A 123,781-nucleotide genomic window follows, 5' to 3' on the forward strand; every position below is an offset into this window, starting at 1 on the left:
TGATCAGCAGGTGCTTTGTTGGGGATTTTTTCATTTCTCTGAAACGTTCCCTTTGGTCACTAGATATCAACTGTTTTTTCCAGTGCTGCAGGAACTGGGACTTGGGTGTTAACACATCATTGGTCTATCGGGCTGGATTGCAAACACTAGAAGGAACCCTGATCGTTATTAAACTATCTTTCTCTTTACCTTATTTTTGTTGTCATAAATGAACAGAAATTCTGCAGAACTATTTATTTCTTTTTACAAGAGGTTGACTCTATTTCACAGTGAATTAATTTTACGTTCTCCGCTGTCTCTTGCTGGGAAGCGATGCTGCTTACCTGTTGCTGGAAACAATCACTGCTAGTCCATTTTCATTAATTCCTCAAAAGTGTGAATATGGTAAAGTTAATCCTCCCATTTCTACAGTATAATGTGTGTAAGCCTCAAAACTGAGGGTGGGAAACCCAGACTCCTAGAGTCAATGCCTGCCATGCCACCGAGCTGCTGTGTGATCTTGGCCAAATCACCTTTCCTCTCTGCACTAGCTTCATCATCTGTATCTAGGACTTGTACTTTCCTACCTCATGGGTGTGAACTCATTAATGTGGGCCGAGCACCTTGGTTGAAAGGAGCTAGAGAAGGGCAAAATATTATAATAAAGTAGGCGTGCCCTGGGCCTCACACCATGCACATTTCAATTGGGGGTTCATATCCCCAACCCTCTGGGGGTCATTCCATTGAGGCCAATACCCCCTTGCCTCCTGGAAGTGCTCCCCTGGAGTTCATGCCCCCTTCCTTGGGGAGGTCCATATCACCCCCTCGGGGTGGGTAACACTTAGGCTGGGACACTCCCCTGGGGTTCCTCTCCCAACCCCCAGGGGATCACAACTTGGGGGTTCCTCCCTGCTCCTGCGGGGTGGGTTACACTTCCCCCCGGGTTCCTTCTGGCCCTGCCCCTGCAGGGTTCACATCCCTGGGGTTCCTCCCCCAGGGGATCACCCCTTGGGGGTTCCTACCTGCTCCTGCGGGGTGGGTTACACTTCCCCCCGGGTTCCTTCTTCCCACTGCCCCCGCAGGGATCACATCCTTGGGGTTCCTCCCCCCTCCCCCAGGGGATCACTCCCTGGTGCTTCCTACCGCCCTTCCCCCATGGGGGAGTCACTCCGCCCTTCCTGCCCTCTCGCCCCCGGGCCCGTACCTGATCCGGGCTCCTTGGCCCCGCACCCCCAGCGCTTGCTCCGCCATGTCCGGAACCGGCGGCTTCCCCTCCTTAGCGACGACCGCAACACTCTCGTTGCTAGGCGGAAGCGACGCCCTGTTTCCTTTCCGTTTGTCCCTTCTCACCTCCCATCCTGACCTCGAAGTCCCGCCTCCTCAGCGGTCTCGATAACCAATCGAATTACTCTTCCAAGCTGGCTCCTAGCGTCACACTCCAGAATCGAACCAATCGGAAGTAGGGGAAGAGATCACGTGACCGAGGGCATGACTCTCTGAGGGACGTGTTGAAGTCATTCCCAGCGTCACCAATCAGAACTCCCGAGCAGTTTCACGTGCTGGTGATGCCCCGCTGGTCTGCTCCAATGGGCGCAAAGAGGGCGGTGCCGCGCCTGCGCGGTGGAAGCGGCGGCTAGTCCGCGTGTGGCTGGCTCCCGGCGGAGCGGGCTCCATGTCGTGGCTGTTAGGCGAGAAATGGCGGTCTCCCCCCGTGGCGGGGGATGGAGGCCCGGCCCTGCCGCCCCCTCCCTCCGCCGGCGGCCCCGCAGCGGGGGACGGAGCCGGGGACCGGCACACGCCCAAGGACAAATGGAGCAACTTTGACCCCACCGGGCTGGAGCGGGCGGCCAAGGCGGCCAGGGAGCTGGAGGCCTCCCGTGAGTGGGGGGGCCTGGGGGCTGCTCGGGATTGAGGGAGGCGCGGGGGCGGGGGCTGAGCCGTTGCTTGGGCAAGTGCCACAAAGCAAGGCCGGCGGCACGATGGCTGGGGGCTGATTGGGCCCGTGGGGGCTGCACGGCAGATCCGTAGGGGAGGGTACGAGGCTGGGGGATCCCTGCCAGCTGGGGGAGGGGGGTGCTGGTGACAGGTGCAGCGTGGAGCTGAATTTACTCTAAGCGCCTTTGCCCACACCCCAGTGCCCAGGTTAGTCCTGCATTAAAATCTGTCCCGATGGCACGACACCCATCACTCACTACCTGGTTGTGCTGGCGGACACAGCCTAAAATCGCAGCTCCGGAGACCCTGAGTCCGGCTCCAGAACAGGTACTGCCCAGGCAGCTTTGTGAGATTGCTCAGTTAATGTGCCTCTTCCTTACTTTGGAGAGACTTCTTCTGTGAAGTGAAAGGAGTTTTGTCTCCGTGACTGTCAATTCTTCATGCTCCTGCAGAGACTGGTGGGGTTAATGATAGTTCTGTTGATGGAAGCTGTTTTATTAAAAGCTGGGCTGAGCCCCCCACCAAATGAATTCACACAGGCTAACCAGCTGCCATTAGCTACTAATAACCTTGTGTGACCTCTGACCTGCATCAAGTTCAGATCTATGACCTAGAAGTGACAGACTCTATAGCCTGTGAGCAGGCCCCCGTTTTCATTCATGTATTTGGTTCAGCACCTCATTATGATAAAGTGTAAATTAACAAATTACAATGCACACACTTTTGAGCCTTGAAATATTCCTTTTTGAGGAATAAAATAGCCCCGAAATGTTTTTGATCTTCCTTACTGTAAGAATTGGGAGCATTTGAGGGTGATGAAGGTTCCTGGCCAGAAGTGCAGGGGCTCAACAAATTTTTGGAACATAACACACAAAACACCTTTCTCTAATGCCTTCAACACTGTGTAGTTTCTTTAAACATAGGGGAAATAGTTGGAGTTGGCAGCTGCTTTCAGGCAGCTCTTGCGCATGGTTACATCAAGCAATCAATTGCTCAATGCCCTTTTGACTTGTGGTCATAGTATGATTAATGTGTTTAAAATGCCTAGACACTGAAAGTTTTATGGATAGAAGACTTCAGTTTCTAGAGCTGTGAGTGTGACATCTTTCACCAGCACCAAGTTTGCTTAGAAAAATAGGATCTAATACTACAGAAACAAGTTCTTAAACAACCTTATTAATTTCAGGCCATGCAAAAGATGCTCTTAGTCTTGCTCAGCTGCAGGAACAGACATTGCAAATGGAGCAGCAGTCCAAAATTAAGGTATGTTAAGCCTCAGGATCAAATTCTTGCCTACTGCATCTCTGCTGACTTCATTGGATAGATTTTGGCCCTCATTGTCTAGCAATCTGCCTAGGATATTTTGATTTCTTCTTGCACAGAGGAGTTCACTTTTAGTCCACTGCCTTTCCCTGCATTTTCATTACTTCATATCATTTATAAAAAAGAGAGTCTGGAAAGCAGCATTGCAGCTGGACTAATTTCTGCTCTTTTACAGGGTTTATGTCCGTGCTAAGAACTTACGGTATTTTGTGGTTAGTATTGGTATTGTAGCTCCCAGAATATCATTTTAGTCACAATGGCAATACATTTGTTTATTTTCCCAGTACCTCATTTGTGGTATCTGAGGCTCTAATATAACATGGTATGTGTACGTGGCACTTTGCAAAACACAAAATCAGATATGATTCCTGGTCTTAAGAACTTCATTACCCCACTGAGGAACCAAAACCTATTAGAAAACTATTTTGAAGAATATGATTGTCATTTGTAGCCCTCTGGAGGCTTTTGTGTTAAGTTGATGGATGCTGACCCATTTCTCATAGGAATATGAGGCAGCCATTGAACAGCTGAAGAATGAACACATCCGGGTACAAGGAGATGAGAAAAGAAAGACACTAAGTGAAGAAACCAGACAGCATCAAGCGGTAAGACATGATCGCTGGCTGGAATGGGAAACACACCATGATAGGCTTATTCAGTTACACCAGCTATTCTCCACCTGGGGGTTGCTGTCCCTAAGGAGAGGACATCCCCAGTTGAATCCGCCTCATTCCCCAGCTCTGATGTTCCATTGACGCTGGTTTTCATAGCTGCTTGTAACAGATCCTCAGACACCCTAAAGAATCCAGTAAATTGGACCAGTTCCTTGGCTCTGCCTTTGAATTGTCTTTAAGTGCTGCAGGGAATTGGTGTAAAACATTCTGGGGTGCATCCTTGCTTGCAGGTATAAGTCATGGTTTGAAAAGAATTGAAAACTACTGGCTTACACAGCGTGTCTGTTGGCTGGACAATGAAATGCATCCCAAATTACTTGGAGTGCAATCTCAGGTTGCCTCTAATTTTCCCTGTTTCTCTTAAGTCTTCTGCAATCTAACCCTTTGGAAAGAGATCTCAGGAAATTACCGTCTTAACCCAGAATTTGACAAACTGATTTTTCTTCTTATGGGCTGGCTTTTGAGCAGCTTTTTGATGGGGTGTACCAATGGATTCTAACAGGTCTTGGGACGGTGATGCTAAAATTGGGGAAATGCAGTTCAGTTTTCATTCTAATTGCCGACAAACTGATGTTTAAGGTTCAACATCCTTGCCATTTGTCATTAGCCCTAATTTTTCATGTATCAACCCCCTCTGCCCTACATCTTCAGCCAGCAGAGCTCTTCTAGGACTGTCTAGAAGACAGGGGTTCTTGTCTAACACAGGGGTTCTCAAACTGGGGGTCAGGACCCCTCAGGGGGTTGTGAGGTTATTACATGGGGGGGGGGAGGTCGTGAGCTGTCAGCCTCCACCCAAACTCCGCTTTTCCTCCAGCATTTATAATGGTGTTAAATATATTAAAAAGTGTTTTAAATGTATAAGGGGGGTCACACTCAGGGGCTTGCTGTGTGAAAGGGATCACCAATACAAAAGTCTGAGAACCCCTGGTCTAACACATTGACAGTGTTATGTTTCAAAGGCTGATCTCTTTTGCTCCATATACTCCAGTCTTGTTGCTGATTAGAGCAGGGTTTTTCTTGTGTACTTAATGTTCATGCATTTCCTCTTTTCTTTTTGAAGAGGGCCCAATATCAGGACAACCTGGCAAGGCAGCGCTATGAAGCGCAGCTGCGGCAGCAGGTAAGATGTTCCATCTTCTAAAACTGCTGAGAGCCTAGCCAATCTGTGTTAACTTCACTAGGAGCAATGATGCTAAATTATGCTCCACCCTCATGACCCAGTGACTGATGCTATGCACCGCTATGATGGGAGGGCTTAGATTTTTTTTTTTTTTGCACAGCCTCTGGGTTTCTGCATTCCAAGCCTAGCAGGTCTGTGTGTGATGCAAAAGCAACTGACAGCAAATAGGACAAAGGAGCAAGAAGTAGCTGGGAGAACATGAGATCCTGAATTTGAGTCTTTGGGTTTTTGGAAGAAGAACCTACTTAATTCTTAAGAATTGGTTTTTTTTTTCAGAGCATTTGCAATGTTTAGGTCTGCATGTGTATTAGGTTGATTGTAGTTTTCACACACACTAGCTGTTTTAAGATCACCAAACAGTTTTCCATCTTCCTGTTTTGCCTTTTCTCCCAAACTAATTCATCTTCTGATGTGATCTCTTCTTCTTAGCAACTCCTTAATGAAGAGAACTTGAGGAAGCAGGAGGAATCTGTGCAGAAGCAGGAAGCAATGAAGCGAGGTAATGTAGTATTTCAGTTTCCCCTTTTGGTTGGGGATTAAGTGGCTATTCAGAGCAACCTCTGAACTGTATTTGGAGTGCTAGTACATACCGGCTGGCTCATAATGCAGGATCTGCAAGCAGCAGCTAAATCACAGCTGGTTTTAGGGTTTGTCTACACCAGGGGTGGGCAAACTTTTTGGCCCGAGGGCCACATCTGGGTATGGAAATTGTATGGCAGGCTATGAATGCTCACAAAATTAGGGGTTAGGGTGTGGGGCCAGAAATGAGGAGTTCAGAGTGTGGGAGGGTGCTGCAGGCTGTGACCGACAGGTTCGAAGGGCAGAAGAGGGATCAGGGCTGGGGCAGGGGGTTGGGGAGGGGGGCAGGGGTGCAGGCTCCGTGCGGCGCTTACCTAAAGCAGCTCCCAGAAGCAGCAGCATGTCCCTCCTCCGGCTCCTACTTAGAGACGCAGCCAGGTGGCTCTGCGCGATTCCCGACCAATGGGAGCTGCGGGGGCAGTGTGCAGAGCCCCCTGACTGCCCTTATGCGTAGGAGCCGGAGAGAGGACATGCGGCTGCTTCCAGGAGCTGTGCGGAGTGGGGCAAGCCCTGGACCCCGCTCCCTGGCAGGAGCTTGAGGGCCGGATTAAAACGTCTGTAGGGCCAGATGCGGCCCCCGGGCTGTAGTTTGTCCACCCCTGGTCTACACGAACGTTTAGTTCACGGCAAGCCGGGATGTGAATCTACCCTCACTAGCCTGCTGCGAATGAACTGTCCTTGTGGACCCTGCTGACACACATTAACAGTTCCCTAGTACACTTTGATCTGCTCCTGTTTCAAAGCGGAGTAGATCAAAGTGCACTATGGAACTGTTAAGGCATGTTGGCAGTGCAGGGTAGATTTAAACCCCAGCTTACTGAGAACTGTGTACTCTTATAGACCTCTTGGAGTTGCTGGTTCCTGTAGTTCATTTCTGGGAAAGGCTAAACTTCTATAGAGAGCCTTTGTTTAAATAAAAGCGCTCGAGTGTGGCCTCCAGTGGCTGAACACTGCAATACACCAACCCTTCGTGGTCTAGTAAAAATAGGTAATGCAGCACTCCTACATTTCCTGCCCTCCGGATTTAATCAGGAACCATTGAAATCAATCTGGTGTTTGGCTAGGACTTCTCTAGAGCATTAACATGTGAAATCCAGTGTTGATTTTAAGTATCTTGTTAACCTGTCCTGTTTGTGACCTGGCTTTTTCTATAGGCATGTAGAAATTCGAAGTGGAAAGGATCTGTAAAGTCATCCAGTTCCCCCTGCTGCAGTCCAGCACAGCACTGTCCCCTCTAATGCATCCTCTAGTGTTTCTCTAATTTTAAATATCTCAAATGCTGCGCTTTGTTGGGAGATTGTTCAATAGTTTGGCTTGGCAGGATTTGATTTAAATTGATAACTGTTGGCATATACATTTCAGCTGACACGCTGAAATCGACGAAAAAATATCAATTGGTGACAGTTGTAGGGAGTGCAGTCTCCCCCTGGCGCCTGCAGGGATTGGATGTCAGTGGCCCTGTAGCAGGTCAGAGATCCCTCTGCAGCACCGCTGGTGCTGGCGCTAGCTGAGTCCTCACTCCCATGACAGCAGAGGGCTCCCAGCTGGGGACAGAGCCATTCAGCACCATGGTGGCGTCCCCCACGGCCAGGGCTTGTTGTCCTCAGAGTCCTGGCTGGGGTCTCTGCTCCACCCTCCCAGGACCACAGCCTTCCTGCACCTTGCGCCTGGGTGTCTTGGGCTCCTCTACTGTGCGTGGAGCCTCTGCAGCCTCGCTGTCAGCGCGGCCCTAAAAACCCCTCAACCTTACCCCCCTTAATTTCCGGCAGCTGGAAAAATAAAAATAGTTACAAATTTATTATTAAAAATAAAAATGGAGTTCTGCCAACCCTGTCCATAGTCTCGTAGATTTCACTCTTGGGGGAATGTTTTATACTCCGCCTACATTGACCTTTCACTTTCATCCCATTACCCAAGTTGCTCATCCTCGGCGTGTTCATTCTTAGGTTTGTGGAATGTTAACAAGTCCCCCTTGGCATTGCGCAGCCAATCTCGACCAGTCTATATTCCGTTTTCTTATTCTTTTCTCTGATGTCACACTCACCCTGATTATTTTTGTTGCTCTTCTCTGAACAAATGTATTCAGTGTATTCTCTTGGTAACATGTTCCCAGAACGGAATGATGATTCTTGGCGCAGTCCTGTCTAAATATTTTAGAGATGACCACCTCCTCGTTCTTAGAGGCAAGACTCCTAGACTTAGCTTTCATGCTGTTGCATTGATTTGCTTCCTTTTGTCGGGCAGGCTGGTCACCACTGAAAACTGTTGTCAGGTCACACACATCTGACATGTAGCAAAGCTGATAGTATTTATCCCTCTCCCAAAAGCTGGGTTTTGGGATAAAGCCCAGAGTAAAATCCCACCCCCTTGTTTCTTTTAAAGCCACTGTGGAGCGGGAGATGGAGTTGCGGCACAAGAATGAGATGCTGCGTATCGAAGCAGAAGTGCGAGCCCGCGCAAAGGCTGAGCGTGAGAACGCAGACCTCATTCGGGAGCAGATCCGCCTGAAAGCTGCTGAGCATCGCCAGACAGTGTTAGATTCCCTCAAGTACGTGCAAACCAGCTGAGGGGAATTGGTCACCTTGCTACTGCCTCAAACTACCCCCATCAAACAGGGGCGTGTAGAAAACCTTGTTGTTGGGGGATTTTTTGTTTGTTTTTTTGGGGGGGAAGGGGGGCGGAGGTTGCACAAGTTTGAAGGAAAAGAGAGTTATTGCTGGTGTTCCTTTATTCCCTGCCCCAGAGTAGCGTATTTAAAAAGAGCTGTTTCCCTATCTCCAGGTGTGATTAGGGTGGATAGTGTAGTGGAAAGGGGAACTATTGTGTAGTGGTTAGAGCCATGTATTGGGTGCCAGGATGTTTGCATTCTAGTCTGAGTTCTCTAACAGACTGCATGACCTTAACCTGATCATTTTGGGGTGAAATCCTGGCTCTGTGAAAATCTTTGGCAACACTCTCATTGGCTCCAGTGAAAAGAGGTTTCACCCTTAATTTCTGAGACCATTTCCCCACCTACAAAACAAACGTAAAATTTACCTACCTCACAAGGGTGTTGTCCGCTTTAATTCATTGATTTTTATGAAGGGCTTTGAATGAATGAATGAAGTGAGTAAAAAATAAACATATTAGCTTTGGTCCAGAAGCTCTTCTGGATTTAACCCCAGATACACCAGACGATTACAAATATATTTGCCCTGTATGTTCGGGTTCCTGTGTGAACTCTGTTAGTTTTGACTGGTTCTGAAGAAAGTCATCCAGGAAACTGGAGTAATCTTGTAAGCTGCTTGCAATTCTGTCCTTAAAACTTAAAATCCTTCCCCCTTTCCTGCCATATACTCCAATGACTCTCCTTACACTGCTGCTCTCTTTCTTCAGGACAGCGGGTACGTTGTTTGGAGAAGGATTTCGTGCCTTTGTAACAGACTGGGATAAAGTTACAGCCACGGTAAGTTGTGGACATATCTTTTGGAAAATAGATAAGTTATTTACAAACCTGACTTCGTATTTTTTCTCCTTGTCCCTGGTAATGTTAAAAATTCTGGGTTAGAAACTAAGAGCTGACTTTCCGAGATAGACGCCATCAACTTAAAACCATATTTCTGTCTGCAAGTCTGCCTCCAATTAACATGCAAGGTTATAATTATTACAAGAGTAGACAAAAATGAAAACTTTTCCCATTTACTTTGTACATGTTACAGCACTTTATGTACTGTCATTTTCACTTTTCTCCTGCATTCAATTTCCCCTGCCTGTTGGTTTAGTGGGTCTTTCATCCAGCAACAGCAGAGAGGAGAAATTATTTTAAAAATGAGACTATTGTCTTTAAACCAAGAAGCTGACAGTCACAAGGACAAGTAGAGCATCTGATATTACTAACTCACTTTCTGAAATTGACTAGATTACAAAGTGACTTTTTTGTTAGCTTTTTCATCAGTAGTAGACACTGACAGTTCCATTTTTCAGTAAAAACACAGCCCTCACTTTATTCTCTTGCAATGGAATCACAGATATCTCTACTTATTTTACTCCCCTTTTGTTTGGTAGAACATTGCAGTTCATTTAATAGTGTTGATTAAGAACTCCAGTGCATTCTTCCTGTTCTGTTCTCACCTTTGGGAAAGAGAAGAGCCTGTCTTGGTGTCTTGTCGGTGGCCCTGTAATAAAATTGGAAGTGACTCTTCAAGGTGGGATGGAAAGAGTATCATGAATGCATTAAGGTGTAGCTGCAAATAGGGGGAACAAGTTAAGCTTATGCCCTCTTTACTCTAGGCTGGACAACAAAGATCCAAAAGGGGTTTTTGGAGTGAAGGGAGTTTCTGCTTGTTTTTTAATGTTCAAAATATAGGCCGGGGTCTAGCCTGGAAAACTAAGATGACAGAGGGAAAAACTGCCCTTTTCTGGCTGTCAGTGACTTGAACGACAGGGCTTCCTCCTCTTCCCTTGGGACACCGCTCCTCTTCCAACCAGATCTGTGTTCAGAATCATTCTGATTCACCCTAAACGTCTTTTCCTTCATTTTCTTCCCCTTCATTGAGGTTCATACAGCACTTTGGAGGGGTAATCGGCATATATATGCCAAGCATTGATCACTAGAGGCGCACTGGGTCTTACCATTTGAGCTGTGGATGAGAGTCATGAGAAGCTTTCTGGGCAACTAAGCAGTTTATTAGGAAGGGTTTCTTTTCTGTGCATTGTACAGTAGAAATACAAATTATGCTGTTAAACACCTGCTAACGGTTAATCCTTCTCTCTTCTCCTCCTTATCGTGGCTCCATTATTTTTGCTACCAACCTCCTCTTACGAAAAAATACATACTAATTTTTGCACTGCCCCTCTAGGTTTGTCCTGCCTGCTTCTCACCTCTGCCTGTTGGTTTTATAAAACCAGGTGCAGTGGGAAACTGAATAGTGGTCTAATCCAAAAACCTATGTTAGTCTTTGGATCAGGACCCACAGACGCAGTTGGGTACGAGTCTAACACTCACTGGAGAATACTATGGGAAGCCTTGGCTTTTACAATTGAGGGTTTTTTGGCTTTTCCATCACAATGTATTTTTGGTTCTGAAAAACAAACTCGTCTATTAAACCAAGCTATATATCCGGCAAGACTCAACTATCACGCAGTACGTGCACCATGCAGGCACCAAAGGAAATCAGTAAAAACTCCACTCTCTTAGAGATTAGTGAGACTACTAGGGCTTCCACCTGTTTGCATTCTTGCACCTTATGTGTACATTTAGTATCTAGCAATCCAGGCTCTGAGCAAGAGCTTGAGGATAGAATTTATACGGTGAAGTGTGCAGCCAGGTTTTGGTGGCTTTCTGAACAGATTTGGATAATCAGCGTTTCATGGTTACAGCGACTTGATTGTATGTGAACATGTTGCTCTCATCTTGAACAGGTCACTGGGGCAGAAGAAAGTTCTGATGTTAGGCTGCAAATACCCGCTTTGATTTGCAAAAGGCGAATCAGAAAAACTTAACAAAAGAGACATTTGTTTTTTATTTTCCTGGTCTAGTCTGCTGGCAGCAGAGTGGCTATTGAACGTGTTACTTCAGTTCCTACAGTACATAGGCTTAGTTATGTATTTGTACCACTAGGTGGCATTACTGACAATGGTCGAGAACCACCTAAATGCAGTAATGTTTACTCAGAAGTAGCTTTATGACAGCAGTGCTGTTGGTAGAACAATGCTGAAGTGTCACGGCTTCCATTATAGTGCAGTCTAATTGCAGAGACTTCATTATTTGGCTGTTGGGAGGAGAAAAGCACTAGGTTTAAAATTGTTAATGAACTCTCAGCCAGGGGGCGAACTTTTTTCTTTAAATCTTTGCCTTTGGATTTAACCGTTTCAGAGGTTTGTGCTTTAACTCAAATGACTCTTAAACTTTAAACATTTAATTTTAAAAATCAAAGGAACACTTGAGGCTTTGGTTGATCTAGCACTCGAGTCGTGTTGAATAAGGACGTGCATGATGCTCTGGTCATCTCAGCAGTTTTCTTTGTATTGGTGTATTTCTGTCTAACTCTACATGGCACCGCAGACACCCTCGTTAGACCCTGGGCTGAAAATCTACAGAGAATGTTTAAGAAGCTGTATGTTTCTGCAAAGGAATTTTACGAAGCAGATTGGGTTAATTCCTGCCTTGTTGTATGACACACATTGCTGCCACTTATCTTGGAAAGTCATCTGCGATTTACACAGTAGCTGAACTTTCAAGATCAGTGCTGATGTACGCAGTGCACCAGAAAGCAGGATTGAGCCTTTGGTGTTGCATGCATGAAAGCTGCATTGTGCAGCTTATTGTGTAAGGAATCTGCATGCTAAAGTTCCCAAGGACACAGACTAAGTCCTCAGTGTGTCTGCTCAAATAAATGACTAGGTGGAGCTGTTTTCCTATGAATATTACTCTTATGCCTGCCATGCAGAAATAATTTACACATAAAATAAATCCCAAGTTAATGTTAATGTTCCTTACTTTTTCTGTTATGCCTCGATATTGCAGCATGCCTAATATATATAGTAACTTCACTAAATGAGCTTGCAGCTTCTGCAATTTCAAAACAAAAGCTGCTAGGAGCTGGTCCAAAGACCCTTGAAATTGATGGAAAGATTCCTATTTACTTCAGTGGGGTTTGATCAGTCCTGAAGCATTTAGCAGAGTTCCTTTTCCGAGCTTGTTGACATTAGCATTAAAAGGACCCTTTCAGACTAACAATCTTGTAAGATGTCCTTTGCTGTGGTGACAATTATTTTATCGAAGCAGAAATAATTTTAGAAGCTGAATTAATCATCAGCCATTCGTTCTGTTTACCCTTCGCATTTTACTCAGCTCGCACTGCAAGATGAGAGCGGTCAGTGTCTCTCTGGGTCTCCTGCACTAGCACCAAGTTGTCACGCTTGGGGTTACAACACCATCCAGGGGAGTGGTTAAATCCAGAAATAGTTTTTCACTGACATCTTTAAAAATTGTGGGAACAGTTTAATATTAAAGCACAATAACAAAAACCCTTTGCTCTTAGCATTTTGGCTCTAACTTACCCAAACACTGCTTTAAACCTGATTTGTGTGTTTTAATGCATTGTGAAAAGCTCACTTTGGACACTTTCAGCTTTTGCCTTACCCAACATCTTGTCTAATGCATATTGCTTTGTATTAGCTAAGATCTGCAAGATACCAGCACCAACAAGGTGCCGTATCCGAGGTCCAGCTACTGAGGCCGTATTAGGTTTGGCTGGAAACTTGCTGTTGTATGTTTACCTACCTGTTTTTTGTTTTGTTTTTTCAAAATGTGATACATATTTATAAGAGATACTGATTTATAAACCATACCGGTGTTCTCTTTAGGCACCGGCACAGTTTTATGTTAACTCACCAGTTAGATAGGACTGCTGTCCATCAAACATTCTTCCTTACCCAGCCCATCAGGCCTCCACTCTCATCTACTTTGCCCCTCTTTATCTAGCTAGTACAGGTAACAATAGCAGTGTAGATGGGGCGGTATGGGCAACCAGCGTACAACATAAGAATGGCCGTACTGGGTCAGACCAAAGGTCCGTCTACCTCAGTATCCTGTCTTCCAACAGTGCCAGGTGCCCCATAGGGAATGAACAGAACAGGTAATCAAGTGATCCGTCCCCTGTCGCTCATTCCCAGCTTCCCAAGTCAGCTGGGATCCTGGGTACGTACTTGGGTTGCTGGCCCGTGGTGAAGCCCATGCTGCCACGGCTACACTGCTATTGTTACCAGTGCTAGCTAGATGGAAGTTAGCCTGGGTATGCCTGTCCGTGCTATGGTCACACCTTCAAGTGCAGTGTAGACATACCCTCCTTCTTTCCTATGGTGAGAGTGGAACCATGAAAGCAACGGCATGACCGCAGCTGCATCTTAAGGTCTCTTCTCCAGCCCAGAGCAGAGGGGGTAGCCATGTGAATGGCCATGACACCTCCAGGATGAGCATGGATGGGGCAGTCATCTGTGATGTGTCTGACAGTTGGCACCACGCCACAGTCACAGTTCGGCGATTTCCTCACTTTCCATCCATGGAGTAAGTATGCGCATCCTCCACGTCGGGTGCAGATACGGTTTAGAGCTGTCCATACGCGCCGTGGGGAGGAGAAGTCCGACACTTGCATAGTTGGGTTGTCAATGAGATTTTTGTTTGGTATCTCGGCAGCTGCCCAGGTTTCAGGCCATCTTCTGCGAATATCCTTATCTTCTGCAAGGAGGGCTGTGGTGTGAGACCAGAAGGGTTTTCTTGATTTTTAGTCAGTGGTGAGGGGAGTGTTTTAGATCAGTGGTGCTCAACTAGGGCCCCCAGGGGTCTGCGAGCAGGTTTCAGGGGGGCCGCCAAGCAGGGCCAGCATTAGACTCACTGGGGCCCAGGGCAGAAGGCTGAAGCCCCACCGCATGGAGCTGAAGTCTGGGACCCTGAGCCCCACCACCCGGAGCTGAAGCCAAAGCCTGAGCAATGTAGCTTTGTGGGGGACCCTGTGGCATGGGGCCCCAGGCAGTTGCCCTGCTTGCTAACCCCTAACTGGTCCTGGCTTTTATATGCAGAAAACCAATTATTGTGGCACAGGAGTTTTGGAGGGGGCATGTTGGAGGGGGCTCAGAAAGAAAAAGGTTGAGACCCCCTGTTTTAGGTCATGGTGGAGCGGTAGTGTGGTATTTTCCATGATCTCTATGTGCTCTCTGGCATACCCTAATGGTCATTGAACTCTGCCTCTGGAACACTGAGTTCCAAACTCAAGGGCTCTACATTCCTTCCCCCTGCTCCAAAGTGCAAGTTTGCTGGGTTAGTGAATTCTCAAAGTACCCAGTGGCCACATGGAGTGAGTCGAGTCACTGACCTACTTCCATAATGAACTGAAAAGACATTGGTAACCCACTTTCCTGCCTAGCTCCTCGCTAGCTCCGGAGCAGGTAGGAGGCTTGATGAAGACACTGCCTCCCTTCTAGTTTCTTTCTGAGGGAGTAAGCTCTGCCCTCTAGGGACTCTCAGCATCTCTGGGAATAACAGGAGATGCAGCACGAAAGCTGATTTTAATTTGCTATTTTAAGCTACAGCTTTTTAAGGCCGCTGCAAGACATTCTTCATTCTCCCTCTGAGCTCTGATGTCCTGCTTCCCTTACACTCCTTATTCGCCCTGCTTGCTGTCAAGATCTTGTGTGTCTGCCACCATTCCTCCAGCTGAAGACGACTGGGTGGGGCTCTCATTGGTGCCACTCTTAAACTGTCCAGAGAGGTTGCTGTAGAGGACCCCATGGGGATATGCTCAGTCCTGAAGCCTGGAAGGGAGTCAAGGCTTAACCATCTCTGAAGATTTTCTTGTTTCCGTTATAATAACGGCATCTGTAAGCTTCTCATCTTACTGCTGTGTTGCTGTCACTTTAATAAATGCAGTGTCAAGGCTGGGTCAGGAAGCCCTGCTTTTTGTCCTGTACAGTTATGCAGAATGATGCTCAGCCATTTTTACTTTCTCCCTGGAAGTCGTGGCGGTAGCATACAGTAGCATTAATAGCGCAACTTTAGCACAAAGCCATTGGGTGATATGTATAGGGGACACTTTCTATTTATGTGGGAACTGGTGGAGGAGTCTGGAAGGACTCAAGCCCCGAGACTCTTCTGTTCAGAGTCCCCTCAACCCCCCCACCCCCCCAAGCCCCTATATAGTCCTGTGTATGTTTATTCATGTTAAGGATTTTGCTCAGGCTAAAGTTGACCTTGAAACAAAATTGGTGGAGTCATCTGTTGAAGAAATTCCTACTTAAAATTTGTTACAACCTCTTGAATGAATTTTTACAGAAGCTTTTTTGAGGCCATATTTTCCTTTCCATCACAGAGCCGCAAGCCTGTCAAGTGCTTGAAGTCCCATTGCATTTGCTGGAGTAAATTGTGGCTTAAAACTGCACAGTGCCACTTACACAGCATGAATGCAGGGCAGCCTGTTCCTGTTGCCATGAAGTTTCCTCTTTAGAATGTTACAAACTGAGCAACATGTCCTGATTTGTAATTTTGAGAAGATACTTTTAGTAGCCCAGCTTGTTAAAATGGACACCTTGCTTGAAAGCCATTTCCACCGTCTGTTCCTCCCTCCCGTTTTATACACAGAGGCTCCTGCGTGGGCTGGTACAAAGGACACATTGTACGGCCACCCCAGTGAAAGCGAGACATGCTTTGAGTGAATCCCTTTGTAGAATGTAGGCTGCATCTGGAGCCTTCAGATCATTTTAAAACTTGCTGTCTGGTGCTTTCAGCTTACAAATTCCTGATCCAGAAACCTCTGCTTTATTGCAGCCTTTGTGCAAAATAACAAGCTCTTGCGTTGTGAACTTGGAGTTTTAAGCTAAACTGTTTATTTCCTCTCAAGCACTCACACCTGTATTTTCTGCCACTTGGAAATCTATGGTAGCAGGATTTGAGGAGTCGGGGTGGGTTGGGAGAGAGAATCAGCCTATCTTGTATCTCAGGGTTTCCCTGACCTAGCCCTGTGTTCTGAGGCCTACTGGCTACCTGCCCCTCCTTATGTGCAATCCCAATGGTTCTACTCAGCTGATTGATGCAGGATATTGTCAGGGATCTCTGTTCTGGAATTCACTTTCCCTGCAGGTCCAAGAGAGCAAGACGGTTTGTTGTTTTTGGGTTGTCACTTACTCAGGCCTTTGTGAGGCATTTGGATACCTTGATGATAGCGACATTATAAGAACGTGAATAGAATTGGAGGGGTTGGATTTAGTGAGTGGGAATGTGGGAGCCTGGACTAATGGTTTGAGATTTCTCTGGGTTTGGGTTTTTTATTTTATCTGTCCATCCCAAAGCTCTGGTGGTGCATATCTTATATTGCAGGTGTGTAATAGTGAAATTCAAGTCTGATATCTCTCTGGCAGGTCTTATTTTCATTTTTGCAGCCTATAATAGTGACTTAACCGAGTTCTGTGATGCACTAATAATAATTGCCATGTGTCAAAGTAGAAGATCTGTGCCTGAGGTCACGTGTTATGGTCTAGATATTGGTTGTGGGTAGAGCCTCTTTACAGAGGGGTTGCTGGAAAAGGCAACGGGTTTCTCGCCTTCCCTTGTGGATTCCTTCCAACACATCTGTAAATTGAGATAAATTGAATGCTGAGGTCCTCCCGCTATTTTATGAATCTGAGGTTATTTTGAGCCCTCCAGGCCTGTTACACACACTTAAAGTGAGTAAAATTAAATGGTGTTCATATTCTATTTGCCCTTGAGCCCTTGGTTTGACCTTGTCATTCACTTTGAGAAAAGTCGTGTGTTTGCTGGCTCTAAAAGCAATTGCTGCCTCCTGCTTTTTTCCCCTCTCTAGCTGGAGCTGCTTTGGTTTGAATCACCAGCATCTGGCTGTAAGTTAAACATTAAGCTAATTATTCTGTAAACTAATTGTGCTGTTGGGTTCTGGAGCACAGAGCTTGTTACATTTTTCTGGTGTGGTTTGCAGAACTGGCCTTTTCCTCCTGCCTATTCTCCAAACATCTTTCTTTCCAAACTCAAAGCAGTAACCTTTTAAGAACATCAGAATGGCCATACTGGGTCAGACCAATGTTCCATCTAGCCCAGTATCTAGTTTTCCAGTAGTGGCCAGTGCCAGATGGTTCAGAGGGAATGAACAGAGAAATTTATTGAGTGATCCATACCCTGTCATCCAATCCCAGCTTCTGCAGTCAGAGGTTTAGGGACACCCAGAGTATAGTGTTGCATCCCTAACCATTGTGCCTAATAGCCATTGATGGACCTATCCTTCATGAATGTATTTAATTCTTTTTTGAACCCAATTATACTTTTGGCCTTCACAACATCCCCTGGCAACAAGTTCCATGGTTGATTGTGCATTGTGTGAAGAAGTACTTCCTTATGTTTGTTTTAAACCTGCTGCCTATTAATTTTATTGTGTTGACCCCTGGTTCGTGTGTTATGTGAAGGGGTAAATAACACTTCCTTATTCACTTTCTCCACATCATTCATGATTTTATAGGTCACTATCATATCCCCCGCCCCCTTAGTCATCTCTTTTCTAAGCTAAACAATCCAAGTCTTTGTAATTGCTTCTCATACGGAAGCTGCTCCATAGCCCTAAACCATTTTTGTTTTGATTGTTTTCCAATATGCATTACTTTGCACTTATCAGCACTGAATTTCATCTGCTATTTTGTTGCCCTGTCACCCAGTTTTGTAAGGTCCTTTTGTAACTCTTCGTCGTCAGCTTTGGACTTCACTGTCTTGAGTAATTTTGCGTCGTCTGCAAATTTTTCCACATCACTGTTTACCCCTTTTTCGAGATAGTTTATGAATACAGACGCTCCCCAACTTACGCAAGCGTTCTGTTCCGGAACGCCTTGCGTAACTCAAATTTTGCGTAAGTTGGAAATGTATACCCGGCCATTATGCCAAAAAAACAAAAACAAAAAAACTCCTATTTCTAGTTTACGGAACTTTTTCCATAAGTGCGGATTTGCGTAAGTCGGGTTTGCGTAACCCGGGGGGCGTCTGTATGTTGAGTAGCACTGGTCCCAGTACAGATCCTTTACGGACCCTGCTATTTTTCTCTCTCCATTGTGAAAACTGACTGTTTATTCTTACCCTTTGTTTCCTATCTTTTAACCAGTTACTGATCCATGAGAGGACATTCCCTCTTATCCCATGACAGCTTACTTTGCATAAGAGCCTTTGGTGAGGGACCTTGTCAAAGTCTTTCTTAAAGTCTAAGTACACTGTATCCACTGGATCACCCTTGTCCACATCTTTTTTTGACATCCTCAAGAATTCTGACAGATAGGTGAGGCATGATTTCCCTTTACAGAAGTCATGTTGACTGTTCCCCAGCTTACCGTGTTCAACTGTGTGTGTGATAATTCTGTGCTTAACTGTAGTATCAACCAGTTAGCCTGGTACTGAAGTTAGACTTACAGGCTTGTAATTGCCAGGATCGCCTCTGGAGCCTTTTTTAAAAATCGGTGTTACATTAACTATCTGCCAGCCATCTGGTACAGAGGCTGATTTAAGCGATAGGTTATGTACCTCAGTTAATAGTTCTGCAATTTCATCTCAGTTCCTCCAGAACTCTTGGGTGAATACGATCTGGTCCTGGTGACTTATTACTGTTCATTTTATCTCAAATCCTCCCGTGTTAATACCTCAATCTGGAACAGTTCCTCAGATTTGTCACCCACACCTGATCCATTCTCTTTAGGTATCTCCCTCACATCCTCTGCAGTGAAGACTGATGCAAAGAATTCATTTAGCTTTTCTGCAGCAGCCTTCTTTTCCTTGAGTGCTTCTTCAATCATCCCGTGGCCCGTTTGGCAGGCTTTCTGCTTGTGATACACTTTTTAAAAAAAATTGCTGTTAGTTTGTGTGCCTTTTACCGTAAGGTGAGCTGTTCCTAAAATACACTATGTAATGGTGATTAATCTTCTGCTTCCATAGGACCTTCCACCCCAAAGTACTTCATGGATTATATGCATAGGCAGGTGTCAACCCCAGTTCACAGCCTACTATCTAACTGGAAGGGGAAGGGAATTCTGGCCAGGGACACTGAGCCAAACCCCAGCTCTTACAAAAACCATTACTGTCTATCCAGGTGTGTGCGCGCTCTCCCCTCTCCTCCGTGGCACTCACTTTACCTACCTCAACCGGATGAACCGCAGTCAACCCTCCGGAGACATGAACCTTCAAGGTCTCTTTTAACCAGCAGTGCTCTGTAGTAGTTTGGAAGGAAAAAGGCAGATCCAACATGCAACGCCACCATGTTGTCAAGTGCATAGATCAGGAAACTCTGAGATTTGGTTTCTATTTCTGACTGGGCCACTGACTCCATGTTAAGGTCTAGCGCCATGAAAGCGGGACAGTAGCCATCTTTGCAGAGGGCTTTGAGGCCTGAAAGGTGATCGGAGTGTCAAGTCGTAATAATCTGGTGGAGAGTTCTTAGTTAATCTTTAACGTTAACTCTTAAATTGGCAACCTTTATACACCTTGGAACGATTCCTATTCAAGGCACAGCCTTGGCAGCCCGAAGAGTCAGTGTGCATTGTGGCAGAATTTCCACTTGCTGTAATTAACAGTGCATATGATTTTCAGTGGAGAAGATCCTGCACGTGTCATGGCAGATGGAACTTGGGGGCAGAGCAACTGTTGGGGCTTACATGACAAGGAATGCCAAACAACGTTGCCTAAATAAAGGGTTTTGGAAGCCTTCAAGTGCTTTACATCTCTGGGGGCAAGGAGACATGCCCATACACATTGAAGTCTTGTTTGAAGTCTTGCTGTTCTAATCTGTCCCACTTGGAAGCATTATTCTTAGCAACTTACCAGAATGCCCTTCGTGTTGTCTGAAAGGCAGCTGGCCTTACTCTGTCTGACAGGCAACTAGTGCAGAGTAGCTGCCAGCAGGGTTGCTTAGTTTAGTACAAGTTAACCTCAGCATTGTTGAACTGGACACCAGCTGTAACCCGAGGGGAAGTCTCGGGTCTTTCTGCTTCACTTGCTTATTGGTGGGGATATTTTGTGCCCTGTGCTTTCTGAGAACTGTGGTTTTTAACATGATGATTATAACTTCCAAGGTGGTTTCAGTTTTGAAGCTAGTCTTGGGTTCTGAGTGGCTGTTTTCTGTCTGCTGTGCTTCCCCCACCTCCAGCCAGGTGTAGTCTCTGCCAATCCTTGATTGCAGCTGGAGGCTGAGCCTTTGCTGCCATCGTATCAGTTCCCTGCTAGTCTTCCACTCACTAGGTCCTTTTTAAAATGCAGCTCACAGCCCACCTCTGTTGCAGTTCCCCATACTGACACTTACGAGTCCCAGGGCCACCTGTATCTTCAGCCCCATCTACTCATGCCTAGTTGTAACATGTCCGTGTTCTGATGCTGTGCACTCTGAAATGGTTGTATCCGTGATGCATTATGATGACACATTCTCTAATTCCATGCACTGCTTCAGCTGATCACATTTGCCTATTTCATGTTCTTTTCAGGGAAGGTGGGAGTCAATGTATTTGAACTGTTACCATGCAAAAAATTCCCCCTCCTATTTTCATGCTTACTTCTACCAAGCCTGTTCTTTTAAATCAGATGCTTAATATTAAATATGGGAGTAGCCTGCAGAAGCAGAATTTTAACTTTTCTCCACATTCATGACCATGGACAGTTCTTCCCCCGTCACCGCCACCTTCTGCACTGTAGGTGCTGTAACAGCCCTGTTCTAGTAAGGGGCTGTGTAGGTTGAATGTAGAACTACATTCTATTCAGTCTCAACCTCACCTCAGCCTTTCTTATTTCAACCAAACTACCACTGAAGTCAACGAGTGGGTCTCCCAGAAAGAATAGGCAGCTAATTTGAATCAGGCCCTAAGCAAACTGGGCTGGTGAGGCTGATATGAATCTGATGCAGAGAACACTACTGAAAATTGCAATTTCAGTTACATTAGGGCTGTAAGAGGAGACTTTCTGACGAACCACAGCTGTAAACTTTCTTCCACTGTCTTTGAAATGGTATCCTGGCAGATCCTATGAGTTGAGCTGCAAGATCCCTGAGCTTTTCAGTGTAGATAGCGCACACCCCATATTTACAGACAGTGGTATGTGTCTTCTGCCTAGAACTAAGGGAAATGTTCTTTGATCTAAACTGACTGTTGCAGAGGGAAGGAGGGTAGCCTTCAGATGCTGGTTAAACAGAGCTCAGAGGCACTGCACTGGAGCCTGAACCAAAGTTTCTCTGGATGTAATGCTTCTGCTGAAGCACACTCAGGCCAGCCATCCCCATTTCCCTGTACTCCTGAAAAATGCCCTGACCAGACTATAATGGGCAGAAGCCCCTGAGCCACGAGAGAGACAGGGCTGCTGTGAATCCCCCTAGCAGGTCGAACATGTTCATTTTGGATGCATTTCCCCAGAAATCTTAGATGCCAAAGATAAATGGAGTATAGCAGGGCTCCATATATTATTCATTTACAGTCTTTGATATGAAAAAGTGAACAGGCACTTAAAGTCAGCTAGGAATAATGTTTAGAGCTTCCTGTCCTTTTTGAAATAAGAGCAGCGTTAGAGTTGTAGGTAAACCCTGTAATACCAAGAGTTTCCAATGTGGTTAATCACAATGGAAATGGTCTTGATTAACTGAAACTGCTGTCCCAGGTAATTTGATTCCTCCTCCCCACACACACTATTGCGTTTGGATAATCAAGGTGGTACTGGATTGGGTTTTCAGCCCTCTTCATGTATGTATTAGCCCTTCCTAAAAATGTTGCGGTATTCTGTACAGAATGCTATGCTAATACTACTTCAGTGTGCATGGTTTTACTGTAGTGTGTTTATAATGGATTATGTTTATAAGGGTCATTAGACTGAACAGCTCTAGTGGCAAACTTAATCGCAGCTCACTGATCTGCAGCACTGCATGGTAATGTGGATGTAGGTCCGTGCTACTGAACAGTAATACCAGTAGATGAGTGTGTCTTGCCGTTTAGTATTGGGAGCTCGACTATGTTAAGTGTGATAGGACTAGAGTGATGCATAGCTGGTGAAAATCTAAAGAGCTGTCACTGAATGAATCAATATAATCAGGTAATCATAATCAGGGCTTTGGAGTGGAGCCCAGAGCTGGAGCGCGGAGCAGCTCTGGAGCAGTGGAGCTGCAGGTTTTTGCCTGGAGCTGGAGCGGAGCCGGAGCACAGATCCCAAGCCCTGATCACAATGCTTATGTTTTGGGCTTAAAAAGTTCTCTGGTCATTGGGCCAAAACAAGAACAACAGGGCAAGATGAGTTTCCTCCTCTCCTCCTCAGTGGCACTCACTCTATCTACCTCCGCAGTCTCCAAACAAAATTTTATGGTTTTCTCCAAAAAGATGCTGCACACCACACACCTGTCCACGTCAGGACATCATTTTTACCGTCTCTCTGATTAACTCTGTCCCTTTGTTTTTATAACACCTCTGTATCGGCCTGTCTGTCCAGAGGCCATTAATCGTCTGATTAGTAAGTGATACCAAAAGGGCTCTGAGCCACCATCGGTTGTAAACCCTCAAGTTGCTCTTCACTTACATGGCATTTACAGTGCAGTTAGTGTAAAAGGTCTAGCTGGCGTGGCTAGGGACTTTAGCACCTACCAGATTTCTATGCACTATAGAGATGAGGAGTCTGGTCCTGCTGACAAGGAACCTTGAAAAGAGCAGTCCTAAGAAGGGCGGGCAGCTAATATGTAACTTTCTAGCTCCTTGCCTTTTTTCCTTGCACCCCTGTTTCCTGAATTGTTGGTATCTCCCGTCATATTTTATGTGCTATCTCTGACCTCATTTTGACAGGTGATGAATTGCGTGTGTATGTTCATCTGAAAACCGCTGCCCTTAGCCCTCAGTAGCAAGCAGAATTCAGACATTTGTCATAGCCTCTTCATCCCAAGAAGTAGTTTCTGGGGGGGGCACCAGCACAGCACACAGTTGCATTCTTGTCCAGAGGAGACTTAAAAATAACTCACCCCACGGTATAGTAATGCTGCCATACTCTAGAGAGCTGGGAGCCAAGCTTCCCCTAAGGGAAATACTCGTTTGACCAGGTTTGGTTTGAAAAGGTTCAGCCCTGAAATTATAGGAGTGCAGATGAATTATTAGTCTTGTGGTTCTATGATGGTGGATATTTCTGCCTTCCCGAAATTCCTGTGCAGTTTTGGTTGGATACACTACTCCCCTCCTAGACTTTTGTTTCATGTTGCTATGTGCTGATATATGGTTCCACCCCAGGGTTACTGCATTTCAGTGGTGGGTGAAGTGATTTGTGTATATGGGTCAAGATTTTCAAAAGTGGCTTTAATTTTGGGTGCCCAACTTGACGCACTTGAAAGGGGCCAGATTTTCAACCTGTATGCTCAGCGTTTCCTAAAAGTCAGGCCATTTTAAGGAGACTCATACAGGACACTCAGAACCATAGTTCGTTAAAACAGCTAAGGATTCTGTTGGCTGGAAGATCATTGTTCCCTCATGCAGTAATGCTCCAGGAACACCATGGGGCTGTGACACTTTCCCCAGATTGGTCCATAAGTGAGTAATTTAAGGAGACTTTAAAATCTAGAAATAGGACTAGCTTTCTGCAGCACAACTCTGACCCCCTTTCTCTCCCCCTTTGTGCCACATTGGCGCCTGTGGTGTTTGGAATTTGTCGTTTTTCCTGTTCAAAGCATTTTGCTGCACAGTAACTAGTGGGGTTTTCTCTGCACTCAATTCATGTAGTAATTATTGGTTTTAAGAGTTCAGCTGGACACTAAAATGGCTGTTGAAGGAAGTTTATTTACAGGCTGCTTGTCAAAGCAGCTGCTGATGGTGTTAAAACGGCCTATGGGTAACTCACCTTACTGAGTGAAGCTTTCTTCCTGGCAGCTTTCCTGGTGGGGGCAGTTCATCCTAATTAAAGCTGGTTTCATTTAGAGCAAATAAAGCCAAATTGGTTGGAAGAGGGATTGGTTGGCAGAGATGGGGAGGGTGAAGCAGGCACCACTTCTCCATCCTGTTTGCCCCCTCGTGCCTCCCTGGACTGTTGCCAAGGGGATTGGGATTAAAGGTAAAATGCAGAGCCTTCAGTGTTCTATCACTCAGGGCTGTGTGGCTTTGGCACAGTAGTTTGCTGGTCGTTGTAAAGACTGGGGTTAAAGATTTGTATAGCAAACTCGGAGCAGGCCAATAATCAGCTGTTGACTGGCAGCTTGAATGCAGAAGCAGAGAACCTCTGCATCTAAGGATAAAGGAGATGCCCCAACCCCCCACCCTTTGAAAGGAAGGGAATGGAAGAAGGGGAAGGATTTTTGTGACTATCCCAAAATTATTTTACAGGGGCCATGAGGGAGAGGTGCTCGATCTAACCCGGCAACCCTAGTCTGCAGCTGTACCTTCACTTAGTTCAGCATGCAATGATTCAGAATTGTGGCTGTGGTAAAGTGACATTGAATTTGGCAGTTCCATGCTTACCTGCTTCTGGTGCGATTTCAAGCCATATCCGCTCCCTTCACTGACGGGTTTTTCTCCTGTCAACCGCTCTGGGTAATCCTGTCCACATGAGGGAACAGCCTGGTGTTGGCCCATGCGTAGCTGAGGGGCTGCTAAATAGAGGAGATATGGGGCACTTGGGCTTTTCCCCTTTGTTTCCTTAAATTGGATTTTTCTTAACTTGAAAACTGGGAGCCTGATCTCTAATGTGCCTTTTGGGAAGCTCAGTCTGAGCTTCTGGGAACTGTCCTCTACCATACAGCTCTCCAACTGCCACCAAAGCAGTACCAATCAAAGACCGACAGCAGAGTATGGTGTGCTGATGGGACGTGGCCTCCGTAGGATAAAGTGCTGAAATATTAAAGCACCTTCCTTTCCTGAGAGCTCTGTTCAGAATAACACACATCAAGGATTTTTTTCCAGCCGACCAAGCTGCCCTCGTGCCACTAGCAAACGTTCACTCATCTGTAACCTCGTTTTGTTTCCTTTAACCAAATTTTCCACCATCGGTAGGAAGCACTCTGTGAAAGAGCCAAGCTGTGAAGCTGGCCTCGACGGCCCCTTTGGTCAAGGGAGGTTACTGCCAGTGGGAGCCTCGGTCATTCTGGGATTTACTCTGATTTCCCAGCTGTGCTCAGAGTTTCTCCTCTATGGAAATCCTTCTCAAGTATTTAAAGGAACTTGCTCAGATTTATTTATTTTTTTAAATCCTCTTGTCTTGCAAGTAACATTCTAAATGATTGAAACTGGGGCTGGAACATTTTCAAAATGTGTTAGGCGCTTCATGGAACAAATGAAGGGCACCCGTACCCTAGCCTGAAGAACTTGCAGCCCAGTGCACTCTTAGGTTGGGCAATGGAGAGAGACGGGTCTGTTTCTTTTCTGTTTACAGTGAGTTTCTAACACTGTTGCAGTACGTGCAAACCTTACCGGTGGTCTAAGAGAACGTCCATGCACACTTTTATGGAAACAGTTCTGTTGGTCTTCAGGTTTTGTGGCTGCTTGTTTTTCAGTTAAACCTACATGTGGGGCCAGATTTGACATAGATTATTAATTGGTGATTTTGTGATGGTCAAGGATGCCCTGTCCATTAATTCAAAGGAAGGACCACTGAAAAATCCCTTCTTAATACAGAGCAATCACATACTGGTAGTTATTAGAGGTGCACTTTACTTTCTGTACACTAGCACATAAATATGAATCCGATCATTACTCTACAATTCATAGAATACACAAAGATAAACAGAATTAGCAACTAATGCAGCTTGAGGATGCATTTAATTTTCCGTTTTGTTTGTCAAAATTTTGATTAACCAAGTCGGAAACAAAACAGATTATTTTGCATCTACCTCCATTATAACACCGTTCCGTTTACAGTGTGAGATGCATAGATCTGTGCTTTAACACCCTTCCACCAGGATGCAGGTGGACAAGCCCTCCATACAGCCTTGAGTGTCACCTGCCAATAGGAGAGACTCCAGTTTGTCATTCTAGCATTGCCTTGCAAAGGAAGTTGATCAGAATCTTCCCCTCTTCTCCAGGTGGCAGGTCTGACCCTGCTGGCAGTGGGGATTTACACGGCCAAGAACGCTACTGGGGTTGCAGGGCGGTACATAGAAGCTCGTCTGGGCAAGCCCTCCCTGGTGCGAGAGACCTCGCGCATTACTGTCCTGGAGGCACTCAAGCATCCCATCAAGGTAAATGCCTTCTTTCCTTTGGCTCGCTGTTAGCTGGACACAGCTTGTGCTAGTCCTGCTCTAGGGGACTGGCAGTGCGATGTCGAGAACCCCACACTTAGTGCTCATATTTGCATAATGTGTTTGGTTTTTAATGAATTTCTCCTTCTCAGGTTGGCAAGCGTCTTACCAGCAAGGCTCAAGATGCTCTTGAAGGAGTTGTTCTCAGCGTGAGTACCGGCTTTTGCTATCTCAAACCAGCCAGGATCTTGGTGTCTAAATATCAAAGGTTCTCTCCTTGCTTTCATTTTAAATTCTGTTACAGTTCAGTAATACTGGAAATGTAGCACTCTTGGAGCACCCAGAGTGTAATAAGCTTCCATGTTCAGCATGGAACACATTAAACACCCTGCTAAACTTTGATCCCTCTGTACAGAGCAGTTGGAAGTCTTAGGTCAGCGTGATTTTTCTCCTTAGTCAGCATGTTAATGTGGCAATATAGTCTGTCCAAATTCTACATGTCGTCTCTAATCTGTGAACTGTTACTGCTCTGACATCCACAGTTAGGCCAGAGAACCAAGGAACATATGCCTTTGACTTTGAACACCATCTGAATGGCTATCAATCCACTCATCAGGACTGACTTTGCACATTTGTTTCTGAATTTAATTTCTTAATATCAGGTGAATTAAAGGGCTTTTTTTCGAGACTGTTACCACAAAACAAAAGTGTCTGTAGGAATATCTGCCTCTGTATTTCTCAGAATGTAAGAATATGTATAAGAAATTCATTCACTCCCACTTACATGGAAGATTTATTACTACCAATAGTTTTGCTTCTAACTTGGCTTGTTACATCCCTTCCCCCTCTCGTCCCTTCTTGTAGGTAATTCATGGAAAATAAGCTCCTAGAGCATCCATAGTAGGGTAGATTCTGAAATGTTCATATCCATTATCGGTCCCCAAAATTATTATTCTTAGCTAAAGCTTTGCTCATTGTGGCTTGAATTTGAAGGAATTATAACTTGAAATACAATAAATCCTGAAGCAGGAGGAGGAACTACTCAAGTCCAAGCCAATAAGCTGCAGCAATTCAGGCTAAGAACTCATCAGACCTGAGACTCCAACCCTGCTCTCTGCAGACAGTATTGACAGCCATCTGCCTATACCAGTGTGTGACGCAGAGACCAGCTCTGGGTATCTGATATGTTGTCTGTTTCCCAAACTTTACTTTTCTCCTCTTGCAGCCCAAGCTGGAGGAGCGGGTGAGAGACATTGCCATAGCAACACGAAATACAAGAAACAACAAAAGTTTGTACAGGAATATCCTTATGTATGGCCCGCCTGGTACTGGGAAGACTCTCTTTGCCAAGGTAAGGCCCTGCCAAGATCCTGACGGCCCAGCTGTTGTGGATTTTCAAGGAATACCCTACAATGTTATAACTAGACCTCTCTGGGCTGCAAGCAACTGCTGTAGCTTTGCCGAGCCCTGATGTTTGTTTGTGTGTGTAGTGGGGTTCTGGGGCGCTGAGGGAGGAAGAAGGGGCATCTACCTTATAGCGCTGTGCTCTGTGCTCCAGGCTAGCCAGTCCAGTGGCTTGAATTCTAGTGTTCAGCCTAGAGAGAGAAATTGTTCCCTCTGGATTGGCTGATGGCATGAAACAGCCTGTGTGCGCCACTTGGCAGACATGACTTGTGAAATGCCAACGCGAGCCCTGGTATCTCATTTCCGCCTCTGTTAATCACATTTGACTCATAAGCAGGGGCTATCCTGTTGCTTATTAACTCATAGGGGGAGGGAGCAGGAGGGCTGGATAAGTAGGAATTGTTCTGTGTGTGCTTCTCTCTTATGTAGTGTGGATTTGACTCTGACAAACAGCACACAACTTTCACGCAGAAGTTCTGAGAGGTGGAAAGGCCTCATTTAACTTAGATAATGGATTTCACTTTTGCTCTCGAAGCCCCAGAAAAAGCTTTCGCCCAACCCTGATAGCTGTTGGCTTATGACCCAATGCAGGAAAGTTTAGATACCTTCCAAACTTTTTTTTTTAATGTGTTGTTCTAATTCAGGATATTCTTATCCATATAAACATCCAGTCCTTCCTGAATCCTGCTATACTCTTGGGCTCAGTGATCTCTTGTGGCAATGAGTTCCACAGGCCAATCGTGGTGTGGAAAAGTCATTCCTTTTCAGTCTTGAATTTGCCACCTTTTTTCATTGACTTATTCCTGTGTTAAGAGCATCCATGTTGTGAAAAGCATTGTATGGGTCATGGAGACTGAATTAGCATCTTGCCTCTCGAGGCTAGCCCTCAGGTTTGGAGTTGACATATTGATGGAAAAGAGGAGATGTTATGTCTTGAACTGTCTCCACCCTTGCTGACCGGCTGTTTGTAGAAACAAAAGCTTTCAAGGATTCCTGAGAACCTTTCACAAGCATTACATTTAGTTGCAGGGAGAGGCAGCATTATCGCAGCTAGAGCTGTGCTTTCATTAGCCTGTTACACCACCAGATAGTCCATTACTCCTGTTTGGATCGTCTGTCTCTCTTGAATAACAGTGGTGGTGGCACACAATATGTTGTATGGCACTGAATCTACACCCTGCTGCCAGCCAGAATTCACCAGCCCCTCGGTGCAGAGACCCCATGCACTTACTCATTCTTTGGTCTTTAGGCGGTGGTGTGGAGCACAGCTGACGCTCAGGTCTTACACAGGCGTGCTACAACTAAAATACGGGTGGATAGCTACTGAGTGGGGGAGCTGCAGCACAGGCTTTGTAAACCTTCCTAAATAGCAAAGTGAGATGCTGCCAGTACCATAGGAAATTAGCTACTGTTAGAATTCATCTGCTCATCTGAACATCAATGGTGTAAAGTCTAATTATGGATCAGCTGACTTGACCTCTGAGAAGAACAAGTGTAGACCAAACATGACTCTAGTGTAAAGGGACATAGGCTACCGGCATCATTATTTAACAATTTGATGGGAGGAAAGCATCAGTTTCTTGTGATTTACTCTAAGGAAATATGTCCTGCTCTTGTTGGTCTCTTGCCATCCCAAGCATCTGTGCTCCCATGAATGGGAGGTGGGGAGAGAAGTCTGCACCCCACCTTGATGGTCACTTCCCCATTACGCCCTCCTGCATATTTTCTTTGAGCACGTGTGTATGGCAGTGTGTGCTGTCGGGCCCCGCTTGTACTCGGGGACACCATCCCTGGGAATTCAGTGCCCCCTTGGGCTTTCCAGTACTTAAAAAACTGGTGGCCAAATAAGGAAAGTCAGAGGACTCTGCAGGCTACTGAACTCTCAGGGCTGCTCCTTCTGTTGTAGAAATGTGCTCTCCAAACCAGGTCTGATGTCCGTGTGGAATCATGCCTAGATTTTGTGATTTTTAAAATATTGAAATGTGTGTGTTTTTTCCCTGTTCGGATACAATTCTTAAGGTATTAAATGAGTCTTCTAGTTTCAGTGTCCTGTAATTTTCGTCACCTTATTCTCCCCAACAAGAGTGGAAGGCACTGGTCAGTTAAGATGGCTGTCCTTGAAAAGTGCGAGCTAATTAGCCCTGGACACGGAAGTCCACTCTGCACAGGACAGATACAGCCCAACCAGCAGCAGTGGCTGTTTGCCCGCACTGCCTCATTGATCTCCTTCAATCCTGGCCTCTAGCGGCCACTGGATTTCTGTTTCCATAGCCCATTTGATCACTGGCCAGTTGTGGTGGCATGGATGGCTTTTGTGATGTGGCTACTGATCCACCAGGAAAGAGGCTGAAAACCACTGACTTGTCCCACAGCATCAGCATTAGCATTCAGATAGGCTTTAACAGAAAACAAAGCAGCTACATGGACTCGGTCTTCAGTGAACACTAAAAGATGGCAGCGTGGAGCAACGTGACAGGGTTTTCTGCCTCCTGCAGTGTAGGGTTCCATGGGTCAACAGTCTGTTAAGTAGCTGTGCCGGATGGCAGGATGTGAACACCGGAGATGTGGCTCTGAGCTCCCAGCACTGTCAGCCTGATTCAGAACACTTTTAACATTTAGCAGCAGGAGCTGGGTGATTTTAATGGACAAAGCAAAGCTTTTTTCCCCTGCCTCCTGCCGCCCAGCAATTAATTGGTCCTGTTCAGCTAAGCATGTTTCACTGGAGATGGGAAGATGTTAATGGCGTATGTAGCTGTGGCTGCACAAACTGGCTTGTTCACTTTGACCTTCAGACAACTTCCCTTTAGCTGATTCGGCAGAACTGGGTGGCAAGGACTGCGCTGGCGATTTGGTTCTTTTCTCAGTCCAGCCTGCTGGCCACGGCAGGGCTCCATCAAGCTGCTCCTGGCTACCACCTCCTGATGCGGGGCACAGGGGAGGAAGAGGCTCTCTACTTCTTTCCTACACTCACCTGAGCCCAGAGGTGTGTGTGGAACAGACGGTTGCTCATGCTTATGCCTCCTGCAAAATGTTTATTGTGACAAAGTTCCTGTGTGTTGGGGCAGATGGAACCCTCGACCAAGCCCTCTACGGCTCTGACACGGGCAGTTGCAGGCTAAATCCCCACTGGCATCCTGTAGTCAGGTAGAGGGGATGTTTAAATTGGGAGTTAATGTCATTGTCTTTAAATCATGAGTTGAGGACTTCGGGAACACAGCCAGAGGTTAGGGGTCTGTCAGGAGTGGGTGGGTGAGGTTCTGTGGCCTGTAATGTGCAGGAGGTCAGACTTAGATGATCATGATGGTCCCTTCTGGTTTTAAAGTCTATTGCTCCAAAGCTGGGGGGACAAAGGGAGGTTCTTCTGGTGCTATAATTCCACCCTGCGACGACACAGCGTCCTAAGCAACTCCATTTGGCATGAAGCCATGCTCCATAAACATTGTCTCTGCGTCCTGTCAAACCCACCTGATGGATCAGCTGGCATTCTGCACAAGCACAGCAGATTTTCTTACTTTCAGGTTTATGGGAGAAATTCCCGGCCCACTCCAAAGGCTTCTTTATGAAACCCTTTACTTGGCAGTCACCAGATCAATGACTTGAGTCAGGCTTTAAAAACAGCCTCCAAAAGGGAAGGCAAAGTTCCATAATTTAGGCTGAATGCTAGAGAAGTTAAATAATCAACAACAATCCAGGTTTTTAACTCCATCAGCAAATAGAGAAATGCAGAGCTTCGTCCCTTCTTGTTTGTATCACTCTAACCCCTAAAAGACCTAGTTGAGATTAGGGCCCCATCTTGTTGCACAGACAGGCAAGAAACAGTCCGTGCCCTGCAGAGTTTACAGTCGAAACAAACAATGCAGAGAAAGGGATACAGAGTGTAATCAGAAGGTGGGAAACTGAGGCTCAGAAAGGTTAAATGAGTTGCCCAAGGGGAGGGAGTCTGGTGTCCTGTTTTTAAAAAACATGGATGTCAAATTGGAAGGGGTTCAGAAGAGCTACGAGAATTATTTGAATTCTGGAAAATCTGCTTTACAGCTGAGAAACAGAAGAAGCTCAATCTATGTAGTTTCTCCAAGAGAGAGAAATGACTTGATCAAGATGTATAAATACTTAAATGAGAAGAATTTTTTGTGTCTCTAATCTAGCAGACAAAGGCATAACATGATCCCCGGTTTGGAAGCTGATGCTAGATACATTCAGGCTACAATTAAAGTGTAAATTTTTAACAGGCAGGGGTAATAACCATTGGAACAGCCCACATCACTCGGTCTTTAACTCAAGACGAGATGTCTTTCTAAGATATGTGCTCCAGCTCAAGCAAAAATTAGGGACTTGATGCAGAAATCATTGGGTGGAATTCTCTGGCCTGTGCTGTGAAGGAGGTCAGACTATAGGATTATAGTGGTCCCTTCTGTGCCTTAAAATTTGTGAATCTGGATGTCCTGAGTCTGCCTGCAAGGTTATCCAGTCTTCCTTCCCCTTAAAATATGCTAACGTGCCCCTCTGTGATTTGAGAGCGTGGTTTAATACAACTTGTACTTTCATTTTTCATCAGCACAGTAATTCGCAAGCATTAATACTCTCAACCAGGTGAGGGGGCGGTATTCTGAGGATTTTACAGATGGGCAAATGAGGTGGAGAGGCTCTGACATATCCCAAGCCATAGAATGTCAGTAATTTAACACCCTCTTGCCACCTCATTGCTCTGTGCTCTTGAATAGTGAATGAGAACATCTTAATCACCACTCACACCCTCTTTTCTCTTCCCTCTTTATTTTCCAGAAATTAGCCATGCATTCAGGCATGGATTATGCCATCATGACAGGTGGCGATGTTGCCCCCATGGGGCGGGAAGGAGTTACTGCCATGCACAAAGTCTTTGACTGGGCTAACACAAGTAAGAGAGGGTAAGTAGGAGTTCCTCTGGCATCTGAGCTTTGCATAGATCCTTTACCTTGCATGGGGGACCTAGTGGAATGGGAGCACGTAATGACCAGGCATTTGTGAATCATAGGGTATGTCTGTACTTCAGTCACAAGGTGTGATTGCAACTTGAATGGACATACCCGAGCAAGCTTTAATCTAGCTAGCCTGGATCCTAGGCCAGTAAAGCTGAGGCAGCAGGAGCTTCAGTGAGCACTGTACAAGCCTGCCCAGGACCGCGGGTAATTCCTCATGGGGCTAGCCTGTGCTGAGGCTTTGCTGCTCCAGGACCTGAGCTGTTTAGATTAAAGCTAGCTCAGATACGTCTACTTGAGCTGCCGTCACACCCTGTGATTGCCCTAGAGATGTACCCACAGATGCTTCTGGGTAGAAACTGTAATGGAACAGGGGTTGCGTTAGCCATCCCCTATCATACCTTTTAATACTGACCTGCAATGGGGTGCCCTCTTCGGCTGCTTAATGATGTATAAAGGGCTGAAAAAGTTCTTCCCCTCCTGGCCCCCACTCATGGAAAAAGAATGTTCTGCTTGCTCTTTACCTGAGACTTCTCAGGGTTGTCAGCGCTTGCCTCCCCTGGTCCTATCTGGGTGTTTTCATAGAGGAATGGAGAACTGGAATGGCAGCTCTCTCATTTCCCAGTTGAAGAGGTGGGAGTGGTAAATCCCGGAGAACTTTTCTCCTAAGTGCGTCAGTGGTTGGAATTAAATAAATGTTAACAAAAATTGAGACATGACCAGGTTTTAAAGAGCCTGTCTAATAATGCCCCCCCCCCTTCCTGTTGCTCAGGTTTCAGGCTGTTGGGGTGTCATGATCCTCCTGCTTGTCTGGTTAGTTCTCCAATGAGCTTCCAGCAAAACCAGGGTATTCTATTCTTGATGTTTGTAACAATCCATTCAAACACATTGACATTCATCAAGAAGCAAAGCACAAACACTCTCTGCCTTTTCAAGACCCCTTTAAAACAAACACTCTGGAGTGGTTCTTTCATTCAGACTAAATCCCCCCTCTTGAGTCTTGAGAGAGGACCTAGCTAAGCTATTTGTGGTGATGTGAATTGCTTCATGCGAGCTGCAGGACAGCATGAAGCTGATACCACCCTTCTATGTGCACCCTTGTCCCCTCCCAGGCATATTAAAATCTAATAGAGGGCTGGGAGCCATCTCATTTTGCTCCTATGCTACTTTGCAGGATGTATGGAGAGGGCTAATGGGTGATTTATGTGCCCTGTTATTGGTTCAGACAGACATTCTCTTGCAGTGTCCATATTGATACTCTGGTGCGTTCATCACCAAAATGTTTTAATTTGCTCCTAAAAGTTGCTATTTAAAGCTTGCAAAATAAACTTCCTTTGGAAGAGTTTGCAGCCTCCATTTTGAGGAGCTGGAAGGCAGAAGGCATACAGTTTTTAAGAAAATAGACTGGCATAGATGTGAAGTTACTCCACTGCATACAGTGTGCTGGAAAACTGGCCATCTGAGAGAGGGCTGGAGGAACCTCAGGCTGCTTTCCATAGGTTTGGATCATTTTTCCTACTGTCAGTAGGCAGCTACTGTTCTGGAAAGGGGACGGGGGGTGTCAGGGGGAGAGGAGAGATGAGGTTTCCACCTCTAACACAGACTCCCTGTCAGAACACCACATTTCACAGCACTAGTTGGTCTGGAATTTGAACTTGCACACTTGATCTATCTCAAGGCTGCACCCCAGAAATAGTAAATGGAAAGGTTCCAGAGATGTATCCGTGCATGTTCTTGGAGCAGCGCTCACAAGCTTTTAAACAGTTTCCATCCGGTGACATGCGTTGCCTTTCAGAGTTGTAGTTTAGCTGTTGCCTCCGCTAAGCTGCCAGTATTTGGAGGCAGGGGCAGAGGCAACTCTTAAGAAACTGTTCTGGTGGGAAAGAGCAGCTGAGACGATTTCCAGGGAAGCTGGAGTTGGGTAAAAGGTTTTTGTTTTTTTTCCAAAAAGGCACTTGGATCACTTGAAAGGAAGCAATATCTGTTGTGTTAGATAGATGAGAACATAATACATTGGCCTCCTCTCTTTACCCTGCGGGGACCAGAAATCTTGGGTTACCAAGGCATTTATTTTTCTGAATTATTCATTGGCTTTACCTGGAGGAATGAATAAATAATAAAACCATTATTTCCAGCTGTATGTTCAAAAAAATTAATAAAGAAGGGGGATGGGGAAAATACCACTAGCTAGTGGGGGAAATTTTTATTCCATGGCTGTGACCCAAAAGTCACATTGGTAAAATAACAGCAGCCGTAGCCATGGAATTTTTATATGGACTATACTGTCACCGGGGCCTGTTGTGTTTTTGGGTTTCTGCCTAGTGCCCTGAGCTGTGCATTTACTTAGTGTACAGATGCTAAAAGAGCACCTACCCTACTTAATTCCTTGAACATCACTCAAGTGCAGCTGTACAATTTAGGATTATCCACTCCCACTAAACCATGCGACTCGGACCCCCACCAGCTGTTCCCCACACCCTCCTGTTTTCAAACATCTGGAGAAAAAAAGATAAGCTTTGCAATGTGCCCTGAAAGTTCTCCAACTCAGGCTATTTCTGAGCAATGGGGGACAAATTCTAAAGCTAGGGGACCCCGCCAACAGCCCCTCCCCATATACACTGGTGGAGCTTCAGCTTAGACACCTCTGATGATTAGGTCTGGGGAAAGAGGAGCCCTAAGCCAGTTAGGGTGCTCTAGATCATTTGCCTTCTTCCCTTGCTGTATCTGTCTCCCTGTGTCTCTACTTGTTTTGTTTTTTTCCCTTCACAGCCTCTTGCTGTTTGTAGATGAAGCAGATGCATTCCTACGGAAGAGGGCAACAGTAAGTGCTTTTCCCTGCAACCCCCATCTGTGTGTGGCAGGGGTCGGTCACTCAGCCAGCAGCTTTCTCGATTAACCCGACTAGTTAGCCTCGACAGGCAAAAATGATTAAAACTGGCAGGTGCCCTACTGCTTACATCATTAAGAGACTTGGAGAGGAGAAATTACCCTCTTGCAGCTGTGTGGGGCAAACATTGCTCAAGATTGACTTGGGAATTTGTTCCTTCCTCCATCGAGCAGTGGGAGGTGGGTAGCGTGAGCTGTAGCGTTGGACAGCTTGCAGGTGGCTGGGTGGTAGGAGAGAAAATGAGGAATTAAAATGACAGGAGGCAGCGGAAACATGGTCCCACTTTTCACTGCTGTGCCCCTGCAGCTGTGTTTTTTACCCTAGCAAGTGGCTGACTTGGACTCTTGTCAGAGCTGAGTTGTTTTCCACAGCACTAACAAAGCTGCGCCAAAAAAAGCCACACATTCCTTTTTGCCTGTTTAAGAACAATTCCTGGTGCTGTGCGTTGAAGGCAAATCTCATCTTGCCCCTAGGCCCAGCACTCAGAATCCAAGTGATCTGTTTAAAGAGTTTTCACATCCAGCCCTGGAGAAACCATATTAATACATATGCAAGGGAATCCTTTTCTCATTGCAGCTTTTTATTTCCTTCCTTTCAAGTACCTAGATAGAAAGTGAAAGCTTCCCTTTGACATATTATTCAGCCAAAGGCAGCATGGTCCAGTGGATAGAGCACTGTATTGGGAGCCACGAGACTTGGGTTCTATTCCTGGCTTTGCCACTGGTCTGCTTGGTAACCTTGAGCAAGTCACTTCACATCTGTGTTTTCTCCTTCCCACTCTGTCTTGAATAGGTAGACTGTAAGCTCTTCAGGGCAGGCACTCACTGTATGTGTACAGTGCCTAGCATAAGGGGCCCTGATTTCTTGCAGGGCCTATAAGCACTACCATAACAACAGAAAAATCACCATTTATATTTGCAAAGGTTGCAGCCCATCCTTGACCACCAGGTGAGTGACCCTCCTCTGAAATGTATCTTTGCAGGAGAAAATCAGTGAAGACCTAAGAGCGACATTGAATGCATTTCTGCACAGGACGGGACAGCACAGCAACAAGTAAGAACCCAGTCTCTGTAGTGCAATAACTCATGTTCAGTAAAAGCAGGCAGAAGTCTCTCTAGCATTTTTGCCTGGTGCCAGGGTATACAAGTTGAGATGGTCATTGGAAGTTAGACCTTTGATCTCCTCCATCAAGAGATACAAAAATCTATACTGAGCAAACTGAGTGACTTACTGCATCTTAAAAATAACATAAAAATTCGGTCACCTGCTTCTCTTTCCTTGGAGACAGAAAAGAAGCTTGTAAGTGTAGTGCACGAGTGGAGACTCCAGTTTTTCAAACTTGGAGGCTCTTTGAGTGCCCCAGGAAGTGGTTGAAGGGAGCCTGTACAGACCTCGTTGTAATATCCGGTACAAGAGACTGAGCAGTCCTTATCCTTGCAGATACTACCTAGGGCTCTGTTTTAGCACTTGAGGTGCATTGCGCAGCCTTCACTGAAACGGGTAAGGGCAGTATATGGGTCTGTAGATCGCCTTGAAGGAAGCAGAAGCACAGACTTTCCCCTTCTTGGGCAGTTAGCATTTCTGCTAAACCAGTCCAGTCTGGATTCCTGGACGTCCGGGTCACTAAAGCAGGTGGTAGGCTTGCATTCGGGTGTGTGTTTGAACCCTTTTAACAGGACTCCCTGGTGCCTGTTTGACCTGCAGCTCTTTCACTGTTCTAGTGCCCCCTCTGACCATGTGCCCGAGGGGTGAGCATCTCTCTCGTGTGCCTAAAGCTGGCCCTGTTCTCACTTCTGAGCAAGCTGTCTAGTGGATTCAGTATATTTGTACTCTCTACTGTAAATACACTTAGGAAACCCAGAGCTGTTCTCTAAGAGCCTGTCAGGTACGTCCACAAACGCAGATTATTGTTTGGTGTTCTTGTCAAATACGTGTGCATATGAATTGTCTTGGCTGTCATTCATCTTGTGCCCAGTTTCTGTGTAGTCAGCATTTCCTGCCCGGAGAGCACCGCTTAGCTTAATGGGAATCATTTCCCTGTGATCATCATGGTCACATGAAGATGATTTTTTCCCCCTTTAAAGTAATTTTTTACTTGGTTCTTTGCCAAGTCTGCTTGATGATAAAATTTCTCCTTTTATAAAGGAGCCAAGTCAAAAATCGCCATCTCCTTTCTCAGTGCGGGGAGGTCAGATGCCCAGTGATTAAAACGTAATGAAGGACATAGATAACGAACTGCACATTGTTATGGTAACGCTGTGTGATTGGTTCAGGACACTAGCTGGAGTTTTTCTCCCAGAGGCACTCCCAGGACTCTCATTCGCACCGATGAGAGCCTATAGTCTGCCAAGTTTATTGTTTATGTATGTTGGTCACCCTTAAACTTTTCAGTTGCCTTAGAAGGGTGGGAATGTGGCCCACTGCATAGGGCACTGAAGCACAAGACATGAAAGCTGGGTTCTGTTCCTGGCTCTCTTTGGTCTTGGACAATTCCTGTGCCTCGGTTTCCCCAGCTGTAAATGGAGATAATGATTCTTGTCCTCTTTTTCTGAAGCACTTTGAAAAGCTCTAGCAACGCAAAGAATTTAAGCACAACTAGTCATAAGAATTAACCAGGGCTACCTCAGGATTTCCCAGAGGTATGGCAGTAGAATGAACACTGCACATACTGAGTGGGTGTAATGTTGTTTTAAAGCAAACCTGCAAAGATTTAAAGGGTGACAACTGATCAAATCTAGCCATCAGGTCACTTAACAGAACTGTCTTTTACCCTATGCCCTGCCAAAGCAATTGAGCTCAGCAAGGGAGCTCTGCCAGAAGAAGCCCCAGGACTCAGGATTAATAGAGTGTGTTGCAGCTCAAGATTTATCGTAGCTATTTCCTATCTTTCCTCCCAAGGAGTGAAGCGCTTTGCAAACCTTATGGCTCACGATTCCAAGGATAAACTGAAGCCTGGCGTCAGAGTCACAATCACACTGCGATCCAGCGGCAGGCGGGGAATGGTTCATACCAACCCCTTGCTCTAGCTCCCTTTTTGAGGTGCATTGGGCAGAGCTCTGGAGAAGCTTCTTCCAGTGCTTGCTGGTCCCGTGCTCCAATCCAAATGGCCAGCTCCTCATTTTGATGAATACTTAATTCGCCCATGACTCCTGCAGTGAACCATTCTAGGAAAGCGAACGTCTCCTGTTGATTTTGTGCACTGCTTAATTTTCAGAGATTCTCACTGCAGCTTTTTTAGAGAAGTCCTCCCTGCCAGCGATATATGGGGATTTTGTTCGGTAACTCTAGTACCCCATGTAAATACACCAGTGTCAGTGGGACCCTGAGGAGTTCTGTTACGTAGCAGGAACTGCCTTCAATGAGTGCTAGGTTTTATGTAGCCGATCTTCGCTTCCCCAAAGGACGTATTGGGAAATCTCAATGTTGGGTACCTGTTACTAACATCTCCAAGCGACTTCCTCCACTCCCTTCTCTCGAGCTGTCTCACATAATCTTCCCCCTCGCCAAGGAAACACCTTTGTCTAGGAAGGCCCAGCTGTGCTTCCACCATGGCTCAGGGGAATGCCAGTGTGACTTTTGGGCCAGAGAAGTGATCTTTACAAATAAATGTGAAGAACATGGCCCCCGGCAGGCCTGGATTTCAACAAGCGGCAAGAGGGTCAATATTCCAATAGCTGCTGTTAAAAGCCCATTTCAAATTATACTGCACCATTAAGCCAGTAGCATCAATTAATGCACTAAAGCGAAATTGGCATGGGGAGAGCACATCATCACAAAGCGAAAAAGCAGCCGCTCTGTTTTCAAAATGCAAATTGGGAAGCGACCAGAAAGGGAGGGAGAGGGCAAGAGCGGGGTAGGTAGCTGGAGCAGTGTGCTGGGGCAAGAGGAGGGTCAGGTCAGCCTGCCCATTCTTGGACACCTGCTTCCCTTAGGTGCGCTGGAAAGGCTGGGCTCTCCCAGGATGTTCGCACTGAAGGAAACACCGTCTAGCATTACCCAGCTTTAAATCAAAAGCAGTTTCCCTGCCACTTGCAGTCTCCCTGCTGTTAAATGTTTCCATCTTTTAAAAGGAATTAGTGTGCCTGCAAACTGCTGGCTTCTGGGCCCTAGAGACCCAAATCCTCCTGTCACAAAACGCGTGCAGCCCCAGCAGTGCAAGCCTTCCTTGTGTGCCATTCCCAGTGTCACTCCCCTCGTGCAAGGGGGCGCGCCTACTGCCAAGATGGCTCTGTTCAGTCCTTGGGGCTTCCACTGAAAGGGCCAGCAAGGGCTTTTTGTGGGGTGGACATGCGCGCACTGGGAACTGGACTGAGGCTGCCCCCCCCAGCTTGTTTCATTTAAGCCACCAGACTGCTGCTAGAGGGTAAGAGCTTTCAGGTGTGATGGAATCTGTCCCCTTGCCAGACCGGGGCCTGTCTCTTGCTTTGGCTCGTACAGGAGATATTGGTGGTGGTCTTGGGGGGGGCTCATGCTCCAGCCAGCTGCTTCTGCACTGATGCGACAAGCCTCTTTCCAGCCCGCATCCGTCACTGTGATAGCGATGCCAATACCACTTTCCGCATTGCGAGTAGACCTTCCCTGGAGCATTAGATAGTGGGAGAAGATGGGCTTGGGGAGCTTGAAGGAAGAAAGATTACCGCACGTGGGCTCTGTATGGTGTGCAGATCTCTGGGCCATAGCAGTCATGAGTCATCGTATTGGATCTGCATCCATGGGTGTCTTTCTCACTGATCTCACCTCCTGTCTCTTCCTTCCTCCCCCCTCCCCCCCGCGTCCAGGTTTATGCTTGTTTTAGCAAGCAACCAGCCCGAGCAGTTTGACTGGGCCATCAACGACCGAATCGATGAAATGGTGAACTTTGACCTACCGCAACTACAAGAGCGGGAGCGTCTGGTGAGGATGTATTTTGATAAGCACGTCTTGAAGCCTGCCACAGAGAGGAAACAGTAAGTATCCTATCCTCAGAGCAGTGGGGTCATTGAAGGTTTTGTCCTTGTCATAGAAAAGCTCTTCCTTGATAAACATCACTGGAGACCAAAGCCCTCTTCCCAGCCAATTGTGCCTATTGGTCTGAAGGTGGATTCCTCTGGGCTTCAGTAGTGTTTGTGCTGCGTAATGACCATTAGGCTTCCTTTGCCATCATTCGAGAGTGTCCCCTGCTCTTCAACAGAATTGGGGTAAGGGACGGGTAACATACCCTGGTGACAGTGATTAGGCTGCTGGTGTGCAGACACCACTGGGGAAAATGCTGACCAGTATTGCCTCATTTCCTTGTACTCCACCGTCTGTCTGTCTGTAGCCATCTGTTGTGTCTTGTCTTAGACTTAGGTTGTAAGGTCCTTGGGACAGGGACCATCGTTTTGTTTTGTTTGTACAGCACCTTGCACAATGAGGTCCATGACTGGGACATATAAGTGCTATGATAATAGGGGATACTCTGTCTTTGGCATCCCAAGTCTCACTCCTGTTGGGTTCATTTTAAAGCAGTATCACTTGCTTTTAGTGACACACAGTGCAATGCATGTTAAAATCAGGCCGAGAAGATGTAACTTCAAGTTTTGGTGGGCTTGGGGCATATCCCAGTCTGTCAGAGTTCTTCTCCCTATTTTCCTCCCAGAATAAGCATCTCTTGTTAGTGACTACAATCAGGAGATAATTAGAGAAGGGGGAAATGGGGCAAAGTGAAGGCAGAAGAAATATTTCCTAGGCATTGACTTAATTTCGAGTGTGCCCTCTGCTATCTTAAGAAGTTGATTCCAGTCTTCGTTTGCTAGCCAAACATTTATACTTCATTAAACTGTGGGGTTTGTGTCTTTATCCACTTCTGAGAGTTGCAGGGGGAATAGTGAGCTGCAGACTCCCTATTGTGAAATACCCATATTGCAGTTTGCACGCATTGCTCCTAGAATATAACTTGCTTCCAGAACACTTCTCGTTCAGCGTCTAATTCATAGTTACACAATGTCTTATTCCTAGCGGCTCCTCTGAGAATCTCCCCTCTTTGCCCTTCTTACTGCAGTCATGGGGGCGGGAGTCAGCATGCTACGGACTGGGGTAAACTGGGGCTTGGAGACAGTCAATCACACAGGATGCCAGTGGCAGAGCTGGGGGTAGAACCCAGGTCTCTTGATTCCTAGTCCTCTGCGCACTTTGTATTGAGCTGTCTTTTGTCCTTCCGGCGCCCAGCCCACAAATGGGCTAGAGATTCAGCCTCACGGCAAATCCCCCTTTTTTCTTATTGCTTATGAAACGCTGGAACATTTGGCTTAGACCTCATGAAGAGAAGTGGAAATTTTGCCAGCAAGAGGGGAAACGCTAATTAATGAGAGAAGAGCTGATGACCAGCTGTGACAATCAAGAGTTCACTGGGGGGCCAGTTTGAGCCTTTGTTTCCTAATTTCCAAAATAGAGCTGCTGCTGGGAGATAAAATTGCTCGAGTATTGATTGTTGACCAGTGCAGCAGCCACCTCTCCGTTATTTTCAGCCAGTTCCTGGCCCCTTTGCCGGACTCCACTCCCTCAGTTCAGGATGCCCGTGGCCTAATTAACATTCTCGGCAGGAGTCTAAATCAGGCCAGAAGTCTCCCATTGCCTTTGGGAGCCCACCACAGAGGGCTGTGGCTAGCATTAGTCCATGTGCTATTCCTGATCCCGGTGACAGTGAATGTCTCCCCTTTTTGGGGACACAAGCACCCCCAGGCATGCATTCATGCGCTGGCCTATCTCTGTTTCCATTGACTTAAATGGACGCAAGAGCACTTTTCAAAATCCCATCCTCCATTTTTTTTTTTTTTTTTTCCTCCTGATGTTACTGCATGGAAACTAATGCTTGTGCTTCTGACCTTTAGGCGTCTAAAGCTGGCCGAGTTTGACTACGGGGCAAAGTGTTCTGAGATTGCCAAGTTGACGGAGGGCATGTCTGGCCGAGAGATCTCCCAACTCGCCGTGGCGTGGCAGGTAAGCTAGAAGTTGAAGACTGGCATTCTTGGGTGGCTTTTCTTTTTTAAGGAAGGGCTCAACCCAAGTCCATGCTCGAGCGATCAGCTGATGGCAGCTTTACATTTGCGCTAGTGAAATCTCAAATCCTGCCTTTCACATAGAACGTGGGTTGTAGCCCACGAAAGCTTATGCTCTAATAAATTTGTTAGTCTCTAAAGTGCCACAAGTACTCCTGTTATTTAAACTACACTCAGACAGCATGGCTGAAATGCAGCCAGCTCTGGGGTGGATGGCATCAGTCAGCCAGTACCCAGCACACTGCACAGCAGTCACAGAAGGGACACTTACAATAAGCCATTCCCACCTCAACAGCCTGTCAGTTTTTGCATTTCCCTGTGACATTTTAACCCCTCTTGCTGTGTTCTGGGTGTCCTGCAATTGGTTTATCAATACCTGACTTGGAGAAAACTGGCTCAGTAAGGAAGCCTACCAGAGCATGATGATAAATGATCCGTGAGCTGAGAGGAGCAGTGCCCAGTCTTGTTCACACTTGCAAAGGCAAGGGAAAAAAGGGCAGATCTCCAGACGGCCCTCCATACAGAGCAGAGTCAGGGCCCGAAGATGCAGGTCTGGCCAGACACTGGTCTCAATAGAGATGGGTGAAGAGGTTTGTCAGGGATGACAAATGGCCCAAATATTGAGGGGCCAGATTCAGACCTGGTGGAAGCAGATGCAGAGACTTCACTGGAATTACACCCCTTACAGCAGTCAGGAAACAGGTACCCAAGACAGAGCAGGCAGAGTCAGAAAACTATCCGCCTAATGTTTGGTAGCTGTTCCGAAAGCAAAGCAAATACTGCGGTATCCAGGCAGCTTAGAGCCCAAATACGAGATCGTTGAGATGCTGTACAGAGGGCTGATGGTTATCCAGGATCTGGGGTGTCGTACAAGAAGCATATTGAACAGAGTGGAAAGACAGGTGCTGGGGAGACAGCTTTGGTCTCTGCTAGTGGATTTCTAAGTTATTGTTAAAAATTTGAAAATATCTAGTTCATAAGCAGCTATCAGGCAAGTGATGGTGGCTTGTTCTGACATTCTTGCCTCGGGGTGTGAGGGTCCAGGTAGTAGGGGCTGGGCGTGCGTCTGGATTTTTGACATGTGAAAAGTAGCTTTGCTGTCAGTTTTCTGTAGCTCACAAAGACAGCGAAGTGCTTTGTGGATTGTGGCCCCTCCCTCAGACCCCAGTTGTGCTTCCCGGCATCCAACAGAGCACTGCTTTCCTGGTCAGCTCCGCTTATGGGGTCTGGGGATCCACCCAAAGTAATGACAGAAAGATGGTGCACTCTGAAGTGGTCTCGTATGATGTGGCTATGCTCTCCCACACGCCAAGCTTACAGCTGAGGGTTATCTAACATTTCTCTCCGCTTCAGTCAAGCGGGAACGTTGGGAGCCTGACATGGCATCCCATAGGATGCAAAGGAGCGCTTGGTCTTGTGGTGAGGCACTGTGGATGCATTTTTCATCGGTGCTCCCTGTGGATGTGGGCTGGAAGCTCAAGTCTTGATCAGTGTTTCCGGAAGGTGGGGTATTTGAGACCCAAGTACTATGTCATGTGTTAGTGCTAGATTGTTTGGTACTCTGGTGAGACCTCTTTGTATTATGGTGGCCTGTTCATTTAGTCTGGAATAAAACTCCTCCTCTTACCTTCTTCAGAGCACTTTTTAGCCTGGAACCAGAACTGGTCCTGAGACACACTTAGAATACAGACCCACACGAAGCACACACGCCAGCCACATTACCTTCTCCCCTTTCCCTCCATCAGAGCTATGACATGGATTACATCTGTGGCTGATTAAAAGAACAACCCCACGGTGATTTGGCTTCAGCTCGATTCCCTCTTCTCGCTTTGCATTCATGAAAGGAGGCCTTGCAGAATTGCTTTTCTCATTAAAACTTAATTCTTCAGCAGCCACAGTGGCATATGCCAGGGTGGTGGCATAGAGCCTGTTGCACATAAGCAGCTCCCCTGACCTTCTGCTGGGTGTAAATTACAGTAGTCAGAGCAGACAGTCTGTTGCTTTTTTACAGCAGGTGCCCCAAAGCAGAACGCAAAATACACACCTGCTGATTTCTGCGTAAATAAATGTTACTGAGCTGCTGGAATAGAGATTGGAACTGGGTATTTTCCTCTGTAGCATTGGTCTCTTGCTGACGATCTGTATTGCTGTGGCTGTTACTGATAATAAGAAGCCTGTGCCGCCTCCGGATCGGTTAGATACACTGAAGTATAGAAGATTGAACAGACTCCTCTAGCTAAATTCTGCACAGTAACTGAAGTCATGATGGATTTACACCTCGGTGGAGAACTCAGGATTTACAATGTTATGGCCGAGAGCAGACTTTGGCCTTTTAATAGTCAATATGCCATGTACAGATTTAAAGTTACTAAAGAAGAGTTATACAACTTCTCTGAAAGTTACACGTAGTTCAAAAAAGAACTAGATAAATTCATGCAGGATAGGTCCATCAGTGGCTATTAGCCACAATGGGCAGAGATGGCTTCCCTAGCCTTTGTTTGCCAGAAGCTGGGAATGGGAGACGGAGGATGGATCACTTGATGATTACCTGTTCTGTTCATTCCCTCTGGGGCACCTGGCATTGTCCGCTGTCAGAAGACAGGATACTGAGCTAGATGGACCTTTGATCTGACCCACTGTGGCCATTCTTATGTTCTTATCTTGCCTGCTAATGCCACGTGAATAGTTGTTCACTTAGATTGTAAGGTCCTGGGGTTATGGGTACATTTTATGCATCTTTAAAGCAAATGCACACTTATGGCCTGGTGGAAATTAATATATACCAGAAATAATGCCATTTATATAGCTTTTATGTTCTGTATTTTTTTTTTCTGTTGCTAAAGACATCCTTAAGAGCAAAGATTCTGCTTTCATGTAAGAATATCTTCTTGTGCTGAAGTCCTAATCTTCTGGTATTGCATAGTGTGCAAATTGGGAAATCAATGAAAGATTATGATTTTGGATTGAGAATAAGCATCAGGGAAAATAAAAACCAGTTACACCTACGTATTCCTGTCCTTCCTGCATATTTAAAACAGAAGGAAAGGAAATGTAATAAATATTTAAGCAGAATTGTTTCCAAATAGACTATTTGTCTGTTTTGCATGAAACACATGGGATTTAATTTCTAATGGTATTTCAAATTAATGGGAAATCTTGGTACAAAATTATTCTTAAAAGATGTTAGAGCAGACTATAAATCATTTTATTATCCATGTCTCTCAGGACACAGATGAAAATGAAAGCACTGAGCTTATTGCCTTATTTCTTTTAGTGCTGGAATACAAGTAAAAGTTAATTTTTATTTTCTAGTGGGGCATTTGCATTCCTTTCCATGTAAGAAGAATCTAGAGGTGTGTTGATTGAGTTGTATATTGAGACAAGCTCACGATCGCCTGATCTATCTTCCTGTCAGTTTGAAGGGCATTTACCTTGAAATTAACCTGAAAGAGCAGATGTTTGCTGACAGCTCTTTAGGAATAAAATGTGGTAGTCTTGAAAACCATTTTAATTGTATGGCAAGAGGAAATCCTCTAATTTCGGTTAGAGAAATTAGTCAAACGGTCACTGTTTCCAATAAAGGTGTTGTGAGCCTGTGCTCACTCTTGTAATAGGGCCAACCCAATTTTATAGTAACACCTAAAAGGAGAGGGTTTGGGTTTTTTTATACTTTCCAGGCCAAATTTTTAGCCTTCAAGTGTATCATTGCATGTCTAATCTGTACACAATTGCTGTGTTTGCAGCCACAAATTGAGTAATAGCATGCGCAAATGAGACAAGTATTGTGCTCATCATGGGGGTGGGGACTGAGGCACAGAGACAGTGATCTGCCCAGGTCTTGTAACTCCCAGGTTCTTCCTCTCTAACTTCATGCACAGTGCAGTCCTGTTGGCTAAACTGTTCCGCTAGGGGTTTAGGATTTGTGGCCTAGTGGCCAGAGCACAGGACTGGGGCTCAGGAGACTTGGGTTCTATTCCCCGCTCTGCAACTGGCCTGCTGGGTGCCCTGCGGCAAGTCACTTCACTTCTCTGTCTGTTTTGCCATCTGTGAAGTGGAGATGATGATCCCAACCTCCATTGTGAAGTCCTTTGCGACCTACTGATGGAAAAACACTGTATAAGATGTAAGTATTTACTATGCTACTTGAGGAATCGGGTATGAAACCTAATCTTGGGAGTCAGGGAATAAATCTCTTCTCCCACTTATCCCTTCATTCCGTCCTTTTACTCAGTCTGTATCCAGCAATCCTCATACTGGCTTTTCCCGCTTCTCTGTAGCTTGGAGGCAGAGATCAAACCTGTGCTCAGCCTGATGGGCTTTTGACCATCTCCTGGGAAATCTTCCCCGAATTCTCTGCCTCCACAAGCTGATAGTATATCAGGAGCTTATTCTTCCCAATATATTAACCGCGGTTTAGAATATAGTCTAACATCAGAATTGCTGAAATTCACAGATAAGGCTGTCTGCCTGCAAAAGCTCATGTCTCAAAATTACTTTTCTAATAGCTTGGCAAAACAGCAGCTGAAATTAACACATCCTTCCCTCTTCACAACTTCGTCTTATGGGTTTTATTTTAAAAGGAAATAAGCTAGATGTGGAATGAGCCAGACTGATGTAAATCTACATCGCTTCAATGGAGTTACACCAGTCTGTCCAGCTGACTTTTATTTAACCCTCAATGCATCTGTTCAGCCTCGCGCCTTTGGAAATAATTTGTACAGACAGCTCTCAGGAGCAGAACTGAGTGTAGGGATTACACAGGGTTGCTAAGCTCAAGCTAGACTCCCCTACACAAGTTATATTGTGGTGTTAATGATGGAAATTCAGAGGAGTGTACTGTATGTGAACAAAAGGGTACCACAGAGCATTGGGTCAAACATAAAGGTTTCAGTATGTATGATCAGATGCCCAGGAGTTTGGGAGGCCGCAAGAGAACCTATAGAATAGCTAGTGAACAACATAACTTGAGGCATTCTCCTTCCCAATGGCAGCGGTTTACGTTTTCGCATTTTGATCTCTGCTGCGCTGCCCTGCCCCCTGTACTGCTCGCACAGAGGTGAGCCCTCTCACACTCACACCATGTGCTGCAGAATCCCACTCCTGCCACCTTCCTGCTGCTGGGGAGACCATCAAAGCTGCAAGATGGGGCTGTTGTTGCACTTGAAAGGGATAACACCCTTCTCCCTGTAAACATGGGAGTCAATTAGCATCGACTCCCTCCATCGCAAATTACCAAAAATGACTTTGTACAGAAATGGCTGCGTGATCATTTCTACTGAGTGAATAACAATTTGCAGTAAACTGGCAATTTACTTAATAAGATTGGAGTGTGGAGCCTGCTGATCGACCTGATGCTGCCATTCTAATTGAAGTTATTTTGTCTCCCAAACCTGCCCCCAGCGCCTGGATTTGGGCACATGGCTGACTGTTACAAGCTATTAGCTCTAGCTTCACTGGTCCTATGTCATTTTCCATTCTCTTTGGAAATCCCCCATAAAAGGGAGTTCCCAAAGCTGGCTGATTGGATCACTTTGGGAGCTGAAAACCAGTGGTGTACTAGGTTAATTTGTCAATAGTTGGCTGCTGTTACAATTTCACATTGCCATGAAGAAATAAAGTGTGTACAAAGTTTCCCATTTTCTCCTTGAAATGTGGTAACGCTTGGCTCCTAATTAATCCATGCAAACATAACTAATCTTAATGGTGTTAGCCTTGTGTCTCATCTCTCTGTCCCCATATCACCTTCCCAATCTCCTGGGTCCTACAGTTGCAGAAATCTACATGTTCCCAAGCCCTACCTTTTGTTCTGTGGCAATCAGAGCAATTACATACTCTGCTCTCTGTCCGGGATGCTACTTACTCTGTTCCGCTCCTTAATCTTTTAAAATATCAAATGAAGCATCTTCTCCAAAGCAGAGCTCTTCTGCAATTCCACCGTGGGAAGCTTCCAGAAGACATGTTCCCCATGATATTGTTGTATGTTATGGCTGCTACCAGGAAACATCTGGTAGTTCAACTCAAAAGTCAAACATTGAATTAACTTTCCTTTCAGCAGCGTGTTCCTTAGAAATTAGCTGGAATGTGTAACTCTGTGTGTTATGGCTTCATGTTAATGAGCTCAGTGGTGGACATGGGGAGCCTGATTTTTCAGAAGAGAACATAATTGCATGTTTAGTGTGGCGCTCACAATTCCTACAATTGTACGTATAAATTGCATATTCACATGCACAGCTGCTGTCCATCTTCATGCCCAGATACCCAATTTGTGAAGGCAAATGCAGTAATTGTAACTGGCAGTTGTGCACCCAGCTTTGAAAATCAACCTCAGCACGTATATACGTGGGATAGCTGGGCAGGTCAGTGGAAGCTTATAGCTGATTCTACATCCTGAACAAAAAGACAAGTCAGCAGGGTTTTTGCCTTTACTTTCTGACGTGCCTCAGCAATAATTTCACAAGGTGTTAGAAAAAGAATTTCATGCTGTACCTGCCACAGCTTCTTTCCGGATTAATGAATTGGACTAGCGAGAAATTCACAGGTCAAACCAATGCATTTTAAACGGTTAGTGATGTCAACTTAAAAATGTGTCTTAACACTTTCCATCGAAAGTCTGTGTACTTCGTTAGACTCCAAAATGTTGTATACCTAAACTGACCTTATTGCAAGGCAAGAGCTCTTGGCTTTTGTGGCATGTATAAAGTTCATCAAAAGGTGGTTTCTTTCATTGAGTTTAAGCCATGGAGTGTGTGTGTTTTCCTCAGAATACTCAGACATTGTTAGCAGACCAAATGAAATCAAAGAAACTCCCTTTGGTGGTCAATTGTTCTGTCACCAGAAACCATTGGTTAAAAATTGAGCCATATCACACTTGGGTACAGTTAATTTTCTAACATATACATAACTCTTCTGGACATCCCTGTCTAGCACTGGAAAGTGCAGCTTTGAGTTTAAAAAGGTTATCTTCTGACAATTGGGTCACCTGCTCTCCCTTTCCCATAAAGAGGAGGTGAGGTTCTAAGTGATGTTACAACTCAGTGAATGGTTTTAAAAATCAGAGGAGTATTACAAAACCAGCTCAAATCTAGTTTGTCAGTTGCCTTGCTTAGCAGAATAGGTCTACTTGAGAGACAGGGGCAATGGAATTACATGGTTTATTCTGCCTAAGAGTTTGACTCTTGTCTGGATTGCTGGCAGTTTTGGATAAGGGCCCAGTGCACGTACTTCATGACAAACCAGGCCCAAGTTTTGTAGCAAGAACGCTGAGTTTTGCAGCACTCTGCAGCAGGCTGCACCTGTGTCAGCTACGTTTGAATGAAGTATTGAGATTTTGAAGGCCTTAAGTATGAAGATAAATACCATCAGTGCAGTATCCCATTGTCTGTTTTGATAGTAAATCCATTTATTTTTTGCTGTCCCTGCACTTGCAGTCTTTGATCTTCCTGGAGACTTTTGTACTGACCATGCAGAACTGCACTGGAGAAGTTTGGGGTGGAAGCAGAGAGTAAGCTAGAAGTGGTTTGGCAGCTGAGCAGGAGATAGGTTGGGATTTTTGGCACCCAGAAAGGCATGGGAGTTGATCCAGGTTTGTGGGACCAGCACATCAGCTGGATAATTCTGCAATGGTAAGTCGTCCTCATTAGACTTCAAAAGGAAAGCCCCATTGATATGAAGAGGGCCGTTCACACCTCCCCAAACTGTTGTTTCAAGATACCTAGAGTTTTGTGCTGGTTTTTAGGGCTGGCTTCTCAAACCACAAGGGCTTGAAATGCTTTTTTTTTTTTTTTTTAAACTAAAGCTGAGATTGTGAAGCACAGTTCTGCAGCAAGGGGTCGATTCAGCAGCCAGTTCTGGGGCCCTCACGCTGCAGAGTATACAGAGACCTGGTTATGGACCAGTCAGCGGTGGAGAGACTGAAAATGCGTTGCAGACATAACACTGTTGGCTGGAGAGCGGTACGGCTTGCATTCTTTATTGCATATTGCCTCAGATCATCTTCAGCCAGCCATGTAGGGAAAGGCGTAATTGAGAACGCCATCACTTTCTTACACATCACCACAACTGCCTGCTCTCGGCGATTGGTTTCAACTCAGATCAGTCATAGCGCTAAATAATAAATCGTATGTGGAAGCCAGGTGTTGGGATTACTTCATTAGCTGCCAAGCAGCTTTCTTCATACCTAGTAACTTCTAAATCACTCAAGGATTTTTCCCTCTCCCCCTGAAAAATGAGTGATCAGTACTATTGTTGGTCATTCGGTTAAAAAGGGCTGCAGGGCCTCTTTATGAAGTCATCTGTAGTGTGCTCTTAGGAAGCCTTATGCAATGCCTCAGCTAGGCTTCCTTTACAAGATTAAAGGCTGAAATATAGCAGCCCCAGTTACAGTCTTCTCCTTTCCCCTTGCCCCCTTGGCAGTAAATCAGCTCCTCAAGTTGAATTTCACACTCTCTTCTCCACTGTCAGCCAAGTGAATTAAAGGTCATTGTTTTAGATGGGCTGCCTGCACTCAACTCAGATGTACTTGCACAACGGTCTTACAAGCGTCTCATGAACCTAGCAACTCTGGCACGCAATGTACTTGCCTGCCCTTCGCATAATGAAGTGAATGGTATTTTATTCACCTAGCAAACACTTTCTTACCCTGGGAGTTAAATTTTGCAAAGCTGCTGCAGCACTGGGATATTAAGACTTTTATAAGCCAACTGCGTGTTCAGTGAAAAGGGAGAGGGCTTGAACTGGAATTGGGGGCGGGGGGGGGGGTTCCGTAATAGTTTGTACTAGGGGAAGAGATGACAAGTCTGTTTGCTGTTCTACTTGGGGGGAAGGGATAGCTCAGTGGTTTGAGCATTGGCCTGCTAAACCCAGGGTTGTGAGTTCAATCCTTGAGGGGGCCATTTAGGGATTAGGGGCAAAAATCTGACTGGGGATTGGTCCTGCCCTGAGCAGGGGGTTGGACTAGATGACCTCCTGAGGTCCCTTCCAACCCTGATATTCTATGATTCTACTGGTAAACCCCAAAAAAGCATTCCTTCTATGAACCGCTGCTGGAAGCATTGTTTGTGCAGGTAGAGGAAGAAGGTGAAAGCGAGCTGTTCATATGCGGAACAGTACCAGATCCACACTGGACCTGGGAGATGTAACTCAAACGAGCCAGGAAGCAGCTAGTCTTCTCCTAGTGGAGAACTGTCGTGTTTCAGAAATCCTTACACAGAATTGGCATCATTCAGCACGAGTGTCCATTTTGGCTTAGGAGGCCCACCAGTGCAGTATCTGGAACGTTGCATCTGGTTGGAAGGGGGGGGGGGCACTTCCACAGCCTCATGTTCTACTGATGTCTTGACAGGTATTTCAGCCTCTTCATGAGCAATAAAAGTCATCCCTCCACTAATCCCCAAATCTAAAGAAAGGAAACCTCTTTACTCCCACACACGTGTGTCTGCATGAGGAAAAATAAACACAATCACTATGCTGGTAGTAATTGTTCAGAGCTATAGTTACCCTGTCTTGCCCGTGTAATTGGTGAGAGCACTTTTACTGGTTTTTTGGTATAACTTTTTAAAGAAGAAAGCCAGTAGTGTCAAGTTCACAACAATTTGTACAGCACCTAGCACATTGGGGTCCTGCTCCGTGACTAGGACTTCTAGGCGCTGTGGTAATACAAAATTCATCCTAATACTCCAAATCCTATAAGCTGGTTGCAACCTTCTAAAGTCAACTTCCTCTACGCTGCTGCAACACATTGCTTTTAGAATCCACCTTTTAGCAACCGCACAGACACTTACAAAGTTCATGTGCAATTCATCCCTGCTGAGAGCCACTTGTTCCTGCTGCCTTTCAACCAGCAGATAGCATTTCTACCTTCTGATCCACTTGAATTGCTGTACACATTATTTGGGCTCAGAGGCAACTGCTCATGAGTGCTGTTGACAGTCTTCTTACTTCATTTTTGTCTGTCTGTTTGGGATTCAATAAATCAATTTGCTGGGGTAAATTTTTCATTCCTGCTGTGTGCCAACTCTCACATGGTTACAGAATACAGTGAAAGCTGAGACCTTGGCTATGATGACAAGAAGTGGTTGGCTTATTATTTGAAGGGGCAGATACCTATCCAGCAATCTTAAGTGGTTTGGATTATGGCTGTTACTTTCCTGATCAGGAGGCTTAATAAGGTCAGTCCCCAAGTCTTGTCTGTACATGGGATTTAGCAACTGGTGGACAGCAACCAGTGAGTTTTTATGTATATTACAGTGGTGCCTAGCTGAGATTGGAGGCCCCATGGCGCTAGGTGCTGTACATAGTTCCTGAGGAATTTACAATCTAAACAGACAAAGGATGGGCGGAGACGGTCACAGTAGTGGCAGAGCTGGGGATAGATCCCATGTTTTCTGGGTCCCAGACCTGTGCTGTGTCTACTAGACCACATTCTCTCTGCTTGTAAGCAGGCACGCTCACCCAGTAAATGGTAAGTTTCCTTGTTCACACTTGGTTTTCTCAGGGCAGCTACATGGGCTGCTGCCCACCTACTGTGAAATCCCAAGTCTAGACTTAGAGCCCTTGTCTTGAGCTGTCTTGGAGAGAGTCATAGTGTTATGGAGAGACACAGCAAACCTTTCATTGCGACAGGTTTCTTAATTTACTTGATTTAAAAAAAAAATCCACCTTATTAACGCAGGTGAAGCAGCTTGGTACCAGGCATTTTCTGTAATGAATGGTTGCAGTTAATGGCCCTCAGCTTTTCATGAAGCCATCAACTCTCCCAGCCTTCATTAATTCCCAGGAATGACCTCTGCGTCCATCATTTATTCTTTAAGTGATCTTGAACTAGCATACCAAGGGAGGGAAGGTACAGTACCTTGATTTCCTTAGTGCCATTATCCTAATTACTTCTGTAAAATGTACATCCCAGCAATAGCTCTATTGAAACAAAACAAGCAGTCATGCAAAATGACAGCAGTTAAATTCGTATCTGCAGATTTCACAGTATACAAGGCATTTGGAAGATCGGAGGGTTGCTGAGATTCAAGGGGAGGAGAAATAAGCAGGATATAAACTATTCGGGTACAAACGCTGCATGGCATTTAGAGAAATGTGATCCAAACAGTCCTATGGATAAATGGTGGCATGAGTTAAAGCCCCAGGCTTTCTGGTGAAGATGCCGATCACGGCAAGGATAGGGTCACTAATTCAGTTACATCCCAGTGCACATCGCGAAATCTCCACCCAGTTGACCAGACATAGGTCTCTTGAGAAGAGAGGTCTGGGTATGGTGCATTGGCAGAGCTGTGTCAAGGACTGGGATTCTTGCACTGAACTTTTTCTCCTTGACTCCTAGCTCGTTTTGTTTGTTTGTTTCCCCATGAGCATCGATTTCAGGAGCTTTCAACTCACTGTGTGTGTGTGTGTGTGTGTGTGTGTGTGTGTGTGTGTGTGTGTGTAAAAGGCTTTCATGCCACAATTTATCATAGCAGAGGGTTGTGCCTTACAAAAGTGTTTATTTCAGGCTCCGCCATTGATGAACATTGGAAAGTTACTTAAGCTTTTTCTGTTTTTGCTTAACCTGTCTTTGGATAAAACACTTGAGATCCATGGATGAAAACCACTATATCGGTACCTGTTGTTGTTGTACCCTAAGCGGGTTTTTAACTAAAGGAAGGTCTTCTAAACCTAGCTGATCTTTTGGGATGGTATAAGTATAGTAGATCTGTATCAGCCTTGAAGGAGGAGTCTATGGTGGATAATGCCCTTTCCCACAAGTGAAGGATTTAGCTTTGTGTACTGTATTGAGACACAGTAATCAAGTTTCCGTCATGCAGATAAAATTAACCCAAACCACTGCATCTAGATAAGAAGTCAGCTCCCAAACTCTCTCTTGCCTGCCCTTTGTGGACAGTCTGTTCCTTGACTGCATTTCCCTTTCCCTTGTGGTTCAACCTAAGGTAGTAGAGAAATTAAACACCGCTAGGCCAGACCATTTAGGGAGGTCTCTAGTATTAGGTGACATTACAGCCCATAATACCCTTGCATAGTTGCTCATACTAATCCCTTCATTGCTGAATTCTTTGTTACAAAATGTGTTGCATAGGCAAGGTTAAGGGGGGAGATGCGGAACCTACTGTACCTAAAAAACAAACAAAAAAACCAAATATGTGGCTATGGTCAGAAAATAACTCCCAAAGAACAGCATCTTTTTGAACACCAGCAAGTCTTTATTTTAGTCATCTGTGATTAGCTTTACTCCAGAAACTCGTGTAACATAATCTTACATTAACCCCCAGTCTGAGGCACCTTGGTACTGCAACAGTGTACTAACCTAGAATGGAGCCAGCTGCTTCATACATCCACAGGATCACTATGGTGGGGGTCCAGAATCTTTAGAGGTTGTGATTGATAGCTCAGTTCCCCCATCCACCCCCCCACTCCTCCCTAAAAAACGTTGCGTTCACAGTGCTAACTGCTAACCGTTAGGGGAAATTTGTGAACAAAGCAAATGTGATGGTGTCGTCATTACAGTCCTGGTTTTCTACTCCTAGCTACGCCTTAAAGCTGGTAAACAGCAGATGCAGTGAGCCAGGTGCTCCTTAAAAGTCCTCGAAGCAGCCTTGAAGCAATTATGGCTTGAAGTATTTAAGCTTCCAAGTCTTCTCAAGATGGGCTCATCACAACAGCTCCCAAAATCTAATATGCCTAAAGACTACTACATTTTTTTTTAAAAGTGAAATTGACCTATTCCAATGAAGATTATAGCACAAAGCCCCAGTAAAAGTTGTCAGTTATGAATGCCGGAGCAAAATGCTCAATGGGATCATTTCATCTGTCTTTTGTTTTGGCCTATTTTGTATTATGCCCTCGACGTGACTCCAAGCTAATCCCCAAAGGGCAGGCGTAATTGCAACATGCCTGTCACTTAATTTGTCTCAGATTCATGTATCTATTTTCTTAATTAGCTTTTTCTCCAGCAGTCGTTTGCAGTCTTGCTGTCTGTAATCATTAAACCTCCTTACATGTGTCTCAAACCAAACAAAACTACTCGTAGTGTCTGGCAGGAGCACCGAATGCTGCAGGAGCGAAATGGCAGGCTTGCTGCTGCGTTCCAGGAGATCTGTCCTCTGCCTACTCAAAGCAGGCCAGGGCCATGCTGCATCTGATTTCCATTCTGATTTCCACCCAGTTGAACCTGATCAAATCACCCATGAAACACCAGACACAGCGCTGTCAGCCCTCTGATTTCCCCCCCACTCTCCCCCCACCCCTCCAAGTCAGCAGCATCCCTGGGAGAAAGGCAGGCAGAGAACACATCTATTAAAACGCTGTCAAAAAGGCGTTTGACTTTGGGTGAAACAGATGATCACAAGCGAAGGGTTTGAGCTGCTGGGTTACAGCAGGCGGGTGCTATGCAGGGTTTGTGTTACTGCACCATAAATTGCACCAACCCACGCTCTTCCTCCATACGTGTGCGCTCCTTCATCCCTACACGCACTCATCCCTTCATGAGCTGCCGAGACTCCTGCTTGTCCAGTGCCATAGGGTCTGGGGACCCCTCAGCTTTGCTGATGTACCTTGATCTCAGCCTGCAACCACACCACCACCACCCTGCCCCCCGCTTTGCTGGCGTCGTGGTCCATCACTAGGGTTCTTAGGCTCTGCAGTAATGATCCTCTAGTCTGGGGGTTCCCAGTCATACCACACTCTGGTGGTGGTTCTGTGATGTGGATGAACGTCCAGCCAGGGACTAGGATAAAAAATTATCAAACTTTTGTTTGCTCCTGTACCGATCGGAAGGTGAATGAGGGTTTGCAGAAGTGAAAGGCTGGTGCACAGACCCACTGTGTCACTTAGCCTCCAGTACCTCACATTAATATGTATTCGTATGCTGTGTGAACAGCATTGCCCCTGACTCTAACATCCTGCCTAAATAAGGATCGGGAGCGGGATAGATGTTACAGCTAATGCAGTTTTAATCCCATTGTAAACTGGATTTAAAATTGATCCTCTAATGTAAACCAACTTGTGGGTCATGGTCAATTATTTTTAGTTTGGCTTAGTTGGCCAAGACTTGTTTTAAGATGCTGATTAGGCCTCAACTGGAGTATTGTGTCCAGTTCCAGACACCACATTTCAGGGTAGATGTGGACAAACTAGAGAAAATCCAGAGAAGAGCAACAAAAATGATTAACGGTCTAGAAAACATGACCTATGAGGGAAGATTGAAAAAATTGGGTTTGTTTAGTCTGGAGAAGAGAAGACTGAGAGGGGACATAAGTTTTCAAGTACATAAAAGGTTGTTACAAGGAGGAGGGAGAAAAATTGTTGTTCTTAATTCCTGAGGATAGGACAAGACGTAATGGCCTTAAATTTCAGCAAGGGAGGTTTAGGTTGGACATTAGGAAAAACTTCCTAACTGTCAGGGTGGTTAAGCACTGGAATAAATTGCCTACGGAGGTTGTGGAATCTCCAACATTGGAGATTTTTAAGAGCAGGTTAGATAAACATCTGTCAGGAATGGTCTAGATAATACTTAGTCCTGCCATGAGTGCAGGGGACTGGCCTAGATGACCTCTCATGGTCCCTTCCAGTTCTATGATTCACGCATAAACCTTAAGGTGCAGAAAGTCAGCATGTCTACTCTCTAGCACTAGAAAACTACACCTCTGTCCAATGTGCGGCTAACAGTCTGCATGCTAGAAATCCATATTAAGACTTAGGCCCTCTTTTACAGACAATTGTCTGTCTGACTTCCCCTTTGTCCCGGTGGCTTTCCCTTCTCCATAACTGACCCTTACTGATAAGGCAAAATATTAAATTTACTTCCAGTATTGATCGTCTTTTCTTCCAAGATGTTTCCAGTACTATCCAAGCTCCCGACTTGTACATCTTGAATTGAAACTCATTGATATATGGCTGCTCTTGTTGCTCTGGAATACCAGCAAATGAAGTGAGTTTTCATTGGTACAGCCCCCATCTGCTAACCTAGGGAAGATTCTCAGAACCTCGCTGTACGAGAATCCCAGGAATCCTGGTTTTGTCCCATTGGCAGAGTTGCCCAAGAGTTAGAAATAGGGGAGCTGTTGTCAGTATTCCTGAATTCTGTTCCCTTCTCTGCCACGGACTTGTGTGACCTTACCCCGTCTGTGTCTCATCTGCAGAATACCTGCCTTGCAGAGAATGAATGTTTGTGAAGTGCTTTGAGCTGAAGGGTGTTCAAGGTGAGATTGTTACAGGGCAGGCTGTCCTATACTGCACCATCTCTGGTAAACACAACCCGGGGCGTACAGATCAGAGCTTGTCAGCTGAGTGTGACAGTCTCTCTCCTCCTTGAAGAGGGGCTTTGGGAGAATCGGTGAGATAATTCTGAAGGGATTTATGCTGTGCTCCCTCACCAAGCTCCAAAATTATTTAATTTTGCCTCAGAATGGGTCCGTGTCTGGGTCCACGTTCTCAAGCTTGCAAAGTTGCATTCGAGAAAATGGGTTAAAATATGTCCGCCCGCAAGAGCGAAGTATGAATATAAATGAAGCGTGGGGCTGCTTTTAGAGTGTAAGCTACTCCCAGAAGGGATAGCCACTTCCCCATTTGCTTTCTTGAGAGCTAGGGCCCTGGGCTTTCTATTTATAGAAAGTCATTGAGAAAATCAACAGAGCGTGAACTGCACAGCATTGCTGAAGCTTTCACAATGGAATTGATGGGCTCTGCAGTGGCGGGGAAGAAGCGAACGCCTCCTGTCTATTCACCACAGGTGCATACACACATCACCGGGAAGCACTTACCCCGTTTTAAAATGCCGGATCTTCCCGACTGCAGGGCTGCCCTGGGGGAAAACAGGCAGTTTTGGGAGCATCCCGAGAAGGGCTACACAGCCATGAAGAAGGGATGTTCAAACCAGCCTTTTCACCGCAGCAGGTGCTGGGCGAGAAGGGGCTGCCCAGGCTCCCGTCACTTTATAATGAGCATTCATGGGGGCAGGCTGGTCAGTAAGTCAGATGCCAGGGCTCCCTTGCCAGCGTGCTGCAGAATGGGACCTGCAATGTCGCCGCGCAGCATGAAGCCTCCCTGCCTTGTTTAAGGGCTTGAATGTGGAGGACAAGCGTGTGGCAGCCCCGGCACGTTGTCCTTTCCTCCCCTCCTGCAGCGCTTCTCAGCCACGTGCCTTGAGGCTGTTCGCTAACTTTAGGGTGCACAAACACCTCCATGAGCTGGGAATTTACCCCTGCTCCAAGATGGGGAAATGGGAGGCAGAGAGGTTGGACAGGCTTATCTCAGGTGCATCAGCGACTCGGCGGCCATAGAATGGAGCAGTCCTAATTTCCAGCCCTCTGCTCCGATCGGCAGCCCCCGGCACCTCCCCCGGGGGGCAGGAATCTTCCTTCGGGACTTACTAAAACATGACTGAAGAGGTGACCAGCGAGCGAGCTGAACTGCTTTGCCATGGGCCTGCTCAGGCTCTTGCGCTCAGCCCCCACCCTCCTGTGAGCAGTCAGCCCTCTTGCCTGCCCCAACCAATCACACTCTAGGAGGCTTTAAGTAGTTACAGCTTGAGCTTGAGAGCTGGGCTGCAAAGCAGCACCTGCTAAGGGATCCAGCAGCTCCTCAGGAGGAGGAGGGGAGGGAGGGGTGTCCTGACCTCACTTAAATCCGCTTCCCTTTCCAGGTCTGTGCCTTTAGGGAGGGATGAGAGTGGGACGTCCCCTTGGCTTTGTGAGGGGAAGCCTGTGCTCCGATGCCCATTGCAGTCAAAAAGCAATACACTCCTGCCCTGTGCCTGCCTGCTCTTTGCGCTGGCAAGGTTTGCCTTCCCCTGTGGGTCTTGGCTTCCCCCCGGGCGTGACCCGCAGCAGCCGAGCGAAGCTGTCGTGCAGACTTCCCGGCTCCGGCCTCAACTCTGCGTGCCCACCTTTGCAAAGGTGATGGCGACCAATTGTTACCTTGCTTGCCACAAAATCTTTGCCCAGGGCAAGTGCAGAAATTTGCAAGGCTACACCCCAGTGTCTCCCGGGGTGGAGACACGAGAGGGTGATGCAGCCTTTGGGAATCGGACGCGGTCTGCATGTCCAGTGGAGTGCCCTGCTGTGGCCAGATAAGCCTTCCTCCACTTGCTCGCTGGCCAGCTGTCTGAGGAAGAAGAGGGGCAGAGGGTGGGTGGGAGGGGGGCAAGGACCAAGTTGGGAACCTTGTGCCTTGTGATTAGGAGAGAACCGTTTCCGATCCTGCTGTAATGGGGAGGCGTGAATCACACGAACAGGTGAAGCCATCCCCTTCCTCTGCTGATACAGGGCTGTGCAGCATCTCCCTCTTGGATTCGTTTACTGTCTGCCTGTAGAACAGGCTGGGGGAGCTAGAAGCCATTGCGTTCCGTTTCATAGGCTGCTGGCTCTTAAATGCTGCAAACCTTGTTGCCTGGCAGCCTCAGTGTCAGACTCCCATTAATGATTTATGGAGCCAGGTGCTTGTGCGCGGTGCTTTATAGATGCAAGACGCGGCCCCTGCCTTGAAGAGCTTCTCCTCTAATTCAGCCAGACACCTGGGATCCGTGGGGAAGCCCCGCTGCCAGACTGCCGGGGGACCAGTGCTGGCAGGTGGCGCGCAGGGCTGGCTGGCTTTGCACAAAGTGGGGCAGGAGACGTGAGCAGGTGGCAAGGAGTCTGGGACTGTTCCCAGCGTGGGGGAGGAGATGAGCTAGGGGATCCATCCTGCATTGTGCCAAGCACCCTTGCTCCCATTGGCACATGGGGAGGGGAGGGTGCTGTCAGGATTTGGCAGGGTCAGGGTCCAGGAGAGGGGAGCGTAGGGAGCAAACGAGAGGGGCAGTGGAGGCTGGGGCACAATTGCAATTAGCAGGGAAGGTGAGGCGCTCAAGTTTGAGTAGCATAGTGGAAAGAGTGTGTCTGCTCCATGTGTCTGTCCTTACCACCCAGCACTCCTGGGGGGGGTGGCTAAGTGACACAAGACGTTGTGCCAGAACACAAGGCAAATGGCCGGTCTGCTGCTGGCGGCTTTTGAAGTTGCTAACTGTTAGGAAGCGAGTTAAGCTCCTGTCAGCCCTTCATGCCCAGAACTGTTCAATCTGATTTGTATTCGGGACGTACGTTGCCATGACGTGTCGTGCTTTTACGAATCGGAGGCAGGAATTAGCGTGTGCGGCTTGAGTCCACAGAGGAAGCGGGCTCGTGGGTGAAAACGCTCAGGGGAGGAGTTCAGTCTAGTGAGGAGGGGGAGTGTAGAAAAGGGGGGTTCTTCCATTTGAGGTGAGCTGTCCAGTGGAATGAGGCCAGGACAGGCTGACACCTCTGTTGGCTCTTCTGAAATGCTGCCATAATTCTTAGCACTGCTGGAACACCTCCAGCTGAGGGGCTTAAAGCGCTTCGAAGCATTGATTCCCCCCCCCCCCCCAACACCGCCATGGGGCACATGGACTTGTCCCATTTTACAGATGGAGACGCTGAGGCACAGAGAGGTGGCCATTTGCCTAGTTCACACGGTAGAGCTGCTAAGGGAACCCAGGAGTCCTGACTTCCAGTTCACTGCACTGACCACTAGTCAGCCCTTCCTCTGGATCAGAGAGGGGCTAGAATCTTTCCTCTCCTCTTGAGCTGCATTTGCTCCTTCTGCTCTTTCTTCCACCCAACTCCTGTTTCTCACACTCAGAGAATAAGACGGAGAATATATTATTGCCCTTATATAAATCCATGGTACGCCCACATCTTGAATACTGCATACAGATGTGGTCTCCTCATCTCAAAAAAGATATACTGGCATTAGAAAAGGTTCAGAGAAGGGCAACTAAAATGATTAGGGGTTTGGTCCCATACGAGGAGAGATTAGAGGCTAGGACTTTTCAGCTTGGAAAAGAAGAGATTAAGGGGGGATATGATAGAGGTATATAAAATCATGAGTGATGTGGAGAAAGTGAATAAGGAAAAGTTATTTATTTGTTCCCATAATATAAGAACTAGGGGTCACCAAATGAAATTAGTGGGCAGCAGGTTTAAAACAAATAAAAGGAAGTTGTTCTTCACACAGTGCACAGTCAACTTGTGGAACTCCTTGCCTGAGGAGGTTGTGAAGGCTAGGACTATAACAGCGTTTAAAAGAGAACTGGATAAATTCATGGAGGTTAAGTCCATTAATGGCTATTAGCCAGGATGGGTAAGGAATGGTGTCCCTAGCCTCTGTTTGTCAGAGGGTGGTGATGGACGGCAGGAGAGAGATCACTTGATCATTACCTGTTAGGTTCACTCCCTCTGGGGCACCTGGCATTGGCCACTGTCAGTAGGCAGGACACTGGGCTAGATGGACCTTTGGCCTGACCCAGTACGGCCGTTCTTATATTCTTTCTTTTTCAAGGAGGAAGGTTTTGTAAAACACTAGAGGTGATTGCTACGCCAGCAGCTGCTCCAGCAGGTTGTAGCCCTCGCTTTGCTGCTGCTGGCTCTGTCAGTGTCCCCTTCACCCTCCCGCCTTCTCAAGGTCAGGTGGAAAACGGATTTACTTGGAACTTGCCCTCTTGAGGGGAGTGTCTCCTCCCCGACCCTCCCAATGGGCAGACCCTGCCTGGGATTCCTAGCAGAGATGCTGGGGGCTTCAGCCCCACTAGTGTTGTCCCTTCAGCTCAGCAGCTGGAGTACATTGGCCAGGGTGGGGGCCTTGCGTGGTCATGCCGCACCTTATCGTGGGCAAACAAGTTTTCAGTCTCTCGGGTGGTCAGTCTAGCACCTTTCATTAGCAATAGACAAGCCTGGCTGTTGCCATGTGATAATTTGTCTCTCAGTTCTGAGGCACAAGCTGAATGGAGACCTCTGTTCCTCACTGGAGTGGGGAGATCAATAGGGGTTTATAACCAGGCTTACATTTTGTGCTAGTCTTTTATGTGTCTCCGTTTTTTTGCATCTGTAGCATTTTGTAAGAGGCTGTGTGTGTAGTTAGCTTCCCCTCCCCCGAAAGAGGAGTGCTTTAATATTTTTTTTCCCTTTGCAATGATTTGCAGTGGATACACTTTTTAAAAATAAAAGGTGGCATTTGCGAGTGAAATATTGTCTGTCTTTTTCTCTTCTGCTTTATGATGTGGAGAGAAGCCCTGGAAGAGTTGTTTTTTCTCTTTTACCACCAAAAAGCTACAGTGTGTTGCTGTTACTGTTTGCTACATGAGAAGTGATGGGCTTGTCTGCCCTGTGGATAACTGGAGAACTATTAGGGTTACAGGATGAAGCAAGGGAAACCCGAGCAATGAAAGGGATTTTTAGTGAGGCTGCTCCAATGGTGGAGGCAAAGAGGGGGAAGGTATGTCTGATGTTAACCCCGATTTAATTCAAACGCCTGTCAAACGGGAAGGAAGATCTCTCTGCACGTGATGCCAGCCCTTCAAGTGAGGGCTGAGCGCTCCAGGGCAGCTCGCTGACCCTCTTGCAAATCCAGGCAAGACCAGACTTGCTGCCTCTGATCGTTCAAGGGTGAAAAAACTGAAATTAGCCACAGCCTTGTCCATGATGGGGATTTGCCCTGATTTCTGCCCCCAAGTGCAGCTATCCCAGTGCAAACCTCTATGGCAGACAGACAAAACTGCTTTTAGCCCCAGTGAACCTTACCCTGGTTTCAGGAAGCCGTGCCCATAGCAGCTTTGCCGGTTTGCCCTGGGACAGTTGTACTGGTGGCTAGCAGGATAGACAAGGCCCAGTACCAGGGTGCTCAGGAACCAAGGTGATGAGCATTGTCAGGAGGGAGGAGGCCAGGGCCTTCCGTTTCTAACCACCTGGCCTTCTCTTCCCCCCCTGCAGGCTGCAGCCTATGCGTCCGAGGACGGCGTCCTGACCGAGGCCATGATCGATGCCCGCGTGGCCGACGCGGTGCAGCAGCACAAGCAGAAGATGGAGTGGCTGAAAGCGGAGGGCACAGACCCGGGCAAGGAGGCTGGCAAGAGCCAACGGCTGCCTCTCCCCGTGGGGCTGGCTGTCTGAGAAGCTGCAGACTGGTGTGCGTGGGGAGGGCGGCGGGGAATGACGTCGGAGGGTCAGTTGGCCGGCCGTGTTGGTGGAATCATGTGCTGGAGATGGGCGCCCAGTGGTGCCAGCCGTGCAGAGATGGGAGCTGCCCAGGCCCTGCCCTCTCAATTTTATACTTTTAGCGAACACCAGAAATAAATGTGTCTTTTAAAGCAGGCTGAAGAAGCCGCCACATTAAAGGAGCCCCCTTGCCACAAAGCAATTACCTCGCTGCTAGTCTGTGGCCTTTCTCCTGAGAGCACCGAAGTCAGCCCCCTCTGTCTGCCATTGGACCCCTTGTGAAAGCCAGCAGCCAGGCTGTGTGGGCACCCGGGAATCGCCGTGCCCTCCGGCTGAGGCACACCCTGCTGGCTGACATGAGGGGTGTTCCCCAGCAGTGTGGATCCCTCAGCTCTGGCTCATTCACGTCTTGCCCCTAGCATCCCCTGGTGCAAATGCACCCCGGGCTCCCCATCCCGCTGCCTGGGCTGTGGGTGGAGCTGGGAGGGGTCAGTGCAGGCTCCCATTGGTGGTTGGGCCGTGTCTCCGGGAGGAAAGCTCCTGTGAGTGCTGCGGTTTGGCTGCATGCCCTGCTGGATGGTGGGGTGACGGACAGGCCTATGCCGGGGTTATGGTGTTTGCAGGTAAAACAAATCCCTTGTTGAGTGATTCTCCCTTCCCTGGTAGAAAGCTGGGGCCTCCCTCCCTCACGCTAAGCACGAATAACCGAGGAAATCACTGGTGCTGGTGGCTTCCCTCCTCCCGTTCCACATGGGCACCTCGCCAAGTGTCTCGCCGGCTGGCCTGCCTGGTGGCTGGACACAGCTGCGGGGCTGCTGCCTGTCCCGGAGCATTGCTGGCAGCAGCACGGCACAGCAGCTACATGCTTCTGCCATGGCCGAATCTCCCCACAGTGTGTCCCTTCTGCACACCAAACGCTGCTGCGACAGCGCCAGGCTTGCCCCGAGCCGCCCGGAGAGCAGCAGGACATTGTGCTCTCCCCAGGCAGGACCCGTTGTGTGGCTGAGTTTTAACACTTGCGGCGTGGGTGTAGCGTCCCTGCGCAGGGGGTGTCGCGCCTGGTGTGAGATCAGCCGGGGCAAACCCCACAAAATCCCCCAGTAGCCGAGAGCTGTGTAGAACAAAATTCCTCCCTTCACACGGGGCACCGTAGAATAAACCTGCCTGGGCCTTGCCTTGGAGTTCACATGGCTGCTTGGATTGAGTAGATCAGCTGGCACCTGCATTCCCCATAGCAGCGATCTTAGAGGCAGCCCTTGGACTCCGAGCAAGTGGCCGATGTGGCCTATGGGGGGGACACAGTGCGGTGACCCTGTGCTAAAATGATAGTGCCTCTCGCAGGTGATGGCCTGTCCTAAGGGATTGACTGATGTGGTCTCCTCATCTCAAAAAAGATATACTGGCACTAGAAAAGGTTCAGAAAAAGTCAACTAAAATGATTAAGGGTTTGGAACGGGTCCCATATGAGGAGAGATTAAAGAGGCTAGGACTCTTCAGCTTGGAAAAGAGGAGACTAAGGGGGGATATGATAGAGGTATATAAAATCATGAGTGATGTGGAGAAAGTGGATAAGGAAAAGTTATTTACTTATTCCCATAATACAAGAACTAGGGGTCATCAAATGAAATTAATAGGCAGCAGGTTTAAAACAAATAAAAGGAAGTTCTTCTTCACACAGCGCACAGTCAACTTGTGGAACTCCTTACCTGAGGAGGTTGTGAAGGCTAGGACTATAACAGCGTTTAAAAGAGAACTGGATAAATTCATGGTGGTTAAGTCCATTGATGGCTATTAGCCAGGACAGATAAGGAATGGTGTCCCTAGCCTCTGTCTGTCAGAGGGTGGAGATGGATGGCAGGAGAGAGATCACTTGATCATTGCCTGTTAGGTTCACTCCCTCTGGGGCACCTGGCATTGGCCACTGTCGGTAGACAGGATACTGGGCTAGATGGACCTTTGGTCTGACCCGGTACGGCCTTTCTTATGTACTGGTTCCCTGCTGCCGGAGTGCACGTTCCCGGGAGATGCTGTGTCCATCCGGCCTCTTGCTGCCCTGTTCGGTTAGGGAGCAGTGAAGGCTTTGACGTGGATTTTGTTTCCATGTAATTCTGCCCTCCAAGGAGTCTCCGAGCTGGTGGGTCCTAGTAAACAGGTGGCCACGGCAGAAAAAGCACCAGCCCCACTGGCAAAGGATTGACCTGGCCCTCAACAGGACTCCTTGTGCCCTACGGCAGGCCTCCCTGGGGCAGGCTTGCTCTCCAGGGGGGTTAACTGGCCTGGCCGCTCTCCGTGCCGTGGGGATATCCGTCTCCAGGGCCGGCCGGCTAGCACCTGTCAGCGGGTAAACGGCGTGGCAGCTCAGATGCTGTTTTATCATGGGTGGGAGCAATGGGAGAGGCCATTGAACTACTCCTGGCCTGCTGAGCGCTTGACAGGCATGTCTGTGGCAGGAGCCTGGAGCTCAGCCTCCCTGGATTGGTGACATTGAAGCTGCTTGTGCGTCTGCAGGCAGGTCAGAAACAGCCTCTGGTTTTGAGCTGAACTGGGTTTGAACTCCGGGTTCCCGAGCAGCTTCGCTTTCCAAGTTCCCCTCTGTGCCTGCACCCCACAGATGCATTTGCCTGAGCTAATCCTGTGCCCTGAGTACCTTGCTGAGGCGCTGTCCCCTGACAGGAACTGACAGCGTGCTCGTCTTTGTCCCCTTCGCTGGGAGCTGGCTTGCAGCTTTGAGAAATGCGTGCTGACAAGGGCTGGGAGCGGTCGCAGTGACTGTGCAGAGACTGGCAGGGCTGGCCTCCCGGTGACTTGAAACAAGCAGCTTCGCGGGGCACCACGAAGGCACCAGCCCTTGCACCACCAAGGCTGCAAATCCCCCTGTCGTGCCATCGTCCTCTCTCGCTACAGCTGCTGGAAGCCCCACCAGCGTCCCTGGATACTGGGTTGGGTGAGAGAGAATCTGGCTGCCTGGGGAAAATCTAGCTTCAGAAACTTGCTGGTGTGAGGCTGGTGCAGCTTCTCTCAGTGGCTGGTGTCCAGCTGCAGGGTACTGCAAAGGAGTGCCAGGCTCCTCTTGCTAAGGGCAGGGCAGTTATCCAGCTGGCTTTGCAGCATCTTTCTAAGCGCTGACATGCTTTTCAGCAGCGTCTGCAGGCTGATTCCCTGGATCTCCCCCGGGCAGCAAGTCCTCCGGGCTGAAAACCACCTGTTGCAAGGCTGCTGTCCAACTCCCAGCACAATGGGCTCGTGGGGCAGGTGCTGCTGTGCCCTGAGGGCTGGCTGGAAGGGAGGGACATTGGGGTGTGTAGGGCAGCCGGGGAGTGTCAGTGCTGTCCAGCCATCCATTCTCATCGCTGCCTTTGGAAGGGAGGTGACACTTCAGCTGGGGTGGGGGGAAGGGAGGAGTCGATACCTTACTGTATTGTGTATCGGGGTAGCCGTGTTAGTCTGTATCCACAAAAACAAGGAGTCCGGTGGCACCTTAAAGACTAACAGATTTATTTGGGCATAAGCTTTCGTGGGTAAAAAACCCATTTCTGCAGATGCATGGAGTCTCCACGAAAGCTTATGCCCAAATAAATCTGTTAGTCTTTAAGGTGCCACCGGACTCCTTGTTGTTTTTACTGTATTGTGCTGTGTGCACACTTACGGGTGTCCTCACCTGCATCTCAGGCAGGGTCCCCGTGATTAGATCTTGGTGTCAAAGACCAGTGGGTGCGTGGCTTTTGTCAGCTTTGGGCATCCAGGGAAGCTGAAGATCTCTTCTTGTGCAGTGCTAGCCCTGAGAACGGTGTATTTACCCACAAAGGGGGCTGCCTCTGCATGGGGCCAGTTTTATTGCGTGCCCTGCAGTTGAGGGCTGGCAGTGGTGGTCCCCAGGTGAACTGCAGGGCCCAGCTCCTGGTGTAGGGCGGGCAGAGAACATCAGGGTGGAGAGCTGAGCTGCCCAAGGAATAGAGATGATGCCTGAGGTCAGAAAGGGGATGCTAATTGTGGCATCTTCTTACTCGACATATCTGCCCCCCATGAGTCCGAGTGGTAGGGACCATTGGATTGAGCATGAGGCTGGTGGGGAGTGACCTGGGTTCTGACTTGCTTAGTGATCTTGGGCAAGGTCCATGTGCCCTTTCGTCCTGGGTGCTGAGCACGTCTCTGGTCCCTGTTGGTGAAAGGGGCGGAGGGAGGGGAATGGTCCTCACCCCCATTTCGGAATGGGCTTTGAGATCTACTGCTGGAAAAGCACCAAGTATTTACCTGCCTCCCCTGATGCCACACCCAGTCTTTGCTCCTGTTAGCTCTGTCAGCCTGGCAGCGCCAAACAGTCTGGACCCCACTCTGCCTCATGCGTCAGTGGAATTGTCTTAACGTTTGACGCTTGGTTATTGATAACTGAGGTAAACAACCACTGCTTGGCTCGCGGATCCCAGCTGGTGTCACAGCACTGGCAGCTTGGACGGCGTCGGGGGGATCATCCTGTTCACTTGTAAACTGAGCCCACTTTCTTTGGAATCCCTGGAAATGAACAGGGGTCATCACTCCCCAATCACATTTTTCTTCTACAAGCTGTAAGAAAGAAGAGCAAGAACACCGCTGGGTATTTCTCTGGTTTGTCCTGGTATGATGTACATGGAGCCCACAGTTACTAGACAGAGAGAAATGCTCCATTTCTTCCTGTGCTCTCCATCCGTCTGTTCATCCCTTTCTATCCTTCCTTTCCTGTCTTCTGCTGACCCCAATAAATAGAGAGAGAACACCACTTAAACCGTGTGAACCAGCACCGCGGCCGCTGGGTCCGTGCGTCCTACGACGCCTCCCACTGGTTGCCCTCAGCTCTGGTGACCGTTCCATTTCCCCCCTTGCTGGTCATCTTTGCTGGGCTGGGGGTGGAGGCCAGTTAAAGGCAGTATGGTGGTGTGGTGGGGAATTGGAGGGTTCGTGGCATTCCTAGCCCACCTGACGGATGGTGCTGACAGCCAGTTTGGGTTAGGCTTTGCACTCTTTTTTTTTTTTTTTCTTTGATGCCAAATCAGTGGATTTAGAAACTGCCTTTAAATGATAGCTATTAATTGGAGGTGCCCTTAGCTTTCCCCTGGAGTTCTGCTGCACAGAATTTCCACATGAATGAGGAAGGTTCCATGTCCCGGAGAGCAACCTGTTGCTTCCTGAATCACGACAGGGTCTCTGGGTCGTAAGCAGTGGTCTCTATTGGTGCAAATCACTGTATGTACTCACACACGATACGGTGACACTGATCTGATGGCTTCTCTGCATGTGTTCCGGTGAGTTAAGTATGACTGTCCAGGCTCTGTGTCTCACTTTTAGGTCTTGTGATCATTACTTTTGTAATTGCCCAAATAATTTAACTGGAAATTGAACTTCCAAGAAAAGGGGGAAGGGGGGCAGAACTTTTAGCAAGTTATAACCATTGGATTTTGTTTTAATAAAACAATGTGAAATTTGACTACGTTGTTGGTGGCTCTCTGCCTTCTGCACGACACTGCGCCTGGCTTTGTGTGTGTGGAGGGTGAGGGCGCGCGGGGGTCAAGCTTTTCAAGCTAAACCGAAGAGAGGATGGTGATAGTAGCCCTCTGTTTCCTTTGATGGTGATGGGGGGGGTGGGAATTACTATTATTTGCCCTTCGCTAATGAAGGGATTTTTCACCTCTGTCTGAAATCACTTTGCAAACAGTAAAGCTGGGTGACTTCCGGTCAGGCTGTGAACCCTGAATAGAACCCAGGAGTCCTGAGGGGCTGTGTTTTCACTACGCTGAAGGTGTGTGTTTTGCATGGAACCAGCTATCTGGATGTAGAGGCCCAGTGGAGAAAAGGCACAGGTGGTTTTTATCTCCATGTAGCTATTTGAGGTCAACTTTATACCACCCACCTGGAGTTGCCCTTGACTAGCTAGATGGGGTGAAAAAGACAGGGGTTCATCTCCACCAGGATTTTACATCGAGACAGATAGCTGGAGTTAGTGATGGTGATGTAAAAACACTGCAGTGAACACGTAGCCACGGTCCCTTGCTTAAACCATTAGGAAGCACTGCCACTCCCAGACTGGGACTAGAACTCTCCAGTCCTGACCCCTGCTCTAACCATACATTTGTGTTCTAGGTGTTCACATCAATGGCTTACACTGAAGAACTGGAAATCCGTACAATCCAGGGGCGGGCTTGTACCCTGCACATCTCTTACCCTCCTGCAAAATTCCTAGCTCCAGCACCTCACTGGCGAAATCTCGCCATGCAGCTGTTGGCTTCGTTGTAGCTGTGCACATCTGTGCTTTTCACGCCTTGTTAGCCAGCTGCTCGTGACGTCTGAAATCTCTGGCGCGTCGCACTTGGGTCTCTCTTGTCCGCTTCCATCCCTCCCAGCCCTCGTTATGTGGTAGAGCAAATACAGCATCAAATAGTCTGAATTAGCTGGTGGCTCGGTGACTTTTCAGCCTCACCCAGTTAAAGAGAAATCCTGACTTTAAAGAAAGTGGTTTGCAGTGTTGCTGTAGCCATCGGATGACCAGACAGCAAATTTGAAAAATCGGGACCGGGGGTGGGGGGTAATAGGAGCCTATATAAGAAAAAGACCCAAAAATCGGGACTGTCCCTATAAAATTGGGACATCTGGTCACCCTATGTAGCCATGTTGGTCCAGGATATGAGACACACAAGGTGTGTGTGATAACAATATCTGTTATTGGCCCAACTTCTGTTGGTGAGAGAGGCAAGTTTTCTCAGCTCTTCATCAGGTGTGGGAAAGGTACTCCGAGCAGCACAGCTAAATACAAGGTGGAACAGATTGTTAAGCACAAGGAGTCAATGCATGTTGCAAGACACCATAAATGGGCAATTAACACCCCTGTAGTCATAGGACAAAGAAAGGTTAGTGGATTACAGATTGTTATAATGAGACTTAAGCCAGTGTCTCCACTGAGTCCATGACTGTTAGGCTACGACTACATCGGCACACTTTGTCGTTCAGGGAGGTGGGTGAATAAAGAACCCCCTGAGCGACATAGATCACACTGACATAAGCGCCGGTGTGCAGAGGAGAGCTCCTGTCGACACAACTACCGCCGCTCGCAGAGGTGGTTTTAGAGCATCTACCAGACACACTGCAGCTGTGCTGGATGTGTAGACATCTAGCAAAGTTATGAATTTAAGCTCCCAGGCTCGTCTTTTGAAGGTGCTGTGCAGGTTTCCACTGAGGATGAGGGCTGAGAGGTCAGCTATGGAGTGATCGTTTTGTGAAAAGTGTTCACCAACCAATGACAGGGTGCCTTTGTCTTTTATCATTTTTCTATGTGAGTTCATTCAAGAGCGCAGCGATTGTCTGGTTTCACCCACCTAGTTCTTGTTGGAGCACTTGATGAACTGGATGAGGTACACCATATTGTGATAGGCACGTGTAGGACCTCTGGATCTTGAAAGATGCGTTGTGGGGGGTATTGATCATCATAGCTGTGGAGATATGTCTGCAGGTTTTGCATCTGTTGTCCTGGCATGGTCTGGTGCTGCTTTGAATTGTCCTGGTCTGTGAGGAGTTTGCTTCTGACGATGAGCATGGCAAGGATTGGGGGTTGTGGTCCCCATCAAGTATGGGTTTTAATTGTTTGATACCTCGTATGGGTTCCAGTGTGGGGTGGCAGGTGACAACGAGGGGTGTGTGGTCAGTGGGTTTTTTCCCTGTTGAAGCAGGTTCTTTCTGGGTATCTGGGTGGCCCGTTCCATGATGCAATCTACTTCTCGGGCGGAGTGTCCTTGTTTGGTGAAGGCAGTTTTAAGTGTGTGTGTATCCTGGACTTTCCCCTGGGACATATTCTGTGATATCTGAGTGCCTGGCTGTAGCTAGCAGAATTTTTGGTGTGTTGGGTGGTTACTGGAGCGGGGGTGGTGATGTGTGGCTGTACAGTTCCATTGGTGAAGCTGATCGTGGTGTCCAGGAAGTTGACGCAGGTGTGGGCGTGCTCTAGAGAGAGTTTTGTGGGTGGTGGTTATTGAAGTGGTGAAAATCCTGTCTGGTGATTTAGGTTGTTATGCCATCAGAATCCAGCACATCTCAGAAATTGCCCCTCTTCTTGGGGTTAATGCAAAGATGAAGGGTTCTTTTTTCCCCTTAGTGCCTCGCTAGTGCAGTTGGTCCAGCATGAGACTCTTAATCTCAGGGTCATGGGTTTGAGCTCCCTGTTGGGGGTGTGACTCTCCTCTCTTCCCCCTTCCTCTTTCACAGAGCATCACATCAGATTTCACCAGCCAGCAAAAAGCTGAAGCCGGCCTCTCCAGGAAAGTAGATTAAAACCTGAACGTGTTGCTACCTGCCTTTAGAAGACATTCCTCCTCTTTTAACCATGCACTTGGCTCCCTGCCTCCAGGAGATGTGATTTCACGCCCTGCTGCTTGCTGAATAGCCCTGCCAGTTGCCACCACACAGTTGTTAATCAGTCCAGAATGCAAAGGGAAAAAGGGGGTGCCGGCCTGCTTTCAGCCGCTGAGCTCATCAAAGATTTAAATGCAGAGTCTTTGACAACTTCCCCAGCCTTAAACTGCCTTGTAATTAAGTTTAGTTAGTTGTCAATTCGGTGAATAAGCGATGCCCCCCGGAGAGGTGACACCTGCCTGGCAATTTGTAATGCTCTGGGCAGGGATGGGATGGCATTTCCCAGCTAAGGTTATCTCCCATCCATGAAATAGCATGAGTTATGAGCTAATGGTGCTTTGTTAAAACGATATTTTCTATCAGAGAGCGAATCTGGGGCCAGATGGATCAGTGAGCGATCAATCACTCGCTGCCATTGCCGCTGCTGTCTGAACCGTCTCCCATGCATAATAGCAGCAGATCTGCGAGACGGATTTATAATTTGGTCATCTATCTATTCCCTTCCGCCAGCCGGTCTAGCGTTTTGCTTTTGAATATAATGCACCGGGATAAAAGATCCATCACTCCGGGTGCAGAATCGGGAGCCATGTGCCCTGGTTCTAACATCAGCCCGCCCCCAATCATAAGCTTTTTTAGGGACAGAGACACCTCCAAGAGGTATGAACTTGAGCTGGTCAGGAAATATGACATCTCTCCCCTCGCAGAAACGAGTTCAAAGCAAACAAAAATGTTTTTGTTTGCATCAACATTTGTGGTAGAAATTGTTCAGGTTTTTGACAGTTGAAACTTTTTTTTTTTTTTTTTTTTTTTTTTTAAAGTACCTGAACATTTTCAGGTTGGTGGGTTTTCAATGAGAACCCCAACGTGGACTTTTTCATGAAAATTTTCCAGTTTTTTGGAAAAATTCCTTTCCCCCCAAAAAATGTTTTGTTGGAAAATGTTTGCCCCGTTCTAATATAAACCAGGGAACAGCCCCATCGCTAAGGGGGCGGGGGTGTTAAGTCCACATAAGGATGAGTTGTGCCAAGAGATTTTTCTTGCCTTTATGGAAGAATTATCTGTACAACTATCATTAAAATGAACAAATCAGCAGAGGCGCCAGGGATTGCATGGGGCTAAAGAGACTGAACCATCCACTTCTCTATCCAGCATGGGCGGTTAGGTTAGACATTAGGAAACACGTCTAACAGTAGGGAGTTAAGCACTGGAACAAATGACTGAGGGGGGTTGTGGAATTTCCATCATTGTTTAAAGGTATTTAAGGTTAAGGTTTTTCAAAACAGGCTGGACAAACACCTGTCAGGGATGGACTAGATAATACTTAAGTCAGCTGCACTGAGGCTGGACTAGCGAGGTCCCTACATTTCTGTGGTTCTCTTCTAATGCTGAGACCTGAGCCATGGCCTCATGGGCTGCTTGCTCTGCTCCTGCCTGGGCTGTCCCTGTTCTGTGGCTAAGTAGCAGCCTTCTGTCTCCAGGCTCTGAGCAGCAGGGGGCTGGATTTGGATTTCCCCGGAGTCGGGGCTGTTGTGGGTTTGGGGCTTGAGCCCCAGAAGCAACTGGGAAGTGCTGCAGGGTTGGGACCCAGCATTGCATGGGAACCCATCTGGGTTTATTCAATGTTGTTAAATCCTCCCCAGCTAACTGTGCGGAGGGACTGCCCCGGGGGATAACAGCTAGGGGACCAGCATGGGGGGGGTCCCTATTTTAAGAAGCTATTTGCAGTTGAACCGCAGCCTAACTTCCCAGTGAAAGGGAGCAGCAAAGCAGGCGGTGGCTGTGACCCCTAGCGCGGAGCCAGCATGGGCTTGTGAGGCCAAAGACCACGTCTCTTCCAGGCCCTTAGGACGGGGCAAGAGTGGAGCATCCAGCACCTTCTGCTACAGCATCTCCGCTCTGTTCCATCCTTTGCAGCTGGACGGCGAGGAGGGGCTGCTCATGCACTAGACATTCCTCATGGTGCTGTCTTGGCCGTCTCATAGCAAAACCATGTCCAAGGGCTTGTTTATTGATTGGGCAGCTCTCTGCACGCCGCTTGCCTTGATTTCAATAGGCATGTAGGTCTGCCGCTTGTTAGCTGGAGGCAGGGTTCCCTCCTCTCTCGGGACACCCATCTGCAAAGCATCAACCAGCCTTGGTCTTGACTCTCACGTTGCTGTGCCTAGGTATTAGAAACCAGCCCAGTTGTACAGCTCCTAGCACAACGGGGCCTGGGCCTCATAGGTGCTAGCGCCCTACGAATAACAATTCACTTCCTGCTCGTTAACAGCAGCGGGGGGGGGAGGGGAATGTCCTGTCCGTGACAATGCTCAGGTCCAGCTGCTTCTGAAAGAGGGGTAAGAAACACTGCAGAAGGCTGTCATGGAATAACCAGCCCCTCGGGAAAGATTTCTCCCCATCCCCATCTGTTGGAGGTCAGCTCATGCTGTAGAGTTTATAAACCTTCCAAAGCTCTAGTCTTAATCCTTATTTCCCGTCACTGGAGATGCTCGTTGTCCATATAAATGTCCAATTAACCTCTGTGATCGTTCGTGGCACAGCCCAGATCCATACGGAAATGGGCATCTCTGCTACTTGCAGCATGTCTTGCTCCATGGCAGCTTGCTAACAAGGGAGTCCAAGAGATCAGAGCCAACAGCGGAGGTTCAAGGGCTCTGTACAGCATACAGAGAGAGCGAACTATCCCCATGCTCCAGAGCAGTGAAACAGCCCGGGTTAAACACGGATTCCTTGCAGAATGTGCATTCTGCTTGCTACTATCGGCCATGTGGTAGATTCCCTTTAGCGGTTGATATTCCTCTTGCAGTTGGAGCCCTGCAATAGTGCTGCTGCAGAATCCCAGGGCTCTGAGCAGTGCTGCTAGGAGGTTAGCCCTGGCACGTCTTTATTTGTTTTCAGTGCAGCCCCCCTGTACCTGCCTCCCCCCAAAGGTGCATGTGCCCAACGTAACGCTGCACAGGGCCTTGCACTTCCAGGCCTGCCAACCCCACGGGCAAAGGGGGTTTGCGGGAGGAACATCCCAAACTTTCCTCAGCACAGCATGTTGATCGGAGCTCAGGGGCAGCTGTGCTGGGTGGGAGGGCCTGAATCATGATTTTTGCACACAGCTGTGCGTACATATGGCCATCTGCCCGCAACCATGGGCCTTTGCAGGGGCAAAGGGACGTGTGCTCATTTTCTCCCTCCTTCCCCATAATTCCCTGGTCTTTAATACTGCATACCTATAACCAGAAGCATTGTCTCCTAAAGAGCTGGTGATGGGCTCAGACGATGCAGTGTCTCCATGAAGCGAAATGGTCCCCTTCCATCATGGGAGGGTGGGGGGCTTACAGGCTAATATTACATGCTGCAACGGGTGCCAACGCCCACTTAGCCCTCCAGCCCTTGTACCTCTTTCAATGCACCTCTCCTCGATGAAGAACTAGCTGGAAAAAATCTTCCCAGATTCTTGGCTTCTTCCTAGCCTCCAATGTGACCTTTACTGAAGGTGCCAGCTGCTATTAGTCAATTTCAGTGCCAGCAAAACCAGCCTTCATTCTGCTGCGTGTGTGTGGTTTTCCCCCCATGTTTCTACTGGACCTAGAGGCTCTGAATTTCTTCGCTGCATAGGTTGTTTTTTTCCCCCACTCTTTGATTTCACATTTGGTCTCATCTGAGCCAGAGGAGTCTGTGCCCCCGAGCTGCCTGCTGAAGCATGTATAACCAATCATGCCCCAACATCTCCTCCCTGGGGGAAAAGACCCGGAAGAATTGTTCAATGTGACTTGCATGCTCCAAGTTGTTCCAAGCAAAGCCAGGTACAGGAGAAAATCTCCAAGGCAGGAGGGGAGTAACACCTAGTCCATCTCATGGTCAAAGCACTTAATAAGCATGGGTTAATGAAGCCAAATTAGGGTTACCATTCGTCCGGATTCTGCCGGACAGGTCCGGCTTTTTTGAGTTAAAAATAGCATCCAGGGGGAATTTGTAAATGTCCGGATCCCCCCCCCCCCCCCCGCCCCATGCAGAGTGCGTGCGGCTGACAGGGCAGCCGGCCGGATCGTGCCACTCGCACGGGGCTCCGGCAGCCAGAGCCCCTCCTCCGCTTCCCCCTCCTCTCCCCTGCAGCTTGAGCCCACTCCCCTCCTTTCTCTCCCTCCCCCTGCATTCGCAGATCGCGGGCTGGCCGTTCGCCTCGGGCCTCCGGCAGTCTGGAGCTCCTCCCCCTGCTCCTGCTGCCCAGCGCGCCGCTCCGCAGCACTCTGTTCTGAGCGGCACGGTAAGGGGGCCAGGGGGTCGGCGAAGGGGCAGGGAGGTTCTGGAGGGGGCAGGCAAGAGACAGGGAGCGGGGGGGGGGGGGGGTCGGGAGTTTGGGGAGGGCTGTCTGGGGGTTGGGGGTGTAAGGTTTTGGGCAGTCAGGGTACAGGTAGGGGGTAGGGTCCTAGGGGGGCAGTTAGGGTGGGGGGGGTCTCAGGAGGGGGCAGTTAGGGGACAAGGACCAGGGAGGCTTAGGTAGGGGGTGGGGTTCTGGAGGGCAGTTAGGAGCAGGCGTCCCAGGAGGGGGCAGTCAGGGGACAGGGAGCAGAGGGGTTTAGATGGGGCAGGCTGTCAGGGGGCGTGGGAGTCCCAGGGGTCTGTCTGGGGGTGGGGGTGTGGATAAGGGTTGGGGCAGTCAGGGTACAGGTAGGGTTCTAGCGGGCCAGTTAGGATGGGGGGAGGGTCTCAGGAGGGGGCAGTCAGGGGACAAGAGGCAGGGAGGCTTAGGTAGGGGGTGGAGTCCTGGGGGGCAGTTAGGGGCAGGGGTCCCAGGAGGGGGCAGTCAGGGGACAAGGAGTGGGGGGGGAGGGTTGGGGGTTCTGAGGGGGGCGGGAAGTGGGAGGGAGTGGAAGGGGCTAGGGCAGGACTGGGGCGGGGCTAGGGCAGGGCTCCTCCCGTCCTCTTTTTTGATAGTTGCAATATGGTAACCCTAATCCAAATGAGGGCCTGGTTCTGCTCACACACCCAGGTAACTCAAGAGTAACCCTAATCAATTTACACTGGAATAAGTGAGAGGAGAATCAGACCTATTTGTCAGAGGGGGAAGCGGAGGCAGAGAGGCTGCAATTTTCAGTGCCACTTGCACTCCAAACTTCCTTTCAAAATCTTAGCCCCAGCAGCTCCATCAAGGAGTGCCCCCCGGAGGTAGACTAGACCTTATAACATCCTATTTCTTAGTCCTGTGCTTAAACCTCCGGCCCTCAAAGAGAGCTGGTCTGTAGAGTGGTCTCTGGAGATCTATAACAATGGTGAATCTAGCTAGTGTTCATTTCTAACTGACCCTGATCGCTAGGATGGGGCTGACTGATCATAGCTGAGTGCGTGAAATTGAATGGTTTTATGGAAACCATTATAAATCCTCTGCCAGCAAGGAGGACGCCATTGCTTTGTGGGTGTGTGGTAATATATGTATATAATTAGACACTCACTCTAAGGCCAGAGCATGAGTATTAGCAGAGGATTCTGTTAGCATATTGAACAATGGAAGAGGTTTAGTCTCTACCCCTTGACAGATAATGCTGGAGAAAGACATAGCAGAGGCACTGAGGGGTTTTGTACTGATGCCCACCACCACTGTGATAGCTCAGCGCCACCTTGTCAATATCCCCTACCCACCCCTGTGGGCAGGGGAGTGATATTGACGAGAAGCCGCCGCCCTGTGTTTGGAATAAGCTGCTTCCTTTTAAAAAGATTCCCGCTCTGCAAAAGTTTGGAAAGAACCAGTCAGATGCAAAACATGCAAAAAACTATTTTACTGACAAACAGCAAAGGACGGGCTTGGTTTCAGGCGGCTAAATCGATCACCTATTATACAAACATTATCGAAAGGGAAGGCTTGGCTGAAATACATTCACTCGTTGACTTCCCCCCCCACCCCACCTCCCAAAAAAATCACAGTGTGCTCCCCCTGCCCTGCCCCATAAAGCTTGCTGAAGCTTTCAGTAGGAGCTGCTCACCCGCCCCTTCACTTAGCACAGAAACAGCGCAGCTCCGAGCCCAACTTCCAGGAGAATACAAAATGCAGATGACATTCATTTATGCAAGCGCATTAAAAAGAAAATTAGCCATTATTGCTTTTCAGATCGCAAGAGAGATTATTCCAGGATTAAATCCGTAAGAGTGTAATCTCTCTCTGTCTCTCGGGAAATACCAACGTATGCTGAGCCTACTTCTCTATTTGATGTGTGCAAAATTGTTTTTGAGTGTAGAAAACAGGTAGAGAGGGACTAAAAATTGGGGGAAGTATTACTTCAAGTTTTGCTACAGTGTCCCCATAGTGGAGCATTATTACAACCGCCTTGATCCTATAAGAGACTTTGCTGCTCAGTCATTGTGAATGAAGGGTACTCAGCACCTCACAGGATTGAGGCCTTTGGGGTGACACTAATCACTCACGGTGCCTGCATCATTCCTTAGCATAAAATCACAGTGCTCTGCTTGAAGAAGGGAACAAAATGAGCGACCACAGTTAAAAATAAATATGGCCATAGACTAGAGGGTAGTATGGAAAAAATAGCATGGGATACAAATGGGAGTGCATATTCACACACCAGCCCAGGCAGAGATTAACACACGCTTTTACCCACAGACAGACACATCAACACGACTGGAATCTTACCATGAAAGCTCCACCAGACCGCAGTGAACTGACAGCTCAGAATCACAGCGCCTATTAAAAGTCCAACTGCCCGACCTTTTTTGCACTCCCTGCTCCTGCCCTAGGTATTGAAACACAAAAACGCCACCACATGCATGCACGCTTTGCAGCCCCAGTGTTTTCCAATAGCTCGCCTACATCTCAGAGCCCTGCCTCAGAACAGCGGGGGCTGCAGCATCAAGACCTGTCCTGAATGTGCACAATTTTCAAAAGTGCCTAAGTCCCATTGACTTTCAGTGAGACTTAAGCTGTGACAGGCGGCCACTGGTCTTTGACATCCCAGGTTAATGAGAGCCGCTGTAAGCAGGGTTAGCTGAGAGCTTACCCAGCTGCACTGAGGGGATGTCTACACTGCAAAAAAGTGCTCTTAACTCGGGGTTAAAATAGCAGTGAAGACACGGCAAGTTGGCTTTTAACGCTGGTTTGCCACCTCCAGTGTAACTCAAGCTGCTCACCCCAGTGGCTGTGTCTTCACTGTAATTTTAACCTAAGTTAGAACACACCTTTGTTTTTGCAGCGTAGACATAGCCTCAGGCTTCCACTGGCACTAGCATGTATGAACAGGAGTGTTGTGTGTAAGACACAGCAGATCTATGGGGTACTGCTGAGGCCTCAGCTGGTTTCAGACGGTCTAGTTTTGGGTGCCAGGCTTTAAGAAAGAGGTGGACAAATTGAAGCGGGTGCAGAGGAGATCAACAAAAGGGTTAGAAAACCTGACTTAGGAGGAAAGGTTAAACAACTGGGGCATGCTTTGTCCGGGAAAAGAGGACTGAGGAGGGACCTGATAATGGTCTTCAAATATGTTAAGGGCTGTCCTAAGGAGGACTATGCACCTTTGAGCTCATGTCCACTGAACGTAGGACAAGACATAATGGACGGAATCTGCAGCAAGTGCGATTGAGGTCAGATAGCAGGAAAAGCTTTCGAACGATAACGGCAATTAAGCTCTGCAAAGGCGGGTGTGGAAGCCCCATCATTGTAATTAGACAAACATGTCGGAGGCTCTAGGTTTAGTTGAGCTGCCTGAGCGTGGGAGGCTGGACTGGATGTCTGCTCTCGGGCGCTTCCAGCCCTACATGTCTATGAAATAGTTGCATAATTTCCCCAGTGTACACAAGGTTTTAAAGCAGCTGTTCCAGAATGCTCCTGACTCCCACCCTCGTCAAGCTCCCATCCTGAAAGCCTCCCCAACACCCCCCCCCCCAAAAAATCAGCTAATGCAGAGGCAGCGTTGCCTAGTGGATAGAGTACTCAACTAGGCTCAATATCCCAGCTCTGCCCTTGAGCTGCTGGGGCAAGTCACTTCCCTCTGCCTCTCTTTTGCCACCATTTGTCCATCTGGGCTATGAGCCCTTTGGGGGGAGAACCATCGCTTACTAAGTGTTTGTACAGCACCTGACACAATGGGGCTCTGATCTCAGCTGGACTGGCCCCCTACTATTCTATTGTAAGGGAATGAGATCACACCCTTCCCCCCCCCCCCCCCGGAGGGCCAGTGCGACTGGGAAAACGGTGATGCCCATGAGCTACGGGTCTTGTGCTGGTGCTCAGCCCAGACCCGAATCCCCCTTTTGGTTTCTTAGCAGATACTTTAGGCATTTCTTTTCCTTCTGTAGCGAAGACTTGTGCGTAGAACTAAGGTGTCAAAACCCTCCCTAATATTATATCTAATTCCCCTAGTGCTATGCCGCAGTAGAGCTCAAAGCACTTTATAAAGGTCAGTATCATCACCCCCATTTCACAGATGGGGAAACTGAGGCACGGGGCAGTGACGTGATTTGCCCGAGGTCACCCAGCAGGACTGTGGCAGAGCTGAAAATAAAACCTCGCTCTCCTGAGTGCTCTAACCAGTGAGCCACCCCATCGCCCTGGCGCAGCTCCATTGACCTCCATACCATTAAACCCATTGCTTGCCACTTCTTCCTAACCTGTAAGCCTCCACGCTCAGCAGACACCAAACCTGACGTCAGGGAGAGTGATGATGAGGTCGGAGGGGGAACTAAACAAAAGGAGCCGATTGGCTTGTCAGGAACAAAGACCTGCCTTTGGGTCTCCTCTTAAGCCTAAAGAAAGAAGTAAGAAAAGCAAAGCCCAGAACTAGGGCTGGGCAGGATTGAGTCGAACTACCGTGATCTGCAGGGATTTCATTGAGGAGCTGGGGATTGGTCCGTAGAGCTGGGCACAGAAGGCTTGACTTTAAAGAGGGGCTGCTGGCAGGCTTGGGGGGACGTCAGCATGCCTGTCTCCTTTGCTACACAGCCCTTACAGCAGCAGGCCTCTGTTCTTTATTGAAAGTGGCAGAATCCCAGGGCCTCATGGTCTGAAATTACAGGGGAAACCGTTAGTTCCAGTCCCTGCTCTTGAGATCAAATGCAGAGAGACAGTTTTAAGCTCTGTCTGCTCTAAAAATAGCCCCTCCTGAGGCTGCAGAAAATTCCCCTTCTGCTGAAACCTTCTCCAAAGCAGCTGCTTCCTGAGCACTAAGCCGCATGCAGCGCGACCCAGGCCCCCGTCCCTCTGTCGCTGCCATCACAGGCTACACTAAGCTTGGTGCCCAGGCCTCCCCTGTTCCCAAGGGCCCAGCTGCTCTTCACCCACCCTCAGCCCTGCTTTGCAGCTAGTCCTTACTACCTAGGCCCCCCCACTTCTCGCTGTCTGAACCCTTGTGGTTTTTAGACTGGATCAGAGGCAAGAGCACAACGAACAAGCCACTATTATTACACGTCAGACAATTAAACAGGGGGCAAACACCCCACACAAACATCCAGCAGAAGCAAAACAGACACGTGCACGGGGAAGGGGACGCCGGGACAGGAGACGTCACAAACAGCTGAGCTGCAAGCAACAGTAACGGGCTCAACTGGACAACGGAACGCTTGCCCGCACACGCAGCCCTCGGCAGCCAAGGCCAGGGAAGCCCAGCGCTGGTGATGGGGTGGGCCTCGAGCCTGCGCCATCAAAACGCTTTGGAATTTCCACCCCGTTAACGCTCATGGGGGTGATACTGGGGGGCTCTTAAAAACAAAAAACCCACCAAAGAACCAGCACTCTTTTACCTAATGCTTCTCTGTAACTGCCTGTGAGCGCTTCCTAGGCGGAAAAAGTCCGGCACGGCCTGTAAACCCGGAGGCTAGGCTGGGTGCTGCCGCTCTGCAGGCGTGAATGTCACCATTAGGGCGCAGTATTCACCAATTGCCCAGCTATTGCACACGTTTTCCCCTCCTGGGAGTGGGCCCTATTCCGACCTCTGATACACTGGGCTAAATCTGGATCAGCTCTAGTGACGTTCATGGAACCGCCCACCCCTGTGAAACCACCGGGAGAAGAGAATCAGGCCAACAAAGTCATGCGGGTGTAACATACATAAGAATGGCCCTGGAGGGGATGAATTCACTGTGCTGGGTGCACCGGCCTTTTTGCATAGAGGTGCCTATGGTCCAGCTGCTTTTGGCTGAATATGCCTTGTAGCAAAGTGCATTAAATTCACTGCGTATTGCCACTGCCTGCAGTGGCCTGGGGGCGGTCAGACCCTGTGCTATGAGGATGTGCTCTTTTCCACGGCGTGGGGCTTAGCCGGGTTTGGGCCTCACTCCCCCGGCCTGCCATTGCTCACGGAGGGGGGAACTAAACTAGTCTGTGTATGGAAGAGAGGCCAGAAGGAAAATGGGCCCGTGCGTGGTGGAGGATTTCACTTCCTCTGCGCGAGAGGCAGGGCCTGTCCTGAAACTCTCCCATGGCTGGAGCAGCATGAGCCATCCCTGGGCACTTGAAGTTGCGTCTCGAGTAAACAGCAACGCAAATCAATGTGCAGAGCAGCGCTACCGTTCTAATGCAGCCTGGCCTGGGCTCACCGTTTTTCCGCTCGCTGCTGTGGCGGGCACCATGTCGAAGGCGGAGTTAAAGCTCATTTCTTTCCACGGGGCTGTTCTCTGTATTACAAAAAATGAAAGGCAGATCCTCGGGTTGTGTAAATTGGCATCATGGAATCACAGGGTTAGAAAGTCCCGCCAGGGTCAGCTGGTCTAACCCTCTGTCCAGATGCAGGATTTGTTGTGTCTAAACCATCCAAGACAGCGTGGTAGCCAGTCTCCACTGCCGGCAAGGGGCCAGCGCCTGAGCTGCAGTCAATCCGTAGAGCTCATTGAAGTCAATGCCAGTTTACAGCAGCGGAGGATTTAGCCCATAAGGCCCAATTCACAAGGCTCATTTCACCCAGCCCGGCTGTACCGCCCTTTGCCTTGGAAAGGAGCTGCTCCCAACCACCCGTTTCCAAGTACCTACAGCCAGGAAGCCTTGAATGACAAACGCGCAAGCAGCGGAACAAAGCACCGAGGTGGATCAGCTGGCCACGTATTTTCCAACCAGGTGTGACTAAAAGGCCAGATGTGCTATGAACTATCTAAGCTATAGAGAACATGGGTCTGCGTTTTGTTTTCTAAATTAAACCGGTCCCAGACAGAGGAAGCCAATTAAAAATAAGACAAAGGGTTGTTGTTTTTTGGGGGGGGGGGTGTTGGGTTCCCCCCCACACACCCAGACATTGCAATCGAAACCTACGCAGGTTCATACAGAATCCAAGAATTCATAGAAGGGACATTCATTTTTCCTACATGTTTTTCCCCCTGCCCTTTAAACTCAAGCCCACTAAGTAATACAATAGGACCTCAGTAGAAACGAGGCTTCACCCTTCAGTTCTTGGTGCCGGCCCCTCGCCCCTTACTCACACTGAGTTAGAAGCTTGTTCTGTGAATAGTCCCATTGAAAAATCAGTGGAACCATCCGTGCCCAACTGACTGAGTTTGCTACAGTGCTCCCTGTGTCCCCTGCAGGAAATGTATTGATGCACAGGGGCTACTGTCACATAACCTTCGCTCAGGCAGCACTGCCAGCATGTTAAGGGCATTCTCTGGACGTGAATGCGTTTTTATAACCCTCAATCGCTACACTGAAACCTGCACTTAAGCCTAAAGCTGGGCCTGAGTCCGATCAGATGCTAAGTTCCCCACCTCCTGGTGCAGGCTGTGATCCGAGGCTCTGGTTGAACCCATTACAGATACAAGAACCGGCAGTGGGGGGCTTGGAGCTGGGGTTTAGCTTCAAATCTATTCACCTCCACTAACAGCCCCCTGAAGTATTCCCAAACGGTGCATGACCTTCAGAGAACTAATGCAAAGAGCGAGGCAACTGCTCGAGGGCTTGGGGCTAGGAGAGGGGAGTCTCCAGGGCCTACTCCCACCGACTCACTGGCACAGCCCTTCTCTGTGCCTCAGTTTCCCCTTCTGTAACATGGGGTGATACTTCACTTCCTCCCAGGGGGGTGGTGAATGACTTAACATTTATATAGCAAATGGTGGGCCTGATTTTTCCCCTTACATCTGCCGTACACCGGTGTAAACAACTCCACTTATCTCAGTGAGTTTTATTCTCCTCTCTCGCCCCCGGAGCAACCCCATCGAAGGCCCTGGCTCCAGTTCTCCTCTCATGGTGGTGTAAATACGGAGTGACAGCAGTGAAGTCAATGGAGTGACACCAACATAAAACTGGTGTGAGATGGAGCAGGATCAACCCTCTTAAAATGCTAAAATCCCATTGGTTGGTTTTGCAGCTTCCTAGGGGGCCTTTGCTTAAGGCAGGTTTCGCTGTAGACCAACAGGAAGAACGAATCGTTTGTGTATTTCTAGAACTTCATTGACCGCAAAAAATAACTAACGAAAAGCCGAAGAAAAAGGGACATTGCACCTTGGAAACGCACCAGCACGAGCCCCCCTCCAAACCTGCGGCGGCATGAGTCAGCCTCAGAAAGGAAACATCATGGAGCAAACCACGTTGAAAGGCTTCTAGCTCTCGCCTGAGCATCGCTAACCTCTTCGGAGAGCAGATCCTGAAAGAGGTGCACTGACGGTGCAGGAGAACTTCAAACAGTGGGGAGGGGGATTTGGAAGTATAATGCAAATCTTTTTCCCTTTTTTTTTTTTTTTTTTACATATATACAGAAGTCCGACAATAAAACGAACACAGTGCAATGTCTTGGCTGCCTTGCAGCCAGAACTGGCTTAGTTGTGCATTCGCGGTGTGCCTCAGAATCACCCCGCCTAGATAAATAAAATGGCATCCTCCACTGTCTTCCATAGAGGAGCGAACTCACAGGCGTTCCCCTAAAAGCCCAGTTCTAAAATCGCTTTGCAGTCTCTGGAGGGGAAGGCGTTTCTCAGAGGTGTCGGGGGCTGGGATGTCCGTTATGATACAGCTTCTGTTTGATGTGCACCATGTTCCCCGTGGCCTCCTCGTACTGCCTGTGCTGACGTTTCCTGAACTCCTTCAAGTTACAAAATTTCGGAATCCAAGACCAAGAATTGTCTGGCAGGTGAAAGAAAAGAGAAAGAGGCGGTTAGTGGCTGAACGGGCCGTAACCCATTGGTCAGGGCGTGTCACCTCCCGGAGCCTGTGACAGCCACAGCTGGAGAGCTTTGGCTCAGGTGACAGCAGCTGATGCTTTTAGTTCGGGAGGTCTCGGGGTCAGGCCCCAGCATGTTGGCCAAGATGGCCCCAGTGCATGAGACATGCTGAGTAACTAGAGGGTGGCACAGCAGAAAGCAGGGGAGAGTATTTAGGGGTGAGAGAAGCAGGCCCATGAGTTCTAGTCCCAGCTCAGCATCTGACCCATTGTGTGGCCTGGCAGCAAGTCACGTCCTCTCTCCCCAGGCCTCAGTTTCTCCATCTGAAAGCTGAGGCTAGTATTAGTGACGTGTATCACAAGAGGGAGTAAATCCCCGCTGTGTAGTAACACAGGTGAGCATTGGCAATCTCTGCCCTGCTCTCCTGAGCCCCCATGTCACACGTGTAGCCCCTCGGAAGTCTCCCCAAACCCTGCACCCTCTTTGGGTATAGATTTATCCACAAGTGCTCTCAGATCCATGGGCAGCAGGCACTATATAAATGAGAAGTATTATTTTAAAGCAAGGAGCCTGCACTGCTCGGAGGACCCCATACCACGCTGGTCCTACGCTCTGGAGCAAAGTCCCTGCGACGACAATGAAAAATTCTTCAGCAGCGGGTATTAAAGGATGCAATCAGCACCGTGACCCCTGTATTCATTTTGATATTGACTTCCCTCTTTGGGGCAGCGTGGGAGGCAGTCCTGGAGTGTGGGCTATGACTATTAGCTGAAGAGTTCTGCTAAAATCACTCATCAGTGAAATAGTTTAAATGTCAAGAGTGTTAAACGATCAGCGGTAGGGTTCAGAGTCAACAGCCATTGAGAGGAATGGGATAGTTTATACTTTTCAAAGCAGCAGTTTCAGGCAGTTTGTAAACTCAGGATGACAACCCACAAGCAATTTACCCTTAGGGCAGGTTTTCTTCACAATTGGAAAGCTAGAACTTTTTTTTTTTTTAAATGAAATTTGAAAGCCAGGAGCAGAATTCTGTGTGCGCGCGTAGGGGTACACGTACCCCTGGGGATATCCAGAGGTCTGCCAGGGGGTACATCAACTCTCCTAGATATTTGCCTAGTTTTACAACAGGCTACATAAAAAGCACTACCGAAGTCAGTACAAACTACAATTTCATACAGACAATGACTTGTTTATACTGCTCTGTACGCCATACACTGAAATGAAAGTACAATATTTATATTCCAATTGCTATATTTTATCATTCTATGGTAAAAATGAGAAAGTCAAAAAATTTTCAGTAACAGTGGGGCTGTGCCACTTTTGTATTTCTAGGTCTGATTTTGTAAGCAAGTCGTTATTAAGGGAGATAAAACTTGGGGGTATATAGGACAAATCAGACTCCTGAAAGGGGTCCGGTCGTCCGGAAAGGTTGGGAGCCACGGATTGGTCTTTAACCAAAAACAGCTCCAGCCCATCTCAACTAACTCATCTTTTCCCTAAAAAGGACAGTAGGCACCATCTCGGAAACCAGCTCAGAGGCTGCCAGACAGGATGTCTTTTCCTTCTAAAAATGCTCTCCAGCTAAAGGCAAAGGGAACCCGGAATGCTATTAAGACGAAAGCCGAACGTGCTGCTTTACATTTCAAAGGCTTTAACTCGGTTTCCTTCTTATTCTGGATCTTTAATACAAGGCTTTTAAGTGGTGTGTTTGCCATGGTACTAAGCAGGCTGAACCTTGTTTAAAACTGTTGATGCTGGATGGCAATAGGGTCCTGTTAACACCTTTCACTCTTAGGGGCCATATATTGCATCTAAATTAATACAACAGTTATAATCTCAGCCTCTCCCCCCCCCCCTTTAGTTGCTTTGTGCCCCAGTTTCCTCTCTGTAAAATGCGGCTCATGGTAATAATTACTCTTGGCCCGTGAGTAGACTAATCAGTTGGCAAAATGCTGTGAAGCCGGAAAGCACCACACGACAGCAGCTGGATATGTTAAAACCTCAGTGCGTCCTTGCAGCAACAAACACGGTGTTAATTTCATTTCCAGCCCTGCTTGGCTACAGCCACTTTATTTCACTTTTAGTTTGCTTTTATTGGGCCATTTTTCTGTAACACCCGGCGTGTCAGTGACAGAACCCCAGTCCAACAATGGCTAATAATTCTCAGCAATGGAGCTGCTTAATTATTCCAAGTGGAGCCAGTCCCCATGCTGGGTTCCCAATAAAGGTGCCAGCTATGAAATGCAGCCTGCCTTTCTTCGTCTGTAACCTCCCAGGAGAGCAATGCAAGCATGGGAGCAAAGTGAACAGAGAGAAAACTGCCCCTCTTCCACACTCCCAACAGAAAAAGGCAGCTAGGACTAAAAACACCATCCATCCAACGTATGCAGCGTTAGGTGTTGCAGAGTCTCATGCTATTTGGTAATTTTCTTAAAGCCCCAGCGGCTGGAGTCAGGTGACAATCTCATCTCTCTTTCTTTTTGTTTGAAAGGGGAAGTTTTTCGCTTCCCTGGTTGCAGAAAAGAGCATGAAAATGGGACCCCTAAAGCTCAGAAACCCCAAGTGGTTGTCTTAGAAAATCTCATGACTGCGGGGGCCTGACTTGTGATTTTTCTGTCGAACGCTCAGGGTCAGAGATGCTGTTCCAAGGTAGGATAAACTGAGACAGGCGCCCAGCACAGGGCATGACACACTCGGGGCACAGCCCTTCCAGGTTCCCTATGAGGGCTCTGGAACAGCCAAAGGACAAGCTGCCCCCACAGGGCCCAATTCAACGTTGCCCCTTTGCACCCCTACGCCAGCACAAAGGAGTGCAGGGCAGAGGTCAACTCCTTCCCTTGCAAGTGCCTCTGGATCTGCAGGACCTCTAGGTGCAGGGAGATTCCAGGATGGGCCAAGGAAGGCAGAGTGGATGGGGCTTGGGCAGGCGGGGTGACTATTCGGAATCCATACACAGCGCCCCCTGGGGCCATGGAAGCGGGGCTGCAGCTGTGCTAGGCTCCCCGCCAGCCTCTGCAGCGGCTGAACAGCCTCCTGGGCAGTGATGGATCCGGCTCAGAGAATCCATCCCAGGTTTCGTTCTAAGCCCTTCTGGGGCTTGGTGAGTCCCATCTAGCTGCACCCCTGCAAACTCCCCAGGGAGACTCTCCACCCTGCGGGAAGCCAGGGGCCGGCTGCGCCGGGCAAGTGGCAGCTTTGCCAGACTCCACTAGAGCTCTGCAAAGCGTCAGTGACAGCAGCCCGGCAAGAGTACAGGAGGCTCCAAGCCAAGTCGCTCCCAGTGGGATGCCCCAGCCTAAAGGGGTGCGTTCTTGGAGAAGAGCCAGGTGCAGTTTGGTCAGGGGGGCAATCCACTGAGCAGGGCTCCTGCCTCCTTCCCCAAGCCTGCGCCGGGGGAGCGGTTATTCTGCTCCCAGGAGCTCAGAGGGCTCCTCTTCGCGGGGGGGGGGGGGGGGGGGGGGAGGGGTGTGTCGTTCTTTTGTTGTTGGGTTTTGGCCCCGAGCACTTTCCAGAGTAGCTGACGTCACTCAGCTTGAGTTCACTGGGACAGCCAGGCTGGTGTGCTCCCACAGCCGCCCCGCACACACCACCCCCGAAACAAGCAGGCGCGTTCACATAGAAACACACCCGCGCACAAACAGCTGTCTGCCTGTGTGCGCACACACGCCCGCTCCCAAACACACACAGCCACCCAGAGCTCGCTCACAGCCCCACCGACTCTTGCACGTGCACGCACGTGGAAATGCCTAGACACACCCGCACTCACACCCCCAGCTGCACAGAGACACAAGAACACACCTGTGCACAAATCCACACCAACACACACAGATGCCAACACACAGAGCTAAGCCCGGGAGTGTGCCCAAATGCTGATTCACCAGACACTCGGTGGGGGGCACTCACCCCTTCCCCCTCCTACTCCTAATGAATACAAAGGTAGCCTGTGCTCCAAGAGCTGCCCTCCATACTACCACCATTACAGCTGCACTCTGCACATCCGGCCAAGTGACAAACTGCTGCTTCCCCCTCTGCAGCTGTTACCCAGGGGTGCCCAAAGTGCTGGACGCCGTGGGCTGGCTCCCCTGACGCATCCCAGCTCCACGTCACCGCCGGGCTATTCGAAGGGAAGGTATTTATTTTTCCCAGCTGGGTCCTATTTTGTCCTGAACATTTACATCTCTGGCCTGCAATTTACTGACTTAATGAATCACTGGCTACTTAACCCTCTCCAATGCTCATAGGGCACGTGTACACAGAAAAGTGAAAAGAAGGAATGAAAGAAAAGCCAGCTAGATCAAAGAGATAGATGGGCCCTTTTCCCCTTTACGTTACTAACAATTGTCTATGAAGACCCTGTTTACAGGGGGTTGAAGATTCTGCCCAGTTATTCATACTTCAACCAGACACATAACTAAAGAAATCAGCTCTCAAAGACTGTGATGCTCCAGCCGTCTCTCTCTCTCCTCCCATCCACATGCTAACCTCTCTCGGCCCCGCTTAGCTCATGAGATCTGACGAGATGATGGCCGCAGGTGGGATGGCTGGACGGCCCCATCATTAGCTATATACCTTAGATCTTGCAGGACCCCTCTGAAAATGAGCCTTCCACTTTGGAACAGACAACACCAGAGTCTCAAGAGACAGCCCAATTCAGAAATTGCTTGAGCAGGTTGCTGGGGATTTGGACGCTCTAATGAGAAATTAATATCATTTTGATGGAAGTTTTTAGAAAGAGGCAGCCAGTTTCCCTAATTAGAATTTTTTTATATAGGTTTGCGCATAAAGCTTTCTTTAAAAAAAATAAATTGTAATTTAACAGACATCAACTGGCATTTAGAGAGTGTAATTTACACAGACACTGATTAGACGGTAGGATTTCAAGTCGCCTTTTGTTATTTTTATTCCGTTTTCTCCGTTTCTTTTCCAGTCACAATACCAGGGAAAGCCTGTGCTGGGAAACCATGGGACTAGAGAAAGGGGGTTTTGAACCTTCCCTCTATGCATCTGGGGCTGGCCACTGCCAGAGACAGGTTGCTAGACTTGATGGGCCACAGGTTTGATGCAGCGTGGGAACTCCTATGTTCCGATTGCTCCTGCTCTTGGCTAAAAGTGGCGTCCAGCCCACCCAGTCCCCCCTGACTGCTGCCATTGCCAACCGGAGATTCCCCAGTATGCACAGCACAAATGACCACATCTGGAACAATGCTGATCAACTAGCGAAGCTTCAAGACCAGAGGGGGGGGGGGTGAGAATCTCATCGCATCACCACCAGTATACATGGACATTGAATTTCCCCCTGCCGCCAACATCAACTTCCCACCGCAAGTTGATGCCTCGCTGTAAATATATACACAGAAATCTTTACACACATTTAATCTTTCCATCAAATTCCCAGAATGCCACAAATTTACCCAGCCAAGGTGGGGGAGGGAATATCTTTTATTGGACCAACTTCTGTTGGTGAGAAAGACAGGAAGAGCCCAGCGTAAGCTCGAAAGCTCGTCTCTCTCACCAACAGAAGTTGGATATTAATTACCTCACCCACCTTGAATCTCTGAGATCCTGCGACCCACACGGCGACAACAACGCTGCATACAACACATTGACACGTGCAAACAATATGACTTTCCACATACATTTCGTTCTCCAGCAAACACCCCTTTGCTCCATCATGCGTTCGCAAGTAAATACCACTTTCCCTCATGGTACCATGGATGTTCATGTAAATATTTACAGGTAAAGTTCACTTTGTATGCAGAGAGCTGTAATTCAGCCAAACAAGCCTGTGACAAATTAATCAAACATACAAACCCTCTGAAAAGAATATTAAACCCCCCAAACCCTGAACAACAATTCAAACTTCCTTTGATGAGCCAGAGGACTCCGGCAGGGGTGGGGAGCTCGCAAGGAGGCACTTACCGTACCGTCGGCTGGTTCTCCAGGCTCGCACAGCATAATGGAGAACTCCATCCATCCACACCAGAAACCAGCTTATACAAAAGCCCAGCAAAAGTCCCAGCATCAGATCAATCTCCTGCTTGGTTACATTGTCAGTCACAAAGTAATTCTCCGAGGAATCCACCACCGATTGGTCCCCGTCGTATGGAATAACATAATGGACATGATGCCTGTTGCAGGGAGGGGGACATAAAAGGGAGAAGCATCAGCAGATGATAGTAGAAAACATGCGCCATTCATCAGCCCCTATGCTGCAAGGGGGCAAGTCAAGCGCTTTTTGTTTGCCGTTCTACCAACGCTAGTGGGAACAGAAGTGTTTTCACAGAGTTTATTTTTAATGTCACCGGAGGCAGGATTTTAGGGAAGGAGGTCCAGTAGCGTGAGCACAGGGAATCAAGAACTCACGTTCCCGTTCTGAGACTGAGCGTTGGCCTCTCTGGCACGCTTCCTGAGCACCGCTTTCTCTCTCAAAGGGCCAGTAAGAAACCCTTTCTTTAATAACTTCCAGGTCCTGTTATCAGGTGACCCCCCCGATCAGCCTCATCAGGTGATCCATTGCTTAGCTAGCAGCACACCTGGCAGACTGGTTCTTCTGGATGGGAGGGTAGCCAATTCTTTCTCCAAGCGGGCTTCCATGTGAATCGAGGACCATGAAAGTTTAACGACTCTCTGCTGTTAGCCCTGTGTCACCACCCCTTGGGCTTTCAGTCCGACACGGAGGTAAAACGACACCAGAGAAAGCAGACAAGCCCCACACGGAAAATGGAGTGTGCAGTCTGACAGATACACCCAGCGTCCCCAGTGTCAAACAGGAGAGAAAGCGTTCTCAAATTGTCACACCAGCCTAGAACTGGCCAGCCCGGAGCACACTGGCCCACGGCGAAGGCTCAGAGTCCAGCTAAGCCACTTCCTGCAGCACAGCATGGAAAAGCTTTTCATAGTCTCCCAACTTACCCAGGCCGTGAAACGTGAGACCTCTCAAGATACCTCGTCCCAACAGCCGATCTGCACAGAGATTGCCCACAGGCCGGTTGGCTCCACCTGGGGAGGTGTTTTCTGGGACATGGAGCCCTGGGAGCTGGCCTGAGACCCAGCACACTCATCTCACCCCATGCCAACCCATCAGATGGCAATAGTGCTGAGTCCCCACTCAGCTGAGCCGAAGGCTTCAGCCAGCCCCTCCAGCCAAGGGGACTGGCACAGACTCCAGCCAACAAGAACCTGGGCAGCAAAGCCAGCAGGGATGCTTCTGTATTAGAGCCGGTGAGTCAGGAAGCGCAGTGTCTCTCCCCGGAGCGAGGGCTGGGAGTTATCACAGGCTCCAGGCCCCCAGATCCACCCAACCCCCAACCCGAGGCAGCAGAGCATCCCCTCCTGCCCTACCCCATGAGGGGCTCCCCCACTCCTTGCTCTCTCTGCTGCTCCAGAGCAAGCACGGGATGCTTGGGTTTGGTTGGTGTGTGCGGTGGGATCCCCATATGCTACAGCCTGGCACCAGGAGAGAAAGGTTAGAACATGAACTTGCTGAAAGACTAAGGAGCCCAGAGGCTCAGGAGAGTTACATCCAGGAAACTGGGGCAGGGACTGGAGAGAAGAAGAAAGGGCAGCCAGGGATGAGCTATGGGAAGACAAGAGAGATGGAGACAGTGGGCCTAGGGAGCTCTAGATTCCCCCAACGTTGCTCAATTTCCCCCCAGTGAGGGGAGCTGCTCCGGCGTGGGCTGTCGCTGCTGCTGGCAGCCAGGGAGCCCCACGAAGCCAATCAGTGGCTGGGAAGAGTGCTTGGTAACCACCACCAAGTGCCCATCAGCGTCACAGTAGCCTGCAGCAGGCGACTGCAGAAACCCGGTCACTGCAGCCCAGCCGGGGCTCCCAGCGCAGGGCACAGCAGCAGCCCAGACACCCCTCTCCTCGACCCACCCCCCCACCAGCATCAGACCCGCTTCCCTTCCTCTGGGCCCGTCACCCCAGCCTCGAGCCAATATTCCCCGGGGAAATCAGTCGCTGGAGGCCTCTGAATATGCATGAGGAGCAGGCTGCTGCATAATCACGCCTGAGAAACGTCCAAATATTTACACAAACAAACCGCGGCTCAGAGGAACCTTCTGAAAACAGCCGTCAGCTCAGCAATCGCTGAACGGGGGCCCCCGGGGAACGGTGCCAGGGTACCGCAGAGCAGGGTTACCGGGGGCCAGTCTGTTCCCAGGTCCGACCCCAGCTAGCAGGGACCCATCAAGGACTCCCTGATGCTGAGAGGGGGCCCAGACGCAGCCGGGGGAAGAGGCCGCCCCAGCTAGCAGGAGCTCTCAAGGTGACTGTGCCCTCCGAGCCGCAGGCCCGGCTTACAAGTCCGGCTCGCGAGCCTCTTTTGCCTTTGCTTTTCATTCCGGCCCCGCCAACACAGCGCGAGAATCTCCCTCGCTGGGCACAAGGGCAACCCCCAACGGCTGCCAACACCGGGGAGCGAGGACGTGTGACGGGTCGGGGGTCTCCCTCATCGAGGAGGCTCCGTTCTGGGCAAACACAAGACTAGTGGCTGTTTGGCCCTGGGGTCTCTATACCAGTGGCAGGGGCTGGATTAGCTGGTGAAACACTGATGCTCCCAATGTACACAGCTCAGCTTTATCCCCCCCGCCCCAAGAAAAACTCTGGGGGGTTCTGTGCCTATCTCCTTGCCATTGTACCCCCAGCAGCCAGGAATAAGGTCATCAGCTGTATAGGCACTTGTGTCTTAAGACTTCAACGGAAGCAGGATTCCCCTATATACACAGAGTCCCATTAAAATGCAGCTACCTCTGGGGTGGAGCCTGCCTTCCTCTGCCCCCAAGACATCACGGACACAGCCTACTCAAGGAAAGAGCCACCAGATCTTCAATAGCCACCAAGAGCCTGGGCTTGGGACTTTGCTTCTGGTGGAAATAGGCATTCAGCGCTTCAAGGGACACACACGTGTGCACATACAGCTGGGGCGAGTACACGTGTACTTAGCTTAGAAATAAATTCTCAGGTGAGAATGAGCTGACTCAGCCTCCCATGAGCTGCAGGCATTTCCTTTGCCACCCAAGAGCCATCTGGCCTAGGTCAGAGCCTGCCTTCTCCCACCGCACGGTCAGTCAGAGGGAAGGCGAGCAGCTGCCTCTTTCACGTCCCCTCTGGTATGGGCGAGGCGAGATGCCCAGTGCAAACTGCACTCACTGAGACTCACTCCAAACCTCAACAAGACTTGAACAGCAAGAATTCTCTTGCACAGCCATTGGAGGGAACTCTACCTGCAGGGGGCAGCACTGAGCACTTTCCGCTCTATTTGCATTTGCGGTTCTTCTTCCGTTTCAGCCAAAAATGAGATTTCAGCTAGTTCTGAGAGCCCAAACTCAGAGGCGCTGCCACTGTATCTGTTGATAGGGAATCCTCAAAGGCGTCTAAACCATAGATTACAATGACACTAGCAGTTATGTTTCTCTTGGGAGAGTCATCCGCAGGGATCCTAAGTGCCTTACAGATTACATACATGCCCCACCCACCTGAAATCACTTCATGCACCACCGAAATGCAGCCAACTCTGGGGTGGAACGCAGCAATTGCTTAACAGCACTCAGCAACACCACGCAACAATTATTATTTGTAATATAATAGCACCTAGGGGTCCTAATCAGAAACAGGAATCCTCTGTGCTAAGCGTTGAGCCAATAAAAAGTATGGGGAGGGGGCGAGATTTAAGGAGGCAAAATTGCACCATGGAGTTGACATTCAGCAGGGTTAATACCTGGCTTCTAAAGTGCCAGAAATCCTAGGTGGCGGGGACCTCAGTTGTACGTCTCCTCTGAAAGACAAGCCATCCAGCACCAGCGCCCCCAGAAAGTCATGCCGCAGTGCCGATTCAGGCCACCTTGAATGCCCAGCGCTTGGCATTTGAATTGCGATCGCTAAAACCCAGGCAGTTTTTTTTAAACACCGGAGGTTTATCAGAGGAACAGTGTGCGGTGGAGATAACATTGATTACTGCCACGCACCGGGCTGTGGGGCTCTACACCACGCTTCCTTGCCAGGAACGGTTCTAGAGATACCATCACATTCCCTTTGTCCGGCACAAAGGGCCAAGTCTCACTGCTAATTCACAGGTTGGGGGGTTTATTACAAATTGGATCAAACCCCGGTGGGGGGGTGGGGAACCTGCTGAAGTTTCCATTCTAGCCTCAGTTGTCGGGGACTCTGGCGGCATCGTTCACGAGACATTGATACGTGAGCACAGAGAGCTATTAATAGAACAAAGGTCCAGGGGCCCTGCTGAACGAAACGGGAGTTTGATAACGGAATGGGGATGAGACGGCTCAAGGGGGGTGGGGGATGGAGAACGTCTCCTGCAGATCCGAATCTGGCCCAGTGACCACAGGCTGGTACCCGTGTGATGGATGCGAAATAAGTGTGGAGAGTCACATACAGGGGCGGAGGGCATAGCGGCTTCTCCCGCCCCAATGCTGGGGCTGATCAGGCCCCCAGCACAAATAGGAACACCCGGCGTATCCCAGCCCTTCGGAGCTCTGGGGAGAGGTTCAGTTGGGCAAACCTCTGCTCTCGACACGTCTGGCTCCTACCTGCTGGTGCTGCAAACCTACAGCCAGCGGTCGTCCCGCCAACATCCCTGGGGACAGATTAACACTCCCTCTGTGTGATGGATTCAGTCACAGAGACCCCCTTGGGACTGGCACCTGATGTGCTGAGATTACCTCTGAGCCCGTTTTCCCTGCCAGCTTGGGACTCCAGAACCCTGCCTTGTTGAGCCAGACACGCGAGCCAGACACGCTAGCCTGCTGCAACACAGACCCAGGTCTGGTCCATGCCCCCAAAGCTGCAGACTAAACTGAAAACAGCTCAGCAAGAACTCCTGTCTCCAGCACCCAGACCTCAAACCCGAAATAAATCTGTTTTACTCTGTAGAAAGCTTATACAGGGTAAACTCAAATTGTCCACCCTCTAGAACACTGATAGAGAGATATGCACAACTGTTTGCTCCCCCAAGTATTAATCACTTACTCTGGGCTAATTAATAAACAAAAGTGATTTTATTAAGTATAAAAAGTAGGATTTAAGTGGTTCCAAGTAATAACAGACAGAACAAAGTAAGTTACCAAGCAAAATAAAACAAAACACGGAAGTCTAAGCCTAATACATTAAGAACCTGTTTACAAGTAAAATCTCCCCCTCAGAGATGTTCCAATAAGCTTCTTTCACAGACTAGACTCCATCCTAGTCTGGGCCCAATCCTTTCCCCTGGTACAGCCCTTGTTGGTTCCAGCTCAAGAGGTAACTCGGGGATTTCTCATGACTGGCTGCCCTTTGTTCTGTTCCACCCCCTTTTATAGCTTTGGGACAAGGAGGGAATCCTTTGTCTCTCTCTGAGTCCCCACCCCTCCTTCTAAATGGAAAAGCACCAGGTTTAAGATGGATTCCATTATCATGTGACATGGTCACATGTCCTGAGAGACCCCTAGTCTCCATTCTTCCAAGGCTGTCTGGCATGTACCCAGGAAGTTTTGCAAGTAAACAGAGCCATTCATAACCAATTGTCCTAGGTGATGGGAGCCATCAAGATTCCAAACCACCATTAATGGCCCACACATTGCATAATTACAATAGGACCTCAGAGTTATGCTGCATATTCCTAGTTTTAGATACAAGAATGATACATTCATACAAATAGGATGAACACACTCAGTAGATTATAAGCGTTGTAATGATACCTTACAAGAGACCTTTTGCATGAAGCATGTTCCAGTTACATTATATTCACACTCATTAGCATATTTCCACAAAACATATGGAGTGCAACGTCACACTCTGGGCCCTTTCTGGCACAAGGGGAATGAACTAGTATTTGGAGCCAGACAGCACGGCCCCCTGGGGAACGGGGCAGCATCCTCTACGGCCTAGAGAAGGGGCTTGGGAGCCAGGACTCCTGTGTTCGGCCACTGACTTGCAGCATGGCCTAATTTTTCCAAGAGTGGCTTCTGAAGGCATCCAGTTCTTAGACGCTGCAGGCGCCCAGCCCCCTTGTGGGCTGCCCCAAGGTTTCACAGACCGGTCTCACCTGGGACTTGAGAGGGGTTGGATACGGCCAGGCCCACGCCAAGCTCACTGTGAGCGACCTGTGCCTTGGAGCAGCTCGGCACCACTCGGCGAGGGTCGGCCGGGAAAGGCGGCTCGCTCAGCAGAGGCTGTGCTTTCAGAGCAGGGCGTCCCGGGGACTCTCCTGGCACTCACAAAGGCAAAGCTTTCTGGCCGCGAAACAGGTGCTTCACCTTCCCCACATCCCGTACAGCAGCAGTGGCTGTGTCGGTCTCTCCACATGCCACTTACAGCACACAGGCATCACCGACACGGCCGCAGCAAAAGAGCCAGGGACTGGTGTCCATTAGCTGCTGGCCCAGTGGCTAGTACAGCCCTGCAGCCACTAAAAAGGAAACTCTCCATGCAGTGGGTGCAGGGCAGGAGCTTTAAGGACAAGGGCAAGGAGCTGGCATTGGACAGAGGCAAACAAGAGAACGGTGCTTGGTGAGTGAATCACAGGTGGGGCCAAACTCAGAGCAGGGTGTAAACAGCAGTGCTGGAGGGTGTAAGGTATGGGCTGAGGGGTGGGATCGTAACAGGAGAAGAACCAACAGCAGGGGGTAGGCAGGCTGAAGACGTAAGGGAGTCAGCCCCCCCCCATCCTCCTGTTGCGAGATGCCTCCCTTGGCAAGGGCACGTCCTGGGCACCTCCTGACACTAGCTTCTGCACATGTGCGAGAGCGCACATGCGCCTGGCATGTGATTCCCACAGCTCAGGGAACGTCCCCGGGTGCAGAGCCTGGGAGCCCCACTCCCCTCGCACTCTTTACACCTGGGGTGAGGAAAGGTGAGCAGAGGCCGTTGAGTGGCTCACTCGCCCAGGGGGCTGGGAGGACGGCCCCATCTACCCATTAGAAAGGCTGGCTCAGAAATGGCTCTCGTGACCTCTCTCCGGGTCAGACAGGCCTCCATGTCTCCTCCTGCCTTCCCCTGGCTACAGGGCAGTGTCTCTTCAATAAGGTGCTGTCTAGCAGATGGGTCATTTGTTCTGGATGAGCCAATAGCCAAACTTTCTGAGTCACAAACTAAACATCCCTTTTTTTGCCATGCTTTAAGAGACCCCACCCTGGCAAAGCAAACAGGTCTTTTAAAAAGACACCATCAGGTCCTGTCCAGATCTCTTAAAAGGTGAATTGACAAAGCTTTGGAAAATAAATCAAGGTCCAGTTCCTGGTCATTAAAGATCCATTAGCAGTTTTTACAACAGATCCAGGCCAAATTCCAGTTTAGCTAATTACATCCAGCCTCCATCCATTGGCCCTGCACTTTCCCCTGGATGCAGGATTCTTCTCCATTACCTTTCCTAAACAATTGCTGTGATCTGTTAAAGAGCTGCCACATCCCACCCCCAGAGGTGGCTGCATTCCAGTGGTAGGTGAAAGACCATGTAGAGCTGTAGAATGCTTCAGGGATGGACCGTACTACAGACACGGAAGGTCAGACCGTTGCCAGCCGGGGTGATTCTGAACTGGTTTAAAAGGTAGATTTCCCAACGTTCTTGGCTCCCATTTCGGCACCTAAAGTGGCAAAAATAAAAAAATCCGACCCTAAAACCCAGCCCCACCCCTTTGTGGTTGAGCCGGTCTGGCTCCTCCAGCATCGTCACTGGTTTTCGAAGCACGCCGGGGTTCCCCCGTGAAAGATGGTGTCGGATAAACGTGGACACAGTGAGGCTTGAGTGAAGACCTGAACCAGGAGAGCTTCACCGAAGCGGCTGGTGCTTTCTCTTCAAAGCTGTGCGAGAAGCCGGCGTGCAGACAAGCTCAAAGGTTCCTTCCGGTGACCTTGTCTACTTGGGCCTCCCTCTGAATCCCGTAGCCGCTGTAGCATGCAGCTGGGGAGAACTTCAGCAAAACCATATTGATCTGTTCATGTAAATGCCATGAAACTGTCAGTGTCTTTTCATTCTCCTCCCCTGCAGGGACGTCAGCGCAGTCTGACGCCTCGGCTCCCTCATCCTTTCGGAGGCCTGCGTGGCAATCACGTCACGCCCCCTGGCTCCGGGCTGCGATAGTGCGGTGAGAGCCCATCCCCGCGCCCAAACCTGGGCTGTCCGACTCCGGCGCTGCAGCAGGACAGAAGGAAGCTGTGGGGGCTTTGGTTGGCAGCTTTCAATCCTGTGGCATGAAAACACGCCCGTGACAGCAACAAAACACCCCGGCAGCATCACGGCACGGGAGGGCTCGCCCTGCGGATCTGCATCATTCGCCTTCAGGGCCGGCCAAACTGCTGAGAAACGACTGCCCCAGGGCCCTGCCGAGGTCAGCTGAGGGACCGGGACAGGAGTCCCCACTTCCAATCTCCGCTCTGCCTTACTGTGCGACCATGGGCCAGGCACTCACGTTCCCCCCACTCCCACCCCGTGTGCAACTAACGGGCCTGGCACATCGCTGCCTCGCCCCCCGGGCAGTGATTCACAGCATGCCACGTGGCGTGCCCAGCTGGAACAGGGGCATCTCCCAGCCACTTGACCCGGGGCAAACGGCTCCAAAAGGCCCCAGGGGACAGAGACTCAGCAGCCGACAGGGGCCCGAGGGAGCAAGGCAGTGCTGTCACCCCCATTTGCAGGTGGGCAATGGAGGCAGAGAGAGAGGACATGTCTCTCCCAAGGGCACAGTGGGAGGAGGTAGCCAAGCTGGGAGCTGATCTCCTGAATCCCAGCTCAGTGCATTAGTCACACAGCTGGCCTTCCTCTCAGACTCAGCCCTTCGGAGCTACTGACCTTTCGATGCAGGGTGCGCGGGCAGAAGCTGGCCCTTTGGTGCAGAACGGGCCTTGGGACCTTCCCCACCTCAGGCGCTACAGACGGGCAATGACCAATACGCTGCCCTGTCTCACAGCCGCCACCAGATGGTGCTGCTCCTGAGCCATTGGCTGGCTCGCTGCCCTAGCGACCAGCTGCATCACCCGGCTGGAGGCTAGCGGGGACAGCTCTGAGGGACAGCGTCACGGGTGCCCCCTGCCCTGCACCTCTCACCCAGGGTTGCCATCCCAGCACTCTGCCCCGAGGCTGAGCCCTAGGAAGCAGGCCGCGCTCATCCCCAACCCAGAGGGGGGAAAACGAACCACAGAGAGTCCCCATCACAGACTGAACCCAGGAGTCCTGACACCCCAGGCTCCCCTGCCCCGACTATCAGACCCCAAAGCCTCTGACGAGAGAGGCCGCGTATAATACCCCATTCCAGGGCCGCTGCACTCAGCATGTCCTCAGGGGGTGACCCACACAGACCTTGACAGTGGGACCTGGGGCTTGACCTAAATCTCCCGCCCGCAACGCGAACCCTCCTCTTTCGCAGCCCCGATCAGTCCCAGCGCCCCCCCCGCCGGACGGATGTCGCAGAGTCCCCAGACAGCTCACCACACCGCGCCGCCCCGGCAATCCAAGGCCAGCTCTCCACAGAGCTAGTCATGTCGCCGAGCGCAGCAACGGCCCAGCAGCCAAGTCCAGCAAGGGGGCCCCCCCTCCAACCCAGCTGAGCCGCACACCCACTGCACAGGAAGCCACAACCCCAGGCCAGGGCTATCCAGCAGCTCACAGCCCCGCTCCCCACAGTGGGAAGGGCAGCGGGAGGGTGTCCTGGAGCCGGGTTCCCCACTGAAGGGCTCTGTGCTCTTTACTATCACACCAGCCCCTTCTTCCACTCCTGCTAGCCCCAGATTAACCCTTCGGGCACTAGACAGCAGCAGGACGCCGTTGCATCCCATCGCAGCCTTGGCTGGTGCCAAGCGACCCACTGGCTGCCGGGGTCAGAAGAGAACAGCCACCTCGCTCCTGCCAGGAGCTGCATGCCGCCCGGGCGCCGAACAGAACGCAGACGCTGCCCAGTTACCCCCTTCCTGGGAAAGCCGCCCAGTGTCAGTCTAGGACAGCAGGCATTTCCCCAGCACGGCTGCCCCCTGTTTGCCCACGGCTCTGGGTATCCGGGGATGGAGCCCAGCTGCCACGTCTGTGCTGGTGACGGACACTTCTCGCTACTTGATTGTTATCCAAAGCTCCAAGCCCCGAATCTGAGACGGGTCTCCCCAGGCCGGTATCTCCCAACAAGGATGGGGTCACAGGGATTAAAGGCCCCCTGAACATCACAACCTGGCTAGAGACGGGTCCAAACCACATTAGATCCCAGATTTCAAACCCCTGGCGCTGGGGGGGAGGTTTGACCCGTTCGGGAGCCGTGGCCCCAGCTGGGAAATGCAGACCCAGGTTCTGATTCTGGAAACTCCTCCCCAACGTCCAGGGAGCTGGGAGCCAGGGCTCTCACTCGGCTCCACCTCCACACACAGGGGCTACGGAGACACAACTACATTAACTAGTGCAGGGGGGTGAGCACTTCCTCCGGCATGGGCTTCCCTGGGCCAAGGATACAGAGCCCTTCCCTTCCCCCCTCCTGGGATCCTCTTTCCATCTTCCCCTGCCTAGAGTCAGACTCGGAGCTCCATCCAGAGATGGCAGCTGGGGACCCGGCTCCACCCTCCCCTGGGCTCTCTGTCCCAGGAGATCTGACGACTTCTTCTTGTACTGGCATTATCAGGGCAATGTGCCTATTTCAGCTGCCACGTCTCCATTCACCGCAGGGCTAGGTACACATAGACTGACCTACGGGCCCAGCCCTTCCCCACTCCGCTGCGCTTCCCAGGGTTTGTTTCCAAACTCTGCCAGTATTTCAGCAAAGGGGGACGTTGCCCTGCTCCCCTGCTGCCTGGGAATCTGAACACCTATCGCCGCCTGCGCATAGCAAACGTGGGCCAGAGCCAGGCTTTGTGCAGACAGGCCGTGCAAACAGCCACTGTGCAAACTGCCCGCTCCCCCACAGCCCCGCTGCCCCAACCTGCAGCAGCACTGCTGGTCCAGTATGGGGTCCTCACACTGCTCTGCCAATGCACCTCCGTCCTGACCCACCCACCCCCTGCTGCTAGCCCTGCACCCCCCACGCTGCTCTGCCAATGCGCCTCCGTCCTGACCCAACCCCCCCCCACTCCTAGCCCTGCACCCCCGCCACTCTGCCAGTGCACCTCCGTCCTGACCCAACCCCCCCTGCTCCTAGCCTTGCACCCCCCACGCCGCTCTGCCAATGCGCCTCCGTCCTGACCCAACTCCACCCCCTGCTCCTAGCCCTGCACCCCCCACAAAGCTCTCCCAAAGCGCCTCCGTCCTGACCCAACCCCCCTTGCTCCTAGTTCTGCACCCCCCACGCCGCTCTGCCAATGCACCTCCATACTGACGCAACCACCCCCTGCTGCTAGTCCTGCACCCCCCACGCCGCTCTGCCAATGCACCTCTGTCCTGACCCAACCCCCCCTGCTCCTAGCCTTGCACCCCCCACGCCGCTCTGCCAATGCACCTCTGTCCTGACCCAACCCCCCCTGCTCCTAGCCCTGCACCCCCCACGCCACTCTGCCAATGCACCTCCGTCCTGACCCACCCACCCCCTGCTCCTAGCCCTGCACTCCCCACGCCACTCTGCCAATGCACCTCCGTCCTGACCTAACCCCCCCCACTCCTAGCCTTGCACCCCCCACGCCGCTCTGCCAATGCACCTCCGTCCTGACCCAACCCCCCCTGCTCCTAGCCCTGCACCCCCACCACCACTCTGCCAATGCGCCTCCGTCCTGACCCACCCACCCCCTGCTCCTAGCCCTGCACCCCCCACGCCGCTCTGCCAATGCACCTCCGTCCTGACCCACCCAGTGCACAGCAGGCACATGCCATTAACCCCTGGGTGCCCACCACTTCATCCATGGCAGCAATTCTCATAGCAACCAGCAGCCTTATTGATGATGATGAATCAGGCCTGACAGTGACCCCCTGCTCCGTTCTCTAGCTGCTCCGGTGGGGCGAGCGATCCGTGTGTGCAGCGGCTGCTCTGCTTCGGGCACCTGGGAGGCCCAGGTGTGCATTTCCCATTGCCGTCTAGACCCACATCCTACGGGTTCCCCGGCTCCTTGGGGCCCAACAGCAGCACTGAGACACTCGACCCAGGCACAAGCTCAGAGCTGGGCTCAGGCCGGGCTGGCCTGGAGATTTATATTAAAGAGACAGGGGGATTTTTCAATACTTCCTATTTTTTGCAGCCCAATTAATGACATTTTCATTCTATTCTGGAATAAAGCGACCCCTATAGTTTCATGGCCTGCCATGTCCAACAGCGGGGCTCGAACCAGCGACCTGTGCTGCTAAAAGCACAAACCTTTACTGCTTGGGCTGCAGGACTCACTCCTTTAGCAGGGCATAGTGGGGGAAAAGCATCTTACATGGATCAGCCACTAGAGGGGGACAAAGATCCACAGGGCATATGACCCTGCCGGGGTGCAAAACAAAGCAAGGCCAAATCCCCGACCCCTTCTGCACCCACTTGCTGTGCCCCCAGCAGAGTCCACGCCCAGCAGCCAGCGAGAGATGCTGCTGCTGCGCACACCTGACAACCAGCCCAGCTCAGCACTTACAGCCAGTGGCCTCCTTTCTGAAGGCTCCTTCCCCAGTGTCTGCTTTGGGGATTGCTACAGCCAGTCACAGGCACTGCTGTCCCAGTGCTAACCCCCGTGCAGACAGGCAAAGGCCCTAGGTCCAGTCGTTAACCCATGCCCACTGGGTGTGGCACTCTGGCCCTGCCACTCCTAGAAGGGGACAGAGACTGACCAACCCGCTACACCCTTGGTTCATTGACCCGGCTCTTTTCACTCAGGCCACTGAGGGTCTTGCCTTTAGATCCCGAGGTCCCAGGTTCGATCCCACTGCTTCCAACACACCCAAGGAGGGGGGGGGGGGGTCCACACGACACGTAGTGGAGCTATTATTGCTTCAATGCAGGGGAAGCTACACCAGCACAAATGATAGGATAAAGCCTGGGAAACTCTCTACACAACTACCCAGAGACTGGCCACTTCTGGGGCAAATGGCCAGCGTAGACCAGGCCCAACTGCACCCAGGGCCGCATGGCCTGCGGTGACATGCACGGTGTACCCTGCATTAGGCCAAGGGCCCCGACAGTGCTCTCAGCGGGCGCCCCAGTGCATCGCCGGAGGGTGTTATTGGCCTTGCCCGAATAGGGCTCAGCGCGCGCCAGGCCCCATCACTGCCACGCCGCCCACCTCTGCCAACTCCCAGCATCCGCAGCAGGTGCCCAGGTCACGACCGTCTCACTGCTACTATTGTCACGATGGCTCCCTCCACTCTGCCCTGGCTGCTGCCCCAGACCCAGCACAGCCACCGCGGTGCACAGCCGGGGCTGCAACGCCTCAGGCTGGGAGAGGTTACACAACTTACCGACGGCCACGCAGCAAGCCAGCGACAGCACGGGACAGAACACAGGCAGGCTGGCTCCCGCTGGCTTGCCCTGCTCATTGGGCCACACTTCCTTTCCAGAGCCAGGAGCCCCTGCCTCCTAGTTCCTTCCACCACTCTCCTCCCACGCACACGTTGACTGAAAAGCAACAGATTTGCCTGGACAGGACTGCGACCTGGGGAGTCGGCCTAGGACAGCCGGAGCTGGTTGGTAGCCTTGGCCGAACCATGGAAAAGGTGCCAAATTCTGAGCACAACAGCAAAGGCTCCTCTACAGAGGAAAAATGAATCCGCATTAACTAAAGGTGTGAACGCAAAGTGGATTTGTTAACCGCATTCAACCCCTGTGGGCAGGCTCTCGTTCAGAATGAAGGTGGCCTTGATTTGGTTTAGTTTAATTCACTTTGAAATTACGGCCATTTTAATCCTGAATGAGAGCCTCCCCGCAGGGGCTGAATGCGGTTTAACTAATGGACTTGAAAAGTTAATTCGGATTAATTTTCCCGAAGGTCCCTGTGTAGACAAGCCCTAAGTGTCCTTCCCAACTGCAGAGCTAAGGCTGGGAGCAAAGCAACACCAGCAATGCCAACCTTGTGCCCACTGCCAGTGAGAAAGGAGCTGCCCTGAGGCCCCCAGAGCTGCAGCCAGGAACCAAGGGCTTCCTGCCAGGATGAGGGACAGGTTCCAACGGGCCCCCGGGAAGCGCGGTTTTGCGCCATGAAGTGACTATGGAAAAACAGCACCAGCTCCCCAGAGCCACTCATGACCGCGCCAGGCGTGTTCCCAGCCAGCCCCACCGAGCCGAGTGATGAGCAGAAGTCCTTACTCCTCTGCCATCAGCCCAGCACTGGGAGAGGGCGCGGGGACCTAGCCCGGCTCGTGCATAGCCAGCAGGACTGGATTACACTCGTGCCACCCCCTGGCTGCCACTCCCGCGCTAAACACGGCAGGGCTGCCCAGGGTCCCCTAGGGGCAGCTGGACCTTCCTGACTAACGGCAGCACCGGAGAAGGAAAGAGCCCGGCGTGGTGCCCAGGGCCCCACCTGGCTGCAGTTCGGGGGAAGCCTGCTTAGCTGAGCGCCTGCTCTCTGTAGTCAGTCCGTGAGCCCTGCGAGCCTGTTTGAAAGCTGGCGCTCAGGGCGGACTGGGTGCTGGCGCTGCCCAGAGCGGGAGGTCAGAGAGAGGCCTGCTGGCGGCGCAGTGATCCTCAGCCCAGCCGGCTGGCCAGTCGATGCCAGGCAGGGAAGATGTGCCCAGAGAGCTGCAGATCTCAGGCCTTGGGTGCAGAGCTTGAGGGATGAGGCGCATGGCGGGTAATGAGTGAAAGCTCCTGCTCTGGACTCTTCTCATACAGGCCTCCTACCCCCGCTCCCTGGGTGCCAGGCAGGGTGGCAGGGCCCCCTTCTGGCTGGCTTTTCCCTCCCTGCATTGGGAGCACTGCCTCAGCCCCAATTCAGCCCTGCCTGGGGCAGCAGGACCTGCAGCTTCTCTCCAGAGCCCCGAGTGTCCGTCTGGGACTCCAGCGGGCGAGGCCGCTCTCCCGAACGCACCTCTGCCACACTCAGCGTCACGAGGGCCCTGCACTGGGGTCTGGAGCCATCCGGCCTGGTTCCCTCCCCCTTCTCATCATCTGAGTGCATCGGAGACGCTCCGTGCAGGCATCAGGGACGACCCAAGGTCACGAGGATCCCAGCACATCATCGTGCGCGGCCGACCAGACACCATCACAGGGCTGCAGGGGAAACCCGCGGCTTTTCCCCTTCCCCATGGCTCCTCGGCTATCGGGGGAAAGGGGCACAGTCAACAGCAACGTAATCAAGCGTCCTGCCTACTCCCAGCCGTGCCCGTCCCGCTCGGCATTCTGTGCCAGAGCGACGGCCCCGCTTGGCAGCCGGCTGGGTTTGTGCTGGTTACCCGAGGATCTTGGAGAAACCCTTAGAAACCCACCCCAAAAGCCCTGCCATCTCCCCGCTGTAAAGTGCTCCGATGCAACGCTGCAGGTCCAAGGGAACCATCCAGGAGTGATTTTTTAATTCCCCCTCCCCCCCCAGTATCTGGCACCGGTGCGACCGCGGCTGGAATGTGGCGTCCAGTTCCGGCGCCCACAATTCAAGAGGGAGGTTGATAAATTGGAGTGGGTTCAGGGAAGAGCCATGGGAATGATTAAAGGATTAGAAAACCTGCCGTACAGTGACAGACTGAAGGAGCTCAGGTAGATGAGCAAAGAGAAGGTTTAGAAGTGACTTGAGCACGGTCTGTAAGCAGGGAATGGCTATCGGATAACAGAGGGCTCTTCAACCTAGTAGACACAGGTCTAACAAGATCCAATGGCTGGAAGTTGAAGATGGACAAATTCAGACAGGAAATAAGGTGCAAATGCTTCATTAGTAGGGGAATTAACCACTGGAACAAGGTCCCGAGGGTTGTGGGGGATTCTCCATCCCAGGCACTTTTTAAAATCAAGGGGGGGGAAGAATTCAAAATTCAAAGAGGAATGAATTCAGGGATGCCCTATGCTACGTGCTCTGCAGGAAGGCAGACCAGATGATCACAAGATTTATAGCTTCTGGCCATATAAGCTATAAATCTATTCCCGCTTCCACACACCCCCACCCCACCCGAACACCCAAACTGAACAGCTCCCTCTCTAGGCCTCTGCTGCACAACGGGGTCGAACTGTATTTGCCACCCCTCCACTCAAGCCTGACCCCCGGCACTATCCGCTGGAAGAAGAACCCTTGCCATCCTTTCCAGCGTGGTCACAGCCCATCGGTGTAGACCGGCCCTGGAGATTGTACCAGAGATTCCACCGCCGCCCCCGCAACAGTTTGCAAGCAAGGTTATTGTAACCATGCGGGACGGCTCAGCCCCCCACCCCAGATGGGCTGCGAGCCCCAGCGAATACCAGGCGATAACCCCGCCGTCGGGAAGCTGCTATCACACCCCTGGCAATAGGACCAGCTGAAGGGCTTTCCTTCAGCAGCCTTCTGCCTGCCACCCCTGCTGACACGCAGCTTGGGGGGGCTTCTAGTCCCAGGGACAACGTGCAGCATGAGCTGCTCTTGGGCATCCTCTAGTGGCGGTTGCCTGGCACTGCTTAACCAACGCTTAAAAAAACCCCCAACCATTCGAACCCTGACCTCGGTAGGAAGTTAGAGGCAAATGGAGGGTAACCCCTGAGCTATGCACTCGATGAACCTGGCTCCAATTCCCTGACATGCCCGGCCCGGCCTGATATTCCCTGGTACCATCACGGCCCCTATTATTCGTACAGCACCATAAACAACACGATGCCGAAGAGACCATGCAAGAAAGGCGTGAGCTCACTCCGACGCGGACAATACGCAGGCCAGCAGCTGAGGCCCAAGGAGCAGAGACCTCAGCCGTGGTGGGGGCAGCATAGCAAGGATTCACTGACGCGGGGGGTTTAGGGGGGGGGGCGGAGGAGGCGGCTCTGCACACGGGAAGCGAGTGGCTGCCCTCGCCATACGGGGCAGCATGCAGAGGCGACGCGGAGCCGTGGGTGGGCAATGGAAGGAGAGGGTTGCAAATGCCATGCACAGAGCTCCCGGGGCAGTTCTGTGGGCAGAGGATTTAACAGATCCAGCCCAAAGGGGGCAGGGGGAAAGAGAGGATGAGGCGGAACATCAAGAGTGAGGGGTTGAGGGGGGACAGGATGAGCAGAGATGGGGAAGGGCCTTCAAGTGGGGGATGAAAAGGGCCTAGGTACGCGCACATTCAGGGAGCAGGGAAGAGGTGACCAAAACAGGATGCAAAACATTAACGTAAAAGCTAAATCTTCCTCCTCCCCCAGCCCCCAAGGGATGCTGTTCTGGAACACAAAGCCCCTGCAGTCCCACCTTTGATGGAGTTGGGGGGTTGAGAATGGAGGCGGAGTTTACAGAGGACTTAGCAAACCCCACAGATTCCAAGCAACAGCCGAGGCGCCCTCCGCAGAGCCAGGCAGTCAAGGCGGAACATGCTTCCCAGTTCTGTACCTTTGCATGATTGACATTAACGAGCCTTGCGCTGCCACGGGGTGCCCACTGCAACGGCTCACGGGGCTTCTTGACACTGCTATACCAGAGACAGACACCAACCCGGACGCCTGGATTCAGGGTCTGTGCTCACAGCTTACTGCCGCGGGGGGCTTGAGAACAGAGTACAGAGAGACTAAGGACCGCAAATGCCGCCACACGCAACTTCCTGCCTAGGGAGTTGTGAATGCAGCGTCCAGACTGTAGTCTGTAGTCACTGTAGTGTTGGGCACTGCTGAGGGTGCCGGCAGAGTTTCTGCGGGGATGGCAGGTTTCAAAGTGAGGCTACTTCCCCTCTAGGCACCGACCTGGCCACAAAGAGGCCATCGGATGGCGACCGTTTCCAGTCACTCCCAACCCAAGCTAAGTAACATAGAGGCGGAAGATTCCATATCCACTCACCAGCCCCCCAGTCATTCGGTCTCCCCAGCTTCCTTCTTACGCTCGGGACAGTGGCTCCCAGAGCTGGCGATGAGGAACCAGGGCTGGCCAGCACTAGCCATGCGTGGTTTAGACATGGGCTGCTGGAACCACTTGATTTCACAAGATCATCTTTGCACACAGGCAGGACCCCACTGTACTGAGACGTGTTTCTCAGGATGATAAACTTTGGGGATAGGCCCATAATTGTGTAATCATCTGCCCCGTTTTCTCCTGGGATTGGAGGCGCCGGGAGAGGGAACCACTCATGGATGCACATCGGCTCAATTATTCATCGTTGTCAAACAACCTCCTCATGGAGGAGGGGACGCTCCTGATTCTCTCCTATCTGACACAAGATCAATAAAGATCCTTGTTACTTGTGGGAAAGATGTCCCCTCCTGTTTCTGGGATGTGCCCAGGGGGCCAGGCAACGCCACCCCCAGAGCTGAGAGCCGAAGACGGTTTCACATGCAGGGCCAGGCCTGCGGAGAAGGCACTCTCGCCCGCTCCCTATCACAGTGAAAATAATACAACCAGACTCCCCGAAGGGAAGAGGGGAAAAACAATCCTGGATTCATTAGCTGGTGAGACTGTAGCTCTATAGACTGAGCTGGTGAGAAAAAAAAACCAACCTCAAAATTGATCTCAGCTCTTTTTCCCTTTAGCACATGCCTCTAATTTACTCAGATTTCATCCTTGTCCCCTGTCCTTCTCATTGCTTAGCCAGTCACTCACTTTCCTGGGAGTACACCCTTAGCCGCAGGATTCCTTCGGGTTCATCCTAGAGCATCTACGCAGAATCCTTTAATTAATCGTTAGTATCACTCATGTTGCACGGCTCAGGCCCGATCCCCAGCTGGTGCAGATCAGCCCAGCTCCATTGACTTCAACGGCTCTTCTCTGATTGACACCAGTTGCGGATCAGACCACATGCATTCAAAGCACTTCATCAGCTGATGAATCTGACAAGGCAGGTTCACCTTGGCCCCATTTTACAGCGGGGGAAACCAAAGCACTGAGCAGCCAAGCAATTTGCCAAAGCCACATGGTGAATCAACGGCAAAGCTTGGAGGCGAAGGATTCCAGTCCATTACTCTGTCCCCTAGTTCACATTGGCTCCCACAGCTCAGGGATGCCCTTTTGAAGTCTCTCCTACATATAGATAATCAGAGTGTACATGCAAAGGACTCCATCAATTACACACAGCCAGAACCCAGTAACAAACAGGACTGGTGTGCGCCTACTGCGATTTGTGTTGACAATAGCTATTACTTCTTCTAGGACAGGAAATTGGTGACCTTCCCCAGAATTTTGCTCCCCTTTCTCCTGGGGCCAGGACTGGGCTAGGAGGCTGGGAAGTTACTTTTGGTTCTTTCTAAAAAATTAACCAGTGTCTGAGTGGTACTGGATGCATGTGTGTGTCTGTTTACACAGTGTTGCTGGGGCCATACAGAATTCCAGGGGAGAGGAGCACCCCTCAGATTTGGGCAGCAGGGACACTCCGGAAATAAGATGATGTTACATTGTTCTTTCATCCCAGAGGATCCCAAAGCACGTCACAAGCTATATTTCATTTCACCCACCAGCTGCGGTGAGCAGGGAAATGTTTGAGCCATAGCTACCGGGCACACTCCTCCTCTTAGGAGGACTGCCAAGGGAATGTTAAGGTCACCCTGAACGACCATCTGCCCCAGCGCAGAAAGCTACATGGCACTCCACGTATGGGCTGCGTCAACCACTCGGGGTCACACCTGAGCTTCCATGGAATCAAGATGTTTTGAACCCAATTACTGGACCATTGAGCCATCCGCTTTTCGGATAGCCCTCAAACTGGCAGCCCCAGGCCCATGCACTCCCTCACCAAAAACCCTTGAGGCTTTGCGCATCGGGCAAGGGGTGGCCAGGGGCATCTTGCACGAAAGTATTTTCAGACGGGGAGTGGAGCACATTCAGCCCTGCTCTGGGCCCCTCCAGTGTCTCTTGCTGCCTTGGAGACAGAGGAGGGCCCCACGAGGGCTAGAACTGAAGAGAGACCACAAGAGGGGACCACAACACTGGTCCCCTTGGTAGAATAATACCATGAAAGGAGAGGGTGGAAGGCCAGAGGAATTTCCCTGGGTTAAACCCCCTCCCCCACCCCATTCAAGGGCGAAAGTCTTCCCCGAGGACAATGAAGGCATGTGATGCCCCGAGAATGGCTTGCAGCTGGATTACAGTAGCAGCCCAAAGCGGTGAGTGAAGGACACCTTAAAATCAGTACGTAGGCCGGTGGAGGGCTGCCTTGACGTGGCCTTTGGCTGGCGTCAGATCATACCCTTTTGATCCCATGGGCAGAAAACCATTACCCCACCCCAGCCCGTAACACGGTGCAAAAGGGGATCAGACAGAAGTTTGGAAAAAATCATTGAAAATGGTCCCACAGCAGATATCCATCTCTAAAGATCTAGACATCCCAATCTCCATGTCTACAGAGCAGCCTTTCGCTAGCTACAGAAAGTCTAGCTATGCAGTGGCTATGTACAATTTAAGAAATGTTTCTTTCTTTAGTGGGGTGGGGGGGACTTAACCTCATTGTTACACAATCATAAATAGTGGATTTATTTGTTCAGTTATAATCTTACATCGAAAAAAGGCTACTTAAAGAAAAGTCCACCATATGTTCTTGATTTGTTAAACAGATACAGCTGCAACCAGCAATTTGACTATGCCCCAGAAAGCACCCAAATAACCTTCGGAAACAGAAAAGCCACAAAGAATTCAAAGCAAGTCAAAGATTAAAACACACCAGCAGCGGAGATCCCAAAGTGACCCTGTCCTCGAGAGCATCATTGCTTCCTCAGCAGAGAGTCTCGCAAGCAGTCAGAGGTAATTTGTTTGAAACCACAGCAGAACAAACAGCACCCCCCAATTGCACAAACACACACATAAGTACCCTGGTCTCTGGTGACAATGGAACAATCATGGCAAGTGCTGAAGCAAAAGTTACTCACTTGTCATGGGCTGACACACACACAAGAAAAAGGAGATGCTGGGCTCAGAGCAAACTCTTGCTCCAAAAAATTCATTCTGATCATGCAGAAGGTTGCTGTGAATATACACACAAGGCACATTCAGAATGCAAAATGCAACCCTAGGAGTCAGTGATCCCTTGCATGCTGCTTGCAGGATGCTCAGTGCGATGGGATTGCACCCTCTGAGCTCTTAAACCTGGCCTGTGCCTTTCCAATGAGACGAGTAGGGGGAGGGGGGAGAGTAAGAAATATCATGCGGGTGACTTACCTTCCACAGTTGCAGTGGCAAACTCGATCTTCTCCCCTTAAATGCGGTAAGATGTAATTGTGAAACCGGTCCAACAGCGCATTCATGTCCATCAAGCAAGCTATTGCCTGTAAGAGCCCATAACCAAGGCATCTGGTCAACTCTAGATGATGGAATAAAACATTGACTCTAGTTTGGTTGCTAAAGATTAGAGCAGTCATCAAAAAATTAAATGCTGCTTTTTTAATTTTTTTTTAATGGGACGGACACTCGCAAACACACACACACACACACACCAAATAAACTATACACACACTAATGTGATGGGAGGAAGGAAATAAAGTGATAAGCAAAATCTCTTACCATAACGATAGAGGCCCCCAGGATCATGAAAATCATGGTGTTTGCATTCATGGACATCAACTGGAAATTGACAAATGTTTTGTCTATTTCCCCCCCACCCCCCCTAAAAAAAAAAACCCCAGATAAAAAAGCAGCTGCCCGGTTATTCCCAGAGGTCAGGTTTGGTCACATACGCCCCCTTCTCGCTCCAAGCTGCAATCCTGGGGCGTGTGGGGGGGCGCCTGACCCCCAACACCCCCCCTCCTGTCCCCCTTGCGCCGGGAATGCCTCGCTCTCCCTCTCGCTGTCTTTTTCTAGGACAAATGTGACAGGTAAAAAAAAATTCCCTTCTTCCCCCCCTCCCCCCGTCAGTGGAGGGAGGTGCGCTCCGCTTCCCCAGCCCTGCACCCCCCCGCCCCCAAACACAGCCCCGCATGCAGCAACTGGAAACGGATCCAACCTCCACAAAATAAACAGGGGAGGGGGGTAGCCACAGAAGGGGCCAAATCAATCAATATTTGGAAGGCTCGGGTTTAAAAAAAAATACAAACTACCCCCCACCCATTTCCTCCCCCATCCCCCTCCCAAAAAACCCACCAACCAATTGGTGCAAAGCTCTGCCCGTGGCCGCAGAGAGAGGAGAAACCAGACCGAGGGACAAGCCTGTGCCGGGGGGAGCGTCAGGCTGGAGCTTTACTCCCCCTGGTCAATTGCTACAAGGACCAGATCCCCCTCCCCCCCCCGGCCAGACGCCCCCCCTTCCCCATCAGCTGCCGCTGCCCGCCCGAGCCCCTTGCTCCGGCAAAAGCAAACGTGACCGGGGAGTCTCCGCTCGCCGCGCTGCCCCCGCCCGCCCCGCTTCTCTTTTGGGTGACTGCAGCTGGGATTGGTATGCGCACCATGCAGCCGGGAGCGCTGAATACCTGCAACTCGCTACGTGCACAAAGCCCTACACGGCAGCAGGAATAGTCCCCCTCCCCGCGGGGGAGAAAGGATCCGGGCGGGCTCCCCCGGGCCTGCTCCCTCCCGCCCCCGCGCTTCTGAGCGTTGTGGCAGGGACCGGGGGGGGGGGTCTCTCTGCGCCCCCCCCCCCCCCATTCCCACACGCACACGCGCCATCCCAGCCCATCAAAGGCATTTACCTACTTGAGGAGGAGGCGGCTGCGATCCAGCGCCAGGCGCATGGCTCGGGGAGGGAGGGCGCGCTGCACAGCTGCTTGCTCTTTATCCCCCCCCCACCCACACACACACACACTTATCTCCCCACTACGGACACACACAGTCTCCCCCCATACACACACAATCATCTCCCCCTACACGGACACACAATCCCCCCTACATACACACACAATCAATCATCTCCCCCCCTACACACACAAACACGCCCCCCCCCCCACTGCACGATTTTGGATCACCGCGCAAGGAAGGGGGTTTGGCCCCGATTTTTAATCGCGTTCGCTCCCCCCTGCGCGTCTCCCTCGGTGCCCAGCGCTGGCCAGGGAGGGACTCGGTCACTGGAGCGAAGGACACCCCCGAAAAGCTGATTTAGTGGGGGGAGGCTCAGATATAAGCGAGCCGAGCCCCGTCCCCAACACACACACACACTCAGCGGGAATGAGGGTGTCAAAGGCATTTGCCTTTTCAGGGGCTTTCCCACGCCGCGCACACAGGGCTGGAGGCAGGCTCTCTGCTAGGGGATCCCAGTGACACTGGCACTGAGCCCATAACTGACCTTAGGAGCCCATGGCCTATGTTACAAAGGCTGTGGGAGGAGCCCGAGGGGGCGGGACGCGAACACCTGACCCACTCCACCTGATCTCCCCTTGGCCTCTGCAGCGAGTCCCCAATAGGCCTCGGTGTGGCGTTTCCCTGTCTTACTATCGCCCTCTGCTGGTCGCTTTCCAACGCAGAGAGTGACAGCCTCATTCTTTTTTGGGAGGGGGTTTGTCTGTCAGCCCCTCCTCCACCCTCTTTTCAAACCAAGGGATGGTAGCAGTCCTGATCATTGCTCTCCACTGGACCCCAGCATCCTTTTCTTCCTTGCCTCCGAAGTTACTTTACTCATAGTTATGGGTCTCCAGCTGCAGGGTGAAGAAGGGGCCTGTATTAACATATAGAGAACAGGAATTCTAAGGTGGGCAGGGGAAGGATCATAGCAATGTAGGGCTGGAAGGGACCACAAAAAGTCAAGTCCAGCCCCCTGTGCTGAGGCAGGGCCACCTAGACCATCCTTGACAAGTGTTTGTCTAACCTGGGTCTTAAAACCCTCCAAAACTGGGCATTCCACAACCTCCTTTGGAAGCCTCTTCCAGAACTTAACTACCCTTCTAGTTAGAAAGTTTTTCCTAATGGCTAATCTAAATATCCATTGCTGCACATTAAGTCCACTAATTTTTGTGGTGCATTAGAGTACATTATTAGCAGTAAGGGATTCTAAAAATATAGAGGCAGATTCTGATCTCTCTTACTCTGGGATAAATCTGGAGTCAGTCACACCACTATAGAACAGGTGTGAGTGAGAAGGAAGTTAGTTAGAGCCATAGGGTTCTATTCTTCTCCTGGAGAAAAAAACATTGCTGTTGTATCATTTCAACCAGTTTTTTAAAAGCTGGTTTCTAAATAAATAATAAAAAAACCCAAAGCAGAATACGCTGCACCAAACTCATCCCTTTGACCTCACTGGATCAGCCTGACCTCATCACTGACTCTCAGGAAAAATAAGTGACCAGCCAGTATAGATATTTCCTTACAAAAATTTCACTCCTGAATATATTTAAAAATGGGGGAGAAGAGAAGGAATCCTGTGAAAACACACAGCTCAGTGGTTGTTAGGCCATGTTAACACACAGTGCTTTCATCTTGAAAGTCCTGTCCTTTCTGGAGCTCAGTTTCACCTTGGTGGTACAATTTGTTTCTGAAGCTTATTAGAGAGAGTGAAACAGATTTTAGTGGGGGGAGGGAAAGAGTAGTTTGTTTTTGTTCTTCGGCCCATAACGGCATTCAATCAGCCTTCCTTATATAATGACTTTGTTATATAATCTCCATGCTTTAAGGAGCAGTCATTAACCTACTACTGGGTATGGAAGAGACCAAAATACTGTCACATAATTAACATCACTAAATTGTGTCCTCAAATTAGAACCCATATTGCACTGCAGATTAAAGAAAGAAAACGAAAAGCGTGCACATAAAAGATTTGATATCTTTGTGCAGGGGGCACAAACGACGAGTGGAGAAGGGGGCTGTGTGGACTAGTTTGGTTCAGCCCTTCCCCAAGGAGCAGTGTGACGATCTATAGGGCTCTCTCCTTGCCCTACCCAGCCTGGGCCTGGTTTCATGTCTTGTTGAGCTGTGAAACAATTTCTATGGGCTAGCTGCAGACTGCTGTGGGGTAATGCAGCTCGTGCTCTGCTAGTTGTAGAAGAGCATTTTTAAAGTAACAACCAAGCTAAACCAAAGCAGAGAACAGTTGGCTCTAAAATGAGTCCCGAGGAATTGTGCGTGCTTGGGATTTCTGGCTGGCCTGCAGCCACTCCAGCATCGCTGAGATCCTGTCCAACCTCACAAGCTAGACGGGATCCGTTCTCAGGTGCCAGAGATTTGGTAGGTGGAGCTCTTCTCTTGAATCACTCCTATACCAGTTCCCTATCCTGACATTATGGTGCCCTGTGGTCTCCCAGGTGCTGTCTCTAAGCAAAGGTCCTGATCATGCACGGTCATAAAAGATGCCAAGGATTTTTCTCATGACAGTAGAGTTGTTAACTGCAGTGTCCTCCTGAACACATGCTGTTCCAGCTAATTTTGTTCTCCGTATGCTTCAATTTCAGTTGGACTGAGCATTCTTCACAGCCCATGTTAAACAGTTGGACAATGTTGCTGCTAAACAGCTGACATATTTCACCCCATATTTCAGTATTAGCCAAAGTGTTTTCAAGCCCTTTAGGACCCAGCTGGACAGAGGGACCTACATAGATTTAAGTCATTGCCATTTTGTTATAAATCATGTTCCTCTCATCTACCATCTTAACCAATAGGGTGAAGCCACCCCCCCTGACATCATCAGCACCTCACCACCATACGTGTGTGCACGTATGTAAACTCTTTCTGACCCCCCACTGGCCATTCTTAAAGTTTAGGATTTCATCACCCTTATTAGCTCACAAAGCTACAAATGTTGTTAGCCATCATGAAATCACCCTGCCCTTTATTAAATCCAGTCACAGCGCAGAGCGTTGGACTCCAGGACCTCCTACGACATTCAATGATCAGAAATTCCTACTCCTGTAATCATTTCATTGAGTGGCAGGGAACAAAGGGAGGGGAGGTATCATTCTGACAGGAATCTCATGTGTTTTCTTTACTCCACAGTAGACTCCAACAGGACTTCTCCCCTCCTCCCCCCCAGTCCCGTCACTGCCCACTATAGCCTGTATTTATTTTATTAATTAACCTACAGTCTTCCTCCTGGCCTGATCATTTTGAAGTCAAGCACTCCCCCAGGTTTATCTCACACACCAGCTTTGAAGCTGATGGCTGGGTACAAGATGCTGCCCTAGGTCCTTAGAAAGGCCAATTTTTAAGCATCATGTTGTGTAGGGATCATTATTCCAATAAGTAACTTTATTGTGGACAAAGCACCCTGCCCATCAGTGGCTTCACTTCCTGCCCCGTGCAGCTCTGCTCAGTGGCTGTGCCTACACTGAGCTTTTTCTTAATAAAACCTCCCACTCATCAAACTGCTACCAGGGGTAGCACGAGCAGAGACCACACACAGGTGGTGCCACAGAGAGGCATCCAAACCCAGCTTGTGCACCCCACCATTGGTCTGACCAATAGGTCGCTGGAGAGGAGTAGACAAGGAGTTGGTGTTTTATCTGTCATGCACAGAGCAGGGCTATGCGACACAATCATTAACTCGCTGGTGACTTGTCTAGCTTAGCACTTCCACGGGTGCTACTGCCAGCAGAGCCAACCAGGGGGCAGGGGCAGTGATGGGAGATTTTAAGATAAAGCTGCCTGGGGACAAGGTGATGGCATCTGTCTGACCTGACCGAAGCAATTGACATTTGCCCTTTTTTTCACTTTAACAATAGAGATTGTTGTGTTAACTGACCAGATCAACTCCAGCTTTAAAAGCAAGGCGCTATTCAGTTAGGATAGCCTTTCATCTCCCCACTGCAGAAGCTAGGGTCACCCATGAAATTGGTTGGGTGACATCAGCCTCATGTAGATAGGGATCAGACAGCTTGTCTGAATGGGACAGTTGTCCCAGTGTCACATGGATCGGCTTTTAAACCAGTGTAATTCAATGGTTGCTAAAGGACGTTCGGACACTTTGGTATGAGAATTGCTTATCGTGGTTGAGTTAAAACCTGTTTCTAATCAACTTAAGCTAAGCAGAAAGAAGCCACTCTTCTATTAAACTTGGTGTCCAGACAGCCTTTTGCCCGTTTATAGCAGTTTAACTTCACACCTTATGCCATTCCCATGTAGACAAGCACCTGTAGTCTGCATTATACAATCACTGTACCGTTTGGCACCATTATAATCAAATCGGCAAGGTCATTTCCTCTCTATTTCAAACCACAGCACCTCAAGACCCTGTTTGGACCAGTTAGACTCTAGCCATTATCTTTTCTGTTATCCTTTCAGGCTTATAGTATATGCATCCTTCTCACTCTTAAGCAGGCCTTAAAAACCCCACCCCTATTGGCTGAAATGGTAAGCAAGGTCAGGCTTGTGGTATGTTGGCAGAGATGCCCATGTGGGAAGCTGCCACAGAGCTTGCTGCCCTGTGTGACTCCAGCGAGAGATGCTAACACGCCCTTCACGAGAGCCAGGCTCGCACCGCTTTTGCTGGAAGTCATCCTTTGACAATAAACGGAGCCAGAGGGAGAAGGTAAGGCCGTGAAAGGGGAGCTACTGGGAAATGCAGAACAGAAGCCTCCTGGTTTGTTGCAAGCCTAAAGTAATGACCTGTGCTTGCCTGAAATACCAAACATCCAAAGACCTCAGCCACCATGGCAGGGCCCAGATCTTTCAAGAGTTCAGGATGCTGGGGATTGAACTCTTGAAAATCCAGCCCTTATTTAGGTGCCTAAATGGGTGCTGAGCACCTGAAAAGCTGGCCGGTCACCTGTAAGAATATTCAGAGGTGGTTTGTGTGTTTCATGGATTTGGCGGTCTCGCACTTCACTTTTAACGACTCTTCCCGCACAGCAGTAAAAAAAGCTGGTCCTGTATACACTAGACTGCAGTGAAGTTTAGGTCAGCACCATGGGGTTGGCCCAACTCTGCCTGGGGATGGATTTAACATCTTGAGATCCATCAGCTTTGAAAAGCATACCTTGCTCTGGCTCCAAACTCGGTAGTTCAGGCTGGGCTCCAGTATGAACAGCCTGTATTTAGGTTCCCCAGCTGTGACTTCATAGGGAGGATCCCTGCTAAGGAAGCATCCCCCTGCTGAGGCACTAGGGGAAGATCACAGACAGGGCTGGAACATCTGCAATAGGCAAGTTTCAAAGGCAGGATGGTTCACACCACAGTTTAGGGGTAAGTACGGTTGCCACCTCCCAGATGCAGAAAAACCAGCCACTAGCGCACCCCCGCACACACACACACTAACAAAAAGGGTCCTAGTGCTGCCTAGAGCTATTCTCCCCACACACACACCCCTCATGAACCCCTACAATCAGCCCCTCCCGGGAGCTTCAACTTTTGAGGGCGTCTCCTTCTCAGAAGCCCCTGCTTCCCCCTGCCCACAAGCTGTAGGTCCATCCTGCTTCCCCGTGCGGCAACGAGCTGCCTGCTGCAGTTTCAGCAGGTTGAGAGCCTGGCACACAGAGTGGGCCACACTCCCAGCCACCCAGTGATATGGGTGGCAGTTGTAATCATGCAGCGAGCTTGTGCGTGCTTGCAGCTTACACGAAATGTTGGTCCCAATGGGGAAAATAAAAAAACATGACACTAAATCTTCACCAGCAAAGCATTACAAAAACCAGCCAGGTCAGTTTAAAACCAACCAGGTAGCATCCTAGGGATAGATTTAAATATATTGTTTTAAAATCACTTCAGTTCACCTACTGAGTGGCAGAAGCCAGTGTAGCAATACAAGCTATTAGAACACACACAGGCCTCTGCATAAAATAGACCTCTTCATTTTATCCCATTGGGAAGAACAATGACAATGGGCCAAATTCTGACCCCTTCTAAGGCAATGGAGATAGGTCAGGGAGAAGTTTGGGCCAGGGTACCAACATTAAAACATTTTCAGATGCTTGAGTGTTAAATACATAGATGACCTGTCGAGCTTTGTCTTTATCAGGGCTGCTGTCTAGAGTCTTTCCTCGTTATCCCTTCACTGATCGAGGGCCCCCAGCAGTCACCCCTCGTTGCACCTAAATGGTTCTCCGTCAATGCTGAGAACTGAACGCTCTGAACCCCTCTTAGCACCTGTAGGCGTGGGGAAAAAAAGAGGCCAGGAGTAGGAGGTAGGGGCTTGCTTGTTAAGGAGCCCAGGTAGTCTGTAGGGATTCTAGACACAAAATTTGCCCCAGGGTTGGCTCCAGCCATATTACAATCCTAGGGAAAAGTTCTCTCTGCTCCACCCTACACAGGTCTATTGTACCATTTGCACTTGCTTGGTGCCTTATGGCAGCAACAGAAGCCCATGTGTGGAGAATGTAAGGGCTGAGATCGGCAGGATAGACCCAAGAAAATACCTGTGTCTCTCATTGCCAAGTTATTTCCAGAAGCCCATTTGTGAAACATTATCCTGATGCTTCTGCCAAAAAGAAGGAGCCTTCACCAAGCCTTAATGAAGTTCATGTACAAGTCAAGATAAATAAGCACAACAGAAAAAGCCAAGATGCTGAATCAGAAGCAACTTGTGTAAAAAGAGGGATGTTAAACTGTAACCTGGAAACCCACACAACTTCACATCTCTGACAGGCACTGGGAGCAAATCCCCAAACCAGTTAGGGGTGTGATCTGCTAAGGACTCAGCTTGGGGAGATAAGAACCACTCTGGGTTCCTAGTTAGATGACCTAAACATACAAGAAATAATGACAATCTTCTAGAAGCAAGGGGAAGCCAGGCCTTGTACACACACATCGATATGAAAGATTCTTAAATCGATGTGGCCTTTCAGGGGAAGTCAATGTAGTGAAAACAATATTGACGAAAGGTAGTCACTAAATTTAGAAAGAAGAAATCACTGCGAGGAATCTGTCACTCCAGGCCCCCTCTTCTGGGCTGATACAGATTGGAGAGATTAGCCAGGACCACCACCCATTCTGACCAACAGAGGGCCAAACAACTGTATCCAAGACCCCACGCGGAGTGTTACCCTTAATTATTTTTCCTAGCTGGATTTAAAGAGCATCAACTCCAGAATGAGGAAAAATGATTGAATGCTTTTCAGTTCAGAAGACAAACATATTCCCAGCCCAATTATTCATGAGACATGTGAGGATGGTGAGGATGTACACACACACACACACACACACACTAACTCTTCCATCTATAGTCTTGTTAAACCTTCAAGTAATGTCAGAATATCCATACAATTAAAATGCTGCATCCACTACAAATCACTTTCACCCAGACATCCCGATGACATGCAAGTTTTAAACTTGCTCTTTTTAATTTTTTTCTCCTGCCAGTATCGTCCATGAGGTTTATGGAGTGTCTCCATAGTCTTAAAAACAGAAATTCATCCCCTTTTTTCTTTCATCCCTATTGGTCTGATCTGTATCTTGAAAACCATTTTTTGGCACAGGAGATTGCTTGGACCACTCAAGTAGGATCCTTTAAAAAAAAAAAAAAAAAAAAAAAAAAAAAAAGGAACCCTTTGGGTTTGTCTAGGCCCTACCCTGTTAGTGTGGGCTTTGATGAAGATGAAAGGCATTAGAGGCAAACAAAGAAACACGTCTGAGTAGAGTACAAATACATCTTTCCTTTGCCACCATATAAACTTAATTCAGAATCAACATGTGTCAGCACATGAACAGCTCAAGAAGGCAGAAGAGCAAGGTACGAGTGGGAAGCAATCTCTGCCCAGGGCAGCTAGAATCACCTTTCATTGGGTTGTGGGCCCCTCTTAATAGTAGGCTACACATTCAGGTGGCTGTTAACCAAGCATGTTTCAGCATGTAGCTTAGCTCATGAAATTTGAGGCCTGATAACATTACAATTTATTTCCTGCCTCAGTGATAAATATTTGCTCCCAGTTTAAATTCCCCCTGTGAATGACAAAGCACAACTTAGAAAGGAGACGGTGATTCTGTAGAATCCCACACCCCAGAGCATTCTTTTAGATCAAAGCCTTTTGTGTAAATTTGGAGGCAAAGCTGGGGCAAGGGGTGAATTCAAGTGGTTCATGCATAATCTGCAGGAACAGCAGGTTAGCCGTTTGGCAAATGGGATAATTTTGGCTGAACTGTTCAAGGTCTATACATGACTCCACACTTAATGGCTAGAGCAATCAGGATGCTTTCCTTCTAGATACACACTGCATATTCCTATGTAATCAAAAAGGTTCTCTCTGAAGATCTCCTGGATATGTATATACATTTTATATGGACACATACTCACTTAAAATAAAAGCTAACAAAACTCATGTTCACTAGTCCTGTACAACAATATCCTCAGATGCTTACTCAGTTTTTATGAAGTGACAATAGTTTTGTTTATGAAGAGTGAAGATGGAAGTGGGATACAGCTCCAGGCACTATGCCTGCTTCTCCTCGCCACGGGTGCAACTCTGCAGAGCTGCGGACGCTATCTGAGGTGAGAAGCAATAATTCTGCTTTACATTTTTGTTCAATCATTCTGGATGACTGACACATGGTACGCCTTTCTTAAAGAGGCCATCTCTAAGCACTTTAGCCCTCCTAGGGTCATCTTAACCATCTTTCTTTGACTGCAAATATTCCCATAGCAACCAGCTATGATGTCACAAACATATGAATGACCAGAAGCAGATGAAGTTGAATGAAATCCTGCCTTTAAGTAAATAGTCTCAAGGAACAAAAGGAAACAGGATGAGAAGAGAAACAAAGAAAATGTATTTACTATGCAAGCAATACTGCTTATAAGTGCCACAGTTTTAACTCACCTCTAGTCATAGGAATGTATTCACAAGATGGTTTCCGTTTGTAACTTTTACATTTTGGGTGGAAAATGGTGTGTGGGTATTTTAGTGAGGGAGGGTTTTCTGTGATCAGAGTATAATGTAGTGGTCACTTAGGTCATTCCTGGAAAGCACGTCAGCCTACAGGGTCATGGCTTTTCACTTTAACGCAAATCGTGCATGGGCAAAGAGGGGAAGAATTTCCACAGTGCCCTTGATGGGGCAGAAAGCTGCACTCGAGAGCTGTAAGAGCTGCTGGGTGCAAAGCAACATGGTCAGATACTTGACTTGCATCTGTTCTACCTTTGAAGAAATACATCTTTGAACTGTATGTGTATTTGTTAAAGAGATTAGGAAAGTGGTAGATACTTGCCACTTCCATAGGGCTTTTCATGCGTAGATCTCAAAGTGTTTCACAGAGGTGGATAAATATCGGCATTTTACAGATCGGGAAGGACACACAAAGGCCCCAATTCAGGAAAGCACTTAAGCCCTTGCTTAACTTTAAGCATGTGTTGAAATCCCATTGAAGTCAATGGAGCTTTTAGCACATGCGTAAGTGTTTTTGTGAAATGGGGGTGGGTGGGTAGGTAGGTAGGTAAGAGTTTTATCCAAGACTATATCACAAGAATGGGAGAGCCAGAAATAGAACATAGGAATCCGGATTCTGACTCCAGTGTCATGTTAAAATAAGCAAACACCTTTCAGTTCCTCTCTACATACATCATAAAGAAGTAAAAAGGACACAAACCTAGTCCTCTCTCAAACCTTGACAGGTTACCTTTAAAGAGACATCAACATATGATTCTCATCTTCTACCAGTAGCGCTTCACTTTTTTCATTCTTTACCTTCTAATTAAGTAATTTATTTTCACAATTTATGCTGTTCAGCTTTGGCATTTCCCTCAGTTTGAGCAATACAATTATGGTTTGGTTTTTTTTTTTTTTATAAACAGCAACTGGTCAGTTTTTGGCCTGACAGTAGAAACACAATCTTGTTTGAGACCATAACACAGGAGGGAATGTTTAGACCCAAAAACTCCTCAATTTCCGTTTATAATTAAATCGCTCCTATTTCTAGGTTTTACGGTTTCCCATTCTTCACATGGAACACGTCTGTTTACTTGTGGCAGGTCATTATAGTATCTTAAGGCCTTCACGTCATTAAAGTGACATATCAGGGAAGTGAGGCAGAGATAGATTAA

The 123,781-nt window shown here is 49.3% G+C and overlaps 2 protein-coding genes across 2 annotated transcripts; one reads left to right on the forward strand and one right to left on the reverse strand.

The window, feature by feature from the left end:
* Window positions 1-1,651: 1,651 nt before the first annotated feature.
* On the forward strand, window positions 1,652-63,794 carry ATAD3A (ATPase family AAA domain containing 3A). The gene is made up of 16 exons (XM_065421249.1): window positions 1,652-1,856; window positions 3,101-3,177; window positions 3,741-3,842; window positions 4,972-5,031; window positions 5,521-5,590; window positions 8,053-8,218; window positions 9,046-9,115; window positions 26,196-26,351; window positions 26,504-26,560; window positions 27,577-27,702; window positions 32,538-32,662; window positions 35,483-35,534; window positions 36,583-36,653; window positions 40,379-40,546; window positions 42,449-42,557; window positions 63,379-63,794. The coding sequence occupies exons 1-16, from the start codon at window positions 1,652-1,654 to the stop codon at window positions 63,556-63,558; spliced, it is 1,794 nt and encodes a 597-aa protein (XP_065277321.1). The 3' UTR covers window positions 63,559-63,794.
* A 20,875-nt stretch (window positions 63,795-84,669) lies between these two features.
* TMEM240 (transmembrane protein 240) lies at window positions 84,670-112,521 on the reverse strand. The gene is made up of 4 exons (XM_065421449.1): window positions 112,465-112,521; window positions 112,123-112,229; window positions 90,961-91,169; window positions 84,670-85,003 (listed from the first exon to the last, which is right to left on the reverse strand). The coding sequence occupies exons 1-4, from the start codon at window positions 112,519-112,521 to the stop codon at window positions 84,855-84,857; spliced, it is 522 nt and encodes a 173-aa protein (XP_065277521.1). The 3' UTR covers window positions 84,670-84,854.
* Between the last annotated feature and the right edge of the window lie 11,260 nt (window positions 112,522-123,781).

Source organism: Emys orbicularis, chromosome 22, assembly GCF_028017835.1.
Source record: "Emys orbicularis isolate rEmyOrb1 chromosome 22, rEmyOrb1.hap1, whole genome shotgun sequence".
NCBI classification, from domain to species: Eukaryota; Metazoa; Chordata; order Testudines; family Emydidae; genus Emys; species Emys orbicularis.

Excerpts from the sequence above, each read along its gene's own strand:
- ATAD3A (XM_065421249.1), top strand. The coding sequence starts at position 1,652 with ATGTCGTGGCTGTTAGGCGAGAAATGGCGGTCTCCCCCCGTGGCGGGG. Across the intron at positions 3,843-4,971 it reads AAACCAGACAGCATCAAGCG|AGGGCCCAATATCAGGACAA; the intron begins GTAAGACATGAT and ends TTCTTTTTGAAG. Across the intron at positions 35,535-36,582 it reads TCCTACGGAAGAGGGCAACA|GAGAAAATCAGTGAAGACCT; the intron begins GTAAGTGCTTTT and ends GTATCTTTGCAG.
- TMEM240 (XM_065421449.1), bottom strand. The coding sequence starts at position 112,521 with ATGTCCATGAATGCAAACACCATGATTTTCATGATCCTGGGGGCCTCT. Across the intron at positions 112,230-112,464 it reads TGGGGGCCTCTATCGTTATG|GCAATAGCTTGCTTGATGGA; the intron begins GTAAGAGATTTT and ends GGGCTCTTACAG. Across the intron at positions 85,004-90,960 it reads GAGAACCAGCCGACGGTACG|ACAATTCTTGGTCTTGGATT; the intron begins GTAAGTGCCTCC and ends TTCACCTGCCAG.